At 42.9% G+C, this 142,536-nt stretch overlaps 1 protein-coding gene and 2 long non-coding RNA genes across 3 annotated transcripts; 2 read left to right on the top strand and 1 right to left on the bottom strand.

Moving 5' to 3' along the window:
- Nucleotides 1–16,756: 16,756 nt before the first annotated feature.
- STC1 (stanniocalcin 1) lies at nt 16,757–29,033 on the bottom strand. Its single transcript, XM_008519814.2, has 4 exons — nt 28,689–29,033; nt 26,547–26,689; nt 25,662–25,873; nt 16,757–19,839 (listed from the first exon to the last, which is right to left on the bottom strand). Exons 1-4 carry the CDS (start codon nt 28,804–28,806, stop codon nt 19,569–19,571), a joined length of 744 nt encoding a protein of 247 aa, XP_008518036.1. The 5' UTR covers nt 28,807–29,033; the 3' UTR covers nt 16,757–19,568.
- Nucleotides 29,034–52,521: 23,488 nt separating this feature from the next.
- On the top strand, nt 52,522–59,844 carry LOC139082026 (uncharacterized). The gene is made up of 3 exons (XR_011537679.1): nt 52,522–52,648; nt 56,578–56,735; nt 59,432–59,844. It is a non-coding gene; the product is annotated as an uncharacterized lncRNA (long non-coding RNA).
- A 9,292-nt stretch (nt 59,845–69,136) lies between these two features.
- Nucleotides 69,137–111,009, top strand: LOC139082027 (uncharacterized). The gene is made up of 3 exons (XR_011537681.1): nt 69,137–69,297; nt 101,330–102,048; nt 106,897–111,009. It is a non-coding gene; the product is annotated as an uncharacterized lncRNA (long non-coding RNA).
- Nucleotides 111,010–142,536: the final 31,527 nt, after the last annotated feature.

The raw sequence follows: 142,536 nt of genomic DNA on the forward strand, positions 1-142,536 counted from the left end.
TTCTCCTTTTTTTCCTCCAGGGTCCAGAGCCCTAGTCCTTGCTTCTCCACTGTCAAAAATTCTGCTCTGGGGAAAGGAAGGGAAATCCCAGCCTGAGGTGCACATAGCCCAGGGGGCATAAACAGCTACACTTCCTGGATGTGATTTTAAGCTTGTTCTGCCTAGCTCTTCACTCTGAACTTGTGTGCCTCCCCGAGGAACCCTGCAGTCAGCACCACTACAACTAAGCTCCAAACACTCCCACCTCATTGTTGACCCAAGCCATGGGCCCTGTCCTGCCCTGGCCGCTGACTTTGCCTCCTCTCCCTGTGCCAGTGCTCCATTGGAGCTGAGGGCAGCATGTGCCTCTTCCCTGGCACTGCCTGCTGCTCTCCTCGTTGCACCCCCAGCCGTGTCAGGAGGAGCCTGGCTGGGAGTGGGCGGGCTGGGGCCACTTATGCTGGGGCAGCTACTTAAAGCGCTCGGGATTGGAAGAGCCAGGCAATGAGGGTGGCCATTCCTGAGGTTCTACCAGCTTCTGGACCTTACATACTTTATCTTATTTCATCTTCCCAATAACCCTGTGTGGCAGGTATTAGTGGCTTCATCTTCCTGATGAGGAAACGGAGGATTAGAGAGTTTAAAAGACCTGGCTCCAGCTCAGCCAGTTCATGAGTGCCAGAGCTGGGACTCAGCCTGCATCTGTCTGATTGCAAAGCTGATGTGTGATATTTCCCCTGCCCTAGTCGCATTCTCTAGTCCAAGGTGGCAAGGAAGGGACCAGAAATGAAAAAGAAAACTGAAAGTGTTAGAAGTTGAGTGGGCATTGAAATGGAGCAGCCGGAGAAAACCAGCAAGGGCAAGGACAGAACTAGCAAGTCTGACAGTTAACAGTGACTGAAGCGGGAGTGCCTGAAGCTGTTCATAGTTTGCCGTTGGGTCCTGTGGTCTGTGGGAGGGGTGGCCTGTGCGGGGGCACGTGACGGGGTAGGTGCTCCCCTGTCATGCTTAGACCCTCAGTCCTGGACTTGCTCTGCTTGGAGTGACCACATCACCCGCCTCAGCTCCAGCCACCAGGACAGCAGCCCAGCCTCGGCCAGCAGCTCCTCGGGGCTCATCTCAGCCCGTACAGGAGGATCAGACAAGATGGGAACAAAGACTGTAAGCCTACGAGCTGAGCTGGCAGCCTGGCGTTTTAGGAATTAGCAAGTTGGCGGGGAAGGCAGCTTCTTCATTCAGCGGGAGAAGCCGTCTCAGTATTCCTAGGGTCCGACCCCCAGGTGGCAGCTACCTATTGTTCCTCAGTGTGAGGCTGGCCTCGGATAGTTACATAGGTGACATGTGCTCCATGGAGGCTCACGTCTGGTTTTCTGACCTCCCCTATGGTTCCTTTCTCAGGGAATTGATATGCCTTCCCTTCCCTCCCGAACATTATATACTTCCTGGCTGAGCTGTAAACGGAGTCCGCAGCTGGCCTGGAGGAGCCCTAGTGGTCTCTAACTTGGCTCTGGAGGCTGGAAAGGGAGAAGCGCAGGGCCGCCCTAAACAGCTGACTAAATTCAGCTCCACCTGTAGGGCTCGGGGCAACAGGCTGCGTTGTTCTCTGCTCCTGGGCTTTAGGCAGTGTCTTGAGAACTGCATGGCTGAGAGAGAGGAAACAGGTGGACACCACGTGGCCTAGAGGAAGCCCAGGGTCACCAACTCCCCCTGGGGCCAAGAGGCGATGGCTCCCTTTGGAGAATGGTGTGTTAATCATCAGATTGCTGAGATGTCAGGCTGCGGAGAGAGGAAAATTAGAGTCAGGGCTTGTTAGGTGTGTGATGAGGAACCAGCTCAGCACCGGTTAGAGTCCGTTCCAGTTCTTCTTCTCCTCTGAACTGAAAAGTGTAATTCATACCCACAGGCAAATTGTACCACCCTCCACACTTCGGAGGTGCTTTCCCAGAGCCGGGCAACTGGATAGCTGAAGAGAACACCAGGTCAGTGCCTGGGCTTGAGTGGCTCTCTGTCAAAGTTTATTAAGTACTACTGGATTTTATGGAGAAGGGAAGTGACTTGCCCAAGGTCATGCAGCATATTAGGGCTGGAGGAGACGAGTCCCAGGCGGGGACCACAGTTCCACAGGGGGACCAGTGGAAACCTACATCACAAATGCAATTACCAGAGTGGACTGAGTGGAAGGGCAAAGGTAAAGAAGAATTTCACACATCACGTGTTATTTTCCTATGGATTTGTTAACTTTAGAGATTATCTTATTTATTGGCTTTAGCATTAATGAGCATTTAGATTTCTAAGCCTTCTCCCTTAGCTACTCTGCCAGGTTTTCTGGGTTTTTTTGGCATTTAATACTCTACCAACATTACGTATTCTGTGGGATCTCTCTATGCGTGGGGAGGCAGTGTAGTTTAATGGAAAGACAGATGAGTAAGGAACTGAGCAGTCCTGGGGTTCGAGTCTTGGCTCCACTACTGACTCAATGTGTAACCTCTGGCTGTTGACTTAATTTCTCAGAATTTGTTTTCTTATCTATGAAATGGGAAATAGTAAGATTGCTTTCAATGGGCTACTGCGGGGATTAAATGAAATAATACATGCTTAACGTGGCACCTTGCACATAGTAAGCCCTGAGTAAAGATTATTGATATTTATGTCTTAAACTAAGTACTCAACATTAATTTTCCTCCACTCAGAGGATATTCTTTTCTCAGCGTAGGAACCTCGCTGTCCCACCCTCCCCTCTTTTTGAAATAATCAAATAGCCATTGCTTTGTGAAGCTGAATGTTTTTATATTGGCTCACATAAATGGAAATACACATCTGTATTTTAAATTAGATCACCTAGTGTTTATAGCATCTCTAGGGTATACAAAGGACTTTGACATCAGTTTTGCTTAGTTTTTTAATAAGCTCATTAATTTTCACAGCATTCTTATGAGACAAGGATTAGCCATATTGTTCACGAATTAATGAAAGTACAGAGAGGTTTTGGCACTTGTCCAACATCACAGAGAAAAGTCAGTGGCAGCCAGGAATCGCAGGGACATCTCCAGGCTGCAGACTCCGTGCCTGCCTGCTCTCAGCTGACTGCGCTCGGTGTTCGTGCGCGTGTCTTTTCTGCTCCACGAGGTTGTGCATATCTTAGGTCCTCTGTAGTAGCAGGAGGGGCTCACGTGAAGCCTCCATCAGGTGTCGGCCACTGACCATTCCCGCCGCCCCTCCCCCAGGCCAGTTTCAATCGGATGAGAAGGGAGGGGCCATCTGGAGCAGCACTGATGAAGGTAAAATGGAGTCTAGGAAATATCCAGCTTTCTTCTATTCCACTTTCCACACCCGTTTACCTTCCACGATGTCCGTGTTTTTTGACCTTTCTGGAGCCAAGCTCTCCTTCCTCTCACGCTCTGCTCCTGGGGAAAACACTCTCTACTTTTCCCTCTTGTTGATAGTGTCTTAAGCCTCATCCTTGATAGAAGCCATTAAGTTCTATTCCGCAACCAGAGACATTTCAGGCATCGGCGTCAGGGAGGTGATGGTGGCCGATATTTTGGGGACTAGAAATGCCACTCTCTGTGTTTCCAAAATCATGTGGTAAAGATGAGCGCTCTCTGCCTCTGGGGGAGCAGTCCTGGTTGGAATCATGGTGTCAGATTCTGGCTTCCACTTCCCTTGTTCTGAGGGTGGACACAAGCGCCTCTGTGGCAGAAGAGGTCTGGTTCTCATAGGCAGCTTCGGGATTTACTCTGGAATGACCAGGTGGCCACCTGCTCCCATGCTTGGTCTCCCTGTTAGCGCTGACCGTCTCCAAGCTTGGGGTTGACTCAGGGGCTCTTCCTCCACAAGGTTTTCTTCAAAGTTTTGTTGTCTTTTATTGCCTTGCCCGCTGATTAGACTTGGGACCAGCCCTCGCTCTATTTTGGCTGCTTTAACTGTGTTTTGATTCCTCTCTTCTAGTTTCCTGGCAGCCTAGCCTTGTACCGTCTCTGATTTTGGTCTCAAACACCTATCTTGGTGCTGACCACTTAGTTTTGTCTCTCCTTGCTGTAAGATTAGAAGGAAGCGGGTCGCAGGCTCATGATTCACACAAGGTTTCCTATAGGAGGTAGGAATTGAACTGGGCTTTGACGTTTGAGTAACATCCCAACAAGTGGGGAGAGCTGGGGAGGGAGCCTCAGGCAGAAGGAATAAGACTGAGTGGTGCAAAATGGTGCTATAGAAAAAGCACAGTTTAGTGATGGACAGAACTGGGTGCAAAGTAGGAGCGGGCTCTGGTACTTATGGAACACTTATGTAGGCTTTATGTATGTTTTAATCACAGCGGTTTTCTTGCAAAGTTTGGGTCAAATAAGAGAGGTGCACTAAAAAAAAATCCACAGGAAATTCTTTTCTATTTCCCTAAACTAAATACAAGATTGAGGCTATGGTTGTGCGTGTTTGTATATGCATGCGTGCATTTCACTTCTAAAGCCCTTTTTCCGTCATAAAGTAGTGAAGTCTCCTTCACTGTAAAAGAAGTTTTCTACTATAAAAGAAGCAGTTTCTGAAAAATACATGGCTAGTGCTTTGAGCATGAGAAATCATCAGAAAGGTGCTTGGGCAGGTCCCTTCACTTCTCTGGACCTTGGCTTTCTCATCTGTAAAATGGGGCTAACACAACTTACTTCTCAGTGTTGTTGGAACTATTAAATACTACATGGGAAAGCAGCTAGCACAATGTCTCCAGTATGCTCTCAAAAAATGTAGATTTTATGTCATTTCACGCTGCCTGAAATGCTGGTTTGCTTAGCTAGGCTCGAGAAAGTCAGAGAGAGGCACCGTTTCTGCTCCACCCTCGTGCCTGGCTGATTGCTCAGCGCTGAGCAATGAGAATGCGTCTGCTATAGACGAGCCCGCTCCCCTGAGCCTGGGCTTGAGTGTCTTGATTGCTGGGGCTTGTACACTGGGCTAATGATGAATTCTCTTGCCCTTGTTAAGACTTGGCCTGGGGATGTAAAGTGACGTCAGCTCCTTCCCCTCCCAAGTGCTTCTGTCCATGTGTTCTTTCCCTGTGATGATGAATTCTAGCCATCGGTGGCCTAGTGCATTTAACACAACATTGTTATGGAAACTTCTGCTTTACACTGAGTTGAGGGAGGCCTGATGTTGGGAGTAGCCTGGGCTCTTAATTAGTACTCATTTGCTCTTGTTAACCAGATGCGTTTGTGTGCTCAGGAGGACACTCTTGTCACAGCTCTAGAACCGAGATGCCTTGTCACAAGCCTCTTCCTCAGAAGACCTTAGCTCCCCTTCATGTCCATCTTGCTGCTAACTACAGCTCTTTGTATGTTTATTGATCGGCTGCTCTGCTGCTAGGTTCCAATCTTTGTTCCAGGATTTCCATCTTTGGACTTGAACCTCTGCTAACAAGATGCAATCATTATCCTCGGCCTTTAATTCTTAATTTTTTTCCTTACATTTAATCTAGAAGCCTCATCATGCTCCATCTTTTCTCTTTAGTAACCCAAAGTGCTACTGGTCCTTGTCCAGGTACCAATACTTTGGTCTCTGCTACTGGAAGTCCAGGCTTCTTCAAGGCTATCTTTAGCTGAGTCCCTGGTTCCAAGCCTTTTATATGTCAACGTCTACCTGGCCACCTGTATCCATCCAGCCTGTCAGAAAGGTCTTGCTGGAATTTCTCCTAGACTTCAAACTCCAAACCGTAGCAGAGATTCTGATTCAGAAGCTTCGTTAGAGAAGGGCTCAGGTGGTGGAGAGCTAAGGGGGAGTGGAGCTTAGACCTGCCTAGAACACCAGGTGCTTCTGATACAGATAGTTCATAGATCATTCACTGTTGGCAACAGTGACCAATACCGAAGTTTCTGAAATCTGACTTTCATGTAAGGGGAAATGTTGTCATGTTGGCCAACAGAGGTTTAAAGCCACAGGTAAGAATGACTTGTTTTAAATCAGAGCTTTTTTGGAGACTGAAAACAATTTAATTTCCTAAGTAAGCTAAACATTCTCTCCCTAAGTTGTCTAGCCTAAGCATTTTGCTTGATCAGCTCTTTCTGCAGAGGAAACACAGGTGAATTTCAGGCCATGCTTTGTTCAAATAACTTTAAAATTTGAATCTGTTTAGGTCTGTGTTTATGAACTGTGCCTGGGCTTACAAAGCATAAAGTCTACTCTCATCAGGTACATTGTCACTTCTCCCCCTCCAGTCCTTGTCCTTAATCTGCCCCATACTCCAGCCAGCTCCCACTAAATGTTAGTAAAGTCTTTCCGATAGGTGCTTCATGGGTGATCTTTCTTTGAGCTCTATTTTTAGAGGAAGATATGAAAGGAGACTGAAAAATTAAAATCAAGATAAGTGGTCTCTCCCTTGGAATGTTATTAAGAGGATGTGGTCATTTAACAGTACTTTTCCCTCTTCCCATCAGTGTTTGACATCTGAAGTCCCGGAAGATGCTGTCACACCTTGCTTTATTAACATAGCTGGAGTCACCTGTTTGGAAAAGCCCAGGAACATTAACCTTGAATGAAAAGAAAGTGGGACAAAAGGAAAGATAAAGGGAAACAAGGTTTTGGCAGCAGGAGATGCCGGCTCTCAGCCAGGCCCCTGCAGCTATGCTGCTAAATGGCCACATGAATTTATTTTACAGCGAGACCACTTCCACTATCTGAATATATTGAGTCTGCCGTTGTTCAGACAAGATTCAGAAACCCAGTTAAGTTACATAATGTGTTGATCTTCCAGGAGAACTCGGGAGGGGGGCAGTAAGTTAGGGAAGGGAACAGATGGTGGAGATGGTCAGGATGGGCCTTCTTTGGCCCAGAAGGGTCAGAGGGTTCAAGAGAAGTTGGACTGAGAATTATACACACTAACGCCACAGCCATTGAGCCCGAGGCCAAGGACGTGTGTGGCAGAGCAGGGCTCTCGCAGGAAAGGTGCGGTGGAGCAGAGCTGGGAATGTGGCCTTACTTGCAGCTGGCAGAAGCCTTAGAGCAAAGCACTGTTGCTAATTCTACTTCTCTGCACTGAGCCCTGGGCTTCCCATTTTATTTCTTGTTGTTAAGGACTGAATGTTCCTAAACGATGGATGGGGTGGGGATGGGTTTGGAGTAGTCCTTTTGGGTGAGCTGACCTTATAGCCCAGATTTTTATGAGACATGCAGATTCCCACCGTCCTTCTTCATTGAATTCCTAACTCACTTGTCAAACCTTATGTCCTGATCTGTGGGTTGGATGCTTTGTTTCTCTGGCAGTTTGGCACAGAGTGGCTTTGGGTCCTGTAAACCCTTACTTCCAGGCCTGCTACCTCCTCTCCAGAGCAGAACAAGGCAAGTGATTAGAATATTAGCATAGTTTGTTGTTCAACAGAATAACAAGGACTGAAAAATGGGTTTGATCCAAAGCAGGACAGTTGGTTTTGCTCTGGTTCCTGAGCCAGGCAGAACCTCCCCCATAGCAAGCTACCTTGCAATTGGTCACCTTTGGCCACAGAGTCAAAGAAAGAGTGGGAAGGAGGCAAAGATCAGGTATGAATCTATTTTCCCATTTGGGAAAACAGCTCAAAGTGTGGCTTCATCATCATAGGGAAAGGAACGGCAAATTTGTATCCTGGTAGTGGTTTCCACTCAATAAAAAAATAAGAAAAAATTCTGTACTGTCATCATTTTAGAGGGGTGAAGGGGGTTGTTAGTACTGGACTGTGGTGAGTACAGAGCCTGGCACTCAGGAGGAGCTGGATAATGATGTCGCATGATATGTGAATTTTCTTGACCTTGAGCTGTGTGATTCAGCAGTTTTCTTGGAACAGACACGTATCTCTTAACTACTACAGTCACTGGGTGGATCTGCACACAGCTGGCCGTCAGACATGACAAGGGAATTTGCTGCTTTCATGAGGCCTTTTTATAAAAATATATGGTGAGCACATGGATCAATATTTTGAATCCTTTAAGGTCAAAATAGAGTAGTTTTACAGTAATTAAGTGACTGAATTGTTTAAGGCCTGCTTTTTGATTTTGGTTCTTTAAAATTTTATTTTTGTCTTAAAATAAAAATAGTATATTGTAAAAAATACTGAAAATACAAAAAAACCCTCAAAACAAAATGCAAAATAAAGCCAAAATGGCAAGTAACTTTATGAGACAAAGACAATCACTTAGCAACATTTTATTATGTAATCTTCTAGTCTTTTATGTATGGATATATGTACATATTTTTACAAAAATTAGATCATATTGTGTGTACATTTTGCTAAGTTCTTTTTTCACTTACATGTTTTGAACCTTTTCCTGTCTCTATAAATATGGTTTATATTCTTTTTTTGTTTGTTTGTTTTTGAGGAAGATTAGCCCTGAGCTAACATCTGTCAATCCTCCTCTTTTTGCTGAGGAAGAAGGGCCCTGAGCTGACATCCATGCCCATCTTCCTCTACTTTATATGTGCGACGCCTGCCTCAGCATGGCTTGATAAGCAGTGTACAGGTCAATGCCTGGGATCCAAACCCATGAACCCCGGGCCACCAAAGCAGAGCGTGTGAACTTAACCACCACCACTGGGCCAGCCCTTGCTTTGTATTCTTTTTAATGACTATTATTTCACCACAATTTCTTTAATCAGTCTATGATGGTGTATATAGTTTTTATTTATTTGGTAACAGAAAAGTTTTTATAATCAATGTCTCTATAATAAGGTGTTGCATATGTTTATTTCTTTTTTCTTTTTTTTAAAGATTGGCACCTGTGCTAACAACTGTTGCCAATCTCTTTTTTTTTTCTGCTTTATCTCCCCAAACCCACCCTGTACACAGTTGTATATCTTAGTTGCAGGTCCTTCTAGTTGTAGGATGTGGGACGCCGCTTCAACGTGGCCTGACGAGCGGTGCCATGTCCGCACCCAGGATCTGAACCCTGGGTCGCCACGCACGAACTTAACCACTCGGCCACGGGGCCGGCCCACATATGTTTATTTCTAACGCTACATTTCTATTTGTGGAATTTCTAGTTCAAAGGTTTTGTAAAACTTTAAGCACATTGTATAGGTATGGATAAGATATCCCCAAACGAGTTCTTTATTTTGTGTTCCCTTCAGTAGTGTTTGAGAGTTTTGTTTTCTTCCAATACTGGTCAACACGGGAAATTATTACTTACGAATTCTTTTCTGGTTAGGTAGTGAAAATGTGCGTATATTGAATCTTTTCTGTCTGCAACGGTCAATTGTATTTGTTGTTTTGGGACTTGCTTTTGTTTCCTTTGTTACTTTTCTTACCAGAGTGTTTATGTGTATAGATGCTAAGAGCAACTTGTGTCTCACATATGTCTTGCTGTTGTCCCAGGACAAAATCTTCAGGAAAGAGAATGACCACCTTTTAATTAATTTAAATACGCCACATTCTCACTCAATTAAATTCAACATGTATCTATTGAATGAGTACCTAGTATGTGTGAGGCACTGTGCTAGACAATAGGCATACGATTTTGAAAAAAAGACACTGACCAGGCTCTCAAAGGACATTTAGTCTAGCGAGGGAAGAAAAGCCAACAGGCAGTTTAAATTCACCAGTAGAGACGCGAGCACTAAAAGCTTTGAAGCAGGAAGAAAGGGTACCCACTGTGTCTCAGGTCATCACAGAAGGCTTCTTGGAGGAAGGGAGGATTTCACCGAGTCCCCCAAAATGAATACCCATTAGCCAGGTATGGAAGTATGTGTGTGTGTGTGAGTAAGACGGAATAGTACTAACAAAGTTTTATTGTATTGTTACTGAAATAGTATTCACAAAAGTCAAGGAGAGGATGGTAAATAACTGTAATTGCATATGCTACATACATGGCTGGAGCTCACAGTGGGAATAGATAGGAGCTGAATTGGTTAGCCAGAGACGAGGCTGAAAAGTAAGAAGTGACCAGATTGTGTAGCATTTTGTATTATGTAGTAAGCAGTGTGGATCTTTTTCTGATGTTTTACAGTTGCCATTGATGGTTTTCAAGCAGTGGAGTGACAGAATCAAATTTACCCTCTGGAAAGAGTTTTCTGACCCTGAAGAGGGGAATAGATTTGGGGATGAAGGCAGGGTATTCCTGGCATCTGAGAGAAAATTTAGGATGGTTTTGAGAATGGGGCGTAAATCAAGATAGTAGCACGGGCCGGCTCTGTGGCCGAGTGGTTCAGTTCGCACGCTCTGCTGCGGTGGCCCAGGGTTCGGATCCTGGGCACGGACATGGCACCGCTCGTCAGGCCACGTTGAGGCGGCGTCCCACATCCCACAACTAGAAGGACCTGCAACTAAGATATACAACTAGGTACGGGGGCGCTTGGAGGAGATAAAGCAGAAAAAAAAAAAAATAAAAAAGATTGGCAACAGTTGTGAGCCCAGGTGCCACAAAAAGATAAAAAAAGATAGTAGCAATGTGAACATGGATAAATGGATGGACTAGAGAGATAATTGAGAGAGAATCCATAGTTATTATTTGCTGAGAGGACTGAGGAGAGAGGAGATAAAGATGGTGCCTGTATTTCAGGTGGATGAAGATGCTGTTCAATGAGTCTGGGAACACTGAAGAGAACTCCATTTTAGATGGGTTATGTTTTTGGTGGCTATCATACATCAGAGTTGAGGTAGCTAGTTGGATATGTGGATCTAAAGTGCAATAGAGTTTTCAAGGGAAATCAGAGTTTTGAAGTTATTAACATATAAACAGGCATTGAAATGTGGGAGTAGATGACAGTACCAAAGGAGAGTACATAGAATGAGAAGAAAAGAGGGGCCAGGACAGAAAGCTGAGAGACTCCAACATTTAAGGGATGGGAAGAGGAGGTAGAGACTGAGAGGGAGCAGTTAGAGAAAGAAAAGCTTTGTCAGCGAAGGCCTTTTAGCGGGGACAGAATGTTCATTAGTGCCAAATGGTGCAGATTAATCACATAAGATAAGGATTTTGGATTTAGCAACAAGAGGTAGTTTGACCACTGTAGAGTCATTTCAGTGGACGTGGATGCCAGATTCTAAAGAATTAAAGAATGAATGAGAGATGAGGAAATGAAGAAAATAAATGCAGACATTTCTTTAAGGAAGATTGATTGTGAGGAGACGAGAGAAATAGGGTGGTAGCCGAAAGACTAGATGGCTCTGAGAGGGAGCGGAGAGGGAGAGGCCGCTGATGTAGGAGAGAGAGTAACCCCTGAAGGCCGGAGAGCCTGTGTGAGGCGGGGGGATGGTTGGGATCTAGAACTCAGGTGGGTTCATTCTCCTGACACAGGAAGAGAGATTCTGCATCTTTTGTGACAGAAAAAATACAAAAGGATAGGTGTGGATGGGTATGGTGGCAGAGAGTCGAAGGATTCTCTATGTGATGGTTTCTATTTTGTCTGTGCAGTAGGAGAGAAGATTTTCTGCGGGGCGTTAGAAGAGAGGTGGTTGGGTGGGAGGTTTGAATGGATTGGAGGTTTTAATTGTTGCTATGGAGAGTGGAAAAGGGAGCTGAACAGGGATAGATAAGAAGATTCCCAGGCAGCAGTGAGGGTCCTATTGAGCTTGAAGCTGACAAATTATAAGTGAAACCAAATCTGTACATAGTTTGATGATTTTTTTCTCCAGTTGAGAAGGCAGACTCCAGGGTTGGGATTTTTCCAGTTGAGTGTGACAGAAGATTGATAGGGCAAGCTATTTGAGGGCAATGCAATTGCATGGTTGAAGTGATTAACCACGGGTTCAAGGCTGCGCAGGGAGAGGATGATGAGAGGAGAGGGATTGAAAGATCAGGAGAATGTAGAAGGGTCAAGGGCCTGGGGGTGGGAGTAAGGTTAAAGAAATGGTATAGTGCAGATAAATGAGTGGGAGAGCTGTAAGAGAAAGGATGCTGCAGTCAGAAGGGGAAATTTTGGCTTTAAGATTTCAGAATTGTACCAGTTTCCCAAAAGGAGAATATTCAACATATTCAACTGATCTGACACGGGTAATGACCAAGTAGAGTAAACCACACACAGCCACACTGGTGAGTACTTCTTGATTCCAGGGCGTGGCTAAGGGGTGGAGCTGAGGAGGGATTAAGAGTTTGAGCACTGGATGAAGCATTCCCATGAATACTGAATTTGTTCAGACTGATGAGCGCGATTTGAGAATGAAAAGGAAAATCATAAGCCTGTTACCCATATCATCAATAAATGAGAGGCAATTCCTGTCAATATCATTCCAAGGCATTTTAGTGGTGGATAGCAGTGATAAAGAGAGGAGGAAAGTGGTATAGCCAGATGGCTCAGGTCTTAGTCCCTTGGGGCTGCTATAACAGAATACCATAGACTGGGTGGCTTATAAACAACAGAAATTTGTTTCTCACTGTGCTGAACGCTGGTAGTTCAAGATCAAGGTGTTGGCAGAATTGATGTCTAGTGATGGGCCACTTCCTGGTTCATAGCTCAATGTGAACCATCTTCTTACTGTGCTCACATGGCAGAAGGGGTGAGGAAGTCCTCTCCGGTCTCTTTTATAAGGACACTAATCCCATCACGAGGGCTCCACCCTCATGACCTAATCACCTTTCAAAGGCCCCACCTTCTAATACCATTACCTTGGGGGTCAGAATTTCAATATATGAATTTTGGGGGGTGGGGACTCCAAACATTTAGACCATAGCAGCCTAAGCCTCAGTTGGTCAGAATTTTTATGACAGAGGCAGAATTATAGTCTGGAGCAGCGTTGGGAGAAAGAGGCTCACAGATTCCACTCGCCAACCTTAAGATTTGAAAGAATAAGCAACCATTTGAGAAGATTGCAATGGACAGCGTTCTTTGAGGAACCACTGAAGGGGATATTAAAAGAGAGGGTGAAGATACAGTAGATTGCTTTTACCCTGGAATGGGCAGAGTTTGGAAGGAAGAGGGCAGTGGGAGGTTGACTCAGGGAGAAGTGACATAAAGCAACATGAGAATGTGCAGACAGGAGGAGGCTAGATGTCGGAGAGGCTTGGATCTTGAGTGGTGTCTTTGGATGACCACAATATAAGGCATGTAGGGACTAGCAAGCTGCAATGTTTCCAAATAATTAGTCCTAGAAGTCTCCTAATGAATAGGGGATGGGGAGGAGAGGAGCTCAGACCAGTGTGGAAGGAGTGGGCCATGGCCTGGAGTGATTGTTCTTCCAAGAAATCCCAAGACAAGTGAGCAGGCTGTCATTGGAATTGGTTCCAAGATTTTGACCAAACATTGGAAACACTGAGAGTCTCTTGTGGGACATATACTGTATCTGGTTTTCCTACAGCAGAGTACACCTGCAGAGTCACTTAATTGTGCTAGAGTTGGAAATAGCATTCTATCCTCAACTGGAAGCTGCAGATCCCTTAATAGAGACTGGGGAGCAGAGATGCATTTAATTGGTAAGCAAGGGTCTGAATTAGTGAGTTCTCAGCTTAACCTGCTGCATGCTGCCCCCAGGTACAGGGTCAAGTAGCACATATGTCCTCAGTTGATACTTATTCAATAATTGGGCTTCAATTCTTTATTTGCAAAATAAAGTGATTTGCATTGGCTTTCAGATTTTACAGTAGAGCAGGATGGGCTTAGCTAATGTCTCACTCTGGCCCTCATGTTCTTGCATAGGGTGAAAAAAAATCAAAGGACCATGGGGAACACAGTTCATGGCAGAGCTTAAGTACAGAGAAGAAGAATTAGTGAACTGAGGGGTATTATAAGAATAACCACATGACAAAATAACTAAGGATACCAAAAACATGGTGTAACTTGGCTTACAGATGGTCATATTCCTTCTGTGTTCCAGCTCTCTAGTATGATGTCTTACACAGACTTAGCAAATATCTAAACATGTTTATTGATGAGTCTTTTGTTGCTCAATTTACCAGGAGAAAGTAACAAGTGTATATGTTTATCAGGGCTGGTTCTGGAAAGAAGGATAGTTATGTGGTGTTGTTACAAGCTGGCAGACTTAAGGATACCCAAATGGTACCTAGAATTAGTTTCTTTACTCACCATGGCAACATGCCCTCCATTCCCCAGCATACCCTGCTATTGCTGCTAAGGCCCCAGCATGCTACTGGAGGAAAAGTCATGAATTAGTTGGTGGTGGTGGAAAGATTTCCTTCCTTCCTTCCTCCACTCACAAATGCTTAGTGCATGCCAGCTTTGTGTTAAGCACCGGGAACACAAGGATGACTAAGTCCTCTTTCCTTGCAAGCAGTCTGCAGTGCAATTTGCTACAAGCTTGGCTATGCTGGGAAAGGCCTCCCAGGTGACATGGGCTTTGGCGAATGAAAAGGAGTTTGGGGAGAAGAATATTCATTAGAAGGAATGATATGTGTGAAGGTAATGAGGCAGAAAGGATCATGGTGCCTTTAGGGGAAGAATGAGAAGTTAGCATTGACAGAATCTAGGGTGCATGCTGGAAAGAAGGGCCCAGGTTTTTAGGGGTTTAAATTTGAAGTCAAGATGCTTGATTTTTATCTTCTAGGCAATGGGAGCTACTAAAGCAAGGAAGTGAAATGATCATACTTGCAATTTAGCAACATCCTTGTGGTGGCCCTGTGGAGGTCTGTAGGATTGAGGAACTGACTCAGTTATGTGGAAACAGTTGGGACCTTGCTACTCAAAGCATCCTCCGTGGAGCATCAGCATCAGCATCAGCATCACCCAGGATCATGTCAGACACGCAGACTTGTGGGCCTCACCCAGTGGGACTGAATCATTTTAATGAGATTCCCAGGTGGTTTGTATGCACGGTGAATCTGAGAAGCCCTGATTCAAGAGTTACCCTGACAGCTCTCACGGCATTCATGGAGGCCCGAGGGGAGTGATGGCCTGACCTTTCTTCTTCTCTTATACCACAGATTCAGGGACCATCCCATGATCTTTTTAACACCGTTTTTGAAAGGCTGATAGAAATTTAAAAAATTTTTTAAGTATATTTAAATAATTTGAGAAATTCTATCCTTTTAAGCCATGGCTTTTCAAAACATTTTAGCGCTAAACTGTTAATTTGTGAATGGGTTCAGGGAGGCACACACAAGAGCCTATTATCTCTGTGCTATTTTATTTCTTAAGCTTGGTGACGGGATGCAGATGTTTATATATTATAATTTGCCATTTTTAGTAGGTTGCAATATTTTACCATTCAAATTCATGAAATCTTGATTAAACAGTAATGTCTAGTGATCTACAACAGGAAAAAGAGCAAGAACCGTCATCCAAAATGGTATCTCAAGACTCATGTCAGAGGTGGGAGTAGAATCTAAATGGTGGTGATAGTATTCATGTAAATGGCAATAGTTACATTTGTTGAGTGTTCAATAAATACTATTTTGCAATGTGCTAGATACTGTTTTAGGTGCTTCATATATAACTCACTTCATGTTCACGGTCATTCTAGGAAGTAGGACCTATTATTTATCTCTAGTTCCTAGGGATGTTTTCATAAGTGAAAAATTTAAGATGTCAGATACTTTGCCAAAGGCCACAGAGATTGCTGGGGAACTAGGATTTGAACTCAGTTCATGGAGATTCCAGGTCTAAGTTCTTACACACTGCACTATAGTGTAGTATACGTCCACAGCCTCTCTGCATAAATAGATATTGATATAAGAAGACTGAGAATGAAGGATTACAATAAAATCAATGTACTCTTTTCCGTTGGCCAGGTCAGAGAAAAGCAAATATAATACATTTTTGGCCTTGGAGTGACAACTCTTTTAGTATTTGTTAGCTGTCTGGTGCATATCTGAACTTGGGAAAATGCAATTTGGAGCTAGAAATGAATGATATTGAGAAAAATATCCCATTTGAATTTAAAATGTGGAGAAGTCCATTAACATAAAAAAACCCCCAACTATATGAGAACTCTCCTTGAAAAAACTACACCACAGAAGCCCCCCTTTTGCTGTGACTGAACTCGTAACCATCCTTCAAGACCCAGCTCAATGTCTTTTCTGCTGTGAATCCTATCCCCATTTCCGAGATGAGGGTCACCTCCCTTTGCTTTCATCCCCTCTACTTGTGACAGTATCTACTTGTGACACTCATCGAGCGTTGCTGTGCATTGGACATGCTGTAAGCACTTTACTTATTTCATCCTCTTCCAGTAGCTGTCTGGATAGTTAGTTACCACTATCCTCATTTTACAGAGGAAGAAACGGATGTATTTCGAGATTAAGTAACTCATCTGACATCGTGCAGTTAATACGTGGTAGAGCCACAATTCAAATCCCAGAGGTCTGACCCTGGAGCTGGATCCTCATAACCACAGAGCTGTCTCCCTCTCTTGTCACATTGATTCAATTGTCTTTTTCCTCTCTTCCCATTCTTTCTAAATCATTCATTTAAAGTGTGGAGGCTATCCTGCGAGCTGGGTGCTTTTTCAGTGCTGGGAACTCATAACAAACAAAGGTGCTTCCAGTCTAGGCAAAGGTGGAGGGCAGGGTCTCTAGAGAGGGAGAACCGCATAAAGGCAGGCCTGGAAGGGAGCGCACACAGTCCTCTCCAGTGCTCCTGCAGGGCTGGAGCCTAGAGTTCGCTCAGCGGAAGGAAAGGCGAGTCTGAGCTTGGAGAGCTGAGCAGTGTCCAGACCGCAAACCTTCTTCTCAGCTTGTAAGGAGTTTGGGTTGCAATTTTACTGTGAGGGTAATAGGAGCCACTAAATGGTTTTAAGGAAATTGGAAAATGTTGATTTAAACTATATTCATTTACATATTGACACTTAATTGGTGACTTTAAAGAAAGTAATCAGCCATTAACTTCATGTTCAAAAAGTCTCATTCTAGAGGTTTTTAAAGAATAACAATGAAAGACATTGGGGAAAAATAACCAATAAAACGTAACACTTTATTATTATTTATCTTAGAAGGAATTCACCAAAGGCTTCATATTATGCTATGGCATCTTTAATTATAAAAATAAGCAAATAAAATAACTTGCATCTGTCATTACCATGATATGTTTCATAACCTTTATATGCACATGGAGCTTAAAAATGTAATTTAACAATAAATAATGACATATACCAGATATGCTCACTGTTTATTCCAGTACTCAGCCAAAAACCTAAATATCATTTAAATTATAAATACATAATGCAAATATAATGGCACAAAAATGTCTAAAGTGCAACCAAATCACAATAGAAGAATCATGCAAACTGGTCTAGGTCAGCCCCCGAATCACTCTGTGCAGCAAACACAAGACGAAGCTTTGGAAGTTTAAGGAGAAGTTGGAGAGAGTGGGATGGGAAAAGAGAAGCAAAAAACTAGCAACATTGTGAGAACTGCTTCTTTCCGTAGGTGTAGATATATGTATTATAGATACATATATAAATATTATTGTGGGGAGAAAAGGGGTGGTATCACGGTTTGAAGAGGTCACAGCAAAGAAGAGAATCTACTGGACTGAAGTAAGAGAATTTTGCTAGGAGTACTCATGAACTACTTGTCGCATTGGGGTCCTGGCTTAGTGGGTTTGTGAAATGGACACAACACACAAACTTTAATAGCTTTTCTGGTTTGGAGAAGTCAGCCTTGCCAGGGGGTGGGGGACAGGCAAAGGAGGGAAGGGAAAAGTCAACTTAGAGTATGGTCTACCTGATTTCCAAGAGGCTAAGGCAGTATCCATATGTTTGGGGACCTGGGGATGGGACAGTTCTGAGTATAAAAATGCTCGTAACAATCTGATGTCAGCACGCTTAGAGGCTGTGTGGGGACAAAGGCAGCAATGCTTGTGCTGCTGCTGCTGCTGCTGCTGGGTCTGCTGCAATTGCTCTTGGTCCTTGAGCAGCACATTACTGGTTTTAAAGGCTTTATGGTAAAGTTGTATTGCTTTTCATTTTTCTGGAGATGTGCCCTCCCGCCTCCCACGAGGATCCCTATCACTCGATTTGGTCAAATCTTGAGTTTAGCCTAGTGAGAGTCAAGCACCAATAGTTTCTACCTAAGCGAGTTTGGAGTGGCCCCTACAGTCCTACCCCTCCTCCCTCTTCCTTTCTTGATATTGACCTTTGGTGGGCAGTGACGCTCATAAGGGACTGTTAGGTTCAAGGACAGTGACCCTGAGAAATTACTGTTGTTCATAGATAGGTTAATCATTTGGCTTTGGTGGTCGCCATCTTGTAAACATCATGCCAGAAATGAACAAACCACCAGCTCTTTTTTCCCTCTTTCTTTCCCTTTTTTTTTTTTTTTTTGCGATCCTATAGAGATGGTCCAGCTGCCAGGACTACTTTGGCAGGCAGCGTGCTACAGGACAAAAATGTAAGAGGAGTCTATTAAGGCTGGACAGCCCAGGATTATTTATACCCCCTCAGCCCCAAGTCCCCCAAGTGAAAGACCCAAAGGCTGATTGACTCATTCCTGATTGATTTAATGGAACGTCTCCCACCCTATCGTCAGTTTGCCAGAGTACCAGGCACCAATGAAAGGTGGTGAGTCAAGAACTGCCACTTCCCAAGGTACAGTAGGCCTTATCACACTCTAAGTGGTCTAAGCCCAAAGGGATGCTCTTTTTGGTTCCTGTAATTCCCAGTTGGATGTGACAGAGCTGTTTCAGAACAGGTCTAAGTCAAGAGTAGCCTCCGGGTTGAGGTGGGCTGGGAGATTAACATCTTACCTGGGGTCCTTCAGATAAACCTGTTGGTTTTCCTATCTCATACAGGCCCATCTTAAGTTTTGATGTTGAGTAAAACTACTTCTACCCCCTTAGTTATAAAAAAGGCCACAAGGAGCATTTATGTGGATATCTGGAAGTAAGATAGTTATTCCATTCCCAGGAAAAGAAAAATAAAGCTAAGTTACAAAACTAAATCTATATGCAATAAAGTTATTATATACTGCTTTGTTTAAGCAGAGTCCTCTGGAATTTATGTACAGTACATTAGTTTTCAGCTATTTATATTCCACAGTTAGACCTTAAGATTCTCTGGTTTTAAGACAATTGTTAAAGATACTTTTAAAGCTCTGAGCAGTTACAGTACATAAAGATGTTAGCTTTTTGTTTTTCATTAGATGCAAGAAGATGCAGGCTCAAAGCCTGGCTGGAGAGCCAGGCTTGAGCAATTTGGTAAATGTGTTGGAAAGGAAATTAGACATTGGAGGATCAAGACCATAAGACACTAGCTCATGAGAGATCAAGAATTCAAACATGACATTCATATTCGTCCATGGCCAGCACAGATTCATAACACGAATTCCATTCAACATCTTTATGAGCATTTAAGACATGCATTTAAATTAAGTTGCTTCTTATCAGCCTAACTCTACCGGGGCAACCATTCTAAAGGGCTCCACATCTTCCAATTACAATGACTGGGGAATTACATGAATGTTTTGTGTTCGAGAGTATTTGAGGGGAGCTGGGAAAAGACATGGTAGAAGAAAGTGATAAAAGAGGGTGCTTTCTCCTGAGGAGAGGCAGAAAGATCACACGTATTCTGTTTGTAGGAACGCCGCCATCGCAGAATGTTGGGATATTGATTACAGAAGCCTAGTTTCATGCAATTTTCTTTAAGGGGGATAGAAAATAAGAACTACTTAAAAAAAATCAAACCAGGCACAGTACACTCAAAGTTGGTGTGTGAACACCCTTCAAACGATCCTAATTTGGTGAGGTTGTGAATGCCTCTCCCTGGTTACGCACTCTCGTGGGAGGTGCGTTTGATGTGGGAGGGAGAGGCCACCTCACCTCGGAGGTTCCTGAGGAGGACTTTCAGCTTCTGTGGCTCATTGGTGCGCCTCCTGTTGAAGTCACCTCGCGAGTGTGTTTGGGCACAGTGATCTGTCTGCAGGATGTGAAAGAGACTGGCCATGTTGGGTCCAATTTTCTCCATCAGGCTGTCTCTGATTGTGCTGACCGTGTCTTCATCACATTCCAGTAGGCTTCGGACAAGTCTGTTATAGTATCTGTATTGAGAAAGAGGGCACGTGTGACAATCATTCAGTGAGAGCAAAGCAAGACCCAGGCTTTCCTTGGGGCTCTAGCCAACACCTGTCCCGAATGGCCAGACCATGCAAACACAAACAGTTCATCAGCTGAAGGTGGCTGTTGCGTCTAATCTTTCTGCAATGTCTTCTTAGTTTGGGTGCATATGCTTCCTGGATTTATCACGCAATGCAAGACAGCTCCGTCTTCATGTTTAGAATCTCCGTCAGGAGATTTAAATCATACTTTGAATAGTAGGCTGACAGAGATGTCTAAAATTCTTAGAAACAAAGCATCATAGAGCTAGATGGGATCACAGAGATCATTTAGGGACTATTTCATCATCTCATTTTTATAGAGAAGAAACTAAGCTCGGATAGCTGCAGAGACTTGTCTCAGTTCACACAATGGGATAGTGGTAGAAGCAGGACTAAGTCAAATACAATGAGGTGAGCCCAACACTTGACACATGAATTTGCAGTTATTTTCGTGCTTCTTGGCACTTTTCCTTCTTCTTGGTGGTGTGTGTGCAGGTGTATGTGTATATGAGCGCGTAACTCTGACTAAACTATTTTCAGAGGAGGCCCCTGTCTTCAGTATCTCGTGCATGTTTCTCTTCTGTGTAATTTTCCCAGCACACGCTCAGCTAGCCTTGCTACCGGCTATGACTGACCCCATTTTCAGCCTTCCTTCAATGGTATATTGTAGTTAGAGGGCCAAATGCCAGGCAATGAGGACATTTTAACGGAAACAATGGTGGTCTTCAAGGATTCATGTTTCAATAATTCCAAGAAGCCTTCTCCCATTGCTCTAGCTTTTCTGGCCTCTTCCCTTTTTGGACATTTTATAGATATTTGGTGAGCATCACACAAGTCAGCATTTGATGGTTTGGGGATGGTTTGCCCTTTGTCTCCCAGCCCCATGTGCCAGCGTCATCGGGCTATAGTGCCTGCTCACTGTCGATTTCTGGATTTATTTTGTGGCCACTGAGGAAATGGAGCTTTAAAAACATAATTCTCTCCAGTAACTCGTGATTCCCAGAAGAAAAATTATCTGTAGGTCTGGTAAATTTTACAAAAAACCTTGTGTTTGGTATAAATTGCCTTCATCTTTGGTGCAAGTTCTTTAAATATCCCCAATACTGCAGCTAAGTGTTATGGCTCAGAAAGGATTAAACTGTCTGATATTTATAGCATAGAAATTACTCGTCCTGTTCTTTGGGAAGACAGTTCAGGTATTTTCCAATTTGAGTTGGGGTGCTTTTGCTCCATGTTGAGGTGGCGGTTGTCAAAACCCATTAGCTCTGTGTTCACGAAGAAGAGACTCTCCTGATGACAGTGATCTGTAATATTTAGATGGAGAGACCTTTCCTCTGAGGAGCCCAAGGGTCACTTGGGCCACAAGATCTTCCATGAAAAGGAACCTGTTTATTTTTAACTCACACCTCACAGAGCACAGGATCAAACATTTTTCTAGAATAGCTTAACCCTCCAGAGAGGTCCTTTCAAGGATGTTCAGTAAATAGAGTGGAACATGTGTAATGAAGCAAAGCGGTCACCCTTCTGGGAGCGAGCAGAATGAAGCTGGGGCCTGAAAGAGAAGTGCCGTGTCTGGGTCTCGGACACAGTCCTGGCTCTACCCTCCCACGAGGGAGGATTATATCCAGCTGTTGTTAAAATTGGGATTCTCTGGCACAGAAACACATTTTCCAACCCTTTGGAATTATAAAGCACATGAGTCAAAGCAGATCTCACTTGGATGGGGAAATGGGGAGAAAAAAATGGTTTTGGAAAAACTGAGAATAAAGTACTTTGTACCAACAGCTTCAGACATCTACACACCCACGTAGACCCCCCAGGCATCGCTTTACTCTTGAGTTCTGCCAGGACCTTGGTCCCCTGGATCTCTGGGTCTATTGCACCAGGTGATTAGATTCTAGAGAACAGGTTTCTGACCCTTTACCCCACTGGCCCTCAATAAGCACTTTATTACATAGAAGTTAACCCTTCCACTAGAAAGAACTATTCACACCAGATGACCTCCCAAACGGGCTAGAGAAGATTGTCTTTCCTTAGATCACTGTTGAAAAGAGCTCTTGTCCAGACGAAGACTAACACCAGTAAGGAAACTAAGCTTCTGTAGCTAGCCTTGCCTCTCAAAGGCCAGATGTGCCCCTCTGGCCCTATTTTGTCAAAGCACCTACTCCATCTCTGAGGGCTCCTACCGTTCCTTTGCTTTCTCTGCTGGCCCAGATATGACACCTGTTCTTGGTGTTTCTTGACGATGACCTTGCCAGCCTGACCACTCTTAGTGACTCCCCCCAAATCTACCTTAGCTCCTCTCGTGGAGCTTCTCTCTTTGAGCTCTCTCAAAGACAGCTCCTTAGACCAGTAGATGTCCATGGCTCCGTTAGCAGCTCCTCCAAGTCTGGAAAGCTTGTCAGGCTGCCTTGATGTCAACACCATAAGCCAGAGTGCGCAACAGGTTAACCCAGTGCCTTCCACTAAGGGCTGGAACTTGGCATTGACCTCTGAGATTATGCGGGTTAATGAGACAGGCAATTTCCTACCTATAAATCACTAAGTGAGATTATGTAGGAGATTATTGTCTTCAGCAAAAGTTGGCTTGGCAATTGTCACATATTTATTGTACCAAGTCTTGATGTTACTATAGCTATTGGCAAGATGTGCCTTCTCTCTGAGGAGAGAATGTACACAAATTGAATTACTGATCATCATGGGGCACATTTATTCAATTCTTCTTGGTATTCTATTTTTGGATTGTGGATATTTCCTGCAGGTTTTACTGGCTGCCATTTTTGAAGTAGAAATCAAATAACTTGGCGCAAGGCCACCTGAGTTCTAGGCCCAACTCTGGTCATTCACTAGCTGTGTGACCTTCAGCAGGTCACTCCCTCTCTGGGCCTTTGTTCTTTAATCAGTAAAATGAGCCAGTTAGTCTAGATAACCTCTATGGTCATCTCCAGCTACGGCAGGCTATGTTTCTAGGGATTTAATACCTATATTCTTTCTCAATTTAACCAAAAAATAGTGCAACTCTGCTTAAGGCGCATCCTTTCCAGAAAGAATTAGAACTACTTAAGAAGATTCCTTTCTTCATCTTTTTGGGGGGTGGTGCGATGTGCTGCAAAGATTTGGTGGGCTAAGTGTTCCGATCACCCAGCCTGGAAGGATCTTTTAAAGCATATTTCTTTCTTCCCACTTTGAAAATTCCATCACCAACTTTTTTTCTTGGTAAAGAACAAGATCAGATATTCTCCATAGCTACTGTTTCAGCCATGCTTCCCCAAATACACATACTGCCCAGGAACGTTCTGTGTGAGGTTTATAAATAGTCCTTTGTTTCCCTTGATCAATATTATTCTTCTGTTTCCTGTTCCCTATCCATGCCCTAGAGAGCTGGAAGCTTCGTCGGTTTTCCCACTCTGGATCTGGATTGGTCTAACTTCTTCCCAAGCCTCACACTGCCCAGCCTGCCCGGGTCAGTTTTGCCTGACTCCCTCATGGTTAAAAGCGTAGATTGCAAATTCAGCCAGGGGACACTCCAGCTATCCTTTCTCTTCTAAGTGCATTTCTTTCATGGAAAACTTCCTTGTTTTGGATCCTGGTCCAGTCACAGGCTTTTGGATTCTCCCAGGCCCAAATCTCATGTTAGATAAGTCACAGGAAGGTGGAATGAACCTGTAACTACTTCCTTTCGCAAATCTGTGCCAACTGGCACAACTTAGCTTGTCTCTATAGTGGGACAGAGGCTGGGAAAGCAGGATGTTTCAGAGAGCTAGGAGCTTAAATAGAGCAAATCAAGCCCAGCATGGAACCGGAAATTGCCACAGTTCTGAGCAGGAATAATATTAGCCAGTTGAAGTGAAATAATTGAAGAAAGGTAGAGTTGATGGAAGATTCTTGTCTTTATGGGGTGGCCATTTTTTCCCACTTTCCTAATAGGTGTGATTCCCCTATGATGAAAGAGGAAGATAACAAGACTCCTTGTGACTATTTTCTAAAGGTGGTGAAAAGAAGGCGCCTATTGAAAGGAATAATGCCCAGAGCAAAAACTGTATTACTAGTCTCTTCTTAGATAGGTAAGATCACCAGTCCAGAATCTGTACCATCCTCTCCATAAGACCTCTCCCTTCATAATGGAAGATGCTCCTCAGTTGAAATAGATTAGTATTGCCTCAATATGCCTTAATGCCATATCATAGATCCTGAGTTGTCACAGGATCCTCAAAGATTGAAACTTATAATAATGGCTTTGCTAACATCCCCCTACCTGCCAGCTACCACACAAACACATACTGTGTCCCTAGCCCCTGTCAGATTAAGAATCCCTTATTTCTTTTTCTTATGGTGAAAGAGTCTTCAACAATTAGCCAGGTTTTTTTTCTTCCCAGATATAACAAGAATCTTCACTGGAGAATTTTAAACCAAGGTCAACAAAGAGAGTCAGGCCATTTGAGATAAACGCTTGATTTGATTTTCTTGTTCTGAGAAAATCAGTTAAGGGTCCCTGACAGAGTCACTTCCAAGGACTGAACAAACGATTTTTATAAATTGACATGAGGTCCTGAAGAGCACCGATCTGTAGTTAAGAGTGAATCAGAAACTTTACAATGTTTTAATGTCAAGGGCCTTAGCCTTTCCCCAGGAGGAGCCACTTTCCCTGTCTTCCAGGTGTGTGTATGTACACAACTAAAGCACCGGGGACTGGGCTGTTGCCACTGTTCGAAGAAGAGTGGCAGCACCTGGCTAGGATTTTAATCAGTGTTAGCTCTCATGTGGTTGCAGTAACACGAACAGGACTGATCTTTGTGAATGTGTGCAGATTTGGCTGGAGAGTCAAAGAATCATAGCACTTCAGGACTGGGAGTCAGGTTTTAGGCTGTTGGGCATCACAGTGGGCTGAACTTGACCCATTGCACTGTCCCTGCCATACCTCCATGCTAGCCCCGTCAGTACCTCTCTTAAGCTGACCACAGAGGGGGAAGCCCAGGTCTTGCTGGGAACCTTTCTAGGCCATGGAATGAGGATGTCAGCCCTCTCATGTATTAGGTGTTCGCTGTTGACTGGAAAAGACAGTGAGCCAGGGGCACAGAAAGGCAGGATGGTCCAACATTACTGCCTCAGTGGCTCCGCGTCATGTTAGAATACTAAGATGAGAATGCAGTTTGGGGGTCACCAGAACAGGATGCCATCACTGGACAGAGGAATGGGATAACACAGGCCTGGAAGGGAACACAGGAATCATCCAGTTCAGCCATTTCATTTTTCATAAAGGAAATCTGAGTCCCAGCGAAGTGAGATGGCTTGCTTTGGGCTACCTAGCAAAATATCTGATTGGGCTTGGGACTGGCTCAAAATACATGCAGATTTAAAAGTCTGCATTATGACATTTGACCAGGGTTATCACAATGGGCAATTGGTCTGTGCATAGTCATGATTTCAGCCAAATTTGATGTCGAAAGCTTGTTTCCATAAACTTCATAATTCCCTCAGGCTTATAGCAAGACACTGACAATGAAAACGCACCCAGGGACGCTGCAGATGAAGCTTTCTATTAGCTGCATGGAAAGACTTTTCCTATAACAGTAAGAAAAAAAATCCAGGCTGCTTAAGCTGTCACAACCAATCACAAACATATTTTTCCTGCAAAAGCTGGGAAGACTGCAAGCTAAAATAAGCGCGTGACCGTGGTGATTTAACCCCTTCTGGGTCTGGTTCTGCCAGCCAACCACCCCCCGCCCCCTCCTCCCTAATTGCAAAAACGTGGACTCATTTCGTACCTGTTGGAGAAGTGATTGGGGAGCTGGACGACTTCAGTGAAGGCTTCAGGGTTCTGCTTGGCAACGCTGCACACGTTCAGCTTGCTGTAGCACTCCTCCTGCACCTCGGCAATCATCCTCTGGAAAGTGGAGCACCTCCGAATGGCGAGGAAGACCTTCGACGTGACCCCATTGGCGATGCACTTTAAGCTCTCTTTGACAAATGCTTTTCCCTACAAAAGAAGGGGGTAGGAGGAAAAGCTTTAGCTCCAGCTGACAAGAGAGTACAGGGCATACAATATGTGGGACTTAAGGGGACTTGCTTTGGCACTGTATCACAGCCATCTGCATGTCCTTGCAATGAGAAAATTGTGTGCTGTGGCCAAGATAAAAAAAAGGCCCTACCCTTAGACTACCTTGAGAATTGAGCTCCACTGTAATGAGATAAGACAAGAGAAAGGAAGAGATGAAGCATAATCCACCAGCCCGCAGCTTAAAAATAGCCAGCAGATGGCTTTGCATTATTGGGATTGAGACTTTGATAACTCAAATCAGAAGCCGGAATGCTGGGTCACACAGTGAGAAGAACTTCTTTGTTGGAAGAACATTTTTACTTCCCCTTGAAGAAGCAAAGATTTGCTGCTCATCACACCCCTCCTCCCCTCCATAAGACAGCCTGTGTCAGCGTGCTGCAATCGGGCATTAGAGTGGGTGGGGAGCGTCTTATACAGAACCTATTTCCTGGCCAAAAGTGCGCGTGTGTGTACACACGTTGGAGATGAGAATTTACAGTGGGGAGGCTGAGAAGCAGAGCTGGTTCCCTACAGGACTGGTTCCTAAGAACAATAGTCTAACACACTGTTAAAGACAAGCAGCCCGCGGGAGCAAGGGTCAAGGTCTTATTACCTGAGTGTCAAATTTAGCAGCGCTGTACAAGAAGGATTTACAGATGTCGTACATCCCATCGGTGTCACAGGTGGAGTTTTCCAGGCATGCAAAAGCCCCACAGCCAACCTGCAGAGCACTGTTGAGGCAGCGAACCACTTCAGCTGAAAGAGACAAATCCATACAAATGGGTCAACCAGAGGGCGGTCCGGAGGGGTCAAGGTGATGTAGTGCAAAGTCCAAGGACAGGGGCCAGTAGAACTTATCCTAGAAGTCTGTGATGGGGCCACTAGACAGACCCATTCAGAGGGGGTGGGGGTGAGAAAGAGTGGGGAGGGGCGGATCCCTTCTGCTTATAAGAGCCAGAGCTCACGAAGGGGAGGGAAGGAGTTTCCCCTCTGAGATACATTCTCTTGGTGGCACCATTACAGACAGTTTTGGTGGCTAGAGAAGCAAGGTTGGAGTCTGTGGAAGGCACGAACTTGAAGCAGCTCCGTAGGATCAAAGGACATCCCCTAGAGCATGAGAGCATGGGAAGGCAGAAGGCAAAGGCTGGGCGTCAGGTTCAGGAGATGGAGGGGCCAGGGACGCCACTTGGCTCCTGAAAATGCACTCCAGAGTAATAAGGATGGAATTTTAGCCTAAATGGCAGAGAAGAATTTGCCAGGAGTCCACTTGGAGACCTTTCTGATTTAGGGCTTTTAACGTGCCTTCAGAGTGCAGAGGGGAATCTGATCCATTCATGGTTCACCCCAACCCCCCACCACAGGACAGCGCTCAGAGGTATGCATAACCTCTCTCATATTAAAAGCCATTTTTTTCAAAAAGAGAAACACAGGTGTGGAATAATAAGGCCGAGGCACCGTTTGAGCAAGACTGGAAGAAAACCGCAAAGAACTTGCATGAGGCTTTCTACATTCTGGATAAGATCTCCCATAAAAGTAATTTCTCTCCTACAGAAGGGGGGTGTTCTGGCAGGCAGCTCGGCAAGAAATGATCTGCAGCCTTCATACCATAGGATTCTCCTCTGAGATCAAAAGCACGGTTCGGTTAGGCTTCCCCTCCCCCCGGCCACTACCCGCAGCCTCTGGGATGTTACAAGTCATTTCCCTAATTATATATTTCCACGGGTTCAAATTATAACTTTGCTTTAAGCAGTTTTAATATGCATTAGGGTTGCTATTGTTTTAGGCAAGCTCAAATTGTGAATCACTGCATCTCTATAGCAACTAAGTACAAAAGGAAGTGAAGCAAAGCCCTCCTCTCGGCAGGGACCTGTGCTCTTCTGAGGGGAGCACGGTCTGCAGCATTTGGACACCTGCGATCCCATCTTTGCTGACAGTTCGGGGAGAGAGGGCAGTAACGAAAGAGGAGCAAGCTGGGCCAGCGAAGTCAAAAGGCAGAGGTGTCAATGCCGGCTTCCTAAGGACTCTTTTCCTTTAGAGGCCAAGATAATACACAATTAACTGCTCCAGGAGTCAGGACTAGAGTGAGACCTTCCCCTTGGAGAAACAGCTGCTATGTTTCACAAATACTCTTTTTCAAGGGCTCTCTGGCCACGGGCTGCATGGGCGACTGAATGGAGCCGGAGAGAGCTGGGAGGGAGAGAAGGAGCAGTGTTGGGAGTGGGATGTGTAGGGTTTTCTCTGAATCTGCCCTGGATTTGTCAGACTTGAGGGTTATGGTTCCGTAGATCAGTCTGCAGAGGGAGCTTTCTGTGTGTTCTCTGAAGGGGTAGGGAAGTCAAGTTATAGGTTCCTAGGGTGAAGGAAGAGGGACAGCATCAGACAAATCATGTCTCACCTTAAGATTAGCTTCAGCTTCTCGAAAGTATAGAGAGCGCTTTGAAACATGCCAACATTCAAGCCTTTCCCCCGCCCCCTCCCCCCTAAGAGGGTACGTGCCAGATTTCAGGCAATCAGGCTAGGCTTATGCAATGAAATACCCTCAGCAGAGCGCCCAGCTTCTTCGTTAGTTGCATGCAATTTATTAAACAAAGGAGCTCCACTTCCTAAGGCTATTGGATTACACTGGCAGTTTATTGCCATCAGGCATGAAGCACATTTATTATCAAGATCAGCCGTCACAGACACAGTTGCAAAAGCGAGAGGCAAATGAGGACAGCTCTTTGGGGGAGAAACCGGTCCCGGGTTTGCCGCTTACCTGAGTTCTGGGCTGCCACCCGGGATTTCCTGGGGCTCACAGAATCATTCTGCTCCGCCTCATGGGCTGCAGAAGCACTGATCACCAGCACCAGAAGCACTGCTGAGTTTTGGAGCATTCTCTGAGAAGTTTCCGCTAAGTTGTTGGGTTTTTTTTTTCCTCCCCCCCTTTCCTCTTTCCCTCTCCCGGCTTGAGTGAAGATGTGGATCTGGATACACTGAAAGCTTAGGTGAGGATTTGATGAGGGTTTTTTTGCTGCTGCTGCTGCTGCTCCTGCTGTCGCTTTTGCTGCTGCTGCTGCTGCTGCAGTCGCCGCTTCTTGCACCTCTGGCTTTTGCAAACTGGGGGCCCAAGAGCTGTACCCAGGGATTTTATAGCCGTTCTTATCGGTCCTCAGGATCAGGGACCAATCAGGTCCCTCAACTGGTCTGGCTAGCCAATCGGAGGGCACGCTCATTGGGCTGGAGCTGTTTGACTTCTTAGAAATATTTTCCAGCAAATTAAAAGTACCTGCTGCCAATGTTTTATGTGTGTGTGACTGTGTGTGCATAGATGTGTGAAAAGCTATTTTCACGGAATTAAGGGATAACTTTGTGTTGGTTGAACTAAAGGAAACCCATATGAAAATCTCAACAAGGTGCTTTTGGAAGTCTGTCCCTCCTTTTCTAAAATGAGCTAGTGGGAGGAAGCATGCAGCCTCGGCAGCATGGGGAGTGTGGTCTCTCTGGATTCTGATTTAACCTCTTTATAGCAGTTTTACAGTAATTTTAACAGCATATCCTCCATGTTGTGAGTACGTGCACAGCACCCCCCTCCCCCCCCCTCCCCCCGTCTTGTCAGCATATACAGGTTCACAGGTCTGGGAGGCGTTTTGGTTGTATGTGGTTATCCTGAGTTCTCACTCACATGTAGGAGCCCTGGGAGAGGAGCGCATATGAGAGGAAGGGCCTGGGATACGGCAGCTCTGAGCTGTGGCCTCAGTTCCCTATTGGTTAGCTCCATGACCCTGGTCAAGTTCTTTTACCTTGCTCAATCTCTGCTTTCACATCTGTAAGATGCCAAAGTTGGAGTCTAGCATTCTCTATGCCTATAAAACCATGATTCTCTAGTACCATAAATTAACCTTGACTCCATCTTTTTAGTCACCAGCAGGATTGCAAACTCCAGGAGTGTTAGTTGCTATAGGTACACACATGCACAGCTACACACACTGCACTCAACAAAGAGACATCATGAATGCCTGAAAATGAATAAACTGTGTATTCTAGCCCAGCAACGTCATAATCACGTTGAAGCAATAAGCTGGTCGAAGCAAGACTAAACTTGCTGGGTAAACCAGTTCATTTCTTGGAGGGGAGGGGGCAGGCAGGACTGGGGAGAAGGGGTAGGAAAAGACCAGATGTGTAGGAGAGGAGACTGATAAGCTCTAGACTTAATGGGAAAATTACAGTGGCATCACAAATTGTGCCTAGTGTAGAAGCCCACGCTTTCTTATAAGCGGGCTGTAGGCAACACTGAGGCTCGCCCCTAACTGGTGAAGGAGGCCAATGACCCAAGAGAGGATTTATCAAGGTAGAAAGGTGGTCATTAAGGGCTGGGGTGAAGTGAAGGGATTAAGAAAGAAAACCTTTAAAAATCGTCAGGAAGTCAATGAGAAAGGGCCACTGGAGATTCATACAGACAGGGGCAGGAAGGGAATAGAGACAGTGGTTTCAGTTTAAATCCTAAAATCGTCAAAGGTTGGAGAAAAAGAGTGCCAACTCTATTAACAACAAACCAAGAATCAGCTTCATATGTGTGTGGGGAGAGGGCTTGCTGAGTGCTTATAGCTTTCCTTGCAGGAAAGGGTTGTTTGGAAAGCATGAAATTTGCTAGAAAAAAAACTAGAAGGAATAGAGGAGAAAAGAAATATCTAAAGGAGAGAAAGGGAATGTTCAGATTTCCATTACATAAGTACCTTTCAATTTAGATAAACTGACAGTATCGGTATTTCTCAAGTACCTTCTGGATGCTGGGGGATGACTTGGGGAGGAAAAAAGAGAAGAGATATAGAAGAAGAAAAAGTAATATTTCTTGACGTTGAGGAGCTTGCAGTGAAGTTGGGAAGAAGGTCAGCCTTGGTCACATTTCCTAAAGGCTCAGGATGTTGAGGCTTTGTTTGGTAGGAGAAGGGCGTGGTCAACGTTGGCTAGAGATGTGGGGAAAGATCTTCAAGGAAGGATCAGTGCAGGAAAGATGTGAACTGCTGTTATTGCTTTTTAAGAATTTAGGAAAGAGCCAGGATGTTTCATTTTTTAAAAAGTTTGTGTTCTGGAAAGCTCAGAGGTCATTTTTCTTGCTTTAGGCAGGGGTGGTAGATGTATGGCAATGCAACACAGTAGTTCAGTGTTCTCTTCTAGAAGGAGGACAAGAGGACAGATGCATGTGTTTTCTTCCCGAGGATCTTGATTTCTGTTCTTCAGCATTCTCTACCTCCTTAGTCATTTTTCATTGTTAAAAGCAGTGCTGTTTGTTTCTCCTGCTGGATGTGCCCCATGTTGGTCTCTTGACCTTGTAGGATGATGACTTACTTCCCACCACCCACATTCTTTTTCCCACTCTCTGATGCTCCCACCAGACAGTTGCACTCCAAATGTCAGGATGTGTTTTGTGTTTTCTCTGATGTTGATTTATTCTGCTCATTTACTATCTTGTGCCTGGAGGCTCATTGCTGGGTGTGCGAAGTGTCTCACTGCGACAGATAAGCTGTCATCTGAAGAAATCCAATAGTGGTCAGCCACATGGGTTTGCATGTAACTAGTGTGAGCATCAGTGCATTTGAGAACGTCAAAGGAGGGCAATGGCATCTAAGTAGAAATGCCCACAGTAAAGTTTCTTCCCAGGAGTTCAAGGATGTCTGAATGTCCACCATCCTTGTGCTCTGTCTTGGACTTTGGTGTGGCAAGGGTAGAAGAGTCTTGGAAAGTCTGGAGGTGATGTCCAGGTCCTTTGTAATTTCTCCTTGGTCTCTTGGGGGGTATGAGAGAATATAGAGTTTGAATATCAGATTTCAGAGTTCGAATTTTATCCCGTAAGCAACAGGGTGTCATGAAGGGTTCTTGAGCAGGAATTGTTAAATGATGTGTTGCAATTAGTGTTTGGGGAAGATCTTTTGATCATACTTATGATGGTTTGGAGGAAGAAAAGAATGGAGTTTATAAGACTAGTTGTATCAGTTTGTGTTGATGAGGTCCCAGACAATGATGGTAGCAGTAGAAAAGGAAGAGAGAAAAAATAAGAAAGAGATTTTAAAGAAAATGGAAATTATCAATTAACTTAAGAACTTTATTGAAAAAAACTTTTCTTCCAGTTTGATGATAATGAAGATAATGTACATTAGAGTTTTCCCTTCCCCGTTTAATGGTTATGATTTTTAGTTGACTATCTAGTGTCTCCGTTAGGCAGGCACTTCTGGCCTTCTGTTAAGGTAGGAAACTTACCTAACAAAAGGACTTGACTGTGCTTCAGGTAGCTGAGGAAGCTTCCCAGGCCTGGCTGCAGGAGTTGGAACGTGCCCCTAGTGCAGTGGGTGGGTGGGGAGGGGGGCCCTTGCCTCCCGGAGCAGGGAAAGTGCAAAGAAGTGGGTGGGAGAAGCTGCCAACACCTAAGGCTGGGTGATGATGCCCTGGCTGTGCCCGTGCAAGGCTGGCATGAGTTCAGTGAGAAGATTAAGCCAAACATCTCTGGGGCTTTGTTGGATTTGGCTAGCTTAAAGCTAAGCGGTGAACGGCTCTTTGCCATTTTGGTGAGAGGAGCCCAGGAGCATGGTTTCTTGGAAAATGTTTCTTTTCTTGTTAACAGAGTGCAAGACCATCAAAGTTGGTCTGCCATAGTGACCAAGATTAGAGTGTCATTGTCATTTTTCTTTGGGAATTCTGGGCCTGATGGCACTGTTGGACTGTTGAGTCATGCCTTCCTAACTGCAAGAAAAAGGAGGAGGAGAAGAAAAGGAGGAAGATAAGGGGAAAAATTATTTTCTTTTTTATATAAAGATGCCAGGTTTTCTCTGTGGACAGTTTCAAATTCTTGAGTGAATCTTTGCCTTTTTGTCTCTCTTTGATCGCTTTAAACTCTGCCAAAGAAAACAAGTGAGAAAATACATTGAGAGCAAACCTCCACTGGTTTATGGAGGGTTACTGAGCGCCTGGCACTAGGTCAGGTGTTGTGGGAAATTCAGAGAAATGGTTGACCTTTTCCTGTGCTCCATGAATTCCCAAGCTAGTTCTTAACACATGAATGTTGTATTTGAGGAAGAATATTTGTTTTCTGGAAATATAATATGGCAAGTGGGTTGGAATAGAGTTTACAGGTTTGGATTCAATTAACACTTACTGGATGCCTATCTACTCTATGCCGGGCATTATCTGTGAGAAAAGAACCACTATCCTCTCTTCGCACAGGAAGAGCCCGGGATCCAGAGAGAAGAATGGCTTAGCCATAGTCATAGAGCGGAGGGTGGAGCTAGGTCTCGGGAGATTTGCTTATGGTAGAAGTAGCTCTGAGTTCTTCACTTGTGTGACCACTGCAGTGGTGGAGGGAGTACGCATGCCCCTCAGGTGGGGCTGGGGAGGAAAAAGAAATAGACAGCATGACCTCACGTGTTTAAACCGGAACAGGCAAGTTGAAATTAACATCGGCTCCTGTGAAGATTGACTTATTCCTTCAGGCACAAGTTACGATGTCACTTTATATCGGGGGGACAAATTCATAGCCCTAGGGCAGCCTACAAATCTTCAGGTTCACACAAAGCTCCTGAAACAAGTACGAAGAGGACATGTGTGTCATTGAATCTCATTACCAATAGCCCTTTGGAAGACCTAAAGTGACATTACTCTGTTGAGACACATGAGGGCGCTCGAACCAACCAACGAAATATTTCTTTCACATTAAAAAAAAAGTTGTGAATCCTGGCTGTGTTAGACTGGCCATTGTTTCAGGCCATCAGGATGCTTTTTAAGGGGATAACTTAACGTTTGTTGTCTAGCTCATTCACCTGTAACTTAGCTGGTGAGCTTGCAGACTAGCATGGTCCTACATATTTGGAAGTTTTGCAGTACATAGCATTCGGTATGCCATCCTATCATTGCCTAGTAGGGAAATAGGTTGCAGGCAAGTTTCTTAACTCTTCTGCCCCAGTGCTGAGGATGGATAATACCTGTACCTGACTGTGGAGGGCAGACGCGAGGATGCATCAGATAACACACGTGTTACTCTGAGCTCCTTGGTTTAAAACAGGGATTCCATTTCAAGGTGCTCCTCGTTAATGAAGGAAATGAGACTTCTTTGACCCACTTTTCTACTTAGCAGTCTTTCTTCCAGTGGTGTGCAGACAGAGGTCAAGGCTGAATAACTTTTCACTTGATTTCTGACAGTTTTTCCTGCCTATCCTACTACTTGGAAGTCTCCCAGGGGAGTGTGCGAGGTCGACCTGGGGGCAAACTTGTGCATGTGTTCTCTCCTCCTGCTTGGTCTTGCCCCAAACACTTTCCTGAAGAAGATATTTGCAGTCTGTTAGATGTAGGGACTGGTGTGGGGCGGGGCAGACCTGTCACACCGCACACTTCTGAGGAAGCCTCCCCGCCCCCCCCCCCATCCCGAGCTCGATGCAAACCCTTTCAGCTGGCGATCAGGGCTTACCACTTGGAGCCAACTAATCCACGCATCAGTGTGGACTCCTTACGCTCTCTGTACCTGGCGTGGTGCTGGCACTGTGAAAGCACAGACAGTGCAGCATGGGGCAGGATGTGGAGGCCTGGACCTGAACACGAGGCAGCAAATGCGCCGTGTTAAACTGTGAGCTACAGTGAGTGAGACCGATGGATGACGCCAATGAGTTCATGAAACAGAAATTTAAAAAATCCGCTCCAACAACCCGCGCTGAAGCATCATGCTGACATATTTAGCCTAAAGCCAGCTTGTCATTTGCAAAATGCTGTCCAAGTGTAAAGAAGTGTCTTGCAGCCATTCCTGAGTGCTAGACAAGTCTGTTATTACTAGTTTATTGGCTGAAAAAGGGGGATGTGGAGAGGGAGCAACCTTTATACAAAGTCACCTGGCAAGTCAGCAAAGGGGCCAGACCAGGAGATTATAGATTTCTTTACTTGATGTTTGGCAACCCTGCCAAGAAATTTATTGTGGCAATTCAAACGCATTTTATAATCAAGTTGCATTTAAAATGCTTTAGGCTAAAGTGCAATTAAGATAAACGAGTTCCTGGCTCTGGATGGGTCTCATGGGAGTATCAACATATTCCGACTACTCTATCAGAGTAATAAGTGCAGAATGCAGAGTTAGAGTCTACACATAAGGGTTTTATAATGGTAGCAAAAATGGTCACCAAGTGCCATTTCATTTGCTTTCATGGAACACGGTTTTTGCCAGCTGTTTGGGAAATAAAGTCTCCTAGCCCTTTTAAAAATTAATTGTAAGGAAATTCAGTGGAATAAATGGAAATCCAAGTGTAAAGGAAACACGCTCTGGCCTCAAGGCAAACATTTTCTTGAACATGTCATTCTGCACTCTCTAGTGACAATAATAGGAAGGAGGAGGAAGAGAGAGAAAAAGTTACAGCTTGGGAGGAAGTGGTGAAATACTTAAGGGCAAAAATGTCATCAGGGGAGTCACTGGGCTAAGTCAGAGAAATTTAGCTCAAAAAAGTATGGAGCGTAGAGTATTATTCTTTTCATAGAACAAATTTTCATTGCTTCTTCTCATATTTGTGCTTATAATAATTTCTTCACATAGTTATAATTGATTGTCTTCACTGTTTCTCTTGTTAGACTAACAAAGGAAGGGCAGTTTCCTCTGTGTGCGTGTGTGTGTGGTGTGTGTGTGGTGCGTGTGTGGGTGTGTGTGTGAGTGGGTGGGGGGTTATCCTTCATTTGGTGTTTAAATCACTGACAGCAGACTTTGGAATACAGAAAACAATGGGAAATGAGCCACACTGTTAATCAAATGTTAGAAGTGAGAAAAGAGTATTTCCTAACATGATATTGCACAAACCTTGAAAAATAGATTGATTTGAATAAAGGGTCAGTGTTTTGGGCTTTTTAAGTCATAGCTTCTCTCTCTCTCTTTTGCCTCCAAAGAAGTAGAGAAACAAACTAAGAGTTTAGACTTATTCCATGATCCAGATGTCTTCCCAGATCGTAGATAAGCGTGCGTGGACACGGAGTCATTTCTCTCAGGAACTCAGTTGTTGTCCTCATGCACAAGCTCTCGTCTCATCCAGGCTGCCACTGAGCGGGACGTGAGGCACTGCCGTCCACGGGAACGAGGCTCTGAGGATTTGTACCTCTCCTTGTGTGTCTCCTTTCAAACAAATGAAATTTCTTTAGAAGACCTTTAGAAGCTGTGAGATTTTCTTTCAGTCCCTCTCAAACCCCATCCCCCACTCACTCCTTAAAATATTGCCTTTTGCCATGAATTGGAAGGAACCACTGAAAGCCCAGAGCTCCTTTTAGAAGCAGTGAATGCGAAGCCATCAGCTGTAAAATAGGTGCCCTGAATGGCTTTTCACAGGGAGGGGTAGGTTTACGGAGAAAGAGCTGTGCTTGCTGCAGGATTCTGTGGCTATTGCCGGAAAGGATTTGCTACATGGTTAAGAATCCAAACCCTACTGAGTCCTTGGGCACCAGGGGCTTATGGACGGTGGGGAGGGGGAAGCCCCCAACCTACCTCACTATTCAGTGACTGAATCTGACTGCTGCTCTCATGCCAGAGGCTTGGTTTATAATTTTGGTTCTTAATTGGTTGGGACTTCTCCAGCTCCTGGGTATGTCTGTGTATACATCTTATGAGTGTATATATATGATTTAAAGGTACGGCCCTTAGCAAGCTAACCAGTGGCCTTTCTAAAATTTAGCCTCTCATTCTAATGGAGCCCCTGAATCACAGCATAGTCAACATGTTAGGATGCACTCACATTCCACAAAGAGTATATTTTTATGTAATTATATATCATGTGTTGAACAGCAGTTGACCAGTTGACACAATGTTACATTTTATAGATGTTTACTTAAATATCTGTTTCAGATTTTTGCAGTTTTCTTATTGTATTTTTTCCTTTTGGAACCAGCAAATTTTCTCCCCGGTTCTCAATCATCTCTAAGCCTTGAAGAGCTCCTAGATGCTGGGCATCATCCTATAGTGCCTAAAGAATAAGTTGGTTCTGAGCTTTGGGTTTAAGAAGGAGTTACCAGACAGGACTAGGAGACCCACTCATTGGAACCAACATTTCCTGGAGTCTGTTCCAGGAGGTAACAGTCTTATGAAATGCACCAAGAACAGAGAACCCCACGCTCAAATCCATTTGTGAGAGGGAGTGGTTTGCTATGAGCATCGACATGCTAAAGTCACCCAGAAATCCTGCAGTAAGAAAGCTTTTATTGTTTAATCCAATGCTTCCCAAATGTATTATTCAGAAAGATTTTTTAGAAGTAATACTATTAATATCGTGCAGGAATAGTGTTCCTAGGAACTAACTTTGGGAAATGCCTGTTGTAAGCCAATTAGCTCCCACTGACCCGCTCTGAGGTTACCTTGGTTCTGCTCTGGACCAGCTTTTGTCCCTGCAGCCTCAGGCTCCTTTCTTGACAGCTACACTCCTGATTGGATCTTTACTTGAGTGTCTATAGGGCTTTAGGTGCTTGACATCTCATTTAACCTCCATAACAACAGTGTCACACAGGTGTTATTATGCATATTGTACCTACAAAAGAGAGTGCGGTTCAAAGAAGCAGAGTTATAATGAAGTAGTGTCTTCATTCAACACTGGGTCCTCCTGACTGTCAAGTGCATGATTCTAACCAAAGGCATTCTATAGAAGAAAGCTAAAAAGCTTCATTCAGATATAATATATTTAGGAGAACAATAGAAAGACTGTGTTTCCCTTTAGGTTTCAACTGAACAAAATCTTCCAAATTGCCTGTTGGAGCAGAGCAGGGAGGCAAGGAGCACAGGCGCTCCCGCATGGTGTTGTCCTCCAGCCTAGGAGTGCTCACTGTAGCTACGGAGGGTTCATGGTTGCCAGGCCAGGCTGCACCCAGATGTTTAGGAGTGCTACTTCCTTTGGAATTTCTTTGCTGCGTCCGTGCATCTGTCCCGTGTCCGTCAGTCATGCCCCCCCACCCTGCCCCCGCTTCTTCTAGTATCCCCCCCTGAGTTTGCTGCTGGTTACCCAAAATACTGCAGCAGAAGATCATCTGGGTCGCCTCTGTCTGTGTTTCCTTTGTTGTCCCATTGAAATTGTTCTTGCCTCTTGCTAGGGAATGGCTCAATCTCTGATTGAGGGTTATTTTCTTGTCATGAAAAAAGGGGAGGGGGAGCACAATGGCTGCTTTGACGAGGCTGGGAGAGCTCAGTGGTTTCTTGGCTTTCTCTCTACTTAAAGAAAAGACTTTTAGAGTTGCAGCTATTACTGCTGTTCGTTTGAGGGGTCCCCGTTCCTTGCTCCTCAGAACTGCTGTGGGAATTCTAAGCTTAGGCTTTTCCCCATTCGTATGTAGCAGAGTGGGCATCCACCTGGTAAAGGTTGCAAAATCTGATTTTTTAAAACACCTCTTTCTGAGAAAGGCATCTGTGTGCCGTCTAGAGTTAATTCTCCATTAGTGAGGGCTTTTGTCCAGCCCATGAGGCTGTGTATCGTTACAGCCTTCCCCTGCCTCTTTCTGGGGGTGTGAGTATGGAAGGGACAGAAATTTGCACGTATATGTTTTCCAGGCTTCATAACTGTAGGAAATGACAAATTTAAAAGCCAACTTATTGAAATAGAAAGGCTTATCCATGTTATTTCATTTTTTTCTCTTACACTATTTCTACGCCAAGAACATCAGCAGGGATAGGGGAAAATACGTGTTGTTAAATACTGCTTAGGCATTAGACATGTTATGAGGGAAAAGGTCCAACCCCATTCCTATGCATACGATTATGTTCAGACCTCTGTTAATAGCATGAGTTTGGCTAGGTGGCCGTTATGGTAGTCCCTCCTTATCTCCTGAAGATAAGTTCCAAAACCCCAGTGGATGCCTGAAACCACGCGCGGGTAGCACGAAACCCTATATATGCTATGTTTTTTCCAGTGTACACATAGCTATGATAAAGTTTAATTTATAAAGTAGGCACAAAAAGAGATTAACAACAATGACTTCTCTTTGGCATGTCCGAATTGCCAGCATCACTTCTCTTGTGCTTTGGGGCCATTATTAAGTAAAATAAGGGTTACTGGAATATAAGCACTACAATACCGTGACAGTTGGTCTGATAACCGCGAGGGCTACTGAGTGCTAATGGGAGGGTAGCATTTACAGAGGGAGGATTCACGTCCTGGGTGGGATGGAGCCGGACTGCCAAAGATTTCATCATGCTAGTCAGAATGGCGAGCAATTTAAAACTTACGAACTTTTTCTGGAATTTTCCATTTAATATTTTTGGACCATGGTCAACTGTGGGTAGCTGAGACCGCAGAAAGCAAAACTGTGGATAAGGGCGGACTTCTCTCTGTTTTTTGTTAATCAGACTTGGTACATTATATTGTTTTCCAAGCACCATTTTTTTTGTTTCATTGTCCTCTAGTTTTTTGTTCTAGATTATTAATTTCTATTTTCATCTTTATTAACTTATTCTTTCTACTTTTAAGATGCTTATTTTGCTGTTGGTTTTATGGCCTTTCGGGTCAGAAGTTTAGTTAATTTATTTGAAAAGTTTCCTGTTATATAATGCATTAACTATGTATATTTCCCTGAAAGCTATTTTGGCTGCATGGTAAAAATTTTGTTATCTGGTACTCATTTATCATTTTTCCCAATAATTTGTAATTTCATTTTGTATTCCTTTAAAAATAAATAATTATTTAGATCAGTTCTAGTTTTCTAATGGTACCACAGCAGTTTTAGGCATATCTGGACTCATATTTTTCTGGTGATGGCTAGTGTTAATATTCTTCCTCAAGAATGTCAGCATGCTACAACTTTAGCTTTTTCCACTTTTACCATGTCCCAAATTGTTATAATCTGGGATTTTAGATCCAGATTCATATTAATATTTTAAAGTTACAGGTCAATACTTATGTAGCTTTAACTATGGGTTTTTATTGGATTCTCTAGTAATCACTATTTACATATTCCATATTTTCCTCTTTTAAAGCACACTTATTTTGCTCATTTGTTTTGATGGAGTAAATCCTTCAGTCTTTCTTTCAGAGAGGATCTCTGGAAAGTTTTCCGAGTTCTTACATTTTGAGAACATCTTTATTTTCCCCTCCTTTAATTATAGTTTAGTCAGACAGAGAACTCTACGTTCCAAGTGGTTTTCTTGCAGATCATGGGAATATTTCTCCAATACGTTTTAGCACCTTGTGTTGTGGATGAGAATTTTGATGCTGATTGGATTTTCATTCCATTGATGGAAATCTACTTTTTTTATTTTCCAGAAGAGTTTGGTTTTCCTACTTAGTTTTAGAGATCTGGAAGTTTGTTAAATTTGTCCAGTTGTAGATTTTTTTTGTTTTGATTTACTTATTTTTATTTTGACTTGAACTTTTTGTAAAGATAAAACATTAACATGATTTTAAAATTTCAGAGGCACAAAAGGTAATTTGGTGAAAAATTTCCCGCGCACTCCATTTCCAGTTCCCCCTTTCCTCCTGGAAACAGCTGATGTCATCAACCTCGAGCGCAGCCTCCTAGAGCTACCTCCCTTTTGTGCACCCCCTCAACCCCTTGGCGTAGCATCTCATAGACATTGCCCCATCTTTTGATTTGTTTTTTTCTATTTAACACTCCGGAGAACAACATATCAGAATACATGTAGCTACTTCTTCTTTTTGGGCCTTTATGGTATCCCATGTGTTATGGTACATATGTACATATACATTATGGATATGTTCATTTTTCTCCAATCTTTCTTTCCCTCTTTCCTATAGATTGACTAATTTCTATTACTCTGTCTTCAGGCAGACTGGGCTAAACATCCAAGATGATCCATTCATGTGACTCATAGTTGATGCTCCTGTCAGCTGGAAGTTGAGTGGATTTGTCAAACACAGCACCCACATGTGGCCTCTCCATGTAGCTTGAACTCTCATACTGTGGGGCTGCGTGAGTGTTCCAAAAGACACAGATAGAAGCTGTGATAAAGATAGAAGGGCTTCTTGTGATCTTGCCTAAGAAGTCCCATAATGTCACTTCCACGGAATTCTATTGATCAAAAACTTCTAAGGTCAGACGTTGGGAGAGTTGCACAGTCACTTTGAAGAAGAGCACGTAGGATGGGAGATACTGTTGTGGCCAACTTTAGAAAATATAATTTGTGACAACTTCTTTAGAGACTTTGTCTGCTGAATATGCCATCTGGGTCATCTTGGTTTGGGTTTCTATTGATTACTTTTTTCTTTAGTGGTAAATCACATTTTCTTGTTTCTTTGTGTGTTTAGTGGTTTTTAATTGAATATTAAACATTTGGAATAATACACTGTAGAGACTCTGTATTCTGCTATCTTTCTCTGAAGGTTATTGAGGCAGGTTTTAGCAGGCAATGAAATTATTGGCTGATCATTTTGAGTTTGTGTGAGCTTGATTTTTATGCTTTCTTTGGGTAGATATTTCCTAAGCCCCAATAAGTATGGGCAAGATGAATCTCCTATAAACTTCCTGTAACAAGATGAATCTCAACTTCCAAACTCTCTGTTCCATAAAGATCTTGTCAGGGCTTGGTTTAAGGCACGGTTCATTAGATGTGAATAAGTCTTACACTAGGGCATCATCCTTACTCCCAAGGAAAGCTTTTCTGACCTGATGTTGGAGTATTAATGAGGACTCTTCACTCTGGCAGGGTCAGAACCCTCTGATACCACTCTCACCTCAGCGCAGCCCAATCTCTAGAATTTCGTTTCCATTTTCAGCCTTGTAGCACTTGCTACGTGGTGAGCCTTGAATGGAATTGTCCTATGCAGGTACAGCCTACCCCTCATCATGGAGGTAGTCAATACAGATTTTGGGAGCCCTCCACTCTATATATTTTCATCTCTCTCTTGTGCCTTTCCCTGTAGAATCCATCATTTCGGCTGCTCTGAACTCTGATTTCTGCCTCCTCCACTCAGCAGGACTGCCAAGTTCTACTGACCTCCTGAATTTCCTCTGTAGAAATTGCGGTCTTATCCTGCCTGTCATCCAAGGCCTTAAAAGAATTGCTTCGTATGTGCTGTCCCGTTTTATAGTTGTTTATGGTAAAGAGACTAACGTAGTATCAGTTACTCCATTATGGCCAGGAGCAGAGTTTCTGTGAGTCTTCTTATTTACAACTGCTCAGTTTTTTGTTATGTTTAGAAAAACTGTCTCCATTCTGAGATTACAATAAAAATCCGCCCATAATTTTTCTGGTACTACTATTTATGATTTTAATTTTTAAATATTTTAATCTCTGATCTATCTTTGATTTTGATGATGTATACTATGAAATATGGAGCTAATTTCATTTTCCCTCAAGATGGTAGTCCCAAAACCATTTATTTAAAAAATCCTGAATTTTTAACCACTTACTAAAATGCCTCTTATATAATTTACTGCATTTTAATACTTATTGGAGTATATTTCTTAACTTTCTAGTCTGTTACATTGGACTATCTGTTTACATACTAGCATATCACTGTTTGGTTGTAACTTTATAATGCATTTAAATATATGATAAAGCTATTTCCCCCATTAATCTTCTTTTCCCTAATTGTAATAGCTCTTCTTGATTATATATTCTTCCAGATCAACTTTAGAATCAACTTGTATTGTTGAAACATCTTATGTTATTCATTCAGTTTATAAATTAATTTAGCAAGAATTGTTATCTTTGTGATGTCATTCTATCTAAGAATGCATATTGCCATTTTATTTAGTGAAGTGTTCTTTGGCATCCCTCAGTAACACATTTCTTGTTAAATTCACATCTAGGTTCATCTTTATTGTGACATTTTTCGTATAGGCTGTTTTTCGACTGTACCTTCTTGTTGGCCGTTGTTTGTGTACACAAAAGCCTTTGGCTGAATAATATTCCATTGTATGTATCTACCACATTTTCTTTATCCATTCATCAGTCGAATATTTAGATTGTTTCCACATCTTGGCTGTTGTTAATAGTGCTGCAGTGAACACAGGGGTGCTAATAACTCTTTGAGATCCTAATTTTAATTCTTTTGTATAAATACCCAAAAGTGGGATTTCTGATCATATGGTAGTTCTATTTTTAATTTTTTGAGGTATCGCCACACTTTTTTCTATGGCAGCGGCACCATTTTGCATTCCCACCAATAGTGTACAAGGGTTCCAATTTCTCATTATTGTCACCAAGACTTGTATAAAGTTTTAATTAAGCAAGATGAATGGGTTCTACAGATGTGCTGTACAATATTGTACCTAAAGCCAACAATACTGTATTATACAATTAAAAATTTGTTAAGAAGGTAGATGTCACGTTAAGTGTAATTACCACAATAAAATAAAATTTTGAAAAAGAGAAAGCCTTTGGATAAAATATAGGTATTTGTCCCTCATTTTCAACCAATTTTTAACAACTCCCTGTGATGATATAGATATTAGCCCTTTAATCTGGCAATATTACATTTACAAAATTGAAAAGAAATCCCCAAACAATAACAAGTGATATTAATCATAATGCAATTCCTTCACCTTGAAAAGTGAATAAATAACACAAATCCTCTTGTAACTCTTGAGGCAGCTGGAGTGTGTGGATGCTTTTTCACTTCATGCTTCTTAGTTGATGAGATTGCTGTCATGTGGTTTATCTCTGCCAGGACTTTCAACTTTTTTTTCTGGACAGTTTTCTCCTAATGGGATTCAAGCCAAGAACTTGTTATTTGGAGCTCCAGTCACCTGACCAGGTCATCAAGCATCCCAGGATGATAATCATGGGCCATCAGCAACATGATCACCAGGGCCATGCAGAATGGCTGGTGCATTTCTTCTGTCCCATAACCACACGGGGATCTCTGTGAAACAGCCTGTGTGCCTTCACCCCCTCTTTCCGACTCTGACAGTGGAATTATGACCCGTTGGCTCTTCGGGTGCTTTGTGTTCACCTCTAGCTGCCTGGCCAGCTCAGTAGCAGACATGGCCGCTGAGCTGCCTACTCTCCCACCTCCCAGGTCTGAGTGCTTACCTCTGTAGTCCTTCCCCCACCTTCAATTTTATCCAGGGAAGGTAAGAACATGGCTGCCAGCATTTCTGGAGATATTGTGGAAAGAGGGCTGGAGTCTCAGCTCCCTTCCCTTTGTGGGAAGTTCCTCTCTAGAACCCTCTGTACCTACAGAGACCATGGTGCAGAAAGAAAGATGACTGTAGACTTTCATGTAAGCACCGAGGGCGCTCAGCTCTAGCAATATTGCTCCAGAGGGCAAGTTCCTTATCTCTGATGCTAATGATGTTAGTGAGACAACCTTCTCTAACTACTGCCACTGTTACTGTCACTTTTTTATGTCTTCAGACTTGAGAATGCAGTGGGTGCTAGGTAGAAGGTTCAGAACCTGGAATAACTCAGTCCCTGTAGGGGTGGGGTTATCATACTGCAGTTCTGGATGCAAAGCTTTTCTCCTTGAGCCTGGGGGGCCATGCCTTTCTGCTGCCACCACCAGGTAGCCTGTCCCACACATTGGCCTTCCACCACTTGGGATAGGGCTCCCTTTCTCCTGTGTTTTCAAAAGGATTTGTGTATTGTTAAAGTTTGAAAAATGGTGGAGTAAAGCAATGTCTCTAGACAGTCCTAGTAAAAATGCTAATATGTTCCTTGGCAGGATCAAAGGTCAACGTAACTCCTTCCAACATTCACTAACAAATCTGTAGATTGTATCAGATTAGCGAGTTATCCTGCATCATAGCATAATAGCAGAATTAGCATGGGTCCAGCTGCATAGTGGTGGAGAAGGAGGCTCAAGATTTCTTTCGAATTTACTCATCCTAAACATAAGTTGCTTGCCTTAGTTTGTCTGGACTGCTATAACAACATATTATAGACTGGGTGGCTTATTAACAACAAAAATTTATTTCTTACAGTTCTGGAGGTTGGAAATCCAAAATCAAGGTGCTAGCGTGGTTCCATTCCCCATGAGGGCCCTCTTTCTGGTTCTGGGCCGGCTCCTTCTTGCTGTGTCCTCACATGGTGGAAGGGGCTAGGGAGCTCTCTGAAACCTCTTTCATTAGGTACTAATGCCATTTATGATGGTTCCATCCTCACGACTTAAGCACCTCCCAAAGGCCCCGCCTCCTAATACTATCACTTTGGGCATCAGGAGTTCAGTATGTTAATTTTGGGGGACACACAGCATTCGTACCATCTCAGTGCTCAAGAAGAAAAAGAAGAGAATAGTGGAAGGCAGGGAACAGTCTTCTCTTAATCTATATTTTGCCTTTGTATGCGTCTAATTTGACAAAGATTTAATTAATATAAAAATTTCTCAGGGCTGTAGATAGCCCTTTGCTGATGAGGCCAATTTTTATCCACTCCCTTCCCCGCTTGGTCCTCAGGTGAGCATGGTGAGCTTCAGTTTCACTCTCCTTTTTACTCTTCACAGCACTGTGTTGGGAACACTAATCTGGTTCAATCTCAGCATTTGATATTTAAGGGAACTGAGTTCTATTTATCTCAAAGTGGCTTTCCCAAGACCTCTTCTCATGCAGCATGCAACAGACACAGGCTCCCTTAAAAACGTTAAACCCCAGGCCTCCCAGGATGGACGAGAGTGCACCTGTGTGAGGATTCTCCTTCTGGGACAAGCCTCAAGGATCTAAGCACAGCTTTACAAGAGCTGCTGGTGAGCTTCCTTACACGCAGTTTGATTTTCTTGAACTTTTTGAATTAACTTTAAAGAGAGCCACAGTGACAGTGAAAGCTTTTGACAGTGACAACCTTGGGTTTAAGCAGACTAATATAAAGTAAAAAGAGAGTTACGAGTAGAAAATGTGAGACACTGGAAGACAGCTATATGACTTGATTCCAGCCCTGTACTCAGGGAATAGAGAAGTATTTGCTTACCTAAGAGCTCAGGGTGAATGTAGTCTTGAGAAGACTGGGAGGGAAGTGAGGAATGGCGGGGAAAAAAGTAGTCTCCGGAGACTTCAACTAAAGACAGAACTGGAGATCAGAGTCATGAGTGTTTGCTTCCCCTGGTTATTTCTTCTTTCCCCTTTAATTATATACGGTGGTTTAACTCTATTGTGCATGCATCAGTTCTCTTTTTGTTTTTTTTAACAGAGATTATTTCCAAAGAAATTACCTACGTATCTATCTATCTAACCATCTATCCATCGTCTGGTATCACGCTTTGGGCTGCCATGGCATTTTTTTATGGGTTTATTTATTTCTCACATTGTATTGTAATTGTCTCACTATATGCATGTTTTTAAACAGCAGACTGAATTCCTTAGGGAGAAAGTCCATGGTTTATTTGGACTCTGTGACCCTGGGGTCTAGCAAAGAGAGCTTTGGGATGAATGAATGAATGAGCTCATAATACAGAGAACAGAGTAGACACCTTGACTTTATTTTAAATTATTGTGTGTGTGTGTGTCTGTGTAAGCTAAGTGGCTAACAAGTGGTACCAATAAACTAATAGAAGAGTTGAGAACAGTGAGAGCATGAGACGGCAGTACAGGGTTTAGGTGCTCAGCTCGTCCTTGACGGATGGAGAGGAATTGGATCAATGAATAGGGTGTCAGAAGAGGCTTGAGGAAGGGAGAATGATGTGAGCTAAACTGTGGAGTCAGGAAAGTATAAGTTGTGTTTGGGGAGCAGTTTGGATGAGCATGCTGGAGGTGGATGGTTTGTGTTGGAGAATGATGGGCAGAAGGCCCAAAGTTGGTCCGATCTGTGAGCATCTTGAATATCTGTAGGAAATTAATATTTTATCCTTTAAGTACAAATGAGAATGTTGGCATATGAAGTGGGATGGAAGGTACTAGCAGCTTTGACAAGAGAACTGCCACAATGAAAACACAGGGATAAGAAAGAGTTTAAAATCACTTTATTCATTCCATACATTCTTACATGTCATGCACAATGCTAGCTACTTAACACTGAATGAGAGTCAGTGAGCATCCAGCCTCAAGAGCTATAGAAGAGGCAGACGTTTACAATACACATGATAAGTGTTAAGGGGTCAATATGAGAAATGATCTGACACATCCCTGGAGAATTGGCAGGAAAGGTTTCCCGGAAGAAGTAACATCTCAACCAAGTTGTAGGTGATACGTACCAAGCCGCCAAGTAAAGGAGAATTTCTGAAAAGGAAGATCCAGAGTGATGTTGAAAGGAGCTTGGAACTTTCAGGACATTCCAAGTAATTTAGCCTGGTTTAAGTGTGGAGAAAAAGAGGATGCGAGAAGTGGTGACTGATGGAATTAGAAAGGTGAGCATGAAGGGCCTGGCTTGAAATGCTAACCTAGTTAGAGATTGCATTGTTAATATTTAAAATATTCTTCTTCCTTATACCCCCTCTGAGATTTTATCAGGTTGCTATTTTTTCATACTGTGTCATCTAAATTCATTGCACTCTCTTTTCCTGTAAGAGTAAGGGCTTTATTCAGGTACTCAAATCAAAACCAGTGGACTTCTGTCTATGATGCACAGAACCTCTAGTTTTCTCCATTGATAGTCTAAATTTTATTAATAGATTTCTAATGTTATTATCATTGTTGAACTTCTGGGATAAAATTTGTTTTATTAAAAAAGTATTTTTCTGATAATTGGCAGATTCATGTACTACTATTGTATTCCAGGTTTTTGACTGTGTATTTTGTCATAGAGATTGTTTTGCAGCTGTGTTTTCAAGTGGTCAGATGTCAGAAAGAATAAGTGTCACTTGGTGAAATGAATCACCAAGTAATGTTCCATTGTTTTCTATAGTGTAGTACATTTTAAATAGTACAGGAAGGGTCTTTCCCTGAAATCTCAACAGCTTTATTACTTAGTAAAAAAAGCTTCTAATGGAGTCTATAGGATTTTCTACATATAAAATGTCATCTGCAAACTTCTTCCTTTCTAATTCTGATGCCTTTTATTTCTTTTTCTTGCCTGATTGCTCTGGCTAGGACTTCCAGGACTATGTTAAATGGGAGTGGTAAGATTGGGCACCCTTGTCTTGCTCCTGATATTGCAGGAAAAGTTTCCAACTTTTCACCATTGAGTATGATGTTAGCTGTGGGCTTGTCATATGTGGCCTTTATCATATTGAGATACATTTCTTCTATACCTAATTTTTTGAGAGTTTTTATCATGAATGGATGCTGAATTTTTCCAAATGCATTTTCTGCATCTATTGAGATGATCATCTGATTTTTTCTTTCATTCTATTAATGTGATGTGTCATATTTATTGATTGTGTGTGTGGTGTAAGTGCCTGACAGTTGGCTTTTTTGATTGTAGTACAAGTGCACAACACTAAGCTTTTGATTGCTGAGGCATCCACTTCAAAGACAGCTGTCTTGAGTAGACACACTGCCAGCCAAATGACCAGATGAAGAGCCAGGCCCACCCATCCTCAAGTTTCCTTTGTTTTAGAGATCTCTGAGTGACTTAGATAACTGACCACTCTTTTTGCCCTTCCCGTGCTTGAATTCCTGCTCTTATGTTTTAAATTCACCAACGGTGAACCCATGAAAATCTAGGCACCCCACTCTTGATCCCAATAAAAGTAGAACCCCACTCTCTCTCTCTCTCTACCTTGAACCTTGCTATGTGGCCCCAGGTATGCCGTGTACTCTCCAGGATTTGTGAGTAATAACATCTTGGTTTTTTTTTTTTTTTAACCAAAGTTCCCAGGTGAGTATTGCTGAAGTGCATCTTGCAATCACAATAAGAACCCACAAGGGCCTATCCAGCCATGGCATTGATTCTGAAAGGGGAAATATCTGTGGGGGCTTGCTGCGGGCCCAGGTGACTGCCGCTGGGCATTTCTAGCCATTATATCACCATAGATAGCCTGAGACCAGCACAAAACAGTATGTCGAACCATCCTTGCATCCCAGGAGTAAATCCCATTCAATCATGGTGAATGATCCTTTTAATGTGCTTCTGAATTCGGTTTGCTAGTATTTTATTGAGAATTTTTGCATCTGTATTCATCAGGGATATTGGCCTGCAGTTTTCTTTTCTTGTGTCCTTATCTTGCTTTGGTATTAAGGTAATGCTGGCTTCATAAAATGACTTTGGGAGTGTTCTCTCCTCTTCAATTTTTCAGAAGAGTTTGAGAAGGAATGGTGTTAATTCTTCTTTAAATGTTTGGTCAGATTCACCAGTGAAGCCATCTGGTCCTGGGCTTTTCTTTTTTTGGAGATTTTTCATTAGTGATTCAATGTTCTTGCTAGTAATTGGTCTGTTCAGATGTTCCATTTCTTCTTGATTCAGTCTTGGTAGGGTGTATATTTCTAAGAATTTATCCATTTCTTCTATGTTGTCCAGCTTGTTGGTGTGTAATTGTTCATAGTGGTCTCTTATGATCCTTTGTATTTCTGTAGTATCAGTTATGTCTCCTCTTGCATTTATAATTTTGTTGATTTGGGTCCTCTCAGAAAATATTTTAATGGTGTGAATTTCCCTCTGAGAACAACTTCCCCCCTAACTTTTTCTTAGTTATATAGTGCTTGTATCTTGCTATTTTTCCAAATAATTTCTGATTGTGGTTTGTATTTACAATAGTGCATAGAAAATTGCTCCTAAGTGTTTTCTAGTTTCTAAATTGGTTCCCCTTATGAATTAAAATGGTTGCTATAATTTTATTTCTTTTTTAGAAATGATATTGTGGTTATAGATTTTCGTCTAGATCAGGGATAAGCAAACTTCTGTAAAGTGCCAGACAGCACGTCCTGGCAGGTGTATAGTCTCTGTTGCAACTTCTCCACTGTGCCGTTGTAACAGGAAAGCAGCCATAGACAGGATGTAAACAAATGAGCTGTGTTCCAAATGGTCATGTTCCAATAAATCTTTGTTTACAAAAGCAGATGGTGAACAGAATTTTGCCTGTGGGTCATAGTTTGCTGACCCCTGGTGTAGACTACTTTTTTTTTTTAAAGATTAGCACCTGAGCTAACATCTGTTGCCAATCTTCTTCTTTGTTTTCATTCTTCTTCTCCCCAAAGCCCCCGAGTACACAGTTGTGTATTCTAGTGGTAGGTCCTTCTGGATGTGCTATGTGGGACATCTCCTCAGCATGGCTTGATGAGCAGTGCCATGTCCGCACCCGCACCCACAACCTGAACGGGTGAAACCCCAGGCGGCTGAAGCGGAACTCTCGAACTTAACCACTGAGGCATGCAGCTGGCCCCTAGACTACTTTTGATTTTTTCATTTTAGTGACTTTTAAAAAATTTTAATGTATGATTAACTTTCTATAAATAATCCCTGGTCACTAGAAAAGAAGGTGTATTCTGTATATGTATGGTACAGTTTTGATCTCGTAAATCTCATTGCATATAATTTAGGCCATTTTAGCCTTTCTTTTTTGTCAAGTTTCTCGGCCTTTGACAAATTTCTATCAAATATAACATTTCTATCAAATATAACAAATTTTATTTGGTATAAGTAAAATTTTTGCCAGTTGTCCTCCAAAGAATTCCAGGAGAGTACTAAAATGTCTCTCTACACAAGGTTGTGAACTGGCAATTCATCCATTCATTCCAGTTATTTTTGTTTGGCCTTCACAGTTTTTTATTTTTTGCTTGAATTAGTTGTCAACATTTAGATATATGGAGATTTTATATCCCATGCTCCATAAAGTCTGAGATGCCAGAATTGATTTTAAGATATGCCATTATCTTATATAGTAGCAATGAAGAAAAAAATTGCTGCCAGTTATAATTGTAAGACACCATTGATTGTAAGACATATCCTGATTTTAAAAATGTTAAAATGTGAAAAAAATGTGCATCCTAGACTCAATGAATTGTGCTAAATATTTGAATTTGTGACTTCCTCCATGCATGGGAAGATCTAACAGCACTGGGAGCGCATTGTCACATCACAGCAATGAGGATGGAGTTGGGTACTAGCTGCTCCTTTTGAGGGCTCCCAGCTTTGCATGTTTCACAGTCCCCGCCTGGCCCACTAGTTTATGAAGTTACCTGTAGGTGTGACCCCTGCTCTAGGTGATAGACTCAATCAGAGGTCTGCTTTCCCTTCCCCATGGAAACAGATGACTCCTTGCAATATTAGAGAGACTATTGGACGTCTCATTCTGCAGCATTTGAATTGTGATGACTGCCAGCATCTGGAGCTTCCTCAGTTACAGAATAGTACTGTAATAAAGTACCTCAGCGTGATGAAGGAGACTCACCTTGAGGCGCCTCCGAGAACAAAAAGTGTCTGCCCTTTAGCTTTAGACAGATTCAAGCTTACAAATAAGAGTCACAGGAAGCGTGGTTCTGGCCTCATATTCACTATCCTACCCATTATCCTCTGACACAAGACAACAAGACCCTTGCTGTGACAACTTTGCCCCTATTTCCTGCTACTAAGTGATCAGAAATGTTGACATCCTTTCTCAGTGTAAGGCTGGAATATTTCTTTAAGTGATTAAAGAAATGGACATTTAGGTGTCTAGTAGGCTTTATTTTTAATAAAGACAAGAAGCTAAAATATTTTACTATTCGCTTAATACTAAATGCCTAGCAATCCCATTTACATGTTCATTGTGGATACTACCCTTTAGCACCATAACGTCAGCCTCTTTGGAATGCTATGCTTTTGGTGATGAATTCTAATTTGTCTATCATGACTATAGCTATCCCTACTTTATTTATCGACACTTACTTGGATATCTTTGCTGGTTCTTTTATTTTAGAACTTCCTGGATCACTTTGTTTTAGGGTTGTACCCAGAACTGATGCAGGATGGGCAGCATGGCATTTCCCAGCATGCACTGCTTGTAGGGTTCTCTGCTCTCTCTCCAGTGAGCAGTGCTTCAGGCTCACTACTGGCAGGCGGTGACCTTCTGCCTCCCTTCTTTCAGACCACTTATTTCTATCACACATCTTTTCCCAGTTGTTTCAAAAAGTGAAGCCTGGTTTTGCCATGATGAAAAGTCTTGATTGGGTATTTCCATCCCGCTTCTCCTCAGTGGAACTCACTGGCAGAGTCTGATATCACATTGTCTCTGAGTCTTAGTGTTTGGAGTAGTAAGTTTTCATATTTCTCTGTCCCCTCAGTGATGTTTTCGTGTGAATCTGGTAGAGACAGTCATCATTTTAACCAAGAAGGCTTGTTTTTCATCACTGATCCCTCTACGGCTAGAAAGGGAGTTACCAGCTGTGGGTTAATGTTTCTGACTTCAATCTTTTTTTCTGTTCAGCATGAATAATTTGGGGGAAAACAATTTTATTTTTTTTCTTAGTATTTCCCTTTCAAGAAACATCAAGTACTTTATGACCATTACTTAGAAACAATGCATAGTTTGTTTGGGTCTTGTGTGTTGGGTATGAGTGTGTTTTTCTAAACAGATGTTGAGCAAAATCTTCAGGTCATGTGTGAGGCAGAATACTCAGAAGAATGCTTCAGAGCTCTGCCGACTTTAAACAACTTGTTAAATCCATTGTTTATTAAAGTGAAACAATGGAAAAGAGGAAGTGGTGGAAAGCTGCTTGGTTAATATTAAATGAAAGTCATCTCTCTCCTCCACATAAGACATTTCAAACCACAATGAATTATAAGCTAAATGAAGTTTTGAGAGCTGGTTCAGAAATCTTTGAACCAAACCAAATCAAAACACGGCCCTAATGGCATGAGTCTCATGTGAAATGTTTTGCAGGTTGTTTTCTGCAGACCCACAGTGAGTGTGCAAGAGGCGGGCTCTCAGGGTCGACCTCAGGCCTCGTGTGCCAAGCAGGAGAAGAGGTGTAGCTGGCGCGAGCCTCAAGAAAAACGGATCTAAGAAGGTGGGAGATTTTCCTGCTGAGACGGAAGATCTGGCTTCACTTTGGGTTGACTGAGTGCTTGTTTTTTTACCGTTTCTTCAAGTAAAGTCAAACATCCACTCCAAGCAGGCTGCAAACTCCCCAGGACACTGAGGCAGCAGGCAGAGGAGGCAGGGCTTGAGGGGTAAGAACGATACAGGGCTCCTTACTGTTATGGTTAATTTTACGGGTCAACTTTTCTAGGCCACAGTACCGAGATATTTGGTCAAACACCAGTCTAAATGTCACTGTGAAGATATCTTTTAGACGAGATTAACATTTCAATGCATAGAACTTGCGTAGAGCAGATTACTCTCCATAATGTGGGTGGGCCGCAACTAGTCAGTTGAATGCCTTAATTGAGAAAGATTGAGGTCTCTGAAGAGGAGGGACTTCTGCTTCCAGCCTGCCTTTGGGGTTAAGTTACAACATTAGCTCATCTCTGAGTCTCCAGCCTGCTGGCCTGCCCTGAAGATTTCAGACTTGTCAGCCTGCCATTGGCAAGAGCCAATTTTAAAATAAATCGCGGTCTGTCTACCTATCTATCATCTATCTATCCTACTGGTTCTGTTTCTCTGGAGAATCCTGACTAGTACACTTACCAAAGTATAAAGAAGATACATTACTCCATAGGCTACTTAGGCAAGTGCCAACTCATCCTTTCTCTGGTAATAATTCAGCCACCCTCCCAAGGCCTGTGATCAGTCCACCCCCGAATCTGAGAAGTCCCTTGAGTGGCTCCCCAGTACCCACAAAGTCAAGTCCAGACTTCTCAGGCTTTGAGTTAGGACCTGTTGAAGTCTGGCCTCATATTCACTATCCTACCCGTTATCCTCTGACACAAAATCTCTGCTGTAGGCTGACGGTTTGTCCTACTCTACCTGCATTTGTCAGAAGAATTTCTTCTGGCACCTTGACAGTCTGTTTCTCATGCTTGGAATGTCCCGTCTTTTCTTCTTCAAGTCTTTCCACTCTTTCAAAGCACATCTCAAGTTCTGCCTCCCCCACGCAATGTCCTCTGACTGTACCCGTCTCTCAGCTCCACTTATAATCTCTAGTCTGCCTCACACTGCAATACCTGTTCTCCAATATTGATTCAAATATGTGTATTAACTCAACTGTAGGCTCCTGGAAACAAGACACTGAGTGTTTCACTCATTCTGCTTATCCCATGGCGCCTATTAGAGTGCTGAGTACGTGGAGGCATCACACAGCCCTTGACAATTGATGGCTGAGAGAACGTCATCCGGGGTTATGCAAATTGACCTTATGTCGCCTAGACCCAAAGCTACATGTTAAATTGTACAGTCTGCCACATGCTTTCTCTTAGGAGGAAATGGTCCTGTTGTGATGTGGTTTAAATGGGAACAGTGCTAATGACTTCCAAGCAGTTATTGTCCATCTCACTCACTAGTAAATTGCCGTTTGCTGCCTTGTGCTAACTGCTGGTATTATTCTCTTTTGAGGCATTGTTTTCTTATCCTGTGCTCTAATATTTCATCAATTTATATCTCAGAGTTCAAGACTTAGTATGCCCCAAGGTGCCCGGCACACAGTAGGCGGTCCATGATCCACGCCATGACAGAGAGCACGTGGGGTATGTTCTACTCTTTGCTGTGAGGTCTACCATGTCATCCTCATGCCTTTGTTCGCATAGCTTCCTTTGCTTGCAACACTCTTCTTCCTCTTCTCTGTCTAGAAACTCCATCTTATCCTTCAAAGCTCTGCTCGAATATTACTTTTCTGTGATGGCTCTTCACTCAGGCTATATTAGTTACTCCTTCCTAGAGGTCCCCCATAGCCCAGAATTCTATTGTGAGTTGTGGTTGTCTGTTTCTTTGTATTTCTCTCTCTGTCCCAGCTCTCAGGAGGACATCGGGTTCTTGAGGGCAGAAACTACATTTTTCATCCTGATATCTCAGACTTTGGCACATAACGGATAATAAATTCTTCATGAATGAATAAAAGAATGAATGCTAGTCAAAATAGTTGAATATGCTTTTGAAGTCTTGACTTGTGCAGAGGGCAGAAGTTGATATGGTACAGTTTGAGGAGGTCTTCTCTCCTCAATGATGGTCCTTCAGTAGGGGACAATGACCTTCATTTTGCTATTCCAAAGAAGACTTAATATATAATTACCCTTGGGAGAGGTCACAAACCAACTGTCACTCACCTTGAATAGTCCTATAATGAATACTAGAATTTTTCTGTATGTAGACTTTGGTGAATGATGGTGAGGAAATCGAGGTGGAGCATTAGAGTTCTGAATGCTTGATGAGTTGGGTAAGACATCATAGAAAAGGATGCTGGAGATTTCAAGATGGTCTCATTCAGCCGTGCTAGGGACACTTCTGTGGCACTTTAAGATCACTGGGGGAGAGATCTTAGTACCCCTTGTAGGTAGGTGTTGACTTGTCTTGGTTATACCAACTCTGCTACCTTCTATATACACAGTCTCATACAAAGTATTGAACCTCCCCAAGTCTCAGTCACCTCATATCTAAATGGGGTTTAGAATGTACAACTCAGAAATCAGTTGGAGGGACTAAATGAGATCATGTACATGAGAAATGGAACAGACTAGTATGTTATTTTGTATTTTTTTCCAGTAAAAAATATTTTTCTAGTAGCGTGCCTAGCGTATAATGAGCATATTTTTTGAATGTCGCATATTGCACGTATGTAGTGCACAACTAGTGGCCATGGTTAGAATTTCTGGAAGCCCGTTTCATGATTAAACCAGGAAAAGGGTTTGCAAGCAGAATGCCTGAGCCACCTTTTCTTTCTCCCGGTGAGTATTATATTCCCCACTTCTGACGACCAGACCCAACCCAGTTGACCTCCTTTTTACCTTTTTCCCATTAGTGCACATGCCTTATTTTTAGAACCCTCTATTGTCACCTGTTGGATAAAGGAAACTTGGCATTGTTTTCTCAAGTCCTCTGCCTGATGATGATGCAGACTAGAATGACCATGGCCAGGGAGGGCTTCTTGGAGCACAGTTGTACAGCATATATTTTCATCAGCCTTTGGGGACTGGCTATGTTGTGGCCTCTTACTACACAGGAGAGTCCCCTGACCTGACGCTGTGCCTGCTCTTGCAGCTCCTTTCCCATCCAGACGTAGTTCCACTACTCCTGAGCCCATATAATTATTCATTTTTTAATGCTCAACTGATTTTTGAGAAAATTTCCTCTTTTCCTGAGCTATGAGAAGAGGGGGGAGTTGAGTTTAGGGATGAAGAGCCAGTATTCAGGGATAACAATGGGCTGGAGATAAGGTCAGAGCCTATCCTTCTGCATGAGCCCTTGGACACCATGGAAAGGATCCCACACTGAAATCAGCCATCTTGTCTTGGGCATGTGCCATTCTGCCCCACCCCCCTGCTAGCTAGTGGTCTCTTGCAGCCAGTATCTCTGGAATATGCGTTGGGCAATGGTCACAAGGTGGCCCACAGATTGTAGCTAATCACATTGAGAAAGTTTCTTCAGGAAGGAGGGGATCCTACAAAACAGGAAATTCATGGTGGCAGGTGTTAGGGTCTGTTAGACTTTAGGTACTTTGTCTCTGTAACTGAACGGAATATAGATGTGGTTGGTGCCCTGGTGTGATGGTTAATTTTACGTGTCAACTTGACTGGGCCATGGGCTGCCCAGATATTTGGTCAAACATTATTCTGGGTGTTCCTGTGAGGGTGATTTTCAATGAGGTTAGCATTTAAATTGGTAGTTCTAGGAGAGCAGATTGCCCTCCTTGATGTGGGTGGGCCTCATCCAACCAGTTAAAGCCTGAATAGAACAAAAAGGCTGACCCTCCCTTGAGTAAGAGAATTCTTCCTGCCCATCTGTTTTTGAATGGGATATCTGCTTTTTCCTACCATTGGCCTTGAACTGAAACATCAGCTTTCCTAGGTCTTGAGGCTGCTGGCCTTCAGACTGGAAAAACGCTATCAGCTCTCCTGGTTCTCAGGCCTTTGGACTCAAACTGAGACCAAACCACCAGCTCTCCCAGGTCTCCAACTCGCCAACTCACCCTGCGGATGTTGGGAATAATCAACCTCCCAAATCAGGTGAGCCAATTCCTTATAATAAATCTCTCTCTATATATACATCCTATTGGTTCTGCTTTTCTGGGGAGCCTTGACTAATCAACCTGTCCTGAGCTATGCCTGAGATCTGATGATGGGCCAGGACAATTGAAAAGGACGTAAAGTTCATGGAGAGGTTATTCAACCAGCTCGTGTGGCCCTGTCTGGTGCTGGGTTACTAGCTCCTGTCTTGTGTTTCCAGTTTGGCAGGATCAGAATTTCTGGTTCACAAGCATGGCCTGACCTAGGGCCAGCTCCTGCTGTGTCCGTGCCTCCCAGAAGGGGATTTTCTAGACCACTGGAGATCCTGAAGCCTCTCTGACAAAAGGGCTGGAGACACTCTGCCAGATGGGCCTGGAAGGTGGCACATAAGTATAAGATCAGGACTATCCTGGGTTTGAAGGGAACCAGGACAGCTTTGTGACATAACAGGAGCCCCACTGGATTTTCTGAAGTGCAATTTCACCCCGTTTACACTTCTTGGTGTGTGTCCGATAAACAACAATAAAATGTTCTTTTTGACTCTGAGTCAGTATTCTTAAGTGTGAGAGGTTCAGAAACTTTTGCCAGCTGTGAATGGGGAGAGAGTAAATGGAGAATTACTCGTTGAGTGCCGTTTTCTTGAATCATGAGGGTACGCGCCTATAACAAGTCTTGGCTAGCATGGGGGTCAGTGGAGTAGCTCCTACTTCTATTTCTACATTTAACTCAGGGGATGACCTTGGGAAAGTCACTTACTTGCTCCTGGCCTCCTATGTCCACTTGCCTGTGAGAAAGTGGTCCTGTTAGCAACTCTCAAGTGTGTTAACTATACTGTTAGCTTTAGTCACCATGCTGTACATTAGAGTCCCCAGCACTTACTCATCTTACAGCTAACCTGATTGTGGAAATCATCCCGTAATATATACATATATCAAATCATCATGGTATATACCTTAAACTTACACAATGTTCTATGTCAATTACATCTCAATAAAGTTGGGAAAAAAAGAAATGTGAAAAAATCCATCAAAATAAAAAAAAAAAGTGGTCCTCAAACCAGTAGTCTCCACATCGCCTGAATGCTAGTTAGTGCTTGGGAAGCTCACGCCCTGCCCAGACCTACTGAACCGGAAGAGCACTTGAACAGGATTTCCAGACCACCTATTTACGTGTTAAAATTTGGCAAATACTGGTATGGAGGAAAGAGCACCACATTTTGGACTTACCTAGAAACTACTGTTTTCTTGGTCTGGACACTTCTGTGTGACTTTCGACATGTCACTGGAATTTTCCGAGCCTCAATTTCCCTATCTGAAAACGTGGGATAAAAATATCTGCCTACCAATCTGATGGAGTTTTCACAAATATCAAATTAATATAAAATGTCATGCACATGTACTGAGTGACTTCTGTGTGCCTGGGCCTGTGCTAAACACTGCAGGGCAAAGAGATAAATAAGACAGTTCTGATGTCCAGGAACCCAACCTCTAGCACAATGGGAAAAGATGTATGAAAGTACTGTGTAAATGCAAAAGGCTACCTAAGTGTTAGCTATTATTAGTATTAATGGAGATAATAATACTTGCCCTACTTATGCTGCATGGTTATTATTAAGCTCAAGTGAGATAAAGCATGTCAAAGCCATTAGAAAAGCTGAAAAGTACTGACGTAAGAACTTATTATTAGTATTATTATTGCCATCACTGAGTGAATGATAATTAAATCTAATGGGGGCAAACCTAGATTTAATTACATTTACTCAAGCTGCAGAGGATCCTGGAGTTTAATACCAAACTTGGGACTCTTAGTTGAACACCCAAGGGGATTCTCATTTGCTTTTGGTTCTTTTGTGGAGTTGCATCGAAAATTAAAGGTCTGTAAGTACTTCTGCTATTTCAGGCTATCTGATCCTAGAAGCAGGGATTTCTTTGCAGTTTATTGGCGACTCACTGAAATGCATCCACCTGTGGTGGAATGTTCTATCTGATGGGCAACCCGACAATAGCACTACCCTGCCGATAAGAATGTGGTCAAGTGGAAAAAATACAGGAGGCCTGTGCTCTGTGAGGTCCTCTGTCTGGGCACAGGCTCAGGGGCAGTCTCCTGCTCTGGGTGTTACTGTCTGCAGAACCCAGGGCATCCTGCTGAAACTCTGGGTGCTCATGGTGGGCAAAGGATGTTGGAAATCCTTCAGTCTTCTTCCAGCGAAGACACTGGCCTAGAGAGTCCACCTGGCATATATAACTTGCTCCAAACCACACTTCAAGCTGATGGAAAAGGAACTTGAAAACCCTGTTCTCCTAACTCCCAGTCCAGTGTCCTCTCATTACCTCTTGATGCACAAGAAGATGATTTTTTTTTTTTTTTTTTTTTGCTTTGAGTAGCGAACACACCCGCAGGGAGACATGTCTCACTGCAGTTTTGATTCGGATGTGGCTCACATGTCTACCCTTTGCTCTTCATTCTTGATAGTGTAGATGCAGTCCGTCCTCTTCTTCCTCACTGGCTATAGATCTTCTCTCTTAATACCACCTGTGACATGGTCAGTGCAAATTTTAATGAGGCAGAGAAAGGGCAAGAATAGCATTTCCCTCCTCTTCAATCCTCATGAGTGTTGTTTAGTCTTTTTTTTACATACTTACCATGGTCTGCTTGGATTTTGAGTTATTCATTTATGTGTCTACCTTTCCCACCAGATTATAAGGCTCTGGGGCTCAGAAACGCACTCTCTCACTGTTCTGGAGGCTGGAAGTCCACAATCAAGATGTCAGCAGGGCCAGGTCCTTCCAGCCCGCATCCCTCCGGCTCCAGGGGAGAACCCTGCCTTGCCTCCTCCAGTTCCTGGCGGCTCCAGGTGTTCCTGGGCTTGTGGCTGCATCCCTGAAATCTCTGCCTCTGTCTCCACAGGGCTCCCCCTCTTCTCTCTGTGTGTCTCTTGTAAGGACATTTGTCATTGGATTTAGGGCTCTGGAGATGGCAGCTCCACTGTTGAAATCCTGCTTTGTCACTTGGTTGCCCAAGTGGCATTATCACTCTGAACCTCTATAAACTGAGATCAAATCATATCTACCTTATTGATGGTGAAAATTAAATAATACATGTGAAGTCATTGATCTGTTGTAGTTACTGCTAACTCCATCTCTGCTGTTCTCAGATGTGGTTTGGGGGGTGGGTGGGGGACAATGTCTGATTAATCTCAGCCACCCTCTCACTTCCCCATGCTACACTCATCCGAGTGGACTCTTAAAACGACATCTGCCGGAGCTCCCAGCATTCCAGAGCTTTCAATCACCGTGAGGTCACCTACTCTATCGGTTCCTTTCCAGGAGTCTGGATTGGCTTCTTTGACCTTTAACTACTGTTGCCTATGATCTTTTGTTATTGCTTCCCAGCTCTGATGTCTCTCATCCTGTCACTGCCAAGCTTGCTCTCATTTTGTTTTGAAGGATGGTGATGATTCGTTTGGGAGAAAAATATTGTCTGTTTACCTACATGTGGAGTAATGTGTGCTGAAGTGAGAATAGATGAATGTCACCTGGCTTGGGACTCTTCCCTGGGCCCTGGCTCCTTATTCATGGCACATTTGCAATCATACGCTTTCTCCTCCTGAAGCTCACAGCAGGAAGTGACCTTTTCCTCCTCTGAACCTACCCACCCAGACTATGGGCATCTGAAGAGGAGGTGTAACTTGTACTGCTCTAGCCATCCTTAGCACCTTGCATCTAGTAGAAACTTAATACGGAGTTGCTTGATTCCTACTTCATGAACTTGATGCTCCTCCTTTAATTAAAAGATGTTCCCCTTAGCAGCAGGTAATAGAATTCCTCTGAGAGAGTGTCTCAGCTCCTCTCCTAGGAAAATGCCTGTGCTAGCCCACTTGGAGTAGAAACTGAGCCTCCAGGGCCTGGCTGAGCTGTTGGTGCTGAGGCTTCCAAAGGGGAAAGATACTTTGCATAACAGAGAGAAAAGAAATTTTGCTGAGAAATGGGGTATTCGGGAGAAAGGTGGTGAGGAATGGGGAAAGGGAGAGATCTCAGCAGACAGGATGAGCATGATGGCAGAATGCTGTGTCCTTGATGTAATGACCCCTACCCAGATCTGAAATAATTGGAGAAGCCTGGTGTGACTGGCTCTCCTGTGGATGCTGGGGAAAGGCTGATTCTGCCTGTGAGTGGTTGGGAAGGCAGAACTCGAGACTATACAGCTCTGTGATTTCACAGGAACCTGGGGAGGATTATAGCTAAGAAACAAACTTTGGACTTCTCCAGACATTGGAAACTGAGGTCCAATGCAATATGTGTGGGGTGCTGTAATTCAAGTAATTTAAGTCTAGAATGCAAGGGGCAGAGAGCCCTGAGTTGACCTCTAGATTATACTCATGTTGAGCCTGGCACAAAGTCATCCATTTAAAATGATATCCTGCCAGGACTTTGTGTTTCCTTAGAAAGGGGAAAATTTCAAGGTGAAACTGTTGCTATCAGAAGGCCACTTTGGGTCATCTCTGGGAGTCTGTGCAAGCTCCATTATGCCCAGCCATTAAGCTGACTTTAGGCACTTGGGCTACTGCTGCTCTCCCTCCTGCCCTCTCTCTCAACATATACAGGTGGCGGCTACCACTGGCGACCAGGCGTTTGGGGCCTCTTAATCTTGCTTGTGTTGTAGGCGGTTATGGCTTGCTCTGGACACCACCACCTCCTCTTCTCTTGAGAGCTGTGGAGCTAGGCGGGCAGTGGATCTTGCAAACCTGAAATGGGGTCACTAGAGCATCGAGTCTGTGCTCAATTTCCTTACCCGCATGATCAGGAAGAGGAGACAACCAAGCAAACCCATGTGCATATTTTAAGGATGAACAGATGAAGGTTTCTGAGCTTCCCAGATTATCCTTTCACAGAGCACCTCAGTAGGCTTTCCTGTGCTCCTGCAGCTGTGCAGCGGACAGCAATTGCTGCAGGGGTACAAGATTGTAAGAGGTGGATCAATATTTTTTTTCAATTTGCCTTACCCACAGCTGTTCACATATTTGGTTTCTTCTAATGTTCTTTCTCCCGGACTTAACCAGAGGAGGATTTTCGTGAACCATAATGCAGTATAAATTAAAATTAACAGTAAAAGTTTTAAATTAAAAAATGACCTTAAATAATTCTTGGTTTAACAGGAAAAAATCAAAAGTGCAATAATAGACTCCTTAGAAAAGAACCAACAATGAGAATACTGCATATTAAACTTATGCCACTGTTGTTCTCAAGGGAAATGTCACTGCGCTGAATGCTTTCAGAAATAAACAATAAGAATTGAGAAGAATTAACCTGGGAATTGCAAGACGTTATAAAAAATATACACCTGAGGAAAGCAAGAAGAAAATTATGAATGTTGATATTATTAAATTAGAATACATAAAGCTAATATAATGGATTTATAAATCTACTAGATATTTCTTTTAATATTATAAGATAGAACAAACTCTGGATAATGTAAATTATAAAGGTAGTGAAAATACAAATGTTTAAGATGAGAAGAAAGAGGATAGACCCTAGAGAAAGAAGTGATTTAAAGAGTGAAGGAAATATTATGGACGACTTTATGTTAGTAATTCTGAATATACTACATAAATAAATGATTTTCTTATATCTACAATTCACCAAGTTGACTCAAGAAGAAATGCAAACCCAGGACAAAACAGTAGCCACAAAATAATTGGAAAAACGTTTAAAGACCTACTTCTAAAAAAAGGTCCTGGTATGTATTGTTCTACTATGTTTTTCTTTTAATTTTTTAAGGAAACCCAATAATGATAAAAGAAAAATGGACAGATTTGACTACATAAAACCTAAAAATTTATTATTGCACAAGATATAAATAAAGTTCGGAGCAAAAGGATAAATGAAGAGGAAACATGAGATTATATAAAAAAAAGGGTTACTAGTCTTTGTATGCCAAGAGCTCTTAGAGATTAATAAGAAAAATCGCCTACAATAAGTAGAGTTTATGAACAAACAAGAGAAAAAGAGAGACAATTTGTCAATAACATGCAGAAAGATACATACCTTACTAGGAGTTAGGGAAAACAATTGAAACACTGTATTTCACCCATCAGATTGGCAAACTGGAAGACATTTAAACCATTAAAACATCGTTTGCTGACAGGGGAGTGGGGAAATAGTACTGTCACACAAGTTGTCAGGATTATGGACGATTACAACCTCTCTCGAAAGTAATTGGCAATCTTTCTTAAAAGTGCAAAATGTTGATCCAGAAAGACTAGTTCTGCGAATCTGTTTCTGAGAAATAGTTATTCCTTTTTAAAAATAAATGTATACGAATATTTATTACACCATTGTCTTAAAATACCAAACATTCTGAAAACGACCTGAATGTCCAATATAGGGAGATGACTGTATGAATTACTAAGGCAGTCATACCCAATTAATTTCTCAAGCCCAAATGTCAATCTTCAATTTTCATGTATATGCCATATCCAATTGATCAACGAATTCTGTTGGCTTTCCCTTAAAAATGATTCCAAATCTGAACACATCTCTCCACTTCCATGGCCCAGGCCCCCACCGTCCTGTCAAAGACTCAAGAAGGCTCCTACCTGCTACCCTTGCTTCCACTCTGCTTGTCCTGCTGTCTCTGAAGCGCACAGCTGCCAGATGAGGAATTTAAAATGTAAAACAGGTGCTCAAAACTCTCTCGTGTCTGTCCTCCCATTGCACTTGCAATGACAGCTACGATCTGACCACAGCTTCCAAGGTGTTACTTGATCCCCTACTTGGCCATTGCTCCACCTCACTTCCTCCCCTTGCTCCCCTTGCTCTCTTCTCTACCAACAGGCTTCTTGCTGTTCTGGGTCATGTACAAGGACCTTTGACCTTGATGTGCCATCTGCTTAGAACCCTTTCCCCCAGGTTACTGGCACAACTCTTCTTCATTTCCTCTGCATTTCTGTTGGACTTTGTCCTTCTCAGACCATCCTGTTTAAAACAGCGACTCTCCTCTGATCCTATCTACCTGCTGACACATTCCGAGGAAATGCAAGTCCCAAATCTAAGAAAGCGCTGAAGAGTAGTTTAAATCATTGCTAACTTCTCTCAAACAGCTCCTAAGGATGGGTGACAGCAGTGTCCCCTACACCAATTTAGGTTCTTAAGCACCAAGCACTTTGCACAGATTGTCTCATTTCATTTTCACCAGCACTCTTCTTATTAGTGTTCCTTATTCACAGATCACCAATCTAAGGACGAGCGAGGGTGAACAACTTGCTTGTGATTTTCTGCAGTGTAAGTGGGGGGCCCCGGGGGAACCCTGGCAGTGGGGCTTGGCCCCAACAGCCTGCACTGCCTCCCAGGGCACTAGGCATTTCTTTCCTTCTCATTCTTGCACCGTCTCACAAAGCACAGCAGCTGTCTTTAATCTCATGTTTCACTCTCTCAACATTTCCCCAAACTTCTTCCTAAAACCCAGCCCACACTGGCTGGTTGCTCTCCCACACTCTCTTCCCTCCGACCTGGGTCTCCTTCTCCTTGGCAGTGTCCAGTTAAAACAGTCTGGAATCTTGGCTTCCTGAGCTCTGTATCACTATCCACTTTGTCCTTATTTGCCCAAAAGACAGCCCAGGTGTGCCATCCCCTCCTACAAAGGGAGGCTGGGAGATCCTTGTCCCACTCGTCTTCAAGCTCCTAGGATTGCCTCTGTGGTCCTTCAGCATTGAACACACACTTGCTGAAAGACTCCGAGTGGACACGATTTCACCTCCCCCCCAATTTCCATAGGACATATTACCAATTCCATTCGTTTCACCCTTGTATTTAGCAATCAAGGCAATTGGTGGCTGTGCTGCCTTGAGCAAGTAACTTTACCACTTTCGATCTCAGTTTCCTCCTCTGTAAAATGGGGAAAATTATATCTACATTTTGAGCTCATTGTAGGGATCAAAAAACAAAGGATACCTATTAATACCTGACATGTAGCTGATACTCATTAGATGTGAGTTGATTTTGAATCAGAATCTGAGGGCAGACTATGTCTCTTTCATTGTTCTTGCAATGTTGAGTCATTGTATTAACCCTGAGGAAATCACTGGAAAAGAAACCTAGATTTCACAGCAGAGGTAATGATTTGATCAAGATTACATGGTATATAAAAAGCAAAACAAGCAAACAAACAAAATACATACAAGCATGCTTCTAACCCTCCTGTGCCTGACTCCGGGTCAGACATTTCTAATGGGAGCCTTCTGCAGAGCCCTTTGAGCAGTGAACGCACATGCATAGAGTGATGGGTAAAGAAATGGACCAAGATAGGGGAGCTGAGTTCTGATCCCACCTGCCTCTAATGACCTGTGTGATCCTACTGAAGGCATTTACTTTCCTTAGGACTCAGTTTTTTTTGTTTTAAAATGGGAAATATCCAAAAAACAACCCACCAACCACCAACAGAAACTTTCTCTGCTTGCTTCACAGAGTGGCTGGGTCAAGAAAGATAAGTATAGTAAAGGTACTTTGTCAATCATAAAATACTATAAAATAGAGATTATTATGATAATTTTATAGTCTTCCTTTCAATTGAAAAAACAGTGCAGCCATAGATGAGCATTTCTCCCCAGCATGGATTGCTAGGTACATTTTGCAGATGCTGAGCAGCTTCCACTTCTCTTTTTGGGGAGATGCTGCTCTAGGGAGCTGCGTCAGCATCAGGATTAGGAAGGGCGTGATCAATCACTGGATCTTGAACTACAACTGACCTCCCTAGGCCATTCGATTGCTTCCTCTTCCTCCGATAGCACTGTGCTCAGCTCTGGGAGCGGGAAGGGGAAAATACCTGTTGGCCATGAAATTATCTCAAAATTTCTCTTTCTCTCTCTCTTATCTATCCATATCTATCTATCTACTTATTTTTTTCAACCATTGGTTCTTGATCCAAACTCTTCTTTTTGTTGGCAAAAGCCAGGTTTATTCATTGTCATAAAATAGGAATGCTCTAGCATGGCTGCTTGCCACACACATAAGGACATATATCTCTCTATTATATTTGTTTCTATTTATCTGTCTGTCCATCCATCTTCCATCCATCTTTCTATCCATCTATCATTCCAAGCTTTTCAACCCATCTGTTCAATCCTACCTGCTAGAGTTTATTGTTTTCTTTATCTTTAGCCTCTTTATCTGTTGTCTTTGGGGCCAACCTGGAACAGGAATGATGGCTTCCATCCAAGGAAGCTTCATTCAACTTATTCTCAGCCAAGTGGTGGTCTAAATTTGGAACCCCACGAGGTTTTGAGAATGTCTTTCAACCTTTGGGTGATTATCTGAACCCAATCTAAACCTTCATGCTTGAAGACTCCCCTATTGTTAAGTATGGCTCCTGTTCACTGCTGGTCAGTCACCTGGCTGTTTTCCTTTTGTCTGGGAAATGACCTTGTACAAATTCTCTGGATTGTTTAAAACCAGCTACCTGGCAGAGGGTGGTGGATGATGGTTGAACCATAGAATGTTGATAGCTTTCAACTCAGCTTTCCCTGGACCAGGGCCCAAAGCTCCAGGCTTTGCATAAACTCAAACATGATTTACCTGAAGAGGAGCTTTCCCTAACAATTGTTTATGGTGCAGTCTGAGCCACAAAAGCCTCAGACAACTCTGGGCCAGAAAGCACAGGGATAGGTGTGGCCAAGAGCAACAGTGGGGATAGGATAGCTGATTATAGCACACGACCCACCTCGCCCATCACTGGTGTAGCTTTGGTTTGGCGGTTTGATTTTAGCCATCTCGATTTAGTCTCCTCTACACTGAATTCTAGTGGGGGACTTGAGAAAGAGCTTTTATTTCATTCTTGGCTTAAAAAAACATAAAGGCAATATGTTCTTTTAAAAGAGAAAACAGCAAAACAGGTTTTGCAAGGGCTGGATTTTCAGTTCTGGAGTTTCCCAGACAACTTTGAAAGGCCTTGGCCAGGGCTACCCATGGCTATTTAGAGTAAAAAAAGGTAAAAATAATATGTTATAGTTGTGTAGCGCTTTATACTTTAAAGGCCTTTCCATCGATCATTGATTGCATACATAATCTCCGCTAGCCCGTGTGCTAGGGGAACAAAGGAATACGGCAAGGTCCTTACTCTCAAGGTGCTTCCAGCTCAGCAGAGGGAGATCAACACTGACGTAAACTGGCGTGATAACACAATGGTCCCGCCGCCATACCACGCGTCTCTGCAGGGGAGACGAGGGAGGAGGCGATTCTGCTGTGATGAGGGTAGAGCCTCTAGAAAAGTAGGACAAAAATACTGTAAAATATTCAAGGTTGAAGGGACCATAGGTTTTATATAATCTTACATACTCATTCTAAAGATGAGAGAACTTAATACCAGATCTGAGGTGCCTTGCCTGAGGTCATGCAGCTAGATTAGCAGCCAAGCGGGTCTAGGATCTGCCCTCTGGGTTCTCAGGGCAGTAGTGTTTTCTCCCCCACGACAATGTCTTGTACCCTCAGGAAGGGACCTGAGCACTTGGGTGGGGCGCTGGACTGTGCTGGTGAAGACCCCTTCCTCCTCTGTCCTGCATGTAGGGCACGTTCCAGGCCAGCCGGGCCTCCAGCCTTGCTCTCTGCCTTTCGCCCTCTCCTTCAGGAACGACCAACTTTGATGCTGGGGGTGTCTCCAGGGATCAGCTGTTCTCACACACTCTACTGTTAATGGGTTCGTTTTGTGATCTTTCTCAGAGTACAGCATTTAGCAGGTCTCAGGAAGAGTAGCTAATAGAAGATTTTCAGGCATTTAGCACAGACACGCTTAGGGGACAGGAGAGTTTACCTACCTCTGTCAGTCACACTGCACTGAAGACCACTCAGTGGCTCTAGTTTTAGGGGCAGTGAAAGTGTTGGGGAAAAACCTCTGCTCTATTGGCAGAACCATTCCTTAGGCCACGGACGTGAACTGGGAATCCATGCCATCGTTCACAGGTGAAACTAGGTAGAGGCGTTGCTGGGGGTTTACAGGAGAAGGCCCAGAGAAGCGAAGTGAGTGACAAGGTCACACAGCTGGAGTGGGCCCTCAGTGCTCACGCTCTGGATGGAATGACTGCCTTCCCTCTTTCTGGCCTCTGGCCGGGTGCCAACTCTGCGGGCGTTGCGAGAATGGGGAGGCCTGAGAACCGGGTTTGGAGGCGGGGGCTCTGTGCGATTGTGCAAATCCGTCAGTCTCTGTGCTCTCGCTGTTGCTTCCTCCTTCTTCCCTGCGTTGGTCTCAAAAAGAAAAACAAACAGAAGTGTGCTCTCCCCCCCCTCCCCCCCCCAATATTTGACAAGCACTTTTTGTTGTGGGCTTATTTTGTTACTTAATTCCTGGTCCTTTTTGGCTCTATATGCAGAGCGTTAGCTCTTGGGATGGCTCTGTGAGTGTTTTCATCTCTATATGTCAACACACGAAAATATTAAAGTCCCTCAGTTTGATGCAGGCATCTGAGTTTGGTAATATCTGGTTTCTGAAGGCTTGGATCCCAGAGTATTCTAGACTACAAGTTTTTCAAGTTGTTCAAAATCACAGAGTCTTTATTTAAAAAACATCCCAGAATTGTGGCTAAGAATTATACTTATCTATATCTATATATCTATATCTGTCTATTTATCTATATCTATATCTATATCAGTATCTATATCTATATCTATCTATCTATATCTCTCATTAAAAATATAGTGTCTGTCTGTTGCTTTTTGCCATGGGTGTATTGCAACTGGCCCCTACTATATTGTGTGTAAATAATGCTAGAAAGGAATCAAGGGTGAGGAGTAGGTATAAGAAGGGGGAAAAGGAGGAAGACATATATATTAATTTTTCAAGAGAGAATGATTGACTCCTGATTTTTTCTAAACAAAAATTTTTATTTTGCCTACCACATACATGAACAAACATACACATATTTAAAGTATCGGCTAATAAGACAGAATTTACATCAGTTGACTGCAAAGATCTGTGTCGAGGCCATAGGTCCCTAGAGGTCATGTGCGTCGCAGGGAGCAGCATGGAGTGCTGGATGGGAGAGGGGCTGCTGCTAAGGTTTCAAGCCGCCAAGTGCTGCCACTTACCAGCACGATAAGCTTGAGAATATAACTTCCTATGGGCCTCAGTTTCCTACTCTGTAAAATCAGGGGAAATGGCATTATCTCAGAGGATTGTGAGAATTAAACAAAATCTTAAATTGCTTGGCACATGGCCTGTGTTCAACAGATGTTGGTTCTCTCATAACCTTAGAACCCTTTCTGTTTACCAAGCACTTGCACGTTATTATGGACTGAATGTTTGCGTTCTCCCAAATTCGTATGTTGAAACCCTAACTCCCAATGTGATGATGGTATTTGGAGGTGGGGCCTTGGGATATAATTAGGGTTATATAAGCTCCTGAGGGTGGGGCTTCCATGATGAGGTTAGTACCCTTTTCAGAAGCGATACCAAAGAGGTCTTTCTCTGCCATGTGAGGACACAGCAAGAAGGCGGCCATCTGCAAGCCAGGGAAAGAGTTCTCACCAGGAGCCAAATCAGCAGACACTTTGATCTTGGACTTCCAGTCTCCAGAACTGTAAGAGATAAATGTTTGCTGTTTAAACCACTCAGTCTGTGATGTTTTGTTTTAGCAACCCAGGCTGACTAACGCATACAGGATGGTATTTTATTTCTGTAACCCTCAGTCCTGGGAGTGGGTGGGACTTGCATGGTTCCTATTCTGTGGATGAGGAACTAGAAGACTCAGGGAAGTCATGAAGCCCAACATTTACGAGAACGGGTCAGATTCAGGATTAGATTCCATGTCTCTAGTGTCTAATTTAGCGTTCTTCAGTGATACCATGCTACCTTTCTGAATAACGATAGGGGGCTGTAGCGTAAGAACTGGAGATGGTGTGGGGTTTAATTTTATTTCATTGTTTCTGATTCGATTCCTTATGTGGATGGCATCAGTGCTTCTCAACTTGGGGTGATGTTACCCCCCAGGAAATATTTGGCACTGTCTGGAGACATTTTTGCTTGTCTCCTTTATGACCGGAGTGGAGGGTGCTACTAGCATCTAGTGGTTAGAGACCAGGGATGCTGTTAACCATCCTGCCGTGCGTGACACAGCCCTCACAGCTGAGAACCCTGGGTTATGGTGATACCATGGGATGCATCCTTCATCTGTAGATGACAGCACTTGTGTTTGCCTTCTGCCTGGACTCTGCCGAGTTTGGGAATCAATGTCTTGTTGTGAAGTACAATATAAAGCTAGAGGAGGAAAATACAGTCAGTCTTAGAAATAAAAGTCCTTGAACACTTTTAAACAATGTTATGGCATAGGAAAAATCATATTAAAATAACAGGAAACATCTAAGGTAAAATATTTCCCAATTTCATGACCTAATTAAATCATACCATATATACTTAAAATGTGAGACATTCATAAGCATCTAAATCCTAAACTTATTAGTAAATATTTATCTGATTCTAGAAAATGGCTGTGTAATCCTGGAGAACTGACAAAACATGTTCTAGAACCCTCCTCACAAGTCTGTTATTAAAGAAAGGAACTGAAACTTGGATTAATTGGATCCCTGGCTATTTGGAACTGCCATAATCTTGTATAACAGAAAAAATAGAAATAGCGAGAAAAATAAATTCACGAGGAGATTTAATTGTGAAAGGAATTTCCAGGGCATTTTCTGGGATCAGTACAGATTCCCACAACCCCTCCCCCTGTAGGTACTGGAACAATCTGGTATAGGATGTAAATGCTACTAGGGTCTTGTGGTGCTTCAGTTTTCCTGGACAGCTTTAGCCTGACTTTGCCAAGGCAGGAAAGTAAACCCTGAAAAAATTGCATCGGCACGAAGGATTGGAGGAGAAATGCTGCAAAAATGTTTTCTGGGGGTTCCACATTAGTTGCCTGGAAAAATGAATAACCCAGTGCTCTAGTTAATAGGGTTTTATTGCAGAACACCCTGGATACGTGAAAGATTGAGTTGACAAGGATGCAACGGAGGTACACGCCAGCACATACATCTTATAGAAGCTAGAGTTTACTGCAAGACGCTTAGGAATCCGTTCTCAAAAGAGCACCCGGGGGTGTTAGGCTGGGGATGTTTGAGGACAGGAGCCTCCGTGATCCTTCCCCAAAGCACACTCAGATCGTGGCAACAAAATTCTGCCTTTTGAAGAGGAGGTCCAGGGAGGTCATGGAAATCCCTGAGTGGTGGCTTGGCAAATCTCTTTTTTAAAAGTAAATCATTGTTTTCTTTAGAAAAATTTGAAATCCACCGAAAACTTAAGGAAAAACCGTATAATGTTTTGAAAGCTGTAATGAACACTATGTACTCCTCACCTAGATTTTCCAACTGCTTACCTATTGCGACACCACCTCCACGTCACTTTCTCTCTATAAACACACGGCCTTTGTGCTAAACCATTCAAACCGTTCATCAGTAGGCTGCAAACAGCATGACATTCACTCCTAAATACTTCGGCATGCATCTTCCAGGAAAAAGAATTCTCACACAACCACATCATAAACAAACCTAAGGAAACTGGCATGAATTTAGTATCATCGCCCAACACACAGTCCACAGTCAGATATTCCCCATTGTCTTAACAGTGTCCTGGGTAGCTTTCTGCTATGGCATTGCCTTATATGTCTCTTTAGTTTCTTCTGATCTAGAATGATTCCCAAGTGTTTCTCTGTTCTTCATGACACTGAAGCTTTTGAAGGGTCTGAGATTGGTCTGATAGTTTCCTCATTATTAGATTCAGGTCAAACAACTATGGCACCGTAAGTGCCATGCGTAAATAATGTTCTATGTATTCATTGTATCACACAAGAAGGCATAAAATGTTAGCTGCCCCACTGTTGGGCATGCCAAACTTGACTATTTAAACTAAGGATAGGGTGGTGACTGCCAGATCTCTCCATTGAAATGCAAATCCCACCCTCCAACTCCTGCCCCTCCCAGTTAATAAGTAATCTGTGGGGTGATACCTTGAGATTTTGTTTTTAACATGCACTGATGATCTTTGCCTGAATCAGTTATTACATTGGAGGGGTTTCTAATTTTATTAGTCCTTTTACATTTACTAGTTGGCATTCTTCTGCAGAGAGAGATTTCCCTTTCGTTCTTGTTTCTCTCTCCTCCCCACCCCTCCCCTTCCTTCTCTCTCTCTGTTTTTCAAGTGTCAGTATTGACTTATGCACTTTTTCAATGTTGTAATTTACTACCGTTGTTATTCTTTCCCCAGTTGCCCCAAGTTTGGACAATGAGAGCCCTCAGGACAGCTCGTGTGTTCTCCATCAGTCTTTGAACGTTTGCTTACTTGGCACAAAAGGTGTTAGGCTCATCTTATTCTTTCCCTGTCTGGGCCTGGAATCAGTGTTTCTCAAGGAATTCTGGTTCCTGCCAGTGGGGAGTGGTCTTCAGAAATACATAGACACAAACTTCATACTTATATATCCAATTCACGTTGAACATCATAGAATTTTTCCTGAGCTCCTCTCATTCCATATTTGCATCTCCCTTCTCTCACAGTGAGAACACTGGCTTCCTATAACATTAATTTATTTACACATTTAGTCAATATTACATCACAAATGAAATAGTTTTAAAATTACCACACTAATACCACTGAGAACAGCACGCCTAACTGTAAGTTTCACAATTTCTTTGCAACTTTTCTTCTTAGATTGTATCCCCTTGTATTTGAATTACTTGAAATAATTATTTTTCGTCCTATATATGTGTTTTAAATTTGATATGTAGTGAGGATCACTTGTTTCTATTTGTATTCCATTTTAGAGTTTGCTTTTTGCATCATTTGTGATTTTTATTTTTTGGATATATAAATCTTAAGATGGTTCAAAAGTCAAAACTATATAAAAAGATACACTCGCAGAAATCTCATTGCTTTCTATATCGCCTCCACCCATTCACACCACTTTCTATAGGCAATCATTTTCATTACCTGTTTTCATTTTCATTCTAGTTTATCCTACCTACTTTTCCTTTCCACAAAAAGAAAATAAACACGTAGACATATTCCTGTTTTCCCATACTTCTTTTACAGAAACCAGCATACTCTATAACCTCTTAAACAGGTTAACGTATAACATGCAAAATGCACCTCTCTCTTCCCTCCCCACTGTACTTATAATTTTTGGAGCTATCCACTGCTCCCAATTTGCCGTCTGTCCTTCCCTGAAGAGTTCTAAGTGAGCAATGGGTTCTGTTTAGAGAGCATCTCTGGGCACCAGATTGGAAGCCGTGTGTGATCTGACTGTTCTTCTGTCCTGTGGTGCTTAGAGTGTTTTCAGTAGGATCCAAATTAGTCTCAAGCTCCCCGTGCCTGCAGTGGTTCCTCATTCAGAAGTCTAGGTTGGCCCTTAATTTTGACACAGCTGTCCATTACCTTGCAATTCAGGACTCTCTTGTCAGGGGTGCTGGGTGAGAGAAAGGCTTGTTAACACAGTCCTCTCAATTAGGATATTTTATATCCCATGCCTTCTAGCATGATGGTGGGGAGAATGACACACATGCATTCCTCATTTACAATGCATGGTTTCCAAGGGGGCTTGTGATAGTTAATTTTATGAGTCAACTTAATTGGGCCAAGTGGTGCCCAGATTAAATATTCCATACTCACGTGAGCCAATTCTTCATAATAAATCTTTTCATACACACACACAATCATGTGTTGCTTAACTATGGGGATGCATTCTGAGAAATGTGTCGCCAGGCGATTTCGTCGTTGTGCAAACATCACAGAGTGTACATACACAAACCTGGATGTATAGCCTACTCACACCTAAGATATATGGTATTAATCTTATGGGACCACCGTCATGTATTTGATCTGTCATTGACTGATACGTTGTTATATGGTGCACAACTATGTGTGCTGGCTCTATTTCTCTGGGGAACCTTGACTAATACAGTACTGAAAGTTTACGTTTGGTTATAAATCTAACAACTGGCTGAAATCGCCACTATGAACACTATGAATACCTTGAACGACAGCTTAACCTCTGTTAGAAAGAGGCAGGCTAGGTAGATCCCATTAATGCTGGAAAACCCATTTAGAGATACAGAAAAGCGGATAGGCTGAGTAAGTTTTTGAATTTATAACCCTATTGCCTATAAAGGCAGCTGTCTACTAACGCCTCTTTGTCCCAGTTGTATGAGGCATCTCAAATTTCACTTGTTTTCTCCAAGCATAGGCTTTATCAATGAAGCAATAAAACAAACAAAAAAACCCCTTTCACGCTCTGAGCACCCTCTCAGCAGAGGTGCCAGAGCTGTGGCAAGAGTGGCCTCCTCAAGAGACAGTTTACTAATTCCTCAGAGAGAAGTACAGGGTCAGGATGGCTGGATAAGGAAGGGGCTGCTTTGCGAGGTTGGAAAATGCCACATGAAAGCATGGCCCTTTTCCCTAGGGGCTCTTGCAGAGGAAATCATAAACATTAGACTTTGGAGCATACTCCCCTGGAAAACTATTTATTGCTATAGCTTCATGGGCTTGGCTTGGGAATCCTGTCTCCAGCACAGCTGTACTTCCAATTTGTTCTGCCCTGCCCAAGCAATTGGATCATGTCCTCACCAGGGTGTTGGCCACTCAGATAACTTTTAGAGACAAAGACAAGCTATTAGTACAAGTCTCTTCTGGCGTCCTATGTATAGAATGCACGTCCTTCCGCAGTGCGCCTGGATGTCAGCCAGAGTCATCATATGCCCTTCTCAAAACCTTCACATCTTGTTCAACAGGGAGCCAATTTAACTCTGGGTCCCAGGCCGAATGGGTCTTGTGATAGCAGTATACTTTATTAGGATGAAAGCCAGAGAGGTTTTGCATGAATGTTCAGACTGAAGATCTCCTGCGACATTGCTTTTATCATCTTCTTCCTCCAAAAACAAAGCAGAATTACTTAATGATTATGAAGGATAAGACAGAGGGAAAGAGTTTATCTTTTTCCAAGCTCCCGTGTACAGAGGCTGGAGATGGTGGCAAGAATGATCATCTCCATTCTTGATGGGGGTGGATGTGTGTTCTGTAGACCACTCTTCCACTTTTCCCCAGATCTCTTTGACTTCCTCAGTGCCCTAGAAAGTGGGAGTGGGATTCAAGGACAAAAAGCAATGGGAGAAGGAGGGAGAGGAACTGAAGTTTGTTGAGTGCCTCCTATGTTCTTCAACATGCTTTCTTTGTGAAAACCTATCAATAACCCTGTAAATTAGTTAATCCTCTCTATATTCTACAGAAGAGGAAACTGAGTCTCCTTCATACGGAATGGCTTGCCCCAAATCACACAGATAGTGAAGTTTGACCCTAGGCTTACCAGCCCTTTCCGGTAAATCCTATTGCCTCTCTACACCAGCATCACAGCGAAGGGTCCTTAAAGAAGTGAAAATGTTGGGAAGAAATAAAACAATGCCCAATGCTGCGAGCAGAGGCAATAAAAGATACCCTCACTCCTTTCTCTCCATTCTCTCTTTCCATTATCGCAGGATTAGAGGAGGAGAGCGGGCAGCAGAGGGTGGTACTTCTGTGGAGAGAAGTGAAGGGGAAAGAAATCAACGACAGCTTGAAGGAGGACACTCTTGTGAGAACCTGGGGAGAGTCAAAAGGCAATTATCTTTTTCTTTCTCTTTCATTGTTAAGACTCAAGCCCAGGATGCATTCAGCTTAAAAGACACTTCTGACTATTGATAGCTAAGAGTAGTGATTCTCAAACTTTTTGGTCTCAGGGCCTCTTACTTCATAAAAATTATTGAGAAACTCTAAGTGGTTTTGTTTATGCAGCTTATATTGGTTTTTACTAAGGCAGAAATTAAAGTAGAGAAAAATTTAAAATATTTATTAGCTCATTTAATAACAACAAAATGTACCTATTACATGTTAACTTAACACATTTTAATAAAAAAGGATTATTTTTTTAAAAAAAATGTAATGTGTAGAGTGGCTTTTTTTTCTTTTTGCAGATGTCTTTCATGTGTGGCTTAGGGGACAGTGGCGTTCTGCCATCTGCTCTTGTGTTCGGTGTATTTCAGTACACTGTTTTGGTTGAAGTATATTTGATAGGAGCTTCATATAGACATCTTGTTGCAAAGGGGAGTATTTTAACAGCTGTTTCAGGTAACTGTTATTATTCTTTGATACTTCACCAAAATGTAACAAACAGTAGTTTCTTAAAGGTTAGCACGATGTGGAATGTGAAGCCTTACTCGTACTTCTTGTGCTTCGTAAAATTGAAATCTATTGGTCTATCTTGCACTTTCAATATATCTTTAATCATGCATGATTTTGTAATTTTCCTGCACTGGTTATTTGGAAGATATGAGTTCACTGAGTCATGTAAATCTTCCAAATGTTGATTGGTTTTATTAAAAAAAATCATAGTCATTAATCACTAACTTCATCAGAAAAGTCTCTAAGTATTGGAAAGCTGTCAAGCTCATTGCAGGGGTACAAGCTTTCCAATATTCTTATTTTTTCTTAAAACTTCAAATTTTACCATTGGCAACAAACACTGATGCCTGTTTCTCTTCAAATGACAGGCTCACTCTGTTTATTTTCAAAAAAATGCCTGCCAAATAAACAAATCTAAATAACGATAGTATTATGGCTAGTCATTCTTTCAAGTAAAAATGGCGCTCTGCGAAACAAGCAGATAGCTCAGCTCAAGCTCAAGCAACCACGGGAGTGCTTGTCCTTGAGACGACCATTGCACTTCAGTTTGTACCAGAAGTGCTTTATGCATACTCCCCATTTTGTCACCCTGAATCTTAAAAAGACGTGCCCTCTGAGGCCAAAATTTAATAACATTACTACTTTTTTTCCTGCTTGCTCAAGGACATTCTAAAGAGAATTTGGCATTTTTGTCCCCCTGCACATATATGGGGTTGAAGAATATGACAACTAGTAGAGTTTGGTGCCGCTTCCTTGATTTATACAAGTTCTCAGCAGTTTATCCACTGTCGCCATTGCACAATCACTGCAAATGTCACCATAGTTGGTCCAGGATAAAACATGAGATATTTCAACATTATTTAACATTTTGAATATTTCAATCCCACTGTGTTTGCTGTCAAGCAGTCACATAAAACATCCTTGGGGGCCAGCCCGGTGGCGTAGTAGTTAAGTTCAGGTGCTCCCTTTGGTGGCCTCAGGTTTGCAGATTCGGATCCTGGGTGTGAACCTAGTACGGCTTGTCAAGCCATGCTGTGGCAGCATCCTACATAAAATAGAGGAAGACTGGCCCTGATATTAGCTCAGGACCAGTCTTCCTCAAGCAGAAAGGGGAAGTTTGGCAACAGATGTCAATCTGTTGGCTCAGGGTCAATCTTCCTCACAAAAAAACCAAAAAACTTTGATCATCAGTTGGTGCTAATACCAGACAAATTCAAGCAAGACTACAAGTCTAGTCATATCTTTAGGTTCATCTGTAACAAAACAAAAGTGCAGTTCTGCAGATGAGATACTAACTCAGTTTTCATGTCTACAGCTAAATAATTTGTCAAGTTATTGTATTTTTGGAAAGTGGTGGTGTCATGATTCCTTTAACCAACTTTCATCCAGCAGATATTCAGCAAATGTCAAATGTAGAAGCTTTATTAAAGTCTTAGTTATCATGTTCACTTCTCCAGCCAATGCTTTAGACATTGAATCTCAACATGATGCCGCTGTTTAAGTGACACCCAAATGCTATCCAACAATGTTCTGTTGCATACGACACAATAATTTAGGTGGTAAATTATTATCATTTATAAAACTGAAGAAAAGATAGCTTTTGTTGTATTTTTTATTTGAAAATGTTCCCAGTTTCTTTGGAGTTGTTTCTTCTCTTCCATGAGTCGAAGAACTCTCTGATATGTCACTTTTATCCTTTTTGGTATGTTGGAGGTAGATAGCACACCTGTGAGTTGGAAAGTAAATCTTTAATCTCCCTTTTTAAGCCAACAATCTATCATAAAATACAAGGAAACTTGTTCTTAAAACGTTTTTATTTTAGGATAAAATTTTATTAAATTCCAAAATAATGTTTTGATAAAATTTAGAAAGTTTAAGAACTTTAAAAAATATTTTTCAAAAGAAGACAAGAATTATATTCATTTTTTTTCTTGTGCTTCCATATAGATATGAAGAAAATTTGGGGATTTTAAAATAATTTATTGGATGGTAAGGAGATAACATGGATTATAGATGGTGTAATTGAAGGCAGCTAGAAAAATCTCAATAGAAGTCTTGAAAATAAACTGAGCTAATCTAAGTTTTTTAGATCCTAAACCTACAACTTTAAAAAATTTTGAAAACCCCAAGAATACACAAACGCGTATTCATTAGCCATCAGAGCAGTGGCATTGTGACACATCATGAAGCATGAGGAAAATACCTCTATATACTTGTGAGAGAATAAGAGCGAAAAGGGTGAATAGTATCTTAGTGATATGATAAAAATAACTTGGACATCATGGACCCCCTGAGAGAACTGCTGGTTGTTTGAGAACTGCTGGATACGAAGGAATTGAGCAAGCATCAGAGGAAAGAATGAAAAAGGTTAACTACTTAGGACCTTTATTTGATCTTTAAGGGAGAGGAGTAAGGGGGACCTAAGGCTTTCGGCCGTCGGGCCTGGCTTGTCTGAGTAGGCAAGCAGAGAGGAATTTGGAGACAGCAGCCGGGTCAGGAATAGAGGATAATTTAGCCGGAGTGTATCTTGCTGTGTGATTGATTCTAGGTTGACTCTGTGTAGAAGATTGCTGGCCGGGACACAAGTCTCCTGCAGTGTTGGGAACCCCTAGTAGTCATCAATCAGTGTGAGACCTTTTAAAGGTGAAAAGGGGAGAAACAACAGAAAAAAGTGCATTTGAAAGGATTACCTTCCCCCTCTTGAACCTTCAGATCTCTAGTTCTTACTTGTCATTTTCAAATCATACTTAAAAAATTCAGTGAATATTTATTTCTTTACCAATGTTCTTCCATAATAGTTTCTGATTCTCGTGGCTGCATGTTCATTTCATCGCTTAGGGTGTGTATTAGAATTGCAAAATGGTACAGAAACTGTGCTAACCCAAAGTTAAATAAGGGGTATCTCAGTCTGTTCAGGCTGCCATAAGAAAATACCATCAATCGAATCTTGTAAACAAACATTTATTTCTCACAGTTCTGGAGGCTGGGAAGACCAGGATCATGGTACCAGCAGATTCAGTTTGGTGAGGGCTTCCTTGTTTATAGATGACCATCTTTTTGCTGTGTCCTCACATGGTGGAAGGGGTAAGCTAGCTCTCTGGGGTGTCTTTTATAAGGACACTAATTCCAAACATGAGGACCCTGCCCTCATGACCTAATCACCTCCCAAAGGGCCCACCTCCTAATACCATCACTTTGGGGGTTAGAGTTTCAGCACATGAGTTTGAGTGGGGACACAAGCATTCAGATTATAGTATTCTACCTCTGATACCCCCAAATTCGTGTCTTTCTCGCATGCAAAATATATTCATTCCATCCTAATAGCCCTAAAAGTCAACTCTATCCAGCATTAACTCAAAATCTAAGCTCAAAGTTTTATCTAAATACCATCTAAATCAGATCTTGAGGCAAATTGCTCTCCGGCTGTGAGCCTGGACACTGTGAAATCACACATGTTATGCGCTTTCAAAATCCAAGGGTGGGATAGGTACAGGACAGACATCCCATTCCAAAAAGGAGGAATAACAAAGAAGGAAGGAGTCAACAGGTTCTGAGCAAGTCCAAAACCTTACGGCCCACTGGAGTAGGACCTGTCCTCACAGCTCTGCTGGGGCATTACCCTTGTAGTGGCTCCCTGTCTGGATGGTACCTCCCAGGGTCTGGGTATCTCCTTTCTTTGAAATCTAGGCTGCTGCACCCTTATGCTAGTGGAGACAGCACCATGAGGATGCTGCTGAGGATGATGCCAAGGTTTAGTGCCTGTGCCCTCTGGGGGGGCGGTCACCTCGGCCCTCCCTGCAGCCAAGGGGCAAGGTGCCAGAACACGGACAGCAGAGCGTTGAAATTGTTCTGTGCCACAGGCCTTGTACTGTGGGCCTGTGATAGGAGGGGCAGCCCCAGGAGATCTCTGAAACACATCAGGGTCGTTCTTCCACTATTTGGACAATAGGTCCTGGTTTCTGTTTAGATGTCCATTGTCTCGATGAATAACTTCTAGCTTCAGTTGAGGTGGTCAGTCCGAACTAATCTCTTTATTATTTTGGCCACACCCTTTGTATTCTCTCTCGAGCAAACTTTCTCATTTTTTACAATAGGGATAAGCTGAGAATTTTCCAATGTTTTAATTCTGCTTTCATTTTGATTAACAATTTCATCTTTAAGTGATTTCTCTCTTCTTATATTTTGCTATAAGCATTGAAAAGAAACCAGGTCACTCTTTCAACATTTTGCTTAGAAATTTCTTCAGCCAAATATCCAATTGTATCACTCAAAAATTCTACCTTCCACAAAACACTAGGACATGAACACAGTTCAAGCCAAGCTCTTTGCCACTTTATAAGGATTGCCTTTCCTCCAGGTTCCAATAACACATTCCTTGTTTCTGTCTGAGACCTCATCAGAATGGCCTTTAACATCCACATTTCTACCAACATTCTGTTCACGACCATTTAGGTATTCCCTACGAGGACCGAGGCTCTCTACAGCTTTCCTCTTCTACTGAGTCCTTACCAGTTCGCCTCTAATGGTCTCTTCATGGCAATGTAGGCTTTTTCTAACATGAACCTCCAACACTCTTCCAGCCTGCCCGTTACTCATTTCCAGAGCTCTTCCACATTTTGAGACATTTGTTACAGAAGCACCCCCGCTTTTCAGTACCAACTTTTTATCTTAGCCCTTTTGGGCTACTATAACAAAAATACCACAAACTGCTAGCTTATAAACAGAAGAAATGTAGTTTTCACAGTTCTGGAGGTTGTAAGTTCTAGATCAGGGTGCTGGCAAGGTTGGGTTCTGGTGAAAGCTCTCTCTGGGTTGCAGACTGTCTACGTCTCTCTGTGTCCTTACATGGTGGAAGGCGAGAGCTAGCTCTCTGAGGTTTCTTTTATAAGAGCACTAATCTCAATCATAAGGGCTCTGCCCTCACGACCTAATCACTTCCCAAAAGGCCTACCTCCTTATACCATCACCTTGGGGGTTAGGTCTCAACATACAAATTTGGAGATAGACAACATTCAGACCATAGCAAGGTCTGATTGTGGCTCTTCAGTGCCAGTGATATTGTCTGGAAAGAAATGGTATTATTTAAAAAGAGCAGGTGCCCTTCTGATTCATTCTCCCCCCATCAAATCCTAACTGGTCTGTTCACCATTTCCACTACTTTATATTTCCTCATCTTCCCCCCTCCATTCTATTAGAGAATTTAAGATGAATTAAAAACAAAAATATAAACAAGCAATAAAACTCTACAGCAGCACAGTTTATTAGAACTTTCTGCAATGATGGAAATGTTCTATATCTGTGCTTTCGAGTATGGTAGCCAGTAGCCACAGTTGCTATTGACTCTCTGAAATGGCTTAGTACAACTGATTAATTGAATATTTTAATAATTTAACTTAAATAGCCACATGTTGCTAATGTCTACCATATTTGATAGCATATCTCTAGAAATATCTGGCCCCAACCAATCTTTCCAGTTTCATTTCTTATCTCTGTACTCCTAAGCTCCTTGAGTTTTGTGATATTGTGACTTAAAATGGGGGTGAGGGAAGTGCCGGTTTTCTCTCTTCCCCATACCACCTTAACATTTCCCCCGCTACCTGATGCAGTGGTCGTATGACCAGGGCTGCAACTACAAGGGCTAGTAGCAGAAATGACTTCTAAGCAAGAAACTGTAACTACCTTTTTAATATTTTTGTCAGAATTCTTAAGGGCCTGTTGGGGCAGGATGTGCCTTCACTTCATTAACAAAATTTGGATTAACAGTGAATGCACCTATGTTGCCTGGGAGTAAAGATAGGCCACTAGTTCTGTACCTATATAGCCTTACCCCATGTGAACAGGGGTGGAGGCACTTGCTAGACTAGTATCGCTGCCTGCAATCTAGACTAACACGGTGGCTGAACCTAATGTTCCTTCCAAAGGTGGAGAAGTTTGGGTACAAGTGGAGAGAAGGGAAAATGGTAACTACGGGTACAGGAATGAATAAGTGAGTTATGTAATCTGGAAAAATCCAATATTACATTAACACCTCAAAAGAGGCTCAGCGCAAGAGATAATACTGTCTCTTGGCTCTACTGTACCACATGCCTGAAAGGGTGAAGCCATATATTGCTGAGACCACTCCTGCTTTTGGAATCTGACAAAATCAAATGGAACCCTGCAAATCTGAGTGGCCTCACCCTGGGAGACATTTTCATTTGATATGATGATGGATGGGATGGTTATTAATGACTGAGTGGGGTTCTAGTAATATGCAGATATCTTTTGACTTTTATGATTGTTTTGTTATAAGAGATTGTGTTCAAAGACCAGGGGGTGGACTGTGATATCATGATTTGTAGTAAGAAATATATATTTGGTCTTCATCTCTGTTTCTGTCACAGAGCTCTTAAAACCCTTAGAATTTCCCAAGTGATACAAATGTCTTTTGTATGTTAATGAGGTGACTTTTGGACTGCACCTAAGCATGGGGGCTGCTTGCCAGTGGAGCGGACTGCTCGACTAGAACGTTGGAACTTTCAGTTCTCCCTCCAACCCCGACCTCTGGGGAGGGGAGAGGGGCTGGAGATTGAGTTCAATCCCCAATGGCCAATGGTTTAATCAGTCATGCCTATGCAATGAAGCCTCCACAAAAACCCAAAAGGAGGAGATTCAGAGAGCTTCAGGGTTGGTGAATATGTGGAGATTTGGGGAGAGCCGTGGCGTCAGAGAGGGTATGGAAGGTCTGTGCCTTTTCATCACACCTTGCCCTATGCATCTTTTACGTCTGGCTATTTGGAGTTATATCTTTTTACAATAAATCAGTAATCCAGTAAATAAATGTTTCTCTGAGTTCTGTGGACCACTCTAGCAAATTAATTGAACCCAAGGAGGAGGTTGTGGGGACCTCCAATCTATAGCTGGTAGGTCAGAAGCAAGGTGGGTGGGGAGTGGCAGTCTTGTAGGACTAAAATCTTAGCCTGTGGGATCTGATGCTGTCTCCAGGTAGACGGTGTCGGAATTGTAGGACACCCAGCTGGTGTCGCAAAATTGCTTGGTGGTATGGGAACTCCACCGCCACCCCATGCACACACATGTTATAATTGGGTGTTAGAATCATAGATTTAAATAACTTATCTCTCTGTTGGCATTTATTCATATTGTTTCCTCCATCTGAAATGCTTTTCTGCACTTCTGTTTGGTAAAATCTTATTTGTTGCTTAAATTACAATTTCAATGCCATTCATTTTGCTAAATTTCCCCAGCCTTTTGAAGCAAAATTAATTGTTCCTTACTCTGTGCTCACATAGTATTTTGTTCATGCTACTAATACTTGGCATCTGCCTAGTTGTCCTTTTCCGGTGCTGTTTGTCTCTCTCCTGCATAGTCCAATACAGATGCCAGTGGCCACTCATGGATACTTAAATTTGAGTTAACTAAAATTGAATGAAATTAAAAATTCATTTCATTAGTTGTACTTGCCATTTCAAGGATTCAGTAGCCACATGTTTCTACCATATTGGATGGCACAGATGTAGATTTCCATCGATGCAGAGAAACCAAATTACCTGATAGTAAAGACTGTTCATCTTTGTGCCATGAGCATTCTCACAGTGTTTGGAGGGGCATAAGCATGCATCCTCTCAGGGCCATGTCAAGGGGATAGGGCTCATGAGCACCTTTAATGCTAGTATGTGAAAGATAGAACTAGAAGCCAGTTGATGGGTTAAAGAATCAGTGTGTTGGGAAAAGATTGTAAAACACCAAAGCCTATTGGGACAGTAATAATGAGGGCATTACCAGGGAGTTGGATATCAGAGGAGCTGGCAAATCAGGGCCCAAAATCAAAGATTTGTCAGATAAAATGTGGGCACTAAAGATTTTCTGGGACAGGTTTTGTCTACATCTCCGTTAAATGGTTAGACATCTTAGGGCTACACTAAAGGCATGGTTTCTATCAGATGGGAGACAATGCTCACTAACTGCTTGTGAAATAAAACTGGACAAAATGTAAATGTAAGTTATATATTTTAGATATAAAATATATGAATTATAAACCACATATACACTGAAGAGAAATACATAGTGCAGGGTGAATCCTTTCTGCCATAAGGAAGTTCACATTCTTAGTAGAGAAACAAACACAGAGATGACTAGGTGGAACGATATGATAAGCTATAATAATGTGAACAAAAGATGGAGCCCGCTGGTAAGAGTGATTAAGTCTGCTGTGGTTTTATAGTCACATTCTTCCAAATATGAACCCACCCTTTGGTAGTGCTGTGCGGCACAGAGACGTTTGTCAGATGGGGGAATGGATGACCTCTTAGTGAACGTACTTTACTTCTGGTTCTTGTAATCTGAGCCTCACTTCATTACAGCTCGTTAAGATGTTTCCAAACTACTAACTCTAGACCAGTTTCACTCTTGAATACTTGGACAACTTTCCTTTCGTCAGTAGACAATCATTTAACCAACATTGGCGGAACATCTGCTGGGCGCCCTGCAAACTGTTGGGTGCTTTGGAAGATAACGTGTAGGTCCTTGTCCTCAAAAAGCTTAGAATTTGAACAAGAACAATGCACTTAAAATCTTGCCTCCAAGCTAACAGAGTGTACTTTAAGTATCAGATGAAGGGTATAGACATTAAGTACCAGGCCAGTTCAGAGGAGAGAGGGAAGTTTTCCAGCTGGTGTGATCCAGCTGTTGTGATTAATCAGCATGAGGATGCCCAGGGGGATGGGAGCAGGGTCTGTTTTCTGAGGCCTTTACTGCTGACTTAGCCATTCCAGGAGCAAAGAAACTGACTCCAGTGAAAAAGTCTCCATCTGACTTCTTTTCCAGAAAAGTCTTGGCAAATGGATTCTCCATTGCAATTCAATGACCAGCAGCTTGACACAACCGTCACAGATTGTCCTGGGGTTTTTTTGGAGCTTCTCCTTGACGTGAATTAGGTCCTTTGGGAAGCTGCAAAAATTTTTCAAGTTTACAAAAGTACAACTCTGCTGTCCAGATCTTTTACGTTATAAAAGCTCCCCTTATCAATTGTGTACTTGGGAAAAATCTGGATTCTCATAATTTATTTATAATTCATGGCAATGTGAAGTAAGATCTGGGCTTGAATTCAAGTTTTGTCACTTCCCAGTTGTGTGACCTTGGAGAAGTCAATCTCTCCGGTCTTTCCTCATTTTTCACCCCCACAGATTTCTACATTTAACCAGGAGTGTGTAAGTGTTAAATGACATCACACATGATCAGCTTATCCAACACTCACTGTTCCGCTTAATAAAATCCAGGATTCAGTTTATCCATTTTTCTTTTTTTTCTTAAATTATTCTTTCTGTTTCTAGCCTCCCTTTGGATATAGATTACATCAAACTATCACCAATATAATTACTTAAGAGGGGAGACAATCAAACCTCCATTAGGAGCACCCAAAATGAGATCTGCACTTTTAAGCATTCATAGGAAGACATCCCACCTAAATTATTATCTGTTATGGCTGTCCTGTGGCATAGAGATACACACTTTGTGGCACTGAAAGATTATCTAATTGGAGGTGGGGCTCTTCATTTATTCCTTCTCCAACATTCTTCCTTTTGTTATATAAATCTTCGTTTCTGACCTGTGTTATTTTTCTTCTCCCTAAAAACCGTCTTTTTATTTTTAAGACTTTACTGTTTTAGAGAAGGTTTAGGTTTATGGGAAAATCGAGAGGAAGATACAGAGATTTCCCATATCCCCCCTGCCCCTGCGCATGCTTAGCCTCCTCCGTTATCAACCTTCTCCACCAGATGGGTACATTTGTTACAATCGGTGAACCTACACTGACACATTATCACCCAAAATCCAGAATTTGCCTTAGGGTTCACTCTTGGTGTTGTACATTCTATGGATTTGGACAAATGTATAATGACATGTGTGCATTACTATAGTATCATACAGAATAGTTTCACTGCCCTAAAAATCCTCTGCGTTCCACCTATTGATCCTTTGCCCCTGTCCCCAGCCCCTGGCAACTGCAGATCTTTTTACTGTCTCCATAGTTTTACCTTTTCTAGAATGTCTTAGAGTTGGAATCATACAGTATGTAACATTTACAGATTAGCTTCTTTCACTAGAAATATTCATTCAAATTTTCTCCATGACTTTCCATGGTTTGATAGCTCATTTCTTTTTAGCTCTGAATAATATCCCATTGTCTGCACATACCACACTTTATTTATCCATTCACCTATTGAAGGACATCTTGGTTGCTTCCAAGTTTTGGCAATCATGAAGAAAGCTGCTATAAACACCCATGTGCAGGTTTCTGTGTGGACATGCGTTTTCAACTTCTTTGGATAAATACCAAGAAGTGCTGGATAATGGTAAGAGTATGTTTAGTTTTGTAAGAAACTGCCAAACTGTTTTCCAAAGTAACTGTGCCATTTTGCATTCCCACCAGCAGTGAATGAGAATTCCTGTTGTTCCACATCCTAGGAAGCATTTGGTGTTGTCACTGTTCTGAATTTTGGTCATTCTGATAGGTCCGTTGTTGTTTTGATTTGCATTTCCTTGATGACTTATGATGTGGAGAAGAACTTCTTTTAATAATTCTTGCAGAGCAGGGCTGTTAGTAGTGAATTTCCTCAGTTTTTGTTTGAGAAAGTCTTTATTTCTCTTTCACTTTTAAAGGATAATTTTGCTGGATATAGAATGTTAGGTTGGTGGGTTTTTTCTTTCAACATTTAAATATTTCACCCCACTTTCTTGCTTGTCCTCTCTAATTCTTATCCTTGTTCCTTTATAGGTAAGGTTTTTCCCCGACTCTGCTTCAATAAAGATTTTGCTTTGTCTTTGGTTTTCTGCAGTTTTAATGTAATATGCTAAGGTGTAGATATTTTTGATATTTATTCTGCTTGGTGTTTTCTGAGCTTCCTGGATCTGTGGTTTGATGTATGTCATTAATTTTGGAAAATTCCCAGTCACTATTACTTCAAATATTTCTTCTACTTCATTCTGTCTGTCTTCTCCTTCTGGTATAATAATTATCTGTATACTACACTTCTGAAATTGTCCCAGTTTTTGGATGTTCTATTCTTATGATTTTAATTCTTTTTTCTCTTGGAAACAGAGACAGTTTGAAGTTTCTATTTGACCTATCTTCAAGTTCACTGATTCTTTCCTTGGCCATGTCCTATCTACTGATGAGCCCATTGAAGACATTCATTGTTTCTGCCACAGCTGTTTTTGATTTCTAACATTTTCTGTAGATACTTTCTTAGAGTTTCCATCTCTCTGCTTACATTATCCATTTGTTCTTATATGTTTTTTTTCACTTTTTCATTGGAGCATTTAACATATTGATCATAGTTGTTCTAAATTCTCTGTCTGGCAATTCCAAAATTGATGTCATATCTGAGTCTGAGTCTGATACTTACTTTGTCTCTTCAGACTTTGTTTTTTTCTTGCCTTTCAGCATGCCTTCTAACTGTTTTGTTGAAAGCGAGACATGATGTATTGGGTAATAGAAACTGAGGTAAATAAGCCTTTAGTGTGAGATTCTATATCAGTCTGGCTAGGAGCTGGGCTGTGCTTAATGTTGCTGTAGCTGTAGGTTCTGGATGCTTAAAACTCCTCTAATATCGTTGTTTTTGTCTCTCCTGCTGTCATTGAGCTTCCCTAAGAACTCCTCCTCAAGGAGAGTTTCCATCTTGAAGTTTGTGCACCTATAATCTACTGTTATTATATTGGAGTTCTGTTGGTACGGAGAGGAAGCATTTTATAATCTTAAAATGAAATCTCAGTCTTTTAGTGGACCTGTGTTTCTGGGCTGCAGCCCTCACAAGTGTTTCTTAGTCTTTTTTCTTTTTTTTTTTTTAACTGTTCAGGTGAGACTGAAAAATTAAAGGGGGCCAGAGTTGAGAAATCTAGTTCCCTCAGGTGGGATAAAGCTCTGAGAAAATATTTTCTCCTGGAGAGTAGGACTTTGTTATGAAGATTGTTCTGGCTGTATTTCATAATGGTTACTTTTCCTCTCCTGCTATAGCCAGGAGGGAATCCTTGACTCTTCCCAGAGAGAACCTGGTAGAACACCTGGAGGTATAATCTATATAACTGTAGGCATCCATCTAAGACTATGCAGCCAAGAGTTTCTCACTTTCAAGCTAGTGCACACTCAGCCTTGACTAGTTTATCAAAATTACCTTTTTAGCGTTCCTAACAGATTGTGGCTTCAGTGGCTTTTGCTCTAGGTAAACATATCTTGGCCATAAGTCTCTGAATTTGCCTTTCTGTTCAGATTTCAGGTGTTAGAGAGACATGCTTTGACTATTGTATTTGAATGGACTCATCATGTTAGCTGGATTTTGCAGACGTGTCCTTCTCACATGCAAATCAAACTTGGCTCTAAATTTACACTTGGTTTTCAAGCTTTTTCTTTAAGTTTCTTCTAGGGAGACACTGGTAACAGAAGGAAAGGTGAACTTTGCATTATATTTTGCATTTAATGAATTCTTCAGCTTCTGTTTTATGTCTCGGGCTTATGGCAACAAGTTTTTGTGCTTACAGAGGAACATCCTGAAAAATTTTATAGTTCCTTATGACTGTAATTCTCAGTTTACATTTGAGATTGAGAGTATAGGAAGAAAGCTTATGTTGCTTTGGGTGTTATTTTTCCAGCCTCCTATTTGGTGGTAAAAACTCTTTATGTATTTTGCTACTTTGCCTGTTTTTTCCATGGGATGAACTTAAGTGACAGGTAAGTGATTGATCTCTTACCAAATCTGAATAGAAGGAAGAGAACTGCCCCTTTCTGGTTAGGTCGGTGCTGGCTCACGAGACCTGAAGGATTTCATGTTCCTTCCCTCAGGCCTTGCAGACATGTGTGTTGCAGACACGCGTGTTGCAGATATGTGTGTCACAGCTGCATTTGTTAAACTAGATGGCCGTCCTCAAGGGCACACCACACAGTCTACCACCAACTACCACCGTGTATGCTACATCTTAGAAAGCAAATCATTTTTAATATAAAATTATATAAATTATATTTTTATTATATTATATTACAAAAATGAAAAATAGAAGAAAATCACAAGCCACTTTATTTCACAATTCATTTTCTCTTTTCACATAGTTCCTTCCTTCCTCTTTTTTCCTATATATATTTTCCATATGCCTACAGTTACAGTTCATATAACTATATAATGTAGTTAATGTAACAAATAACATTGTGTAAAATTGTCACAATTCTGATGTGTGTGGGTTTTTCCACACCACCAAGAATTTCTCTGACACCAGCTGGACGTCCTACAATTTTACTCAATTCTGACACTGTCTACCAAGAGATAGCATCAGAGTCCACAGGTTGAGGGCTCAGTCCCTCAAGACTGCCCTCACTTCAGATGTCAATCACAAATCCAGATTGTTACCTGTGCTCCTGACCGACTGGCTGTAAATGAGAGGTTCCTATGACCCCTCCTTGGGTTCTACTGATTTGCCAGAGAGGCTCACAGAACCCAGGAAACCAGTTTACTCACTAGATTACTGATTCACCATGAAGAACATTAAAGGATATGAAACAACAGCCAGATGAGGAGCTGCACAGGGCAAGGTCCTGAACAAAGGAGCTTCTGTCCTTGTGGAGTTCGGGGCCTGGCACTGTGGCACATGGAAGCATTCTGGTTCCCCAACCTGGAAGCTCTCCAAAGTGCCCATTTTTTTGGCATTTCTATGGAAGCTTGATTACATAGGCATGATCAATTAAGTCATCAGCCATTGGTGATTGATTCCCATCTCCAGCCCCTCTCCCATGCCTGGAAATAAGGGGGTGGGACTGAAAGTTCCAACCCACTATGCATGGTTGATCCCCCTGGCAGCCAACCCCTCCAACTTTAGGGGATTTCCAAAAGTCACCTCATTAACATAAACTCAGTTGTGGTTGAAAGGGGCTTGTTATGAATAACAAGACACCCATTTCATTTTGGTGGCCCTGAAGTCATTTCAGGCACTGAGGACAGGAGAGCAAATATTATAACAAAAGATGCTCCCGTTGCTCTTATCTCTTAGGAGATTCCAAAGGTTTTGGGAGCTGTGAGCCAGGAACTGTGAACAAAGGCCAAAATATGTGTTTATTATAAATCACGACATCACACATGGTTAAAATTAAGAAAGCAGGATGCGCTTTGTCATGGACTGAATTGTGTCCCTCCTAAATTCAAATGCTGAAGCCCTAATCCGCAGTGTGACTGTGTTTGGAGATGAGGCCTTAAATGATGTCATAAGGGTAGAGCCCGGATCCAACAGGACTGATATCCTGTAGAAGATGCAACGACACCAGAGAGGGCTCTCTCTCCAGCACGCAGTGAGGAAAGGGCATGTGAAAACACAGGGAGAAGGTGGCTCTCTGCAAGCCAGGAAGACGGGCCTCACCCAAAACCAAGCCTGAGTTTGGACTTCCAGCCTCTAAAACTATGAGAAAATCAATGTCTGTACCGCCCACTCCATGGTGTTTTGTTACAGCAGCCCTAGCAGACTAATACATCTGAGCTGCTACGCAGTCTTGATAGTCAGTATTTCCACGGCTGCAATATTGGCTATCATATGAGAGCTTCCCAGGAGATTGTTACATAGAATGTTGGTCATGCTGATGAGAGATAGTACAATCAAGGAATAAACAAATAAGCAGATTGTGTTCTGTGGTCAAAGAAGTTTGGGAATCACTGAGCTAAGCGACGTTCATTTCCTTATGGTGTCCCAGAGACTTTCGACACTAAGACTCATTGTCAACCTTCAAGAAGCTAGACCGCATGTAGAATATTTCTCTGAACTAGTACTCTATGGCACATGGTTCTAAAAACTTTGCATTTGGCACATATTTACTGAATTATTTTTCTATTTGGCATCTAAACTGCTTTTATTGGTACACTATGAAAAAGCAATAAATGAATAAATTATTTTGTTCTCTTTTCAGTATAAATTTGGGTTGGCGTCTCACTTCCAGTAAGTGTGCAAGCTGTACGGAACCCATCTAAGGGTATTCATCCTTAATTGAGCTTTCCAAGATTATCATTTACTGAACACCTGTTCTTTGTTTCTGGTTGTCCATGAGCTTAGGAAAGGGCTGGAATAAGGGGGAAATAGATTAAGACTTCCATGAAGAATTTTTAATGCTGGAACAGTTTAATTTAGATACGTTCTTTGGGGGATTATAAAGGAGAGTACATGGGTATAGCATTAGATGGAGAAAAATAATCTAGGGTTGCTCAACGATCTGAGTCCAAGAATATACTTGTGTATGTATTTTTTTAAAAGAATTTGTGTGTGTTTGGGGGTGGATAATAAGGGATAGAGGAAGGGTTGTTGTGACATCTGTGAGTGTGGCTAAAGTGTTGTAGACACCCGTTCCTCTCCTTTAGTCTTCTGTTAGGTGATGGCGCTTAATAGTATCTGTTCCCGTGAAACTGAAAGCCCTGTAAGGTCAGTAGTGCACAAGGTGCTCTGCTTCCCTAGGTTCACCTGTTTAGGCTCTAGAATTTTCTAGAATTTTGCCCACAGGAGGTAAGTCAGACATCTATATCTATGTCTATATCTGTATCTTTATCTATACTTATGCCTATATCTATATCTATCTCTATCTCTGTATCTGTATCTATACCTATATCTATACCTATACCTATATCTATACCTGTACCCATATCTATACCTATACCTATATCTATATCTATATCTATCTCTGTATCTGTATCTATACCTATATCTATACCTATACCCATATCTATACCTATACCTATATCTATACCTATCTCTGTATCTATACCTGTACCCATATCTATACCTATACCTATATCTATATCTATACCTATCTCTGTATCTATACCTATATTTATATCTATATCTTTACCTATGTCTATATCTATCTCTATATCTATCTCTGTATCTGTACCTGTATCTATATCTATATCTGTATCTATACCTGCATCTATATCTATATCTATCTACATCCATATCTGTGTCTAGCACTTCCATTTGGGAGATTATGCAGGAAGCAGTGTGATTAAATCAGGTGATTCAAACCACATGATGAAATGAGACCTATAAACCTTCTAGTACACAGTTAACTTAAACATAACAATATCCATACTGACAATGAATAGAATGGGGTCTATTCCTTTTTATTTAGGAAACTTTTACCACAAGTGGCTAAGAAAATAATTTCTGTTTCAGTTTGACAGGTGATTTTCACCCATTGAAGAATATGGGGTAACTATTCAGGTTCAAAAACAGATTCGGCTCGAACTGAAGCAGCCTGACTTACGTCCCATCAAACGCACTTCGTACCTCTGCTTTAACCACTGAAGAATGTGCTCCCTTAAGAGGAGAATGCACACTTCCCCTCCTGCACCCTATTGGCAATACTCATATTAGTCCCTCTCTCTGATGTCAGAGTCATGTTGACCCGCTAATTTGCAGCTGAATATCTCTCTGAATCTTTGATGAATATGTATCCTGGGCTTGTTTAATGCGTGTTCTTTGTTCTAAAAAGGTATAAGACCTTACTGAAAACCATGCTTCTCCAGGACTCTTCCGTTCTTTCTGGAAAAGGCCTTTCCAGGTTACAATCTTCACCCTGGCTCAAGTAACTCACCTTCTCTCTCTTATGAATAGAATGGTTTTTGGTCATTTTGCGTTAAGTTCTATCCAATTTCTCTTCTTCTTGCGTGGTCTCATAAATGTGAGGGAAATGATCAATAACCAATATGCACAGTTAATCACGTTTCACTTCCACTTCCAAATCTTTTTAATTGACTCCTTCAAGAATACTCTCCATACACCTGAGCTCATGTGTTCATTACTGTGGGATGACTCTTTCATTTCTCTCTGACATGCTCATCATTGAGTATCCTGTGCTTTGTATTTGGGTATTTGTCTTCTTCTCCACTTCTTTTTTTTTTTTCTTTAGGAAGATTAGCCTTGAGCTAACTGCCGCCAATCCTCCTCTTTTTGCTGAGGAAGCCTGGCCCTGAGCTAACATCCATGCCCATCTTCCTCTACTTTATATGTGGGACGCCTACTACAGCGTGGCTTTCGCCAAGCTGTGCCATGTCCACATCTGGGATCCGAACTGGCGAACCCTGGCCCGCCGAGAAGCGGAATGTGCAAACTTAACCTCTGCGCCAGTGGGCTGGCCCTCCACTTCTTTTATTTCACTGTCTTTGACGGGAAGAATAACTTCTTCATGGGGCTTCTAGCCGGGCAGCAATATGAATCCCCGTTTCCTAGCTGTCCCTTGGAGTGCCTGTCTACCAACACCCCGTGCTGAGGGATGCTGCCTCATCCCAGGCCTGAGGGGCAGCATTCCTGTTTCATCGCATGCACCCTCATCCCTCCGGCCACAGCTGATTGGGAACACGGCCCAAAGCAGAGTTGGGACACAAAACCTGGTGTTTTGTGAGGGTAGGGAAATGATGTGTCCTGAAGTTAAACAGCATGGGTGATTTTCTGGATGTGTTTCTGTGACAAGCTGCCACCCAATGGGAACAAGGAGGAGGTTCGGCCGGCCTGCAGTCTCGTGCAGCAGGGTTTTGACAGGACTCTCAGTGAGGTACGTTGCTTCCTTAACGGTATCTAATATTGCTTGTTAATAATTTCTTTGACAATACCTGAACGGTTTTTGTTTTTTAAATTGTGGCTTTATGATGACATCATAAAAGCTTTACTGAGACTGACTGGACCTACGTTGACTGTCCGGTTAACCCAGCATAGAGTTGTAGATACAACCACAGATAATGTAATGTGGTTCTGCAGTTAACACCAGGGTCCTGCATGAGAATGAAGAAACCCCTCCTCAAGTGTGACAAAGAAAACGTCTCTGCCCTGGTTCTGTATGTATCCTCTTTTTCTCTTTTTTTGCTTCTGGAACATTCTGCTTCCCTTTTCCAGAGCCCGTGATAGTCTGAGTCCCAGGCAGGTTTGCCTGGGGATATTTATTACTTTAAATTAGGATTTTTATTCAAATCATCTCCTGATATGCAGTTGTTCTAAATTCAGAATTTAGGTACAGATAATTTAAATTGCCGCTTTGAACTCAGGCAATCTGGGTTTGAATTTTAGGCTCTGTCATAAAAAACTCCATGACCTTGGATATGTTTCTGTCTTTCTTGTTAAACCACTTTGTTGAGATATAATTGACACACAAAATCTAAACACATTTAGTGTGTACAACTTATGAGTTTGGAGATAACTGTACATTCATGAGATCATCACCACAGTCTATGCCATGCACTTATCCATCACTTCCAAAAGTTTCTTCCTGCCTACTTTAGTATTATTAATCAATTAACTTTTTTTGTGATAAGAACATTTCACTTTTGGAGGGAGTCACCCAGAGGAGGTGACAGCTGGTTGACCTGTAAGCTGGACCCCCGCGGAGGCTCCTCATCCCCTCCCCTGCCCTTGGTTCCCTCTCTTTTTGTGTTTCATGACTCTGTTCTGAATTTTTGTTTTGTTGTTACCATGAGGTTTGTATAAAAGATCTCATAGATGAGATAGTCGTTTTTCTGCTGATAGTGTCTTATCTCCATTTGCCTATACAGGTTCTGTCCTTTTCCTCTTCTGCTATGTTTTTGTTGTCACATATTATCCTTTTTTGTATTGTGAGTTTGTTACCAAATTGAAGTGGTTATAGGTATTTTTGATGCTTTCTTTCCTTTAGCCTTTATGTTATAATTAACAGTTTTTAACCTATTCTGGTACACAGTTGCAATTGTTTGCTTCTCTCTGTCTGTTTATCTCCTTGCTCAAAGCTTTGTAAACCTTTGCCTTTTTGTTTCAGGCAGGAGGGCTCCTTTCAATGTCTCCTGTAAGGCAGGGCTAGTGGCAATGAACTCTCTCAGCTTTTGTTTGTCTGGGGAAACCTTTATTTCTTCTCCATATTTGAAAGATAACTTTCCTGGATAGAATATTCTTGGCTGACAGTTTTTATTTGTCAAAATTTTGAATATATCTTTCCACTCTCTCCTAGCCTGTAGAGGTTCTGCTGAGAAATCTGCTGATAGCCTAATGGGGGTTCTTTTGTAGGTTGCTGTTTTCTTCTCTCTGGTGGCCCTTAATATTCTTTCTTTGTCATTGACTTCTGACAGTTTTAATATAATATGCCTTGGAGGATGTCTTTTTGCATTGAGATAATTTGATGTTCTATTAACTTCATATTCTTGCATATCCAGTTTCTTCCCCAGGTTTGGGAAGTTCTCAGATATTATTTCATTAAATAAACTCTGCTCCTTTCTCCCTGTCTTCTCTTTCTGGATATCCCTTATCCTTAAGTGGCTTTTCCTAATTAATTCGGATATTTCTTGCATAATTTCTCCATTTTTTAAAAATCTTAGTTCTCTCTCCCACCTGAAACATTTCTAGGTTTCTATCTTTGAGCTCACTGATTCTCTCTTCCATACAGTCGTCTCTACTTCCAGTGCTTTCTACTTTATTCTTCATCTCATTTACTGTGTTCTTCAGCTCCAGAATTTCTGCTTGGTTGTGTTTTAGAGTTTCAATCTCTTTGGTGAAGTATTCCTTCTGTTCATTCATTTTATTCCTGAGCTCGTTGAACTGTCTTTCTGAGTTTTCTTGAAACTTGTTCGGTTTCCTCATGACAGCTATTTTGAATTCTCTGTCAGTTAGATCACAATCTTCCATGACTTCACTTGGTTTCTGGAGGATTATTTTCTCTTTATGGTACTGTGTTACTGTAGTTTTTCATGGGGCTTGATGAGTTGTTCCTCTGCTGGCACATTTGTGGTGGTAAACACCTTTCTTATTTGGGTATGGCTTTGGGTACTTTGATTCTGAGCTGCTTCTGGTTATATTTGAGAGTCTGAATTTCCCAGGGGCATCGTTGGTGCCCTCCTTGTGCTGCTTGTGACTCTGAGATTGCTGCTGCCTTGCTGCTTATGAGGTCACTGCAGTCGTGGGTGTTGCCACAAGGGTCACTGGGCTGGGAGGCACTTCTGCTGCCTCTGGGTCACCTAGGTTGCATGTTCCTCCATGGCAGCAGGGGGAGGGGGAGAGTGGGGCAGGAGCTGGTGTCATGGGCACCCCCACCATGTCCAAGTTTGTTGGGTCTGCAGCTGCCATTGCTACAGGTTGTGTTGGGGGGTGATGTTGTGTGTGACCCTGCAGCTGGAGATGACTGGGATCATGGGCCCCACTGTTGCTGCTACCTGGCTCTCTATGGACTTGGGTGCTGCTGCCACGTGCACTGCCTGCGCTGCTGCTCCTGGGTTTTCTAGGGGTGCTGGCATCACCACTGCTGGGGTTGCTGGGTTTTTGGGTGTCACTGCCACTTGGCAGTGGGCCAGGGTTGTGGGCAACACTGCCACCACCATGAGGGAGGGGTAACTGGGTGGCGAGCACTGCCAGGGTTCCTGAAGCCTCTGGTCTCAGGTGCCAGTGTGGTTCCTGGCACCTCAGGTCATGAGTGCCACCACCATTGCCAGGGAACCAGGGTTTTATATGCATCCCCCACTGCTGGAAGGAAGGGCTAATGTCAGAGGCACCACCACCAGGGAAGGAGGAGGGGCTGAGTCGTGGCCACCACTGCAGTTCCTGAAGCCTTGGGTGATGGGTATCACCTGAGACTGTGGTGGGAGGGTGAGGGGCTGAGCCAGAAGTGCCCCTGTGGTTCCTACAGCCTCTGGTCTCAGGTGCCAGTGTGATTCCTGGGACCTCAAGTCACAAGCACCACCACCACTGCCAGGGGTGTCAGGGTCTTGGATGCAGCCCTCACTACTGGGAGGGCTTGGGTTGAAGTTGCTGTTGCCAAGAGATGGGGAGAAGGCAAGGTCACAGGTGTCATTGTGGTTCCTAGAACCTCCAGTATTGGTGTCACTCAGAGTGTGGGCTGCTTGGGTTCCTGGGGCTCCATTTGTGGGTATTACTGTCATTCCTGGGGCCTTAGGTTACAGGCGCAGCTACAGTTCCTGGAGACTCTGGTCTCGGAAGCTGCCACCGCTGCTCTGCTGTTTCCACCTCCAGGAGGTCCAATCTACCCACCTTCAGATGTATAGATACATGGATCTCTCAGGTATCCTGGTGTGCTGTGCAGAAAGTCCTTTGTTGGTCAGTGGATGTCCTACAGTTGTAACTTGGAGGGGAGAAACAAAAGGAACAACTCACTCTGCCATGATGCTGACATCCCCCTCCCCTGTCCTTGGAATGTATGTTGGGTCCACCATTTCTACACTAGGAGCTATTTCAAGGCCTTAGCCTTGAGAGATGCAGGTGCTGTGGAGACTATCTAGGTAGTATATGTGGCTGTATCCCATTAAGGCCTCGATAAAAATTTCTACAATTCTGGTGGGTGGAAGTAGAGATTTACTCATCTTGCGGCTGCTCAAGACAAGCTTCCAGTGTAAGTGCCCTTGCTTATTCGACCTGCCATCTACCAACCGCAGAGGGCTGCCTCCTTCTCTGGTCTCTCCTTGCCCTCCAGGGGCCAGTTTCAGATTTCACCCGGGAAGGTCCCAAGGTTTCAAACCGACATTAACAGAAGATCGAGTAGAATGTGGTTTCCAGGGGCTTGGAGAGGGGAAAATGGGGAGAAATTAATCAAACAGCACAAACTTTTAGGTATATAAAATGAATAAGTTCTGGGTATCTACCGTATAGCGAGCATAGTTCCTAGAGCTAACAATATTGTGTTGTATACTCAAGAATATCCTAAGTGGACATGTTTCTGTGTGTACCTCACTCTCTTTCTAAAATGGACATAAGGATAGTCTAGTAGTGAGGATCAAACGAGACAGCGCCATGTTTCCATTCCGTATGGTTTCAGTAAATGTTAGCACTTAACAGTAATAACACTCACAGTACTTCTCGACCCTGCAGTGGCCACTCTGTGCAACGCTGGGCTCAAGGCATTCAGGTTCTTTTCCAGTCTCTGTCAGGCGCCTGCTGCAGCTGCCTAGACCCAGGAGAAACTTCTCTCTCTGTTGATTTGCATTCTGTGGCATCTCAGTGGGAGAAATCTTTTATTCTTCTTACTTTTGGTAAAAAGAAGACATTTTCTGGGTTGAGTAAGAAATGGAAAAGACGCTTTTCTGTCTCAGCTCTCCCCACGCCCACACCCTGCAGTAAGTCGCTGACTGTTTTTCTCCACGTTGCACCATCACAAACTCCCGCGTGGATGAAGCAGCCTGGGGAATTTCATTTCCTCATTGCCTCACACTGCATGCAGTCTCCGTTTGTGCTGCCCCAAACAACTATTCATTTGTCAAAATAAATCCTTCAATGAATTTCTTCATTGACTTAATTGACATTTAACTACTTACTAAAGAGTTTTTGCAATTAGCTGTATCCAGGCAAAATTATGGAGATGATAAATCTTGTATTTATCCTTTCCCAGATCCTTTGTCTGAATTTTCCTATCTTTTTCGGCATCTCTGCTCCACGGGTTCCAATAGCTGGGTGTCATTAAAACCGCACACATTTAGTTTGGCAGGTATTTTCAAATTCCACTAACCACCTCCAGATATATCATATTCTTATGAAGGACAGAAGCTGAGCTGCAGGATCATTTATACCCAGAAGTTCACAAATTTCTCTTGGTCCTTTCCAGGAAAATTTTCCACAAGAAACGAAAGAAAATGGCAACCACTTAATCTGGACAGGAAAGTGAATCAAGGAAAGAAGAAGACAGGCATCTAGCAAGTGCCTCCCCTCTGGTGATCAAAGTGCTAAATGCGCCCACCTGCATGGTCTCCTTACATCTCTACTCTTAGGGAGAAGTGTGATTTGACTATTCTACAGGCAATAAACTAGACTTAGAGAGATGAAGGAACTTTTCCAAGGTTACCCAGTTCGTAAGTGGTAGGCTAACATCTGCTGCCAATCCTCCTCTTTTTGTGCTTGTGGAAGATGAGCCCTGAGCTGTGCCAATCCTCCTCTAGTTTTTTGTATGTGAGACACCTCCATAGCATGGCTGATGAGTGGAGTAGGTCTGCACCCAGGATCCAAATCCAAGAACCCAGGGCCACTGAAGTGGAGCACGTGGAACCTTAACCACTCAGCCATGGGTCCTGACCCGAGTTTGCCTTTTTGGAGAGATTTGGCTGCGCCTAACATCACATGAGCTGGACAACTGACCTTCTTTTCTGAATATGTACTCACACTGGTGCTGGAGGCTTCAGAGGGTTTGATCCAAAGGCATTTATTTGATGTGAAGTCATATTTTCTGATGGCAGTTATGGGAGATGAGATGGGAAAGGGTTAACAGATAGCTTGCCGTTCCTTCAAGAACCCTGCTGACTTTTGTACAGCAAAATAATAAAGTTCCAATTCGTGAGCGAATTTGCTACTGTGACACTAATACAGCTCCAGGCTGTTAGAGGATTAGATGAGCACAAAGCTTTATGAGCCATCAGCTGTGGCACTGGAGGGTGATTCGGCATGTCGGTTGCTGGGAGCATGGCTGGTAATTGGAACGAGACAGACAAGGAGCCCTGGTTTGGCAGATCGAGTTTAAATGGGTGGATCATCTGACAGAGACTTTTTCTGTTCTCTTTTGGCTTTGGTTCAATGCTTATAGCCAGACTGTCCTGCTCCCAGCTGGACTTTGCTTGCCTTGAAATGCCTTTTTTTCTTGTCAGTATGTAGCTCCAGATTTCATAAGGGCTGGGGTAGGTGAGAGACAATGGCAGTAGGGCTAACTTCATCATTTGACTCTCTGAATGCTCTGGAACCCTGTTTTACTTTCCAGCTCCTTCATTCTGTGCTCAGCCTTGTCCTAGGCTCCTTCCCTTCTAACCACAGAGCAGGCCTCGCTGCGGGCTGGTCTGGAGTGCTGTTCAGTTCTGCAAGGGTTTCTAGCTACCTCATGAGATGGAAGGAGCAGAAGATGTGGCGGCTGAAAACCTGAGTTCAAGAACTGCCTTTACGACTTAGAGAAACAACTTGACTACTCAAAGCCTTAGCCTTCTCTTTTGTAAAATGGAGACTATGAAAATAATATTCACCTGGCAAGGTGGTCTTTAGCATTTAAGAGTCTCCTATGAAACCAAGTAGTAAAAACTCAAAGAAACCGGTATTCTCTCCACATTTATGAAACCCCAGAGTCACAGCTCCCATGAAGCCTGTGTTATTCCCTCAGGCAACAGTCTCCGCCTCCTTCGAGTTCCTGAGCCTCGTCTCTGAGGTCCCCAGGCAGAGGTGATGGAGAGCAGAGCACAGGTTTGGAGGCAGACGGCTGCACGACGTCGCGGAGTGTTACTTCATCTCCCTGAGGCTCAGCCTCCTTCTGTGAATTCACGCCTGTCTTGCAGGTTGTTGGGAGGCACAGAAGCCACAATGCCTGTATGGTGCCTTCCAGAGAGCCCTGCTCGCAAAGGGGTCATAATAAAGGCCTTTCTAGCTCTTCCGCTCCCTGATTTTTATTGTCCTGACTCGCTTCCTCTCTACCAGAAGGGTTTACAAAATACTTCTTAAAAATGGGATGAATTGATCCAGTTTCCTCCCCTTAAGTTTTTTTTTTAAGTTAGTACAGTTTAAATTTCACATTGTTTACAAAGCCAGATAGCACTGTCAGTCTTCTAACGAACAATGGCCCCCTCTACCTGTGACGTCCAGTCCCCAGAACTATTCTAATAACTCTTCTGACGGTTCCCTCCTGTGTTTATTACTGTTTTCTGATCTTTCCATTTTAGACAAAATCTATTGACTTCCTACTGGAGAAGATGTGAATTTATGTCTATTTCATCTCTTTTCCCATACATCCCCTGAATTAATGCCCTGTGGCTGCTGTAATAAATTACCACACACTTGGTGGCTTGAAATAACAGAACAAATGTATTCTTTCATAGTTCTGGATGCCAGAAGTCTAAAATCAGTATTGCTGGGCCCAAATCAAGACGTTGACAGGGCTGCACTCCCTCCAGAGGCACTGGGGAAGAGTCCGTTCCTGCCTCTCTCGGCTTCTGGGGCTGCAGCACTCCTTGGCTTGTGGCCACATCACTCTGATTTCTGCCTCTGTTGGCACATTGTGGCTTCTCCTCTGAGTGTTTTTGGCTAATCTCCTTCGGGCTCCCTTTTACAAGGATGTATGTGATTGCATTTAAGGCCCTCCTGGTAATCCAGAATAATCTCATCTCAAAACCCTTAATTTAATCACATCAGCAAAGACACTTTTCTTTTTCAAATAAAGGAATAGTTACAGGTCCCAGGGATGAGGGTCTGTTGTCTTTGGGGGACATTATTCAGCCTTTCCACTCCCTGCATTCATTATGGATGTGTTGGATGCTTCTGTTCAACTAGGATTTTGTGTCAGCGTTCTTATGATTATGTAAATATTGTATGCAGCTGAACCAGGTAGCACACTGTGAAGGCATTTTCTATCTTGTGCACGTTCCTATCATGTGTTTTCTTTGGAGTAAAGTTTTGATTTTTGCTTTTTATTCATTTTCTAGGTGCCGGTCACCAAGTCAGCCTCAATCTTTCCAACAGAATCGTAGAACTCCCCTCAGTCTGGATAAGGACATCGAGGAAGCTATCACTCTCCTCTTTTCTAATTGGATGCCTCTCTCCTCCTGCTCCAATCTGGACTGGCTGCTCTCTCCGGTGGCATAGCTGTCATCCAAGATTTCTCTCCACCACCTGAAGCTGCTGTCTCCTGGATCCCATGTCTCCTGTCTTCATGGTTTTCTCCCTTGTCTTGGTAGAAGAACTCATGTGGTAGCTTTCTGGGTACACAAGAGATAACACTTTGGAGATCATTTATTTCTGAAAATGCCTTTATTCCACCTTCATCTTTGATTGATCGTTTGGATATGGAATCAAGATTGTACCAAACAAATCCCAGAATTCTCTGAGGGCTTGTTTCTTGGGATCACTCCTGGTACTAATTCCTATATCAGCCAGGATTCAGTTGGAAAACAGAAATCACATTACTTATTTTAAAGAGGGAATTTAATATACAGAAGGTTAAATGGGTGTTGGAGAACTGAAGAGGGAAAGGAGATACGAAGGTAACACAAAGACAATAACTGTGGGAAGCAGCTAGCATATGGGCAACAAGGGAAGGAGCTGGGATCCTTCGAACCCTGAAGCTTGAAGCAGGAGCTCCATGGTGCTAAGATCCAGCCCTCAGGAGAAGAGGTGTTGCAGCCAGTGCTGAGATCTCTGAGAGGTAGCATGAATTGGTTCTGGAATTCTAGAGAAATGAAATACCCAAAGCCTAGAGCCTGATCCACTGCCTCAGCCAGGGGAAGGGCTGTTACAGAGATGATGCTGATAGGCAGAGAAGGAAACAGGAAAGAGCATGTCCTTGTCCCTTCTCTAGACTTCTAGTCTCCCTTTAGGCCACCTACTGACAGACTCTAACAGGAAACCAGCCATCAAAGGAGAAACTTGGTTGGCAGAGTCCCAGTGTGGGTGGACAGGGCTGAGAGGCAATGGTTTAATAACTGGCACAGAGTTTTCCAACTCCTAGTGTTCCTAGAAGTTTTAGGATCTTCTCTGGAACCTTGGTGTTATAAAATTTCCCATGAGGCCATGTGGGGTGGGTTTTTCCATCAGTGATTTCAATGAGTTAGGCCTTGGTGGGTGTGTTAGATCTGGAAATGCTACTTAGCTTTAGGAAAATTTCTTACATTACTTCTTTGGTAATTTTAACCCCTCCATTTTCCTTGTTTATCTTTCCAGGACTCCTACAATATATCTCGTGTACGTCTTGGATTGATTGTCTAATTTCCTTATATTCTTGCCTGATGTTTCTTATCTCTTTTTCTTCTTGTGATGCTTACTATGAGAGTGTCTCAACTTTCTGTTCTAACCTTTTACGTTTTTAAACTTCTGCTAGCATGCTTTTAAATTTGCAAGACCTCTTTCTTTTTTTTTTAAAGATTGGCACGTGGGCTAACAACTGTTGCCAATCTTCCTTTTTTAATTTAAGGATTGGCACCTGAGCTAAAAACTCTTGCCAATCTTTTTTTTTTTTTTCCTGCTTTATCTCCCCAAATCCCCCCTGTACACAGTTGTATATCTTAGTTGCAGGTCCCTCTAATTGTGCAAGACCTCTTTCTTAAATAGCACTCTATTCAACAACAAATAGCAGTCTGTTTTATAGATCTTGATCTTGTTTCATTGTTTGTTATATCTGTTATGCTATATTGAGTATGTTTAAACTTTTTCTTCTATTACGTTTATTATCTTTCTTTGTCTGTCTTTTATGTTACAAGCATTCCTCAAGTCTCAGTATGTGTTGACTGGCCTTACAAAGGACGAACTGCTCAAAGGCTGAGTGGAATAGCTGTGTGTGGGCAGGGCTCTCTGATTGCTGGACGCCACTATAGGATATTCAAGTAAGAATCTGGGTGATTTCTTGGTGATCAAACATCAATATCTCTAGGTGTTGTTTGGTCCCTTCCCCCTCTTTGGACCTCTCAGCTTCCTCAGAGAGGAGCTCTTTTGTTTCCAGGCTGTATGCCTGCTTGCCACTTTTCTGAGGGTTAACTAGGGCAAGGTGGAGGAGTGGTGCCCACCATTCATTTTCTAGACTCTTATCAATGCCCCTGTGTTCTATGCAATGTCTCATTCCTGCCCATAGCTGTGCCTGGTATTCCTGTTTCCGGAGCTTCTTCATATAACCTGTGCAGAGAATAGTTCTCCCATCTTCTGCCAGGGTGGGAGATGGCAACTTTTGGCTGTGCAGGCTCGGGGAGGAGTCCTAGGTGTCCATCTACCCACTACACAGATTTCCAGCCAGTTCTTCTCTTTCCCACCCCCACCCTCCCTCTGGCCTTGGGGGTTCCTGCTGCTACCAACTGCTGAGGCTTTCAAGCATCCTTCTCCCTCACGCAGAGAGACATGAGGGCTCATCTCTTTTGGGCCGTCTGTATTGCCCAGGCGGGACTGAAAACCCTCAGGCCTAGCAACAGCATGACACAGGCCTGTTTTGATTGGAAAAGACACTGTGGAAAGTTTGCTAAGCAGTTGTCCTAATGCGGTGAGAAGGATTTGTGAAATAAGCACTCCTGGGGCCCCCCTTTGACTCCTCTTTACACTGTCACTCAGGACAATAGGGTGTGGGCAGGTCCTTGACCAATTATGTGCTCCCCATCATGTCCTTCCTGTCCTGCTTGAAGGACCCAGATGACCTCATGTCCTCCACGAAGGCTTCCTGACTAGTGCGGTTCACACTCCCAACTTCCTTTCTGGCTCTAACCGTCCAGGGTTCTGATCCCTGTGCTTCCCTGGGACATCTCACCTTGCTGTCTAGTGGAATTTATTCATCTTTTTCAGTGCTTACCCCTTTTGCCCCACATGGATGATGGCACTGAATTGCACTTGTTTATGTCCCCCTGTTCTGTGCAGAGTGTCTTCTCATACACACACACACGCGCGCGCACACTCACAGAAATCCTCCCATTACCTTCAACCAGCAGTTATTTGATTATGAATGAATAATTACTGAAGGGAAAATGAATATCTTTATACTTTTTTTAATAGTTTATTTTATTTTATTTTTTTGTGGTTTTTTTTTTTTTTTTTGAGGAAGATTAGCCCTGAGCTAACATCTACCGCCAATCCTCCTCTTTTTTGCTGAGGAAGACTGGCCCTGAGCTAACATCCGTGCCCATCTTCCTCTCTTTATATGTGGGATGCCTACCACAGCATGGCTTGCCAAGCAGTGCATATGTCCGTACCCAGGATCTGAACGGTCGAACCCCGTGCCGCCAAGCGGAATGTGTGAACTTAACTGCTGTGCCACCGGGCAGGCCCCTCTTTATACTGTATTAAAAAAACCTTTGCATCTTTATGCCACTTAATTCTCACAACAACTGGGGTGGAGGATGTGTTGCACCTTTTTGATAGCTGGAAACGCCGAGGCTCAGAGAGGTGAGGTAACATGCAGGACTTGCAACCGGACGTTCTTTCTGAGAGCCACGTAGTCTTTTTATTTTGCACAGAATATTCACAGCAGCTTTATTTGTAGTAAGCCAGAATGGAAACAGCCAAAGTATCTACTCATCCAGAGGTGAATTTTGACAAGTAAATTGCAGTAAACAAAAAGGATCAAACTATGGGTACGCACAACACAGATAATTCTAAAAATAATTATACTGAATGCAAATCCAGACAAAAAAAACAGTACATACTGTAGGATTTCATTTATATACAATTCTAGGAAATGCAAACTAATGTACGGTGACCATGAATCGTGTGGTGGCACGGGGATGGCAGTGAGAGTCGAATAGCCTTTGCCACAAGCTGTAGCTGACTCTGTCCCCAAAGGAGGCTGGCAGGGCACACACTCCAACCCACTCACAGGGGAGAAGCCTGGCCCCCAGCAGCATGGCCAGCAGGTGAGAAGAGCTGCGACAGGACTAGGCTGAACCCAGGTGTCTAGTCTCCCAGGCTACTTAGACCCCACTTCCTTTCAGACGAGTGTGGAATTGTTTTGTCATAAAAATGCAAGTGTAGTCATAAAACATGTCTTTGTGGGGGGAAAAGTCCCCAGGCCTAGGAATGTGTGTTCGTATATGTGAGACAAGCTGAGACAGGTGTCTCTCTCCCCCTCCCTGGCCCCGAGGCCAGCACGGCCAGGTGGTCCCATGCTAACCTACAGCACGAGGGGAGCCCCGGCCGGCCAGCGGCATCTGATACCCTCCATATCAGGCTTAGGACGCTTTCCAAAAGGCTTTGCATTCCCTGGGTCAAGAGCTCTTTTTTGTTTTTTGTTTTTTTTCGAAAAACATGTGTATTTCAGCAGAAATTTAATCCCTGGGGTTCCAACTCCTTCACACTTACATCAGTTAAAATGGCATTTCTGAAGAGACATGTGATCCTGCAGAAGCCCCAGAGACTCAGCTCAGCTGGGTGTCCCTTCTTGTTTCTTGACCTCAAATGAAAAAAGAGGAAGTCACGTTTCTTTTTCAAAATGATCTTGACAAAGTCTTTCCTTCAAATTGGGCTGCACTGAATCCTTCTCTCTCACGGATTCTTTTGCCACATTGTCCTATTGCTTTGCCTGATGGAAACAGCTGTCAAACCTTAGGCTGTGGCCTGTGGGCCACGTCCCTGAGTTCAAGCTGCCGGCTCCTCGGGAGAGCTGAGCCGAGGGAGGCTGGGCCTCTGCATGAGGCTTAGACAAGTTTTAGTTCTGGAAGGACCCTAGAGGTTATCTTTCGATTCCTTATGTCCCCTTCTAGAGATGAGGAAGCTGATGTCCAGGGAGGACGTGCCTCCTAGGATCACACAGATAACCCCTAGGGATTCCCATCTTTTGAGAACCTAAACTGCCAGACATTGTGCTATATGTTCTGCATGTACTGTCTTACTTATCTGCTCAGTTATTCATTAGTGAGTCCTTGTTATCCTCGTTTCGCTGATGGGAGAATTTGTCCAAGGCTGTGCAGACTCCGTGGCAGGATGGAGAGCAGAACCCTGTGCCCGTGTTCGTTGCTTTCAACAAGCGTACTATTCTGCTCCTGCAGGAGGTGGAGGGGGGTTGGAGCCAGGAGCCAGGGTTCCCAGCACCTGTCCTCTAATGTCTTTTGTGATTTTGACCTTAAGAATATTTTATATAATCACTAGACTTCAGTATGTATGTCTAGTTCCTAAAACCTTGAATCTCTTTTCTCCCGATTTTGGTGTTCTGAGAACCAGTACTAGGTGATGTTGATTTAGCTTTCAACACAAGTGTTTTCTTTCTGCTCCACCCTGGCCTTTCCATACTTCCTCCCTCTTTGTCTTCCATCTCTTGCTGGCACCTGATTCTCTCTTCCCTTTAGAAACAGTTTTCAAGAAAAGATCTACTATTGGTGATTGATAACTCAGTATGAACTTAAGCCCATCAGGACCTCTTGTAGGAGAATTTGTCTTACCTCTGATGGTGGAATGGAGAGATTTTAAGGAAGAAGGAAAAAAAGCAAGGAAACCATATTCACTGGCAGGTATTTTGTGTCAGGTATTGTGCTGGATTCTATTATATAACTTATAAAATGCTTCCCCACTTTCCTCCCTCTTTTTACAGGTCACTGAAGCTTACAGACGTTAAATAACGTACCCCCAGTCATCATGCAATGACTTCTATCTGTGGGATTCTTTCCACTATACCATGAACGAAAAGGGGAGGATTTGAGGGTGACAAGGTTGGGAGGGAGGGGCTTCTCTGTGTCCTTGAATCAATTGTGAGAGGCTGACCTCTACTGGATCGTACAGCACTTGAACACCAAAAGGAAGAAATAGTTTTCCTAGCCTCAAATGATTTTTTCTCACATTTTGGAGAGGAATCTGTTTAAAAGGTATGCCAAGTGCCTACTACTTAGAAAATACTGGACTAAATGCCAAGGTAAAGCAAATAGAAATTGATTGGACTGTGTAAGTCACAGCAGGGATGAAAGGCACACCTCCTACGCCCAGTGTGCTCAGCTTCACCAGGGAGGTATCTCCAAATAGCACAAGTTCTCTTCCAGAGGAACCGGAAGACCCAGGTCTTGAAAGAAGCAGCCCTTCTCTGGGTTTACACTCCTCATATTGTATCCCATGTTTTATAATATGCACATCTGCATTGCGTCATTATTTTTGTCCCATTGTCCATTTGTTTTGTGCAACATTGGTTCTTTAAGCAGCCATGTTCACTGAGACTCACATAAAATGGGTCTGAGATGTAGAGAACTGCCTCTTATGAATGTTTTATTTACTTATCTATCATTCTTATCAGTGGCCTTCTCCCCTGTCTCTGGTTACCTTTTTCACTTAGCTAGCCAACTGAGAATTAGATGAAGGATGGAAATAGATTGGCAGTTTGCCTTCAGCTGCTAGACAAGGGTTCTTTCTTTCTGTGGTTTAGTTTCACAAAGGGTTTTGTAGGCATTGGAAGTTTTGGTACAAAGCAGCGCGGCCTAAAGGCTGCAGCCCAGAAGGGCGAGCGAGGAGGTCAGTGTCCTTGTCTTCATGCTGCCAGCTTTGGATGTGATGAAGTCACTTATATCTCTTGTTGCCCCTTTTTTGTATTTAGAAAATTATTTTGAATTATAGTAGATTATTATGATTTTACATTTTATTTGAAAATAAGTTCTAACTTGAGAATGTGTCTACTGGAGCTGTAAGCGCACAGCCTGGATGGCATCATCTGGCAGCTCACAATCATGTACAAAATCATTCTGCATATAAAAGAAGCAATTTGCCATTAATTTATAATGTTTTTATTGTGCTTTTCTTATTGCAAAAGTATTTCATGCAGAAAATTTGAAAAATACTGATAAGCAACAAATAAATATATAAAAACCACTTGAATCTTGCCACCTAAAGATATCCACTGATAACATGTTATATTATTCTTTAGGCTTTTTAAATGCATATTTTCACATAGGCAGTATTATGCTGTTTACAATGTTTTTTGAACTTCTTTTTCTCTCAATAATATGTCTGAATATTTTTCCGTGTCATACAATCTTCTAGAATATCATATTTCATGATTGTGTAGTATTTTGTCATGTAGATATATCATAATTTATTTGACTGTACCTTTTTTTAGGGACATTTAATTTATATCCAACATTTTATCATTTTAAATACTTCTGTCCTAAAAATCTTTGTTGCTAAGTCTTTGTGCGTAATCATACTTTATTCTTTAGGATCAAAGTCTAAGGGTACAAAAAATTTAAGGGTTTTGATATTTGTTGCCCACTTGACCCCAAGAAAGTTGTCTCAACGTATACTTCTGTGCATTGAATCGCCCCTGGGACAATAGCAGATGATAGATTATTTTAATGTTTTGCCAATCTGATAGATTAAAAGTGTCACATATGTATTTAAATTTCCTTGATTATTGACATTGAACAATTTTTGGACTTTTACAATATACTTACCGATTTTTTTTGTCTATAAAAGCTCTTTATTTTAATTTGTATGTATTTACATATTTAAGTGTCTAAAGCTCTGGAGACAAACTGCCTGGGTCGAGCCCGAGCTCTGTCGGGTTTGGTTGTGCTTACAAAGGCCTACCCCCAAGACTACAGGAAAGTTAACTTCTATTTTTTTCAGGTGCTTTTAAGTCCGATTTTCTACATTTCTACATTTAAAAACCTACGATAGTGGCCGTGCTGGTTATTCTCCCCTTTTCCCTCCAGATCCGCTTCCTATCCTTTCCAGCTGCTCTGTGCCATAAGAGACTGAGGAACGGACTGCCTCAATGGGCTGACCTGCCTTCTGGCTTTTGGTTGGGTCCAGGCAATGGCTAGCAGTGAAAGGAAAGGCGGAGAGTGGAATATTAGACTATACAGAGCGGCATGTGCTGGGCTGGAGAGTTCGGAATTAATTCTATACCTAGAGGGAGACTGAGAGGGATTTGACGTAGGGGAGGAAGATCAAAGATCAAAGTGCAAAGTAGGACAGTGAATTTGATGGCCCTGGGAAGCCTTGAGGAAGGCTGAAGACAGGAAGCCCCATGGGGACTGCTGAGGTTGCAGCTATGACGCTGAACTGGCAGATGTTGACTGTGAGTGAGGAAAATAATAGAGACCTGATTTAAGACACATTTCCAAAGAAAATGAACTGGTCTTCGGGGTGAATATTTTAAGTGTAAGGAAATGAGTAGTGACACTACTGTGGTATCATTTCTAGCCCTGGCGATTGCCTTTCTTGAGTGACATCCCTCATGGAACTTTGCAGGGGGATCCCACTTGGCAGCTGGTAAAGAGAACAACCCCCTGCGTCATCATATTACTAAAGCCACACAATATTTCTGCCCTTTCTCTTTTCTCTGGTTTCCAGGACTTGGAATATTATAATTTCTTGAAAAGTTATACTTAAAATAACAACGACTAACTTCATTGAGTACCACTCCCCCTCCTTTTTTTCTTAGTACTTACATATTATCTCATTTAATATTCTTGTTCCTAGTTAGCCTAAATGTTATTGCCTCATTTTCAACTGAAAATGCTAGTTGGGAGGGAGCATGGAATAGTGAAGAGCACGGGCAGGGGTCAAGCAGAGCTGGTTCCAAGCAAAATGGGGCAGCTCTGTATGTATTTCCTCCTAGAGATTCCCTAGCCTGCTCATGTGTTGTCCTTTGGTAACTTCCTTATCCCCTAAATACTTTCCTTGAAAATCTGATTTCATCTGGGTAAAGTATATGAGAAGGTAGGAAGGAGGGAGAATTTAATTACTTTGGGAGAGATGGTGGATTTGGCTGTCTTTACTGTTGGTGTTACTTTCTCTTAGGCATTTTTCAAAATAATAATTTTGGTCTAATAATTTAGCAATGGTGATTGTGTTGACTGTTCACAATGGAAGAGACTTCAGGTACTATATAATCCAATCTCTTCATTTTGCCCACAAGGACACCAAAATTCAGATGCCCCTCTCTATCCCCTTGGTCTGTTCAACACCGGAAGTCTTTTGGCTTCCATTAAATCTATTGGTGCCTGGTAAAAGGTGACAACCCTCATCATGAGCCCCGGGGCACTCCTCCAGCCCGCTGGTGATTTCTGCATGTTGACAGCACCTATTCAGATTTTATATTTGCTTTGTTGGGTGTTGATTTTGATGAGGACTAGAGCCTGCTGCGGGCTACGTAGGGCGCAAAGATGAGCGCAAGTGATCTTTGCTCAGTGGGTTCAATAGGCGAAATGGAGGAAGTACAGCTGTGACCTGTGGGACAACAAGGCATGATTTTATCTGGAAAGGTCTCCACAAGTAGCAGAAATTCGGCAGGATTAACTCATTTTCAGTAGAAAATGCTTTCAGGACAGGAATGCTATTCACTTTTCCTTGGTTTTAGATTTTCCTCTTTGTCTTTTTCTTCATTCTCCAAGTTTTCTGTCATGAACGTCTTACCTTGGTCTTCAGAGAAATTTATTTTATATGTATTTATCTGTATCTATATCATAATTTCTAAAAGAAATAAAATGCCTGGAGGAAGCAGCTCTGAAAACTCTGTGGGGAATTTTGTGGGGAAGATTGTAAGGGAAGCCCTGAACAACATTTCCTAAAGTGCTCAGTGGGAAGCGATCTTGGAAAAACCCTTCCTTGGCCAAATACACTTGGAGTGATGTGCTCCAGCCCCTTCTTGGACACTTATAATGCCCATTAAGGGCTCTGGAACTTTCTGCAGGAAAATAAAATAAAACAAAACATAAAATTTTGTCTTAATTCTTTTAAGTCAGTGTTTCTAAACATATTTGATTTGAGACTACTTTTTGTGTCTGAACATTCCAACAAGACCAGTATTTTGTGAAACATACTTTGGGAGAGTGCCCTAAAACGAGTTCCACAGAAACTCTGTTGCAGCCCTCGGGTCTCAGGATAAACCTTCTAGAGCCTGCGGCAAACCAAACAGTGATGTCTCTTCTCTCCTCTATTGGTGTCCAGGTGAACACCACTTAAAGTGAACATTAGAGCCTGGCTTTAAGTGGAAAAGAAGTCCCAAAACCCTGCAACGTGGAGTAGAAGAGGAGGTGTCTTAATGGGGGAGGCCAGACTTATGGCCTCTTGGCTGGGGCTGCACTTACATTAGTGTAGCTGGGAGGGCCTCTTCGCTTCTTGGCAGACTTCCCAGGTTGCTGATCCGGAGGCTGGCTGCGGCTGCTCCCCCAGCCAGGAGGGGGCACCTCTCTTCTCTACTGGAGGTGCAGAGAGATGGAATCTGCATGTGCTCTGAGTCCATGCACACGCAGCATGTGTACAGCACTCTTCAGGGCACCCTGGGACCACTAAAGGAGACAGTCTCACTCTTACCTTACTGAGCTAACAATCTAGTTGAGGAGATAAGGCACATACACATGGAATGTCAGAAAATGTAAGGTGACGATTGTGGACTTTGTCATGTGATATAGATTTTAAGGAATTGCAGGCATTTAGAGGAGAAGAGGGCATCAGTCAGCCTGGGGTGATCAGGAAAGCCTTAGCTATAGTATGGGAGGTAGGGCCGGAGGAATGAATAGAATTTGAAAAGATAGGGACCAGAGGGGAAGGCAGTCATGCGGGGGAAAGGCCTGAAAGAAACACATGATTTGTTCAGGGACTGCATTGCCAAGTCCCTTTAGGAAGCCTCAGGCCACTCTGAAAGGTGCCACACTCAGCAGGATTTTTCAGCATTGTAGACCTAGGCATCTCCTCCATGAGTTCTCCACTAGCCACCCTGGTCTCTGGTATGGCGGCCATCGTTGAGTAGCCCGTCCATTATGCTCAGTTACTGGCTTGCTCTTATGTCCTATGAGTACATCGTGTTTCCTAGTTAGGCCTGTGAGCTAACATGGCAGGCATGAGCACAACAGTCTTATTCTCTGCTTCCCCTTCCTTGCCTACCCATCTACCCTAAGCATGTCACCCAGTGCTTGGCATAGCTCATGTATTCAGTAAATGTCTGTTGATGGATCCGTTGGATTCTGAATAAAACTTTTGCTTAGATGTACGTCTATGACCTCATTATGTCATCAGTGAGTGTTAGTGTCCCCATTTCATTAGGCGTAGAAAAGGAGGACGGAGGACCAACACACTCCGATGTTGCGTAACCTCAGGTAGTTATAGGGCTTAGTCTAAAATCTAATTCTCTTTTCAGGCTTAAGAGTCCTTTGTTTGCGCAACTCAGTGTAACTGTAAACATTTGCTGAGTCCTGTCCTCAGTCTAGTTTGAGGGGTGTGTGTGTGTGTGTGTGTGTTTATAGAGGCGGGAGGGGAAGAGGAAGGAGAAACTGCAAAGACGATTGGGATGTAGTTCTACCCTCAAGAAGCTTACATTCTAGTAAAAGAACCAGGGAGAGCACTCTCACCTGTAAAGGAGTTGGAGGCCAGCTTTTCGGGGTGTAGGGTATGAGGGGACAATTCAGTTCCTTGCAGATTGTCACATATTGTTCAAGAAAGATGAGTTGGGGTCTCTTCTGTCGCCGTTTTTCTTGTTGATCCTGACTACCCTGCCAGCCACCTCGGGGGTTGTTCCGCCTCCCCTCCTGCCCTGGGGCAATGACTGGCAGTTTTCCCAGCTGTTTGGCAATTCCAGAGCAAGCCCTGTAGCTCCAGGCACAGTCCACCAGATGGTGCAAAACAAATGAAACACCCGTCATTGTGGGCTATCCAGCTTATCAAACCCGAAATTGGACAGCTGAGGGGAGGACTTTCTGGGAATTTTCCACTTCTGAGTTCAGCCAGAAAGGAATGAAAATGTACCCTGGAGACTTGAATAGAAGGTTTGAAGTAGCTTTAGGGATTAAAACCCTGTGCATGTGTGTGTGTAAAGAGGTCTTATACATAGGCAGAAAGGAGGCGCTCGCCTCCACATAGTCTGGGCAACCTCCTGCCCTCATCCCAAACGCTCTTCTACCTCTCGGCTCAGGGCTAAGCTTCCACTCCAAAAAATTGTAAAGGACTTCAGGTGTTAATACCCTAGGGAGAAGTAATGATGTCTTGTGTTTGTTTAGAGCCTTGCATGTACCTTCAGACCTATTATTTCATTAGAACTTCATAACAACCCTGTGAAGCAGGTGATGTTGTTATAGTCATTTTAAAGATGAGGAAACCGAGGGTCAGAGACAGTCAGAGAGTCCCAAGGTTATACACCCGGGTCAGTGAGCTGCTGGATCAAAACGAGATCTTCAAGTGTTGAATCTCTTTCTCTTTTCACTCCACTAGGCTGAATTCTCTGTTTTAATGATTAGAATCCAAATTTTTAAAAAGTAGATGGTGAGGGCGAGAAGAAGGAGAAAAGTGGAGGGAGCTGAGCTCTTGATAGAGGAGAGAAAGGGCAGTGTAAGGCAGGACTTGGAGCTCACAGGCAAAATGTGCTTCTCCAGGTCCTCTTGGAGTGATTTTGTGTGTGTGTGTGTGAGAGAGAGAGAGGGAAAGAGAGGCATACTCATGCATACTGGAGCACAGAGTGAACATTACCTCATGTGGATACCTTTTTATTCAACTTGCTTGCACTGGACTCCTACCGTAGCAGTGAGATATACTAGAAAATCAAGTTTTAAACAGGAAAAAATAGAAAATAAACAGATGAAAGCGCCTTCCTTGTTAAATCAAGGTTGTACCAATACTCCAAGATGGTACAGTGCCGGGCCAAGGAAACATGGTTTCCCTGGCCTTTCCTGTCTCCTCTCCAAGCTGTCTACCCACTTCGCCTCTTGGTGTCCACAGAATCAGCCTGGGGTGAGCCCATTGTCACATGCTCTGCACCTCTCATTCTGGCCTTCCCTTCGGCGGAACCTGAGAGAGCGTCCCAGCCCTCAGAGCCTGCCAAGTGACCAACAGATCCTTTTGAATCATCTATACTAAATACATTAGCAAATGGTAATGTTTTAATGTGTAGCTCCTTCTAAGAACACAGAAGCTAAGATTTTATTTTATTCAAAACTTTATACACAATTTAAAACAAAGCAATATGGAGGTTTCAGGCACTGATGTTGGTCAGGTCTTCAAGCTTCCCCAAGACCTCTCAGAACCCTGCACACCTCACCAGCTGTCTGCACAGCTGGCCGTGGAGTCAGCCCTGCAGTCTGCCCATCGAGATGTTTTCTGGTGGGGGTCGTATCTAACCAGGCAAAGTCATTCCTATCTTCTTCCTTCTTTCTCATTTTAGTGCCCTGGGCTAGCTGAGACTCCCAGGACATCCAACCTCGATTATCGCACTAATCTTCTTATTGTCCCTTTCTCTCCAGCCTCCCTGTATTTTCATCCTAGAGGTGGCTGACAGAAAATTTTTTATAAAACTCAAATTGGACCATTTTGCTTTCCTTCCTAGAAATCTTAAAATGTTCCCCTATTTCTCTTTTTTTAAACAACAGCTTTATTGAAGTATAGTTCACATGCCATAAAGTTTGCCCATTTAAATTGCCCAATTCAATGTTTTTTAGTATATTCACAGAGTTCTGCAGCCGTCACCACTGTAGGGACTAAACTGTGTGCCCCTAAAACTCATATGTTGAAGTTCTAACCCCAGTACGTCAGAATACGACTGTATTTGGAGACAGGGCCTTTAAGCTAATTAGATAAAATGAGTTCATATGGATGAACCATATCCAGAATGACCGGCGTCCTTATGGGAAGAGGAAATTAGACACAGACAACCCACAGACTGAGGGGCTAACACATCAGGGCACAGAGGCCAAGGAGAGAGGCCTCAGAAGAAACCAAACTTGCTGACACCCTGATCTTGGGCTTCCAGCCTCCAGAACTGCGAGAAAATCAATTCCTGTTGTTTAAGCCCCTCAGTCTGTGGCTTTTGTTATGGCAGCCATAGCACACTAATAGAAGCACAATTTAATTTTAGAACATTTTCATCATCCCAAAAAGGAAATGCGTACCCATTTTAGTCATTTCCCACTTCTCTCCACTTCTCTTAGGCCTAGGTAATCACTACCTACTTTCTGTCCTATGGGTTTGTCTATTCTGGACATTTCATATAAATAAAACCATACAATACGTCTTTGTTTAAACTGACTTCTTTCTCTTTGCGTAATGTTTTCAAGGTTCATCCATGCATAGGATGTATCTATAATTCGTTTCCTTTTATTGCAGAATGCTGTGGACATACCACACTTTATCTATCCACTCATCAGTTGATGGGCATTTGGGTTGTTTCCACTTTTTGGCTACGAATAAATCTGCTAAGAACATTCATGTACACGTTTTTTTTGTGTGGACATATGTTTTTATTTTTCTTGCGATTTTACCTTGGAGTAGAAATGCTGGGTCATATGGTAACTTTATGTCTAATGTTTTGAGGAACTGCCAAGCTGTTTTCTAAAGTGGCTGTGCCATTTTATACTTTTATCAGCCATGGATGAGGTTTCCAATTTCTCCACATTCTTGACAATACTTGTTACAGATTGTCTTTTTGATAAGAGTTATCCTTGTGGGTGTCAAGTGATATCTCTTGGGGTTTTGATTTACATTTGTCTAATGGCTAATTTTTGTTTTGAATATCTTTTCATATGCTTATTGGCCATTTTTATACCTTCTTTGTAGTAATGTCTATTTAGATCCTTTAAGTTTTTTTAATTGGTTTCTTGTCTTTTTATTATTGAGTAGTAAAGGTTTGTTATATATTAGGCATATGTCCCTTATCAGATACATGATTTATAAATGTCTTCTCCCATCTTGTCTGTTGTCTTCTTACTTTCTTGATGGTATCTTTTCAGCACAAAGATTTTTAATTTTGAGGAAGTTAAATTTATTTTTTTCTTTTGTTGCTTGTGCTGTTTGTGTTTTTGTCTTCTAAAAATGCGTTGCCTAGTCTAAGATCATGAAGGTTCACTCCTATGCTTTACTCTGAGAGTTTTATAGTTCTAGTTCTTACAGTTAGGTCTGTGACCCATTTGGGTTAATTTTTCCATATGGTTTTAGGCAAAATGTTCTACGTCATTCTTTTCCTCTAGCATTCCCAGCACCGATTGCTGAAAGGACTTTTCTTTCTCCACTGAATTGTCTTGGCACACTTGGCACAATCGACCACAAACATAAAGGTTTATTTCTAGACTGTCAATTCTATTCCATTGATCCATGTGTCTACCTTTATGCCAGTCCCGCACAGTCTTGATTGATATAGGTTTAAAGTAAGTTTTGAAATAAGGAAGGATAAATCCTCCAACTTTATTCTTATTTTTCAGTATGGTTTTGGCTAGTCTAGGTTCTTGCATTTCCATATAAATTTTAGGATCAGCTTGTCACTTTCTGCAAAGAAGCCAGCTAGAGTTTTGATAGAATTGTATTGAATCTGTGTATCAGTCTGAGGAGTATTGCTATCCTGACAATATTAAGGCTTCTGATCCACGAACATGGGATTTCTTTCCGCTTATTTAGATTGTCTTTAACTTTTTCCCAGCAATGTTCTACAGCTTTCAGTGGACAAGTCTTCTACGTTTTTTGTTAATTTTTTACCCCAAGTATTTTATTTTTTTATCTTATTGTATATGGAACAGTTTTTGTATTTCATTTTTGGGTTATTCATTGTTAGTTTACGGAAACAACTTATTTTTGTATATTAATTTTGTATGTTGCAACTTTGCTAAACTTGCTGATTTGAATAGTTTTTTAGTGGATTCCTTAGTATATAAGATCATACCATCTGTGAATATAGTCTTACTTTTCTAATCTGGATGCTTTTTATTGCTTTTTCTTGCCTAGAATGCCTGTCTAGAGCTGTGTGCTTCTGAAAAGCAAAAGAGGGTAAGCCCAAAGGAGAAGACAAGGAGAGATGGGTATTTAGCATTGTCTTTGAAAACAGGCTCTGAGAGATGGGCCCTTTGAGTTTTCCATCAGATCATCTAGTGTAGGCAGCTAGAACAGTAAGTAAGGCACTTTTTAAATAGCAAAATCTCTACTCACTATGAAGAGTTTGAATTTGACTGATTATGTCCTTGTGTTGTTTTGGTCTGCCAACATCCTTGATCTTATTTTCTAATAACATCACCCTCTTTCATCTGGAGGACCATCTCTTCTTCTACTTCTCATGTTCAAGAGGAGCAGTGAATTGTAGTACTTACTCACCCGTTCCTCACAGATGTGGGCCTGGACCTTGCTTGTTCAGTGTTTCCTGTATATTCTGTGAACTCACTACATTCATATGATAAGCATCATTTTTCCTTCCTTGGGTCAGTCAAAGTTTGTTTCTGTTGATCGCAATAAAAAAGTCCCTAGACACCCAGACCCAAGTGTGGATGTCTCTTTAGAGCTTTATTGTAGCTGATGGGAGCCCCAGCATGTCATAATATAACTGGCCAAGTAACATTGATAATAAATCAAATATCTTTTAAATTCAAACACAGTGAAAAAGAGATTGATTCTAAAATCGATAGTTTGTTTGAGGGACCTTGATATTACTGATTCCTTAAATACTCGTACAGTGGAAATATTGAAAGGGTATCTGGACGACAGAATGACTAACCTCAGAATTTGAACAGGAGAGTGGAAGGAAAGTGGAAAGAGGCCAAACTGTTCCTTTAAATTACATTAAAAAGGAAAACAAAAAGCTAACTCTAACGCAGAAGCAGCATGAGAAAATCCTGCACACACCGTCACAGCAAGTTCTGTGTGCGCTGTTTCCTCTGAAGTCCTGCCCCCTGGACTGTCATGCACCGGCCTCTCCCGCACCCGATGCTGCACTTTGCAACAGGGCCTTGTTCTGCTGGCTGGAGTGCCTCCTGCTGGATGGGCTGGTGCTGCTGCCGCCAGTGCCACCTTGTTGGCAGGTTCCCTGTGTCCCCACCCTGGTCTTTTCCTTCCCTGGCTGTCACCCATCACCCATCTTCCCCGCCAAGCTCCCTCTCAGCTGTCTTCATCCTCTGTGCTCTGTTGCTGGGCCCTCTGTTGAGCTTATGCGAGGGTTCTTTGGTTCCGTCCCCTTTCTGTTCCGTCCCTGCCCTGGTCTCTCCCAGAGGTGGCAGGACTCTGTCTTCCCCTCTAGCAGAAAAGGTAAATCCCTCACCCCCTCTTTCCACAACCCTCCCTCCAAACAAAAACAATCTGACCTTGGTTCGCAGATATGAGTCTGTTGGTTAGCTTTTTCATTCAGTGCTTCTCAGGGCTCGGCAAGTGGAGGCTGTCTGGATCGAAAACAGGTTCCAATTCCATAATGTCAGGCTTTCACCTTGCCTTTTCACCAGGATGAGAAGGGACACACTGGGTAGTTGGCCCCTCCATGCAGAAGCACTGGCGCAGTCCCACAGCCTTTTTGCTCCCCAGGTTTCTCAGTGAGGACTACCCTCAACTTCATGCTCTCACAGCTATAGCTCTGTAACGTGGGATCACAGCTAGAGCACGTGCTCTTTTTCACCCTCTTGCCCCATTCCTTTTATCTCAATAGTCTCACCTGTCTCTCAGAGGGAAATCCTCCTCACTCCTTCACTGAGCTTGCTTTATGGCTCCAGCTGCCCTCCCCTGCCCCAGACACATGCACTGAACCAAAGTCACGTCGTCACGGCTTCTCTCAAAATGAGCAATTCTAGACCATCAGGCTTTCATGTGACAGTATATTTTTTGGGATTTCATACATTGAGAAGACATATCAACCCTTTTATGCAGAGTAAGTTTGACATGTCTCCAACAAATAGATCTATTCATTTCCACAGACTCCTTCAGCTCTCAAGGTAAATGCACACGCCCCTCCTGGGAACAGCTGGTGTTTGGGAAACTGCAAACTTCACTTTTTCAGAGACATTCATTGACTTGCAAATGATGATCTGTGAGTTTCACAAATTCATTAGAGAAAAAGGGAGGGAGAGAAAGAGCACACAAGTATGAGGGAATTGAGAGAGGCATTTTAAAATTTGGGAAATAAGTCCTAGTACTTTATTTCATTGCTATTAAACCAAGATTAAATTCAAGAAAACAAGGGCAAAAATGACAATGGAAGACAGACAAAATTTGACAGGTTTTAGGAAAGTATAGTATTTTTAATCGTATAAGGCTGTATAAAAGGTCTTAAGGGAAGAAAAAGTTTTTGATAGTGAGGAAAAGTTTAAAAAAAACAAAAAAGCAGCACCTTTTTAAAAAGAAAATTTATATCAGAATAAATAACATGAGATCTCACATAAAACAAACCAAATCTGTGTTGGAAAAATCAAAATACTTCAGACTGAGGTTCAGTTGGTATTATTGAAAACTTATTACATGTAAAGATTTATATCTGAAGCTTTCACGCATATGATTTCATTGAACACCCAAAGTAACTTTATAAAATTGTCATCATTGTTCCCATTTTTACAGAGTAGCAAATTGAAGCTTGAGCCAATTAAGTTATTTCCCCAAAGTCAAAGTGGAGATTCAGATGAAATCGTTCCTATTGTTCTTCCTCCTGCCCAGCTTTACTGAGGCAAAATCGACAAGGAAAATTGTAAGATGTTTAAAGTGTACACCATGATAATTTAATGTACAGATACATTGCGAAAGGATATCCATCACTTCACATATTTATCTTATCATTATTTTTTTGAGAACTTTTATATTCTACTCTCTTTGTAAATTTCCATTACAAATACAATGTTTCAACTACCAATAGAAAATACAATACAGTATTATCAACTATAGTCACCATGTTACACATTAGATCCTCAGGCATTATTCGTCTTATAGCTGAAATGTGTACCCTTTTACCAACCTCTCCCTATTTCTCCCACTCCTCAGCTCTTGGCAACCACTTTTCTACTCTCTGTTTCTATGAATTGGACTTTTTAAAATTCTAGATTCCATGTATAAGTGATACCATCTTCCTAATGTTCTTGAACTGTTGTAAAACCAGTGCAATCACTAAGACCCAACCGAAGGCAGAGGGAGTGACTGACAATGAGAAATGAGCAGAACCCCTTCTCCAGCAAGGAGGAGTACTTGTGGGCAGCCAATTATGCTGTTGCCTAGGGGCAAACTGGAACTTTCTCCAAGAGCACTCGATTGGCAAAGCCGTGGGGTTTCAGAAGGTCACAAAATCTGGGTTTGAACTCATAAAGATCCACCACACAGAAGCGCGGGCACTGGGAGAAGCACACGTGCCCACTACCTCATGGAGAGCAGTGTTTGTAACTGCTGGGAAGGAGACAGAAATATGAAAACACATGAACGCAACCTCAAAAGTTGTCACGAGTCTTTTTGGTGACTGTGTAAAAGGTACAAGTTTTTCATCATGGTGGAAAACGAAAACACAGCAAAACCATGAACACTTGTATAACTCGTGCTTTGACTGCGCGAGGGTTCTGCCTGCCCCGCAGCCAGGGACGAGGTGCTCAGGCCGGCAGGTGCAGCGCTCTCCATGACTGACACCCGCGGCCTTAGTCCTCTGTGGGGATTCTTCCCTGTCTGGTAAAGTTACCTGATGGAGAGACCCCCAGGCCCTGCTCCTGACGACATTAAACCACTCTGAGTGCAAACCTACCCCGAACCAAACGTTTCATTCACGCCATGCTTGCGCCCCTCTCCACTGTCTGTGAAAGTGAGTGAATCCCTTCTTTCAAAATGAGGGACCCTGCTCCAAAAACACTGTCTTGCGGAGTGCAGGCAGCATGCTGTCTCAGGTTAGAGTGAAAACAACTGATACGAAGCTCTTTTGAAGGGCAGGTTTGGGCAGAGCCGAAGAAGGATTAAGGCAGTGGTTTAGCGGAAGAGAACTCTACTGGCCTAGGAGTCGAGATGCCAGGTCTAGCGTTTGGGGTTAATGGGTGATTTTAAATGAGAAGTTTCTGTAAAGTGGATCTATCTTATGGTACTTAGTGAGGAGATAGGTCAGATGAATGTGTGAAAGCACTTGGAACACAAAAACCTGGACACTGATGAACAGGTGGGGTCGGAAGTGGCAGAAAGGGAGAAATGGGCCACAGGGGAAGCTAGCCAGTTGAAGATGCATTCACCTGCTTGGCGGGTTTTTCCAGGGTCAACTCTGGGGGTTCAGATGTGGAGGTTCTCAAAATGGGCTAGTTTCTTCCTGCTCTTATTTGATCAGTTGAGTGGGCTTGATGGCCAATGATGACACTGATTGCTCCAATGACACAAATGCTTCAGTTTTTCCAAGTAAAGAATAGGATAAAGAGTGATTTCTTGCCGGAGTCCATGTGATGATGAAGAGGACTACGCTGTTTCCTTTCAGGCAGTGTAGGATTTCCCCCGGGCCCCTGCAATACTGAAGAGTATACCAGCCCAATTGTCACAACTGCAAATTTAGGAGAATGAGTTCACTCTTGAGATAGTTAAAGTGGAATTTTAGACATTTGGGAATATCAGGTCAATAGCTGTCTCTGGCTTGATGACCACTTTTCCATCTTTTGGATGAACCAGAGGAAGAAAATCTGGTAGTAGAGAAAGAGAATGGCCCAATTGCAAATTCCCTTGATGTCAGGCTGGTGGGCAGAATTTTAGAGAAGGAAAAGCTTTTTGTCCCCTATAACATTACTCTGGAAAGTTTAGATTGCTGAGACGATGCATAATTGACTTTTGAGATAGGAATAGGTTTTAAGGCTACGGTGCTCTTGGTCTTTAACTTTGGCTGAGCAAGAGAGCACCAGAAGAGGCAGTATTGACTCTAGAATTTCTACATTGGGGAGGTCCCGGGTAGCAACCTGCTTGCAAGCATGGGTTGGGGTAGGGCAGAGTCTGCTGGGGTTGGCCAGGGCGTTGTTGGGTGTTGTCGGTACACTGCTTTTAGAGAGGATATTTCACTGGGGTGGCTTGGGGATCATGCTGTTCCTGATTTTGGGAAAGGGCACCCAACCTCCATCAGCAACTCCATGGTGTCAACTCTTAAGAGGAGATGGGCTGGAGAAGCTGGGGCAATTGCTTGTTGAATTGTAACGGACAGTATATTGACAGAGGAGGTTAGGACACATGGGTTCCAGTCCTCGCTCTGGGAATCTCACCTTAGACAAATCAGACTCTACCCTCTTTAGGTGTTAGGTTAGTTATGTTTAAAATGAGGGAAGTAATCTAGCTTAGCACTGTCACACAAAATGGAATGTGGGAAATATGTGGAGTGTAAAATTTCCTAGTAGCCACATTTTAAAAAGTCAAAAGAAACAAGTAAAATTATAATATTCTGTTTAACCCCATATATCCAAACTATTAACCATTCCAACAGGTAATCAGAGTGTGCTGGGCTTTTTTGTACTAACTCTTCAGAGTCCGGCATGTAGTTTACACTTATGGTGCATCTCAATGCGACCAGCACATCTCAAGTGCTCAGTGGCCCCACGTGACCAGGGGCTGACATATTGGACAGCATGAATCTAGATGATGTCTGAAGGCCTGTCCAGCTCTGACATTCTATGATGCCATGACGGGCCATCCCTGGACTGCTTTGCCGTTTTCTTAGTCATCCTTCTTCTTCTGGATTCTCACCCCTCAAGGACCCCTGTGCCAACCTGAACACAGGAAGAAATAATTTGTGACTAACCTCCTTGCCCCCGATAGTCTATAGGCCTCCCAGGAACAAAGCAATTAGCTCCCCTACTTACCTTGGGAAATTGCTTTGAGATTCCGTGTGAAAGGAGATGACACATACAAATGCAAAGTAATTAGTCCGTGAGCATTTCTTCTGACATAGTCACCGACGTAAGTGCAGTGTGTGATGCAAGTTCCTGCCCGAAGCCTCAGGAAGCCTAATTAACTATCTCCTGTAAAGTGCTCCAAGATGCTCCAGATGAAAGGTGGCCAGTGAGAGCCAAACATCATCGTGAGCAGCATTTGATCCTGCCTGTCCCCAGGCTGCACCATTAGGAGCCTGGACTGACGTCACTTTCTGCAGTTAGCAGCCCTTCTGCCTGGGGAAAGATGTCATGGGAGTGTTGTGGCCCCACCAGGTGACCCATTAAAAAAAAGAAACACCCCCAGACGTTTGCTTCAGGGGCTTTGCTTGGCTATAGATTCTAGGAAGCAGATCCCATTTCCCCCAAATTGCACCCTTACTGCCTAATTGAGCTCGCTTCTCCTGGAGCTGAAGTCACCTCGGGTAGTGGATGAGTCAGAAACACCACTGTGGTTTCCTTTGCTTTGGATGCACTTTTTCTTTTTCCTTTTTGTCAGGTTGAGCTGGTCTTCAGAACAAATGTAGAGACAGTGGAGTTTGTCTTAATACGCGCTCACTTTCTCTTTCTGAGGTCCGTTGCTCTTCCTAAGGACCCAGCCACCTTGCAGGCCGCCCGGGCCCTTGCTTCTGTCCGTCGTCCACTCCTGCCTTGCCATCTCCAAACCAGGCCTGGACTCGTTTTTTTCTGCCTCTCATCTTTAAAACTGCTTCCTCACAGTTGGTAGCTTATAAAAGTTTTACCACGTTCATTCTCTGAGATGCGAAAGCTGTAGTGGTTCGTCTCATTCTTTCTTTCCTGTCTCTTGGCATTTGTTAACTCAGCATCTCTTATGTATCACTGTGCTTGGAAGGCAATGAACCGGGCTTCTGGGGTAAGATGTGCCTCTTTCAATGATTCCTTTTTTCTACTTGTCCTTCACATGCTCATGTTCCCCCAGCTTTCATCCTCCTCATTTGCTCGTGGAATATTCTCCTCATTCCACACGCTTTCCTGAGCGCTGCTGCACTTGACTGTGAAGGTTGTGAACTGGGCCACTCCAGGGAACACTGGGACGGGGCTGAGTTCTCCGGCAGTTGGTCCTGCCTTCCCTGAGAAGTCTCATCTAGTTCTATGCCAATGAGCCCCAAATCCATACATCCAGGCCCGTCCTTAACTTTTGAATCCTAGGCTTAGATTTATTTTTCTTTTCTTTTTTTCTTTTTAAATTGAATTAAGACATACCTGCAGTAAAGTGTGCCAAGGATGCTGTCTTGGTCAGTTTGGGATGCTAAAACAAAAATAGCTTGGGCTGGGGGCTTGAACAACAGAAATTTCTTTCTGACAGTTCTGGAGGCTGGGAACGCCCAGACCCAGGTGCTGGCTGATTTCGTTCCTGGTGAGGGCCGTCTTCCTGGTTTACAGATGGTCCTCTTCTCATCATGGCCTCTCACGGTGGGGAGCAGAGAGAGAGAGGAAGCAAGCTCGGAAGTACTTGCTTATAAAGGCACTAATCCCATTCATGACGGCTTCACCTTCATGACCTAATCACCTTCCAAAGGCCCCGCCTCCTAAAACCATCACATTGGGGGTTAGGGTTTCAACATATGAATTCTGGGGGGACACAAATCATAAGTGTACAGTTAATGACTTTCCACATGTGTGGGTCCTCTATCTGGTTCAAGATATAGAACGTGTCTGACACCCTGGAAGAGCCTTTCAGGCTCCTTCTCAGTCAGTACCAGCCTCCGGAGGGAATCATTTTGTAAACTTTGGGATCATAGATCAATTTTGCTTGTCCTTGAACTTTAGGTGCATAGAACATAAAGTTTGTATTTTTTTTTCCCTAAAGATTGGCACCTGAGCTAACATCTGTTGCAAATCTTCTTCTTTTTTTTCCCTCCTCCTTCTCGCTAAAGCCCCCCAGTACACAGTTGCATATTATAGTTGTGAGTGCCTCTGGTTGTGCTGTGTTCTTTTTTTTGTCTGACTTCTTTTGCTTAACACAATTTCTGAGAGATTTATTCTTCTTGTTACCTGTATCAATATTCAGGCCCGTATTTCTAGTAGGATATTCCTACCTGCGTATCCTCCTGGGAAATACAAAGCTATATATCCACAACCAAACACATTATTTCCATGTTTTAAAATATGATTGAGGATCATCTTATCATAAAAATAATTAATACTGACTTTATAGAGTTATTGTGATATTTCAAAGAGATAATGTACCTAAAACACTTAGCATAGTTCTCAAGTAGTTTGTCAAAAAAGTTATGCAGAATTAGGGGAGGAGTGATACCTTATTGGTCCACTTTAATTTAGCTGTTTACTTTCTGTTTGTGGAAGATGGGCCCTAAGCCATCTGGTGGTTATTTTATTACCTTAAATAAAATTTTAGTCTTTAATAGGACTAAATAAAACTGAGGTTTTTTTTTTTTTTTTTTGCTCTGGGAATTTAGCAACATGTTGGAGTCCACTTATCTGTACATTTGAATATGAATTAATTTCTTAGGAACTATGTATCAGGCTTTGGGGGTGACAATTGACACTTCAGTGTGAGAAAACAATCTAGATATTTTGTTACCTTTAAGCACAAGGTGACACCTTTAATCACAGAGAGAGTCTTAATGCAAATAAATAAAAAATAAATAAAATAAGAACACCCCTACGACAGCCTTCATTCCAAGTAAGTGTCATACTGTATCGCTAAAGTAGTGAATTATTCACTTTGCATAACCTTAAGACTTAAATATAATGTGAATCTATGGTCCTCAGTGACGTTCTTTCAAACATTATAAATATCTAGACAAAGGAAAGAAGGAAACAAAATTCTGGGAATTCAGAGCATAGAGTCAGGGAATCTCCCACTATGGGAACAAATGCTAGGATCTGGGAAAGCGGATGAGCTGCAGATGTCCGGAGTCAGGAAAGAGTTGGGAGTTGCTAGGAATTCTACAAAGGAAAGGTTAACTGCTGAACAGGAATCAAAGTTTGACAAATCTCTGATGCTGTAGTTTTAGTCATTGCAGCTCTGTTGCTGTAATACACACTTGGCAAAACTCTAACCTCTTCCACCCCAAGCATTGTCAATTTAGCCTAATGTGAAACTTTTGTAGTCATAACACATTTTAAAAATAGAAACACTAGAGAAACAGGATTTACTTTGCACAGATATGCTTCCCAGCTCACTCTGTGGTCACAGATTTATTCTATAACATAAAGGATGCCTATAGTGAAGGGAAAGCACTGATCTTTTTTTCCCCAAAGTCCTCTATTTCTCAATCTTTTCTTTTTATGTAAATGCAGTAAGAGAATGTAGGAGTGACACCATGATGGAAATGGAGAGTCTTCTGGTGGCCAAGCACATCTGTCGGCTGTGGGGAATTTCAGGCAGTAACAGATTAGCAGAGTGAGCAGCTGGATCAGAGGAGGCAGAGCCCCTTCTGAGGGTGTGAGGACCCTCAGGTGAAAAGGACAGAACCACCTCTCAGCAAGGCAGTGACAAAGCATGGGCCAAGCAATTGCCTTAACCTTGCTCTCCCTCTGTTCTCATCTCCAAGTTGATAATATTAATGGTATCTATCGCATTAGCTATTTTATTATTCATTCACTGAATATTTATTATATTTACTCTGCACAGGATTTGTACTAGGGACACAGAAACACAGACGTGAGAAAGACATGGCAACTCTGACGTTATTGCTGCCCCTTCTTTGCCATGAAGATGACCTAGCTCATGAGAAGAGTGGTTGGCTTAGAGACGGAAGAACCAAACATAAGAGCTTTGGGTCATGGCTTTGTGGGCAAAGGTGAAGGAAAAAGAATGCGTGATGGAGAAACACAGCGTGGTGTAATCCTAGAAGTGTGACTCGTAAATCAGGGCTTAAGTCTCACTTCTGTGCTTTACTAGTATGTGACCGTGGACAAGTTACTTGTACTCTTGGAGTCCCCTTTGTAGAGTGGAGATTATAATACCTACTTCCAAGGATTGAGGTGAGGATCAATGAGGTAACGTATGGGCAAGGAGGAGGAGAGGAAGAAAGGTGATAATAATGATTCTTCACTGATTTCTTAAGCACCTACTCTTTCAATTATTCCCTTTTTCCACTTACAGTGTGCCAGGTAGGGCCCAGTGATCCAGCAGAGACCAGGACAGTGGGCTCCAGCAAGGCCAGTCTGCCACAGCGCACATTGAGATGAAATGTGGCTCTCCTGGGACTGGGGTTGCAGCTACTTTCTACCTTGATGGCCTGGGGCCAGGTCTGTGTTGGATAAGAAATTAAGAAATATGGACCATAATGAGAATTATCTTCACATGATTCATATGAGGTGGTTTATGTATTTCTTCATGCATCGTTCTTGACAGTCAAGGGTGTTCTTAGGATGAGGGGTATAAAACAGATAGGGAGAGAATAACTAACACGTCAGCTTGTACATATCTGTTCTCTTAGCCCTGATATTCATACAAGACTGTCATTAGTTTTCAGGAAAGTCTTCATCTCTGAATTAAACTTTCAGTGCGCAAGGAGGCCTTATACTGCACAGTAGTTGGTTTCTTATGAAGTAGCATGCAAATTTTTAAAAAATTATTAAACCCACTAGGACTGTTGTGGGTTGTATATGCTTAGGCAGTTCTAAGCATACATAAGCAATCAGTCTCTAATTTGTGTTAAACTGGTAAAGTTAGATGATCACGTCTTGGATTTTCTCAAAGTGAGAGATATCCTTGTATTTTGTAACAAAAATTAACAGCTACCACATAGGCTTGCTGTGGGCAGTTCTGAGCAGGCTATTCAGCTCCTGCTGTAGATAAGCACTGGATAAGAATGTCAAGTCTCCAGCCACCGCACCCCCCCCCCCCCCCCCGCTTCTGGCTCCCCACAAGCCACCCCAGCTCTCCCAGATGTTTCAGATTCCAAGAATGTTTGCATTGATTAAACATTCTATTTTTTGCTTGTTTACCCATCTCAGACCTTGAAAATGTTATCTTTACTTTTATTGCCTGAGATTAGGGCTATTTCTGGAAGGTGTGGGGTTCAGGGAAAAATCACATTTTGTGCTCTTCTCTTCCCTGGTTCTTTTCTTTCATATAAGTGGAAGCCAACAGGACGTCAAGGGCAGCTGTTGTAGGAAGAGAGAATATCCAAAGTCTATCCTTGAAGGATTCTGCTGGAATACTCTCTGAGTGATGGATAAAGGACTGTTTATGGGCTTGTTGCATAGAAATGATTCAGCCACCTCTTTCAGAGCGCTGTAGTCTTTGCTTAACAAGAGTATGGAGTGAATCTCTGTGTGTGGGGTGGGGTGGGATGGGATGTATGGGGGAGGGTAAAGATAGTCATATCCCCATATCCTGGGGAAGGAAGTGAAAGGCAACAGTGCTGAGGAGCCGCCCTTTGGAAAATAAACCACCATCTCTGGGACCAGCCTATCAGTCATCTAGCAGTCTAATTTCAACTCTAACTCATTTCAGTGATTTGGTACGTAGGTCACTGCCTTCAAGCTATGCTTGGGCCAGCAATTAGAGGCAGCTATGGGATATAATACAATGCATTAAGGACTTCAAGTCAGGAGGCTTGGAACAAAACTGGATGCCGTCACTTCCCAACTCCATAGCCTTAGGCAAGTCAGGTGTCCCCTCTGAACCTTGGTTTCTTTATCTATTAAAATGTGGATGACAACCTCTGCTTCACAGGACTGGCATTTCAATGTTATTATGAGGAGTAAATGGAAATAATGGATGAGGAAGTTCCAATCCAGTGTTTGGCACACAGTAGGAGATTTGAACTTTCAGGAATTTTGAAGTTTGTAAAGTGCCCTTTCCTCAAGAGGAGTAGGCTTCATGGCGCTTCTGTGCTCTAAAATCTCTTTAAAAGGGCCCTTGCCTGTCTAAAAGTGAAACTGACTTGGAGAGTTCTGCGTCAAGGCTCTATCAAAATGGAAATTTTCAGTCCTATTTCCTCAGTGGCTTTTCTTTGTAAAGTTTCCCTCACTCACTCTTATGTGAGGTAGGTGGGGTTTGCCGAGACTGAGGGGTCAGGGTTTTAGGAGCGATGGGGAGGCTTTGTTGCCCCCAGTCTGGAACATTAGTTGGGGCCCATGGAATTACCCAGGGAAGGCACAGATGCTCAGGCTCCCCCCAACCCCAGACTTGCTACATCAGATTATCTGAAGGTGGTGCCCGGAAATCTGCACTAAAAACCAAGTACCCTCGATGATTCTTGTGCACACCACCCACTGAGAGCCACGGCTTTAAACAGTTACTGGGCATTGTTGCTTGGTATGCCCTTGGAATCTGAGCACAGATTTTGATTGGTGTGGAAGGAAATTGGGGAAGGAGAGTCGGCTCAGGGTAGGGGGAGAGGAGGGAACTAGGAGTAACTGAGACCAGCTTGCTGACTGTGGTGGTTCCAGGCCCATTCCTCGCCTCCTCAGGAAGGATCACATTCTGTGTGCTGAGAGCAGGGCTGATTCCCGAGCGTTTGCGCTTGGAGTGAATCAATAAGTTAACTTGCATATTTTCCCCCAACTTTTTGATTTTGCACAAGGTTGTGACAAGGCTCAGTGCTGCGCTTAATGGATATATGATAGGAGGACTGGAGGATACACTCTGACCATGGACTGGGCCGGTGGGAACGTTTTCCTCCCTTTAGTAACCTTTTTGAGCCTAAATCGCATGTTCGCTGGCAGCATAAGAAACAGGCATGGATTAAGTTATTGTATTTCCTGAATTTGGCTCTGTCTTTGTGACACTCATCCCGCATGAATAAGGGAGAGTTTTCCTCCTGGTGACACATCTGCGGGTCCTCCTTCTACCTCCCACCCAAACATCCTTCAAAAAAAGGAAGGGAGCTTTAGCACCAAGCACAACGAGGTTTCAGACAATTTAGCAGGCTGTGGTAGAGTTCCTGGAATGGAGGGGAAAGCCCAAAATAGATATCCGGGAAGAAAAGAGGAAATGGAGACAAAGAACTTACTTTAAAATTACAGGACCCTCCTTTTATTGCCACCGTTGAGTCACGTGAATTTTTGGTCTCTGCCATCAGGAGGGGTGTTCCCATGGATTGATTCAGGCTTGTTTCCTCTCTGAAGAAAAAAAGGGAAACTACTCTGAAGATCTGAGTAATTTCAGCCATCAAAGTAGTAAGAACTCATTGATTTCAGGCTCACACAGAAGTCTCAGGGAAATACTGCAGGGCTTGGAGATTCTGTTCTTGTGAAAATTCACTCACTCAGCAAAGGTTTGCTGAATGCCTACTGTATGCCCGGTGCTGTGTAAAGCACTAGGGTACAGAAACTAATAAGAAATTGCCCCCACCATTAAGGAGCTCTTTGTTGATGGGAGAAGGCACAAAGTAAATGAGGAATGCTGTCAAATATGAACCTAAATGATCGCTCTGATTTTCTCTGTGGCCTCTCACATGGCTGCTGCCTAGTGAAATTCAACAAGCAGAAGAGTTTCACTGTTCAGTTGCTGTAGTGGTCTGTATAATGTCCTGCCAAAATTCATGTCTACCTGGAATCTCAGAATGTGACATCATTTGGAAATAGGGTCTTTGCAGATGTAATTAAGACAAGGTCATGCTGGATTAGTGTGGGCCCTAAGTCCAATGACTTATGTTCTCATGAAAAGAGGAGAGGGTATATGGAAACACACAGGGAAGAAGTCCATGTGAAGATGGAAGTAGAGATTGCAACGGTGCTGCCACGAGCCAAGGAATGCCAAAGATTGCTGGCAACAACCAGAAGCTAAGAGAGAGACATGGAACAGATTTTCCCCGTCAGTCCCCAGGAGGAACCAACCCTGTCAAAAATTTGATTTCAGAATTCTGGCCTCCAGAACTATGAAAGAGTAAATTTCTGTTCTTTGAGGCCACCCGGTTTGTGTGGTTTGTCATGGCAGCCCTGGGAAACCAACACAGTTCCTTTCTGGAAACTGTGCTATTGTCCATTCCCTTGCTTTGCCCTTGAATCTACTAGAGATCACATGCAATGTTCCTCTTACTTTTTGAAAATTAATGACTACTGATAAAAGGGAGAACAGGACAGGGGACAGCTCAGCAATGCAAAAGTTCCCATGGTTACTTCTTCTATGCCTTCTACTTTGGTATTTTCTAGTCAGGTTATTTTGGCTGGTTCTTAATACCTCCATACTGGTAATCCCCTTGGCTGTGGTTGTCTTCCTCTCCATTCTTACGTGCTGTCCTCCTCCACTTTAGCTATCTCCAAGATTCTTTCTAGAAAAGTCTTTGTTCCTAATAACATTCTCTAGTACCTAACCACATGGACTTGCTAATTAATGGCCAAATTGTGATTCCTTGGCCCCATCTCTTTAGCAAAGATTAGTAAGAAGGTAATGGCTGTGTGAATAAATGAGAATTTTAGCCCTATAGGTTTCCAGTTGTACTTATAAATGTAAGAATGTTGATGTTGAGAGAGGTAAATGTAATTAGCTTTTCTACTGTATCAATACAGAAGTTGAGGGAAGTGGTGGTGGTTTGTCTAATATCTCACAGCTGGTCAGTGTCAGAGCTGAGATGGAATCAAAGGTCCTTCCATCCACCTCTCCACTGTGCCTGGCAGGGATAGAGTGGCCATTATTCCATAGAATCCAGTGGCATAGATGCCAGAGATGAGGATTTCTCTATCAGATTGGTTTATCTGGGAAAAGCTTTAAAGTTCTACTTCTCTTCCATTCTCCCAGACTCATTATTAAGCAGATGCCAGATGGTGAATTGCAGATTATATTTCAGTTTCTCCATTCACTCAGAAATTTTATGACCTTGGTTTCATATCCACAGGGGAAAAATATTTCCAAAGAAGCTTGAAAATTATTGAAGGGATTGAATGTCCTCCCAAAAGCCCCCTGGGAAACATCTAGGGGTAAACATATCTTTTTAATCTATCCACTTTTCTTGTCTATGGGAGCTACTGGATATATCATTTAGAAAGAAAAACTAGGTTAATTTAGTCAAAGAAATGGCCTAAATGATCTCTACTGTCTCCTTTCACTCTCCCAAACATGATTGGCTATGAAACATGCTAGAAAGAGAACCCAGGGTTGTTAAGGGGTCAACCACCTACCATGCTTCTGTCTTACAGCACCAGCACCCATGTCACTCGCCAGCTGAGGGACAGGCCAGCCAGAACGAAAATCATCGCGACAGCCATATCACCCATTCCCGCTTCCAAGCAAGTGCTTGCGTGAAAGGACAGGCTTCTGAGTGGCACTACTGCTTATCAGAGGTGTCACTTTGGGAAAGTTACTTAACCTCTCTGGCCTCAATTTTCTCGTCTGTGAAATGGTGATCCCTCTATCCACGTCTCAGAATCAATATGAGGAGTAGAGATGAGGTACATAAAGCAGTGCTTGGCGCTGTGATCATTTATGGATCTCTGTGCATAACCTTGATCACTATGAATTCTTAACTAAGAAGAAACTTCCCTTAGGCTTATCCATTTATTTAAGAGGTAAAACATCTTTGAATCACCTTCAGTCACCTTCTGGCTGTGATTCATTTGCTTGTTAATGTTTCTGGACTTTCTCAAGGCTCCTAGGCAACTGGCCAGCTGAAGGTCCTGTGGCCTCTGCCCAGCTCCAGGTGTCCCGACGCAGGGACTGGGAGGGGAAGTAGGAAGAGGCAGCGAGGGCGTCCGTCTTCAAGGGTGTTGCACACTTGGCTGGGTTGCTCCAGCCCCAAAGGGCTTGTGCCTTAAAGAGGACATCTCGGAGACAACAGAGAAGAGCAGCTCATATTAAAAGAATGGGGACATCCCTCTGTGCCGTTTGGCCCCTCCCTCCCGGAGAGACAGCTTCTTTGGCCTGCAGCAATCCTGTCAGTCCTTTCTGTGGCTATTTTAGACACTGTTTGGTCTGCTGCCCTGCATTTTTGCATATTTCCGACAAGACGAGGCACTATTTCACTTCTCACCTAAAAGGAGTTATAGTTGGTGCCTCTCTGTGCTTAGAGGAAAGAATATGGCTGTGTGTTATTAGACTTGCTAAAGGGTCTGAACGTATTTAAGATTGAAGGAGCATCTACTTAATATCTTCCTTAAGAAATCAATGTGGGCAAAACATGAGGTATCGCATTATCAAGAACTGGGACCAGTGGGGAAGATGGAGAGAGCGATAGATAAACACAGGGAGAATTAGAAATGAAATGGTCACACCATCTGCAGGGTTTCAGCCTGAACCACAGGGCACTGTGTTGTGCTGGGAGAGGGCTCTGCATTTGAAATCAGAACACTTGAGTTGTGTTCAGCTCTGCTTTATACTCCTTTTCTGGGGCAAGACTCGAGCCTTGGTGTCCTCATCTATAAATGGGATTAATAATGCTCACCCTACCTGACAGACTGGTTGTGATGGTTAAATGAGTTTAATGTCTCTGAGAGTGCCCTGTAAATTACAAAATGCCACAGAAATATTAGTATCTGGATATGGCCCAGTAAAAAGGGACTTCACATCTGTTTATATATGCTCAGCGCATAGCTGATGTTGATCTCCAAGGAAATTGGGATCAGCTAATGACTTCATATGGAAAACTAAAGGAAAGTACTACAAAACTCAAATTGCCATCTATGGCAGCTTTTTGTTGTTTCCCAATGAATCCAGGAAGAATTTAGCAGCTGAAGCGGTTTCACTGCTTCATTTGCTTTCAAAACCTCAAGTCATCTGGAAAATTACAGAGTTGGAGTGGCTAAGAATGTGAAGCCACCGAGGAAGGCATTTCTGGAGGCCCAGGGACCTGGTGCTGCCGAGTCCTTGTGCACACACCATAAGGAAGTCGGCTGTTTTCAATGAGAGAGTGGGGCTGGAGAACCTCAAGTAACTGGAAGAGCCTTTCTGGGTTCAGTCCCAAAAAGCTGGAGGAAGAAGTTAATTTGCCCAAGCTTGCTCAGGCCCTTTCTGGTGCAGTGGGAAAAAGGAAAAAAAAAAATGAAATCCTTCATGAATAGCAGGAGGTGGAAAGTTAGAATTCTGGAGACCTGTCTGAACGGCTGGAACAAGAAGGATCCAGCTCGGAACCTGGAGAATCAATATGTTCCTCCCTGGACTCCGTTCCTTGATCTCCTTCCTGGCAGAATAGGCAGTATTGGTCTCTCTAATAGGACTCTTGAAAGGCTTCAGCCAGCGTGTAGGCTCAGGTGGGAAACACATTTGGAGTGGCCCTCCCCCATTGCCTGGTATTGGTGGGTTGATGTTAGGACCATGAGGCATGTTTTTCATAGAGCGCCCAGTGGAAGGATTAATGCTAACGTATAGTTTAAGTTCATAATGCTTCTCATCTCTGGGCCTCGGTGTTAGAGAGCCAGAAATGTTCTCAGTCTTTAAAACTCTTTAGGATTAGGCCCACCTCTATAGGGGAAAGGGGATGAATAGAAAACATGGTATGAATAGAAAACATACTCAAAATAATAATATCTTCATTTATTCACTGGGTTCTATGCTTTATTCACTGTGTTTTGCATGCATTTTTTCTCATTTAATCATCACACAAATTTATGAGGGAGGTATTATTACCTTGTTTTTCAGAGGAGAAAACTAGTGCTGACAGAGGCTTACATAACTAGCTCAAGGTCACATAGTGCTAGATGTCAAAGGCAGGATTTGCATCCAAGTCTGTCTGTAGTTGACTGTACCGTCTCAACTAAACAAAGATTTACTGAGAATTCCTCATGCCCCTGCAGGGTGTTATTGAAGATGCTGTGCTGTCTTACTCTCTGCCTGCAATGGGTTTTTCATCCCATAGGGTAAGCAAAGAATGCAGACAACCGTAACAAAAGACCCAAGATGGTGGGTGTCTGAAGGATGAGTCATATTCACCAAATTGTAATAATAGGCAACTGACCAATCATAACGGGTTCGTGCATGAAATAATTGGTCCTGCTATGCCAGTAAGTACAAGCTGATCACCAGTCCTAGTATTGAATAAACGATTTGAAAGCTGTATACATGACCAACAGTGAAAGAGGGAGAAAGCGAATCTTGTTTACGAGGCCACATCTAGAATGTTAGTTAAACCTTTTGCAATTCCAATTATAATTTCAACAAACATCCATGGCATTGGTATGGGAAATTAGCTCCCAATCCTACCCCACTGTCCCACAGATACCCTGAGAGTCCCCCACGTGTGTTTGTTAGATGTCCCACGAGGTCTTCATGGCTGGGCTCCTAGTCTGCTAGGCTCAGCTGTGTTTTGATGACTGCCACATGACTCCCACAGTAGACTCCACAGAAGGGCTGCTGCTCTCCCTTCACCTGCAAGAGACCCATCCCCTTAGGTGTAGGTCTGCTCACAAACCATTTTGCTGTCTAGGTTCTACTTTATTCCATTCTCAGGGAAGTTTATTCTCCCTTAGCTGTTTGAGAGAATGCTAGCAATATAGTTTAACTCTGGCACCATCCTCTCTAACCAATTTTATAGCAGCTTCAAATCAACAGAGTATCCATTAAACTCTTAGTGTTTACCCTGTAGGTGCCATGTCAAAGACAAAAAGAGAAGGCATGTTTTTGCTCTCGAAGAGATTTTTACCCTTCCTACAGAAATAAGGCAGAGCACACGAGTGCTCTGATGGTGACAGAGCATTGGAGAAATAGGTTTGAGATCAGCTCTGCCCTTTGTTCCTGGTGTGACCTTGCTCAAGTCACCCAACCTCATGATGAGTTTTCATGTCCCCATCCGAAAATAGAAGAATTGTTCTAGATGATACTTCATTGCCATTTCAGCTCTATTTTTTTCTAATTCCATTATAATACAAGACAACAACGCTAAATGATTTATAATCTCCTGTGAGTGTAAGACATGGACTATATGTGTCCCAAGAAAGCGAAGAATCATAGCGAGCTTGGAGTGTCCCTAAAAGACATGGTGGATAAGAAGTGGCTTATTTGGGTATTGAAGAGCACTTAGGTTTGGATTAGCAATAGATGAGAAGAATTTGGTCCATTTCTATCTGGGGTATAAGTGGACTGAGTTTGGGAGCTACTAACTAAAATGAAATTTTAGTTAGTAGAGGTGATATGTAGGTGGGTAAATTAGGTGTGCACCTTGGGTGAATTTGCTATATTTCTGTCCCCAGTTTGTTTTCCTAAAATCCAATTCTATTTCTTCTACTTTTTTCTTGCCCTCTGGTCAAAATGGAAGTGGCAGAACATTTTCTTGCGCATTTCACCACTTCTTTTTCCTGAGTTCTAAGGGAAAGAAAAGTTTATGTGAGTATTAATAACTGCCCATTGTCTTTATTTCTGGAACCCCCTTCCCAATATTTCAAATTATCCTAAGTGTTCCTCCAGGAATAAAGAGGACAGTGATAGTTAGTCTTCAAAGATGACCTCCTCCTCAAAGAACCACATCTCCCCTTAATCACGCCCTTGCATAACTCTCTCTTCTTGAACCAGGGCTGCCCTTGAAACTCATTCAGTAGAGAACTGATTGCTGCATGACTCCCAAGAATAAGTCGTAAGAAACCTTCATGCTTCTTCCTGAGTCTCTCGGAAAGTTCAGTCTTAGGAAACTCCCTGTTGGAAACTAGCCACCATATAAAGAGGATAACCACTAGGTTATTCCGAGCCCATCGTGCTGTGAGATGCCCAAGACATGTGGAGAAGCCTGGGAAGGTGAAATCCCATGTGGAGAGGAAGGCCAAGGGACATCAAGGTGGCAGACATGTAGGTGAAGGAGCCACCCTAGAAGTAGATCTTTCAGCCTAGTTGATGCTACATGGATCAAAGACAAACAAACCAAATCTTTCTCAAATTCCTGACCCATAGAATCATGATCAAACAGAAGTGGTTGCTTAAGTTGTTAAGTTTTGGGGGGAGTTTTTAAGCTGCAATGAGTGACTGGAACGAGTATCACTAAGCCGTAACTATTCCAGAGGTGAACAGTGAGCTTGGAATGTATGAGCTTGGAATATATGAAAAATGGTAGTGGAGAGTAAGGATGGAAAGAGAATTCAGGTCAGACTGTAACATTCTAAGACATTTGGTTTTTTCCCATTAATAATGGGAAAATCTACTAAAGTTTTTGATTAAGAGAATGGCCTGTTTGAATAAAAAACTTACCTAAAAGTCTGTCTGATGTGTCAGACAGGAAAAAATGGAGACAGAGAACCCAAGAAGCCCAGGAAAAGAGTAAGGATAGGGTGTAAAGTAGGTGAATGGCAATGAGAAGGGAGAGAGCAGAGGGGGCAAAGTATATTGACAATATTGTTATAAGAGGACTGGACAACCAGATATGGGGTGCAAGGAAGCATGGGAAGAGATTCAAAGGGGACCCTGAGTTTGTAAGCCTGTGTGGCTTGAAAAGATTGAACCATTAATAGAACAAGAGGACTTCAGAGGAGGATCAAGTTTGGAAGTGAGGGAGGGGGCAGAGGAAGAAGGATAATAATGAATTCAATTTTGAGATGTTTCATTAGTAATGTGTTGCTGTATAACAAAGTATCCCCAGACTCAGCGACTTAAAACAACAAACACTTATTACATCACACAGTTTCTCAGGGTCAGGAATCAGGGAATGGTTTACCTGGGTGATTTTGGCTCAAGGTGTCTGCTGAGGTTTCAGGCAAGCTGTCAGCACAGGCTGCTGTTATGTAAAGATTTGACTGTGTCTGCAGGATCCCCTTTCAAGCTCACTCACGTGGCTGTTGGCAGGAGATTGCATTTTCTTGCCACGTGGACTTCTCCATAGGACTGCTCACAGTATGGCTTCCCCCAGGGCAAGTGATGAAAGAGAAAGACAGAAAGAGACAGGATGGCAGAGGAGGAGGGAGAGGGAAAGGGTGGAGGAGGGTAAGAGGAAAGGAGGGAAGGTGGGAGGGAAGTAGACTCTGAGCCCGAATGGAGCCGCAGTCTTTGCTATGGTCAGAGTATGTCCCCCCAAAATTCGTATGTTGAAACCTAACCCCAAGGTGTTGTTAGGAAGTGAGTCCTTTGGGAGGTGACTAGCCCTCATAAATGGGATTAGTGTCCTTATAAATGAGGCTCTAGAGAGATCCCTTGCCCCCTCCACAATGTGAAGATACTACAGGAAATCTGTGACCTAGAAGAGCAGCCTGACACGATCGTGCTGGCACCCTGGTCTTGGACTTTCAGCCTCCAGAACTGTGAGAAATAAATTTTTGTTGCTTATAAACCCTCTAGTCTGTGGTATTTTGATATAGCAGACTGAATGGACTAAGACAGGCTTTCTATAACCTGAGCGACACACAAACTCCCCTGCTGTATTCTGTTGTTAGAAGCGAGTCATTAAATCCAGCCCATGCACAAAGGGAGGGAAATGAAGAGCCACCTCTCTTGAAGGGAGAATTCGTGGGCATATTTTTAAAACCATCACAGATGTGGTAAGTTTTTTCCACTAAGAGTCTACTGAGGTGAAGACTGTCGTGGACCTGAAGAAATGTGCCTATGAGACTCAGGATTGAGATTAGAGTGCAAACCGGGGATTGACAAATTATCTTTTGATTCATTTTAGAATTCTATTTTGAGCATCTCCAATGCGCCAGGCACCCTGCTGAGTGAGGAGGATATGGTGGTGAATAAGACAAACCAGGTGCCTAGCATTATCATGCTTATAGCCTAGGGGAAAATCCAGATAAGTCGATAGGAAATTGAAAATCGGAAATGATAACGCTCTGACAATAGGAAAGGGGGTCAGTGGTGAAGTTTTTAAGATGAGATCTGGAAGATGTGTAGGAATTAACCAGGCGAAAATGGGATTGGAAGAGAGATGTAGACAGCATAGGAGTGACGTGGAAGTCAGGAAAAAGGATGCTGTCTAGGAGACGGGCAGCCGAGGCATTGTTTTCAACCTGGCTGCTCGCGAACAGAATCTGGCTTATTTTATTTGGCCTGCATTCTGCTTTTTTTTTTTTTTTTTTTTTTTTTAATGAAACAGTTGCCAATGTTTATCAATCCTGGGTTTCTGTTTTCTCTAGAAATTTGCACTCTCATGCGGCATACCCCGCTGGTGCTGAGGTGGGGCTGCCTTCCTCTGAAGGGCGTTCACACTGGCTGCCCGCTCTTCCGGCCACTCTGAGTTAAGGCCAACACCGGCACTGCTATTTGCTAGCCCATTTACACTGTCAGATTGGATATCTTGTTCATCCATACTCTCTGCCTTGCTCTTGTTGACATTTAAGTTAGCGATCCTAGACTAGATGTTTGGATGTACCATCATTCACACAGATGTTTAAGTCACTTAAGATGATGGCAGATGTAGGATTGGGAGATAAATTTTCTTGTAGAAGAGGGATTCTAGACGGCATGGCAGAAAGGTCTGGAAGGGGAGGGAGGCGTGGCAGAGCGGTCAGAAGAGCAGAAGCCCTTGGCCATATGAGGATGAAATGCTGGAGAGGCCAGTGTGTGTGGGACTGCAGTCAAGGATGACAGAGAACAGGCCTGTGAGACATGTCAGTGCAGCTGCCACAATCTCTCCGAAAGAATAAGTTCTGGCAGTTCCCTGGAAGATGAAGAAAATAAGAACAGCCAATGACCGCTGAGCACCTGCTATGTAGCAGGCCCTGCTCTAAGTGTTTCACATGCCTTTTCTCAGTTTATTCTCACAACAGCTCTATGAGGAGGTACTAGGACTGTATCATCTTTTTCCAGATGAGAAAACTGAGGCAGAAAAAAGTTGAGCTATTCAAGTTAGAAAGCGGCAGAACGAGGACTTTTTCTTAAACCATCTGACTCTAGAACCTCAGCTCTCAACTCCCAAACTGCGGGAGAGGAAATCTGAAAGCTGTATCAGAATGAGCCAGCTAAGACCCAGGTTAACCACATTCACGCAGATTCTTCTTCTCAGCAGGATGCACAGACATCAGTCTTCCTGGAAGAAGGTCACTTCACTCTGGATGACTTGTGTGTTCTCAGTTTTAGTTTATTTTTTATTTTTGGGCAGGCTCCGTGGAGAGGCTGTCAGTCTGAGGTTGCTGGCAAGCAGATTCCCAAGACACGAGGAGGGAGAGTGGTCATGCATGCATGGCCGTCTCAGATAGCACCTTGGCGGCCAGATGCCTGGTTTCTCAAGGCTGATCTAAGTGCACAATCCAATGCAGGACTTTGGCACGTTCATTTTTGTTATTAGTCTCGAGCACTTCTCAGTGGTGGGCCCTGCCTTGAGCTTGGTCTGTTAGTGTCTTGTGTAGTCACACATGGCTCAAGCTTTGGTCTTGCCAACATAACCGGAAATATTCAATCCTTACAGCCTACAGGTCTCTGCTTCCAGCTCCATCTTGGTGATAACTTCACTCTCCAATGGAAATCCTGAAATTCTTACGGCTAACGCTTCTTCTTTCCTGGACCAGGTTTCTCACTGAAGGAATAATTGAATTCACAGAAGCAGATAACTTTAATTGTAAAGATAGTTTATGAATACGAATCTTTGCAACATGGACTGGCTTATCTCTTGGCCAGTCTTGAGTCCTGGGGACCCTCTGAAGAACAAACAGGAGCCCTTCTGACAGCAATTTGCTGTGGCCGTTTGGACTTCCTGGAAATAGCTTTTTGATAGTTGGAGAGATGCTTAAAAAATAAAGGCTGTCATGCCCGGGTGATGGGTGAAGGAGCTATTTATAGATGAGCAAAAAGTCTCCAGTGTGATAACTTCCATTATTGTACAAGGACAATGGGAAATCCTCCAGGAGACAGATAGCGTAGAAGGGATTTAAAATTAACCACGTCATGTTTTATTCATCAAGACCTTAAGTTGACTTATTCTTTTAAAAGGGCCATATACTTTTGATTCCTCTTACTTCTTTTTGAAAAATAAAACAGCAAGCTATTTAAATAATTATGCCAGGTCACAAACTGTGGTCCTTTGGGCCTGTCTTGCCTGGAGACCTATTTGTTTTGCTCAATAAATATTTTATAAAATTTCGGTTGAAATCCTTAGGCTGGGCCCCGGCTCTCTAGTTTGCTGCAGTCTGCACTACTCCCTACTATGGTGCCCTGGACTGCTTTGACTGCCCCCATCCAAGTGTGTGACCCCTGTCCCGGGTCTCCCTATGCCTTGTACAGAGCACGTGCATTCTGTCCCCTTGCCTTTGTGCATGCTGCAGCCCCAACTAGTGTATCTTCCATAACCCTTTCTCTTATTCCAAATCTTACATACCCATACACTGTTTCTGAGAAGACTTCTCAGGAGATTTTGACCCATGGTGGTCTCTCTTCTTCCTATCTCCCCAACGCATGTAATCCCCAAATATTGGGGGGAAAACACAGGAAACGTGATCGCTAAAAGGTGTTACAATAATGTTATAACAAAATTTAAGATCCTTGCGAGCAGATTCCAGGCCATCTAATTGGAAATGCACACCTGAGCGTCAGGCGCGGCTCCTGCACCCGGCAGCGCGTTTGGGCTGCATCACAATTCAGGGTAACTCGGCTCACTTGTTTTAACACTTCAAATCATGAACTTGGGATTCAGAGACAGAGAGAGAAATGGAAGAAAGAGAAAAAATAGAAAGAAAAGGAAGGAGAATGGAGGAATAAATTTGGAGTAACATAATTCTTAAAGAATCACCAAGATTAAAATATCATCAGACCTTAAAAAACACCTGGGATCTTCCCTCATTTTAGCACAGAGAGTTGAGGTGACCAATTCAAGGTCACACTGCTAGTTGACGGAAGGTTGGAACCGGTAACGTAGTCTGCTAAATCCTGCTACAATGTCATTTTTCTCTCTCTCTCCTCCCCTTCCTCCCTCCCTCTCCCTAAGAGTGTATGATTATGTGTGTATGAGGACTGAGTGAGTGTGTGTGAGTGTGTGTGTGTGTGTGTGTGCAAGCACGTGCATAATGGTATACATAGAGAATGCTTTGGAAGTCTGTCTGTACCGAAACCCACTGATACATAAATCTTTTCATGTCGATGGATACTGTAGGAATTGAAGGAGAAACGGTAGGAATTTATGGTTAATTTGAATGGAAAAAGTCAGAGAATCCAGGGATACATTTTAGAAAAGTTTTATCTCTAAATGATTAAACAAAAGTTGGGGCTTAAATGTGTCAAACCCTTCAGCTAACTAGAAAGCTGGATTGTCCAAATCGTCTCCTTCCCCAAAGTTTCCCGAGTGTTAAGCTTTTATTGCATTTCCATTACTTAGCAAATGTGACGCCTCAGCCTTTCTGAATCTGGGGAGCCAGGGAGGGAGGCTCCAGGTGGCAGGGTGCCCTCGCAGACGGCTTCTCTTGCCTTCCTGCTCTGTGTGTTTCTGGGACTGATATGCAGCTGTTCTCCAGATGCCGGCTCTTCCCCAGAAGCAGCTGACTCTCAGCAGGGGCCCCTTCTATCAATGTGACAACCTGCTGAGGCCTTTGGAACTCTTCCAGATGTGAGGCATGTTAAGGCTATAAAACATAATCATTAGCATTATCTCCATTTTCATTTTAGAGTCTCAGCTGTTAAAGTTTCTTGTACAGAATTAGGGCTTAATTGTTCTCATTTTTCTTCATAGGTAGCTCCTTTTAGACAGCATGGAATCTTCCCTTGGAGCTGGATTTCCCAAAAAGAAAGAAAGAAAGAATAGCTTAGGAGTAATGGTCCTTGCTTCTGCGGGCTGAGAAGGCTGAGGTTAAGGGCGCAGTCTTTCCTGGCTGCAGTTACATGCATGTCCGTAAGCTAAACACAATCAACCATGGCTCTCTTTTGCTGAATCACAGGCTTTCTTTCACTGAATTCACTT

The sequence above is a fragment of the Equus przewalskii genome, chromosome 2 (assembly GCF_037783145.1).
Source record: "Equus przewalskii isolate Varuska chromosome 2, EquPr2, whole genome shotgun sequence".
NCBI lineage: Eukaryota > Metazoa > Chordata > Mammalia > Perissodactyla > Equidae > Equus > Equus przewalskii.

What these genes read in the sequence shown, in the direction of transcription:
- STC1 (XM_008519814.2), bottom strand. Translation starts at nt 28,806, where the DNA reads ATGCTCCAAAACTCAGCAGTGCTTCTGGTGCTGGTGATCAGTGCTTCT. An exon ending in CTGCTAAATTTGACACTCAG is followed by an intron (nt 25,874 to 26,546) that starts GTAATAAGACCT and finishes CTTCTTTTGTAG; the next exon opens with GGAAAAGCATTTGTCAAAGA. An exon ending in CCCAATCACTTCTCCAACAG is followed by an intron (nt 19,840 to 25,661) that starts GTACGAAATGAG and finishes TTCTCAATACAG; the next exon opens with ATACTATAACAGACTTGTCC.